Source organism: Pinus tabuliformis, chromosome 9 (assembly GCF_031772625.1).
Source record: "Pinus tabuliformis cultivar Carrire ecotype Pingquan chromosome 9, CPIR1, whole genome shotgun sequence".
In the NCBI taxonomy this organism is placed as follows: domain Eukaryota; kingdom Viridiplantae; phylum Streptophyta; class Pinopsida; order Pinales; family Pinaceae; genus Pinus; species Pinus tabuliformis.
The window spans coordinates 96,359,392-96,503,570 of NC_142307.1; positions in this window are offsets into that span (position 1 = coordinate 96,359,392).

Genomic DNA, 144,179 nt, shown 5'->3' on the forward strand with positions numbered 1-144,179 from the left:
TATTGCCAAACTCATTCTTATTCCAATCTTTGAGCCTGAGTTTGATATGTTTCAATCTTTTTTGTAATAGAAACACTCTTGTTCCCTGGATCTAAAGATCTTCTTTCCACCATTTTACAATGTTGCTAATAAATTCTGGATGGGTAAGCCAGATATTTTCAAACCTGAAATGTCTGTTCTTTGGGGTTCCAATGCCTGTTGCCTCAAATTGAACTGGCCAATGGTCTAAGCCACCAAAGGGAAGAATTCTCGCTGTCATATCAAGGCCTGTGAGCATGAGGTCCTCTGAGATGATGAATCTGTCTAACTTAGAGGCTACTTGATACCCTCCTCCTCTTTTGTTGTTCCAGGTATAGAGGCCATTACTTGTATCAGTATCAAATAGCTTCATTTGTCTATAAAATTCTGAAATGTTGTAGAGTCTCTACTTAGTGTTGTGGTGCTACCTTTTTTTTCTGATAGGGATTTGATCATGTTAAAGTCCCCTCCCATAATCCATGGTATTCCTAAATGTCTATCCCTCAGATCCTCTAGAGAAGTGAGAAGTTTGAGTTTGTCGTCAGGTCTCAGAGGGCCATAAACGTTTGCGATTAAATAAATTTCCCTGTCTCCCACACGCTGAATAACTACTGATAAATAAGTTCTAGATGCCTTAGCATCCACTATGCCAATCTTTTGGGGGTTCCAAAGTGTGAGAATGCCACCTGCTGTTTTGTCGGCCTTGACTTCTAGAAATTCATATTTATTGAGCCATTTACTGTTCATTTCTCTTATTTTTTGAATTGAACATTTAGTTTCCTGGATGAAAATCATATTTGGAGTTTCTTGTTTCATTCTATTGTTAAGATTCCTTTGCTTCCTTTTACTCCCCAGACCTCTAATATTCCAAGATGTGAGCTTCATTAAGAAAGATTTGTAAAGGAGTAACTTGTTAGATCTTTCATCTTACCTGAATCTATCATCATTTTTCCACATTCTATCAGTAACTCATTTTGTTTCTTTCTGCCCCTTTTCCTTCCTAGGTTTCTGGGAGCGAGTCCTGATGTGGTTTTCAAGGTTTTCACCCCTTCATTGTCTTGTCTTTCGAGGTTTCTTTTCCCTCCCATCCCTTTCGCCTGAGTTATCCACAGAAACAGCTGCTGCACTCTGTTAAACTCCTCTTGAGGTAGTGAATCCATGCCTTCTGTGGTCCCCTGTTTCAGAAATCTTTCCAGATCTAGATGTTCTCTTTCGATAATATCCTGCAGCTCATGATCCTCTGTTTCCACCTCACTCGGGGTCATTTCTTAGTCCATTTCAAGTTCCATGTTGCTCAACGTAGTCTCATTTTGCAGATTAATGTTCTGTGTCTTCCCACTATTATCTTTCTCTTCCTCCTCCCCTGGTCTGTCCTCCATAGCCTGAGTTACCTTTGTTACCTCTTCCTCTTCTTCCAGAATCTTATATCTATCCTAACTTGTCTGTTTCTCCTCTGTTTGTTTTTTTTTGTAACCTCTTCCCTCCTTTTCCTCTATTTCCCACTTTATGAAAGCTCTCAGTTTCTTTCCCAAGTGGACCTTTACTTCTTCTCTTTGTAATTTTGAGAGGGTAGTCTCTGAATAGATGCCCATGTTCATGGCATTTGCGACATCTAAAGGGAACATGTTCATAATCCACTGTTTGCACCCATTCTTCATAAAAAACTTCCAGGATCACTTCATCCGGTAGAGCTCCAGAGAGATCCATCTCCGGACATATACGGGCAAAGGAAGTGTATTTTCCTCTTCTAGTTACCTCAGATATTTTAACAAAATGCCCTAATTTATTTCCTATTGCTGATAAAGATTCTGGTTGCAAGTAATCAAGTGGTAAGGAGTAGAGTCTTACTCAAACTAGGACTGAAGTGAAAGTTTCGTGCTTCTGGACAAAATTCATCATCCAATGCCGCATGTAGAGGCTTGCAACTGCATAGAAGTAGGGCCCTCCTTCAAACACTCTGTCTTTATCCTCTATGTTAGTAAAGACTACAGTAAAGAAACCCTTTGGCCCAAAATGTAGGTCTATATCCCCTTTAGGTTTCCAATAATATTTAATCCACACCTGTAGCACCTTCTCTGTGGGCCATAACCCCATGAATTTACAAATGATAGCATAAGTCCTCATGTGATCCCTATGCGCCTGCAGTGCTAGATCACTTAATACCACTCTGGGTATGACAACAGTCTTAGGCTTACATGGACCATTTTGTTTTTTGTTTTCTGCTTTCTGTTTCTTGTCCTCTTCTTCTTTTTCCTTTCTTCTGTCTTCCTCCCTCCTATTATTTTGCTCCTGTGTGTTGTCGTTGTCTCGCTTCCCTCCTCTTGAAAGACCTTTTTCAGCCTCCAGCGGTTTCTTGCCATGGCTGGAGACTGTCTGACTATAGGAGGGAGTGGAGCTCACCCCTTTACGCCCCTCCATAATGTTCAACGCTTGATTAATTTCTGAAAACCCTAGCTCTTACCAGTCGTCCTTGATCTCCCTCCCAATGATTTTGTCTCATGAACAATGAAATTCACTGTGAAATTTAGGTTATAATAATTTTAATTTTTGGGTATATCATAAATAGATATTTTATGTAATTTGTAATACATTTGTTGTTTGTGGCAATATAGCATCCAGAGTCATACAAATTTAGCATTTAGAAGTATAAAATTTGTAGAATACTGAAAATGAAAATTCAAAATAGTTGGGAGGTTGTTATTTTAATTTTTTCACTTTTAATTCTAATAGAAGAGTTTCAATGATGAAAGTCTTATTGGATTAAAATTTTATTAAGAAATTGAACACTTATTCAAAAACCAGGCTAAGCAAAAGAATAGAATCATGAATACTTATTCAGAAATATAATTAAGAATTTTTAAGTTTTTATTATTTTTATTACATTTAAATTTAATTTATTTGAATTCTTTAATTTTATTTGGAATTTTTAATTTTATTTTAATTATAAACTTGACCTGTTACATTTCCATAATCCCAGTCTCTTGTAACGTTCAAAAATAGACCTGTACAACATAATTTTAATAAAAAATCTAAAACTTAAACTTTGAAAGATTACAAATTTAAGCGAAATCTAAAATTTGGCTGCCACGTGGCCATAAGATGACAAAATCTTAAGGTGCGAGGGTTTTAGGATGTCTCTCGCTGCCAGTTAGCCCTATAGTTTGGGAGCATTAACCAACTCTAGATCCTTTAGCAGTACAATCTGCGCAGCCTCACGGCCGCAGTTGCCATACGGCACTTGACTATTCAGATTGAAATGCTGCTATAACGGTATAATCTGCACAGGTTAGGCTGTAATGGCCACATATCTGTGGTTGCCGCGGGCATAGTACTGAAATCCGCGAACCATTACTCAGATTTTTTAGAATATACAAAATGTTTTATTTTTTCTTTTAATATATTATATGTTAATGAGAATGGATTATTTCACACTAAGGACCGCACATTATGTGCAGATTTCCCAAATTTCTAATATATATATATATATTTTTTAATTTTTATTATTTTTTTTAATTTGACTTTGTTTATATTTCTTCGTTTTTCCAAAATTTTTAAGCATGCAATTAAAATATATTTATTTTAAGCATGCAGTTAAAATATATTTATGTTACAAAAAGTTTATATGAATAATAATAATCATAAAACTGAATAATAATAATACCAGATCAAAATCATTTGATCATTACTTTAACCCATTGCGCCACAAAAATTTAAAATATAAAAAATCATAATCATTTTTGAAAGTACAACATGCCACAACTTGATCTGCGAACGGGGAAATTTTTAATAGGACGAGCTTCCTTGGGCAGCATCTGCCTTTACCAGGCTACAAAATCAACAATGTATTGGAAATACATGCAAAGAAATAAGTATAATATATATGTGAATGACTTCAATTAGGATCTCAAATATGTTGGAATTCAAGTACGGTTATCCAATGTAAAAAAAAAGTTATTTCGTAACAAAATTAATTTTTTTTAAGAATTGAACGCGGTTGGAGTATAACACAACAAAAAGATCTCATTATAGCTAAGATAATGACATCCATAATCACTATCATTATCAACAAGAAAGAATTATGTGGCAGAAAAAAAAATTATGGGGCAATAAAAAAAATAAAAATTATGTGGTAATAAAAAAAATATAAGCATTGGTATATATGAATGCAAGTCATTTTTCTTTATAGGCCTTGATACAACTTTAATAGGTTAATTTGGACAATCGTCTTTATTGCTATAAACTTAGAATGGTAGGGACTAATACGGAAAAACTTTGTAGTGAATCATATTAGCATGTAAAATTTGAAGTCAAACCAAATTTGATGATTTGGAACCCATGTTTGGTAGGCTAAGACTGGAACAAATTATTAATTTTAAGTTTCATTTTTATTAAAATAACAAGCCAATTAGGTATACTTATTAAAATGAATTTCTTGTCCATCATTACCATATAGTCTATTTCAAAAAAATAAAATCCTTCATCATCCTTTAAGAAATTCGGCTAAAAAATACTAAAAAAAATTGAGTCATTATTGATTTAGTTATTGTAATTGTAGTGATAATTCATATTAGAGTTTTGTGTGTGTTTGTATATTGAGTTTGTAGAAAGTTGTCAAATGCCTTGTCAAATGTCAAATGGTTTCCTAGAATCACCTTTTGCAAAGATGGAATTGTTGCTAACGAGAATGTCGTTGAAGGATTGCAAGAGGCAATCATTGTGCATGACAGTTCTGCACCTGATTCAGAAATATCTGAAGCTAACAATCATCATGAGCAACACGTTTACAAAATTAAGAATGAGGAGAATTTTGATCTCGAAAATGAAAGCCTCAGTGCATTCACCAACACCTGATTCAGAAATATCTAAAGCTGACAATCTTGAGCAACACATTTACAAAATTAAGAATGAGGAGAATTCTCATCTCGACAATGAAATTGTGAGTGCATTAACCAGCTCTTGTTCAGAATTGGACAACCCTTTACACTAGGCTGCATAAACTAAAAAATATCAACAAGAGATTGAGGGAAATGGAAGACCATTAACCACGTTCTAATTTCTTGTTTTTTTTAAATGCTTTTGCATGCATAAATGGATCGTGGACACACTCATTTTTTTTTCAAATTAAACATGCCCAAAAAAATGATGCAGGAGCATCCAGCTCACCGTGACCAGGTGAAGTCTCTGCCAGGTTGGAAGGTTGTTTGAGTATTTGGATTGTTTTTTATGATTAGTTTATCAGGCCATGAGAGAGGATTTTATTTTATTTTACTTTTAGTTGCTATGTTAATCTAAGTTAAATGGTCGGTTAGGGTTGTTATGGTCCAAATAGTAATAAACAGTAAGTTTAAAAATTGATTTGTCAACTTAAAGAAGAAAAGACAAAAACTGTCTAAATAAAGATCTTGTAATGTCAACCGAACTGTAGTTACACAACCATATCATTTCTGTTCAACTGAAAGTAATGGCAGTTTCAATTAACTGTAAACCAAAGATGTATAAAAGCAGCAATGTAAAACAAGAGAAAGGGTCAGCAATTCCATGAAAAAGAAATAAAAACAAAGATAGATCTTATTTCCAAACTGTCCATCTGTATCATTGCCTATTTACTGTACTACTGTATTTTTTCATTTAACGTATTGTAAGAACAGTGCTAGCAGACAGAGAACGACCACTGTAAGGTCGTGTTTCATTGTGTTCCCAACAGCAAACAACATCGAATTCGTGCACACGTCTGAAAACAGAGCGAAGAACAAATGAATTGAACCATAGCCATAACAGTGCAACACAGCAAGACGACCGAGAGGATAAAGAACCGGAAACAGATTACCGAAGAAAACAACCCATAAGCAGAGGTACTGTCGAACAACCTTTCATATTTTTTCACACGTAAACAGAGATAACTAAATTATGTTCCCATTGCTATTATAAATGTATTACATGCGTTTATAAATAGAAACAAGTTCCGCGTCCACAGAGTGGATAAAACCCTAGCCTAGGGTTTGGTAATAGTCACCACCCATAATTCAAATGAACAATTAACCAGAACATGAACTACAGCTAGACTGAAGCTACATCTTTGAAAGGGATATAGACCACACACGAAGGCAAAACGACAAGCTACAAACCCTACAGAAAACTAAGGACCCTAACAGTGCATTGACGAACTTAAGAACTAGAGCCTACCGACAGAGAGTTGCTGTGTTTGGGAGACTGAACCCATAAGAAATCAACGCACCCCAGGTCAAGCCATCGACCTGCACATGCCGAACAAACCTCAGTCAATACATCTGTATAGCGATACCGGGAAAATTGAAGCAAAATAAAAACAGAAGGGTTATCCAGATTACCTGAGTGTGACCAGACCAAAGAGTTCGTGGAACAGAGCCACTGACAGAATGAAAGAGCCTGAGACAGAAGGAGCCGGCCTAGTCAGTGTCTACGCCAGAAGGAGGTCGAAAGAAATCAAGGAGATGACCATGTACCTATATGGAGCCGCAGAAATCCATCACCTTGTTACCTGAGTTCAAGGGCACCTGAAGTTAACCCACCTTACATTACAAGCAGAGACCAACGACAATAATAGCAATAGAAAGCAACAATCATCGGACGAGGGACTAGACACCAGAACCAAACTACAGAAGGTGACAGAACGAAACCAGGGAACTTACAGTTTGAAAAGAGTTCGAGCAAGTGCACCTCCAGAGCCCAGGCAGATTCGTGCCACAGGAAAAGTCCACAGACAGCCACATAACCAAGCTTGGAAGGTCGGCATTCACTTGCCACCATACCCAAAGGAAAACCAGAGATTGCCATATGTGCCAGAGCCAAAATCACACAGAGTAACCAATGAACCCTCGCAGAGCCGTACAACAGAACTGAGCAATCGCGAATGACCGGGAATCAAGGCGGTTTGGGCAAAGATCAAGCGGAGGGAACTAGGCCCGAGGTTCGTAAATGAACATTGAATGAAGCATTAAATCACTACCAGTTTCCTAACCAAAATATCCACTACCCACATTGCATGCAACCGTCGAAAACAATAACCGGACATTCCACGTCATAAAGCCCTTAACAGGTGTAAAGGCGAGGCTAACCGGGCACGTGGGCTGGGTCACATCAGAGTGGTATCAGAGTAGTTGTTTATGTTAGTAGGAGGAATGGAGAGAGGAAGGCGAGTCATGGCAGAGGTGCTCGAAGATTGGTAGAGGAAGGATTGAGAGAGGAGATTAGAATCCTTGCTACCCGTTTGGAGGCAGTAGAGGCAGGTAGATGAAGCAACTCGGAAATAGGCGATGACAGTGAAGAGGAAACTGAAGTAGCAGAAGATGGACCAGAAGGTGAGTCTGCAGAAGTGAGATTGTTGAGATTTGTTTTAGTAGCAAGCAGTAAATCCAAGCCAGAACTCCCGACTTATGACGGCAGCCTGCCTATCGAAGTTTTATTGGATTGGATCAGTGAGATGGATAAGTATTTTGAGTGCAAGGAAGTCAACGAAGACCGCATAGTTAAGTTCACTGCGATGAAATTGAAGGGACACGCTGCCCTGTGGTGGGATAGTGTCCAGAACCAGAGGAAAAGATTGAACAAGGCGCCGATTAAAACCTAGTCAAGGATGGTGGCCAAGTTAAAGGGCAGATTTCTGCTGAGAGACTATCAGATTGCATTGCACAGGCAGGTGTAGAATCTGAAACAGAAAGGATTGATGGTAAGGGAGTACACGGAGGAGTTCTATCGAGTGAATTTGCGAGCTAGATATACAGAGGATACCACAGAAAGAACAGCCAGGTATGTTAATGGGCTAAGGTTAGATATTTTAGATGAAATCAGTATTTTGTCTCCGAACAACACTGAGGAAGCGTATCAGAGTGCGATGAAGGCTGAAGAGAAAATTACCAGAAGGCAGAATGCCCAGAGAGGACGAGGAGCCAACAGAGGGAAAGGCCAGTCCTATGGCAGAGGCCGAACTGCTAATAGCAACGAGGAAGGCAGCAGTTCTAAAGCTTCCGGATCAGCAGACAGAGGTGATAGCATGAGAGGTGGTAGGTCATCCCAGCGAGGTAGGGGAAATGGTCGAGGTAGAGGGGCTGGTTATCAGTGTTATAGGTGTCATAAATGGGGACACCGATCATTTGAATGTCCAGAAGCAAATCAAGCTAAACAACGGGGTGCATATGTGGCACAACCAGAGGAAGCAGCGGCACCTCCCCAAGAAGCAGAGAATGCTCCAGAGACAGGGGAAGCTCTGGTGTTGCACAAGGTGTTGTTAAAATCAGTTAAGGAGGTCACCGAACAGACGCAGCGGAAGGCTTTATTTAGGACAATTTGTAAGTCGCGAGGTAAGTGTTGTAAGTCAATTATTGACAACGGTAGTACTGATAATTTAGTGTCCACAGAGATGGTGGAAAAATTGGAGTTGAAACGCTTGAAGCATCCCAATCCTTACAGAGTTTCATGGCTGCAAAAAGGCCATCAGTTGCTGGTGGATGAACAGAGCGAGGCAGAGTTTCAAATAGGCATATATAAGGACAAAGTCGTTTGTGACATCACGCCGATGGATGTATGTCACATACTGCTTGGCAGTACGACAGGAAAGTGGTACACGATGGATTGACAAACTGTTATAAATTTGTTAAGGATGGAATCAAGCATACGCTTGTGCCCATCAAGGAAGAAGGGACAATAGAGACTAGTGAACCAAGAACGTTGTTGGTCAACGGAAAACAGTTTTTAAAACAGGTTGAGGACAGTGAGATAGGTTACGCAGTTGTAAAGAAAGCAAGGACAATATTGTTGCATATAGAGGTATTAGATTTACCTACGGAAATCCATCAAATGTTGTAGGAATTTATGGACATAGTTGTAGATGACTTTCCAGACAAGTTACCCCCCAAACAGAGCATAAGTCATCATATTGACTTCATACCCGGAGCCAGTTTTCCAAACAAAGTGGCATACCAAATGAGCACCAAAGACAATGAAGAAATTAGGAAGCAGGTGCAAGAGCTGTTGGACACGGGATTGATAAGGGAAAGCTTAAGCCCTTGTGCTGTTCCAACGGTCCTTGCTCCCAAGAAGGGAGGAGAATGGCGGATGTGCACCGACTCAAGGGCCATCAATAAAATCACCATCTGGTACAGGTTTCCACTGCCACAGATGGATGATATGATGGATTGTTTAAGCGGAGCAGCTTATTTCTCTAAGATAGAATTGAAAAGCGGGTACCATCAAATTCGGATACGAGAGGGGGACGAATGGAAGACAGCCTTCAAGACGAATGAGGGGCTGTACGAATCGCTGGTCATGCCATTTGGGCTCAGCAATGCGCCCAGTACATTCATGAGGTTAATGAATGAGATGCTGAAGGAGTACATTTGGAAGTTTGTGATAGTATATTTGGATGACATACTTATTTTTAGTAGGACAAGGGAAGAACACCCTCAACACGTACGGAAAGTGCTGGAGAAATTACAGCAGAATAAACTGCTAATAAATTTGAAGAAATGTACTTTTTTGCAGAAGGAATTGATTTATTTGGGGTTTGTAATAGCAGAGAATGAACTGAAGATGGATTCGGAGAAGGTGGCAGCGATAGTGAATTGGCCATCTCTGAAAAATTTATTTGAGGTACGTAGCTTTCACGGATTAGTGAGTTTTTATAGAAAATTCATAAAGAATTTCAGCAAAATTTGTGCGCCTATGTTAGACACCATTAAAAAGGCCAGCCAGCCTTTTCGATGGACAAAGGCAGTGGAGAGAAGTTTCCAGTTTTTAAAGAGAAAGATCACTGAGAGGTCGATCCTGAGATTGCCAGATTTCAAGAAATTATTTCAAGTTCGTTGTGATGCTAGCGGGATAGCAGTTGGAGCTGTACTCAGTCAGGAGGATAAGCCTGTAGCATTTTTCAGCGAGAAGCTGACATAAATATTCATCGTATGATAGAGAGTTCTATTATGTTATGCAGGCATTAAAACACTAGAGGCATTATCTATTGGGAAATGAATTTGTGTTGTTTTCAGATAATTCTGCACTACAGTATGTAATGCAACAGCACAAGTTGAACCACAAACATGCCAAATGGGTGGAGTATTTGCAGAGTTTCAATTTTGTATTGAATCATATTAGCGGGCAAGCAAATAAGGTAGCAGATGCGCTGAGTAGGAAAGCTTTACTTCTGCAGGAAAGCACAGTGCAGGTGCTAGGTTTTGAGCACTTACAGGACTTATACCCGACGGATACAAATTTTAAGGAGGCCTATCAGGCATGTCAGAATCCCTTAGTGAGAGATAACAGTCCTTGGTTGGACTACAATCTACAGGAGAAGTTGCTGTTTAAGGGAGGACAACTATGCATACCTGGCTGCTCGATGAGGGAGAATATTATTCGAGAGAAGCATAATGGAGGTTTGGCTGGACATTTCAGCATGGACAAGACACTCGAGCAGCTTAGTCATTTTTACTTCTGGCCAAAGATGCAGAGAGATGTATAGCGATTTGTGGCCAGATGCAAAGTGTGCCAGTTAGCAAAGGGTCACAATCAAAACACAGGAATGTATACACCATTACTTGTTCCAGGCAGGCCATGGGACTCAGTCAGCTTGGACTTCGTCTTAGGTCTACCTAAGACACAACGAGGATACGACTCAGTAATGGTAGTAGTGGACAGATTCTCAAAAATGGCGCATTTTATTCCTTGCAGAAAAACCAGTGATGCCACCCACGTGGCCCACTTGTTTTTCAATGAGATTGTTAGGTTACATGGATTGCCTAAATTTATCCTTTCGGACAAGGATGTGAAGTTCACGGGACACTTTTGGCGTACCTTATGGAAAAAAATGGACACACAGCTAAGCTACAGTTCTGCATATCACCCGCAAACCGACGGACAAACAAAGGTTGTAAACAGGAGTCTGGGAAACCTGTTACGAAGCTTGGTCGGAGAGAATTCGCGGATGTGGGATCGAGCACTTGCATAGGCAGAGTTCGCTTATAATGACTCGCCTAACCGCAGCACAAGTTTCAGCCCATTTCAGATCCTGTACGACATGCATCCTCGTAGAGTGCATGAACTGCAGGACCTTGGATTGCAGGAAAGGCGAAGCGCAGATGGAGAATATTTCGCTAACACGATGAGAGATTTGCATGAACAGGTAAAAATTAAATTGCAGGACAGTAGCTTAAAATATAAATAGCAAGCAGATTTGAAGAGAAGGGAAGTACGAGTTAACGTGGGGGATGAAGTCCTCACGCATTTGTGCAAAGAACATTTCCCTAAAGGTACGTACAATAAATTGAAGTATAAAAAGATAGGACCTTGCAAAGTCCTTCGGAAATTCTCGGTGAATGCCTACGAGATACAGTTTCCACCCGGAATAAGCATTTCACCTATCTTTAACGTAGCAGACCTGTTCCCTTATACGGCTGACCCAGAGGAGAAGGAAGAAGATGGAATCACGTGACCTACACGGAATACCCAGGATGGAGGAGAAGCTTGGAAGAGACAGATGCCTTACGTTCAACCTCCCGAGATCGAAAGCATTCTTGACACTCAGGTGGTTAAACGAACTCGGCGGAAGGAGTATGTGCAGTACCTGGTAAAGTGGAAGAATTGTCCTATTGAGGACAATTCGTGGCTTGATGCCAGGAAGATTGAACAAACGGGTTCTTCAGTCGAGAAGCTCATGGAAAAGAGCCATGATTTCTTTTTGCCCTGGGAGCTTGATGCAGGAGCATCTAGCTCACCGTGACTGGGTAAAGTCTCTGCCAAGTTGGAAGGTTGTTTGAGTATTTGGATTGTTTTTTATGATTAGTTTATTAGGCCATGAGAGAGGATTTTATTTTATTTTACTTTTAGTTGCTATGTTAGTCTAAGTTAAATGGTCGGTTAGGGTTGTTATGGTCCAAACAGTAATAAAGAGTAAGTTTAAAAATTGATCTGTCAACTTAAAGAAGAAAAGACAAAAACTGTCTAAATAAAGATCTTGTAATGTCAACCGAATTGTAGTTACACAACCATATCATTTATGTTCAATTGAAAGCAATGGCAATATCAATTAACTGTAAACCAAAGATGTATAAAAGCAGCAATGTAAAACAAGATAAAGGGTCAGCAATTTCATGAAAAATAAATAAAAACAAAGGTAGATATTATTTCCAAACTGTCCATTTGTATCATTGCCTATTTACTGTACTACTGTATTTTTTCATTTAATGTATTGTATGAACAATGCTAGTAGAGAAAGAACGACCACTGTAAGGTCATGTTTCATTGTGTTCCCAACAACAAACAACATCGAATTCATGCACACGTCCGAAAACAGAGCGAAGAACAAATGAATTGAACCATAGCCAGAACAGTGCAACACAACAAGACAACCGAGAGGATAAAGAACCGGAAACAGAGTACTGAAGAAAACAACCCATAAGCAGAGGTACTGTCGAACAACCTTTCATAGTTTTTCACACGTAAACAAAGATAACTAAATTATGTTCCCATCGTTATTGACTGAGAAATATAAATGTATTACATGCGTTTATAAATAGAAACAAGTGCCGCGTCCACGGAGTGGATAAAACCCTAGCCTAGGGTTTGGTAACAGTGACCACCCATAATTCAAATGAACAATTAAGTAGAACATGAACTACAGCCAGATTGAAGCTACATCTTCGAAAGGGATATAGACCACACACGAAGGCAAAACGACGAGCTACAAACCCTACAGAAAACTAAGGACCCTAACAGTGCATTGACAGACTTAAGAACCAGAGCCTACCCACAGAGAGTTGTTGTGTTTGGGAGACTAAACCCATAAGAAATCAACGCACCTAGGTCAAGCCATCGACCTACACATGTCGAACAAACATCAGTCAATACATCTGTATAACGAGACCGGGAAAATTGAAGCAAAATAAAAACAGAAGGGTTATCCAGATTACCTGAGTGTGACCGGACCAAAGAGTTCGTGGAACAGAGCCACTGACAGAATGAAAGAGCCTGAGACAGAAGGAGTCCGCCTGGTCAGTGTCTACGCCAGAAGGAGGTCGAAATAAATCAAGGAGAGGACCATGTACCTGTTTGGAGCTGCAGAAATCCATCACCTTGTTACCTGAGTTCAAGGGCACCTGAAGTTAACCCACTTTACATTACAAGAAGAGACCAACGACAATAATAACAATAGAAAGCAAAAATCATCGAACGAGGGACTAGACACCAGAACCAAACTACATAAGGCGATAGAACGAAACCAGGGAACTTACAGTTTGAAAAGAGTTCGAGCAAGCGCACCTCCAGAGCCCAGGCAGATTCGTGCCACAAGAAAAGTCCACAGACAGCCACATAACCAAGCTTGGAAGGCCGACATTCACTTGCCACCATACCCAAAGGAAAACCAGAGATTGCCATATGTTCCAGAGCCAAAATCACACAGAGTAACCAATGAACCCTCGCAGAGCCGCACAGCAGAACCGAGCAATCACGAATGACCGGGAATCAAGGCGGTTTGGGCAAAGATCAAGCGGAGGGAACTAGGCCCGAGATTCGTAAATGAACATTGAATGAAGCATTAACTCACTACCAGTTGCCTAACAAAATATCCACTACCCACATTTCATGCAACCGCCGAAAACAATAACCGTACATTCCATGTCATAAAGCCCTTAACAGGTGTAAAGGCGAGGCTAATCGGGCGCGTGGGCTGGGTCACATCAAAAAATATCTTTATCTATTAGTTAGACTACTTTAAAATATGACATAATTAATTTATTCTGGTTGATTTTTAGAAGGCATTGGCACTTTGAGTGTCCAATATTTAATGAGGTTGTAATGGTATGACATTAGAGAATGATTTTGTGCACTCACTCTGGAGTCATCGCCATTCTCCACATTGGACAAGTCTATCAAGGTGGAGGAATTTCCTGGACGACCACTTTTAGCCAGAATCTAAGCAAAAAAATTTCAACAAATCTTGCAGAACGAGTGTTTAAATCATGTTTTTGAAGGTTCACCACTATCAAAAACTTTTTAGGCACCCAAAATCTTGAAATTTAACAATTATAACTTTGATTTACATAAATCCCTACTGGAATTGATCAAAATATTGCTGAAATTTTCATGAATTTCAGGGCAAAAAAAGCAGCCTGTTTAAACTATGGTCTCCACGTCACCCTCGACTACATTTCAGAGTTTCATTAAAATATTAATACGCTGAAGCGCGTTGAAGGGAGATGCAATGCATCAGGACAAATTCAAATGAGGAAGCTAAGTCAATATACTTTACTTTGACTATGGGGTGGCAGAATTAGTAGGGTTGATTTAGTATGTTGGTCGACATACTTATCAACGAAGTTGTGTTAACTCGTCTCAAAAGGAAATTAAGTCACTATACTTTACTTCGACTATGGGGTGGCTAAGCTGGTAGGGTTGATTTAATGTATTCGTCTACAAACTTGTCAACCAAGTTGTGTTAATTCATCTGAATGGAATTTAAGTCAATATACTTTACTTTGACTCTCGGGTGGCTAAATTGGTAAGGTTGATTTAATGTATTCATCAACAAACTTATCAAAAGTTGTGTTAGAAACCAAACCCACTCAGCATAAATGGAGTCTAGCCTACCAAATGACAGCCTAGCCTACCAAATGACATAATGACATAAGACTTCACGCACGCCATGCCTTAAATATTTTATATTAATTTTATTTTTACAAATGTGTTTATGGGATGATAAAACCTTTCTTTTTTAAAAGTCTCGGATATGATTTAAAGTTGCTTTTATTTAATTAAATGTTTGTTTTTATTATATATATTTATGTTAATTTAGATTTTCTAAGTGTTCAGAGGGATTAGATTTTTTTAGGTGTAAATATCTCAGAAAAATTTTGCACCTCAAGAGCTTTAAATCTCTTTCAATACTTATTGATCCAACTTAAGATAAATTTATGCTCTTTATAAATATACGACTTAGAACGACTTGGAATTAAATCTATGCTCTATATATATATATGACTTAGAATGACTTGGAATTAAATCTATGCTCTCTACATATATATGGCTTAGAACGACTTGGAATTAAAGCTTATAATAATGTATTAGCAGATTTGATTTGTTGGTTATTAGAGTAGGTTGAGAGATTTTCTCAACAAAATTCTCTTATCTTAGAATCTATTGGATCTCATATGCACTATATTGGTAGATGTACTTTGGGTTTGATGTGAAATGTATGAATATTATTGTGTGTGAAATTTGTCTCTTATGTCTAGTCATCAAATTTTTGTGTTAGTATCAAGTCTATGTAGAGTTAGCTCCCTCAAGGGTGTTGGAAATAATACTGAGAAGGGGGGCGGGGTGTGAATCAATATTTACAGTTCAATAAATTTTCATTTCCCAAACAAATTTATATATGCTACTTCAGTGAAGAGAACTTGCGTGTACACACTACTGTGATTAGAGAAACCAATGTATACCCAGAGAACTTATGGTTTAGTCAATTTATCATGTGTTGATCTTTAATCAGTGCATCAATAACTTATTATATAGTAACTATGTGCAGTAATAACATAATAAACCATCACACATAAAAAACACACATTAACACCAATATTTAAGGTGGAAACCCAATGCGGGAGAAAAACCACCTGTTGATGTCATCTCTGTCTTCTTTTAATATAGAGAAAATTTGTTTACAATCTTGTATTGGTGCAGACTCATACCAGTACGCATCACCCACCTGCAGAAGGCTACAACCTCCTCTCGTTTTCCAGCTTCTACTGGAAGGAAGCTACAACCCCCTAGCTCTTGTACTAGCTAAAGTGTTTACTAGAACGTAAGTTCCGACCTATAGAAGGCTATGACTTTCTCTCTTCCTCTAGGGACCACATTTCATTAATTGTCAGACTAGATGCTCCTGGTACACAATAATACAAAATGAAGGCATTGTTTCATCAAATTTTCACATTGGACCCATCAAAGCTTTCAAACTGCAACAACCAACAATCAGTTAATCTGAACAATCAGATCACTGTCACCAGAACACTGTGCTAAACCCAGACACCTGCATCATCATTCAGAACAAGCTGCAACCTCAAAAATCATACATTAGAATATATACACTACTTTACTGAACCCAACCTACGTGTATACGCTACTTTCCTTAACAAAACCTGCGTATACCTTCAAAACTACTAAATCATAAAAACTTCTGAATCTGATTTGTACCGATCAATAAAATTCTGAACATCTACAGTCAATTTACAGAGATCTGGACAGTCAATAGCATAGATAACCCTTCACACTTAATCAATCAATCAATCAGACATAAAATCCTTATGCATTCACTTTTACTTTCATATCTAAGAAGACTTCATTGATAGACAACAATAAAACAACAACACTGATAAGATAAATCAGTCACTTCTGAACAATAGCCTTTTCCTTTGCATACGCTTTTGGAAGAGTTGAACCTGCGTGTATACACGCATTTCCTTAGGCAAACCAGCGTATAGATCTACAAATATTAACTCACAACTTCATTGCTATTCCGGACTTCAGACATACCCGGATCATGACATTTAAAGAATAAAACATGTATAAACAATCAGATTTAGCCCAACCAATGTCAGATCATTCAATGATAAGTCATTTTTGGTCTCATGGTCCTGATCCAATATTGAATTCACGGTGCACAAAATATTTCAGATCATATCACTATCATAGCTCGTGCAACATCAAATATAATTCATATAGAAGTATTCTTGAGAAACTCTTTCACTTGCACACCTTAGCCCTTTGATCTTCTCCTCCTTATATAGTTTTTGGCCTTTCTCAATACCTCAGACCAAAACCACACTTAGGACTTGTGGTATTCTTGGACGGGATCATATAGTCGTTACTCCAATCAATATTGTGGGCTAATACCATGGCATTGACCCCTGGTATTGATCCAAATTGGATCCACGAAAATTATCAAAGTGCCATTACTGTATCAAATCAGGACAGACTTCGAATTTATGAACAAAGAGCTAGGAGGAAGACCTCTAGATAGTGGCAGTTTGCAGCCAGCAAGGGACAACGAGGACCTTGGTCAAAGCGCGCTGACCGAGACCCATGGAGACCGCGCAGGAGGCAAAATGACAGTTAGGAAGCCTGGATCGGGAAATAGAGGCCATTTCTAATCGCGCATCGCTGGGCCAAACCCCTCGAGAAGGAAAGGCCCCGAGCGCTCGGTCACATGGGAAGCCGGGAAACCGTAGGGAAAGCGCTAAGGCGAAAGGTGGGTCCCGCGCTCCAAAACCGGTGGAATATTGGAGGCATATTGGGCGGTAAGCGGATTTGGGCAGAGAACGAGCGATTCCATTCATTGCACGACGCGTGTCTAGCGGATGAGAGAGAAAACCGCCTCTCATTGTGGGCTAACAGTCGAGCAAGTAAACTGCGTGAAAAGAGCGAACACCGTAGGATCTGGGGGCTCCAGATTTGACGGTGAAGATTGCGCCTGATGGGAAGCCGGATTTGACGGGGGAATTAAGCCGCGGCATATAAAATTCTGAAGTCTGATTTGACCGCTGAGTTGGTGGATGAGTCATTTCACAACGTAACCGAAATACTGAACCGTTGAGGAAGAGCTGGTACAGTTCGTGAGAGGACAAGTGGCCACTTCCCTGTGAGACGTTGGAACTGATGTAGAGGCAGGGAACTCTAAGCGAACAACAGCAAGCGATCTGAAGGGGCGGAAGAGGAAACGAACCGTTAAGGACAGATTGGCTTTAAGCCGTGAACAGACAGAGAACAGAACAGAGGGAAGAGAAGGAAGAACCAAAGAAGAAAAATAGTGAAAGAAAATGTGAAAGATACAATGAAGCAAGAAGCAGAAAACAGAGAGCCGAGTTGATCGAAGGCAACATCGAGCAGACAAAAGTCTTGAGAGGTTCAAGCAATCCCTGTGAGGATCTGTCGGGAATCAAGTACCACATTGGGCTCCTCCCATTAAATACTAGAGAGGTCAAGATTTGGTAAGGAAAGAGTCTATGCACTTTACTGGCATGGGGAATTCAAGAACCACCCTACTACGCATTATCTATTTTAGGAGACTCAAATAGAGCTCCTCACTGTAAAAACTCTGCTTTAAAGACACAATAAGAAAAGGCCACCACTGAAAGCTGGACCGAAGACGTAGCCCTGGAGAATAGGGTGAACTCCTTATTAATGTGTTGTGTACTTGTATTGCTTACTGTGTTTTCCCTTACTGTTTTCCATTTTCCAGTGTCTGTGTATTTTGAAATCTGATCGATCCGTTGCCTAAGATAACATGGACACACACCAGCACATTAGTCTGTAATACCTTCATTCATTAATTATTTAACTGAGATCACTCACGAGTGATTTTCAGATCAAGTGGTATTAGAGCTTTAGGCAGTTAAGGTTAGACAAGCTTGTGTTGGATTTAGTTGTTGAATGCTAACTAGATCAAAGCTCAAATTAGGAGAAGAAGAGTTGGTCGAAACTAATCCTGAAATTGGGAGAGTCTATCCTCGAAAGACAATGTCAGAGGAAGGTTCTATGGGGCCAAACCCTCAATTCATAGATAGTTTCCTAGACATAAAGTCCATGGTAAAAGAAATGTATAGGGACTTTAGAAAACATAAGGATGAAGATTCATCGGGCTCTAAACAAGACAAAGGAGAAGATGAGTCTCACTTCCATGACCACTCAAAAGGCAAAGGGAAAGAAGAAAGCTTTCTCACACCTCCTAATAGCCCTGAACACAAAAAGAAAGCATCTTTGATCAAACTAGATGTTAAATTTGATTTACCTATATATGATGGAGAGTTGAATGTAGAAAAGCTAGACAATTGGATTAGACAAATTGATGTTTATTGCAGAGTACAGAATATCGATTCAGACAAGAGCAAGATTCAGTTGGCAAGCCTACGCCTTGGAGGAACTGCCTTGGTTTGGTGGGAAGGTAGGACCCAAGCTGACATGAAAAGACATGGTAAGACTATCTCTGTCCGGAGTGAATTTGTTTCTGCAATAAAAAAACAGTTCTAACCATTGGCCTTCATGCAGCAAGCCATGATGAGTTGGAAAGCTCTTCGACATTTGAAAGGGAAAAGTGTGCAAGAATACACTCAAGAATTTAGAAAGATAGCATTGATTCTAGGAATCTCATTAGACTCACCTGAGACTCTGTTGAAGTAAATTGGTGGTCTACACAGCTACATGAGGCACACTATCCTCATGTTTAATCCCACTAGTATAGATGAGGTATCTGTACAAGCTACTCATTTAGAAGCTAGAGGAAAGAATGGAAGTCCAGAATTTGGGGGATCATCCCAACCCACTGCAAGCAAGAATAAGGAGAAAAGAAAGTAGAAATGGAAAGCGAGGAAGGTTAACACTGCACAGAAAAGCAAGGCTTCATGCACTTACTATAAAAAGTATGGGCATGATGATGAGCACTGTTGGATTCTGCATCTGGAGCTGAGACCTAAGAAGTTCGAGGGCAAGAAGAAGAAGACTGTTGCAACTATTCAGAAAGATTTGGGGTCAGACTCAGGAGATGAAACAACCATTGCAGCCACAGGTATAAAAGGTTGTCTGCTTTAGAGAATGTTGAAATCAAGAAGCAGGTGCAGGAGTTACTCAAGAAAGGGTTCATCAGACCTAGCACATCGCCATGTGGGTCACCAATCGTTTTGGTGAGAAAGAAAGATGGCTCATGGAGAATGTGCATTGATTACCAAGCACTAAATAAGATAACAATAAAAAATCGTTATCCCCTTCCTCCCATAGATGATATTTTAGATCAATTGAAAGAAGTTGTTTATTTCTCCAAGTTAGACTTGCATAGTGGATACCATCAGGTCAGAGTTTCAGAACAAGATGCATGGAAGACTGCTTTCAAAACAAAGCAGGGATTTTATGAGTGGATAGTTATGCCTTTTGGCTTAACTAATTCTCCTGCTTCTTTCATGAGATTAATGAATGATGTACTCAGACCTTTTCTTGATGATTTTGTTATTATGTATCTGGATGACATTCTGATATTTATCAAAACGTGGGAAGAACACTTAAAGCATGTTAAGCAGACATTAGATGTTTTTAAAAGAGAAAAACTTTATGTTAAACTCTCAAAATGTGAATTTGGCAAAACATCTTTGAATTATTTAGGTCATATAGTAGGGGGTGGTGAATTGAAGATAGATCCCTCTAAGGTGGCAGTGATTGTAAACTGGCCTAAACCCAAATCTTCTATAGAAGTTAGAAGCTTCTTAGGAGTAGAACAATATTGGAGGAAGTTCATTTCTAACTTTTCCCTAATCGTAGCTCCCTTACATGCTTTAACAGGATTGAACAAGGTGTTTCAGTGGGGAGGCAAACAACAGAAAGCCTTCGACACCTTCAAAGAAAAGATTAGTACAACACCTGTACTAGCACTGCCTGATCTTCAAAGACCATTTGAGATCCAAACGGATGCTAGTGACTATGCCATGGGAGCAGTGTTGACACAACACGGTAAACCCATATGTTATCATTCTGAGACATTTAATTCTGTAGTAGTTAACTATCCTACATATGACAAAGAATTGTATGCATTAGTATAGAGTGTGAAAAAGTGGAAACATTACTTAATGGGAAAAGAGACAGTAATACATACTGATCATCAACCACTTCAATATCTACACTCCCAAACTAAGTTGCAGCAATCAAGGCACTATAGATGGATGGGTTTTCTACAACAATTTCATTTAGTCATCAGATATAAAAAGGGCATACATAATAAAGTTGTAGACATGTTATCTAGACCCATTATAAATGCATCTACTATACTTAAGCATAATTCTGTGTTACATGAGAGCTACATTGAACAATATGCTCAAGATATAGACTTTAAAGATGTATATGAAACTTTAAGTCAAGGAAAACGAGTAGAAGAATTGGATTATCATGTAAAGGACCGACTGTTATACCATTGTGGGAAGTTATGCATTCCACAAACTGAAAGAGTAAAGATAATTCGAGAAGCACACACTTATCTAATATTAGGTAACTTTGGGGTAAGTAAAATAATTGCACAACTGTAGAGATTTTGTTATTGGAAAAAAATTAACGAGACAATTTCTATATATGTAAGAGGGTGTACTATGTGTGCTAAAAGCAAGCCCAACAATAGAAAACTAGGCTTGTACACTCCATTACCAATTCCTTCTCACCCTTGGGAAAGTGTTTCCATGGATTTTGTTGGAGGACTGCCTAAATATAGGAAAGGTCATGATTATCTATATGTTGTTGTGGATAGGTTCAACAAAATGTGTATTTTGATACCTTGTAATAAACAGATTACAGCTGAACAAACTGCAAAACTGTTCTTCGAACATGTATGGGTTCATTTTGGATTACCCACTTCCATTGTATCTGATCGAGACACCCGATTTGTGGGGAAGTTTTGGTCAAGTCCATGGGAACTAATGGACACCAAACCAAAGAAAAGCACAACTTTTCATCCACAAACTGATGGCTAGACAAAAGTAGTTAACAAGATAGTGATCCAGTTACTCAGGGGATACTGCAGCAAACATCCTAAGCTTTGGGATGAACATCTGTGTTATGTGAAACATGCTTACAACAGAGCAAAACATTCTTCTACACAGAGATCTCGTTTTGAGACTTGTTTTGGTTTCACACCAAGGTCTCCTTTGGATTTTGTCTTTGGTAAAGGCACCACAGTTGAGGGACACAGTGATGTGGATAGGGAAACTAGGTTCATTGAACAAATCCAAGAGATCCAGTAGGCAGTACAGGAACAATTGGAAAAGAGCTAAGCCAAATACAAGGCAAGGCATGACAAGCATCGGATGGAGCATAGTTTCCAAGTTGGTAACCAAGTCTATCTGTATATCAGCAAGGAAAGGATGCAAGGTGAAGGTAAAAAGCTAAAGCCTATCAGGTATGGACCTTTCAAGATACTTGAGAAGATTGGTGAGAATGCTTTTTGCCTTGATCTACTAGCTTACATGCACATCTACTCAGTCGTAAATGCAGATTGCTTGAGATTGTTTGAACCTTCACTAATTGAGGATCCCGAAGAGTAGAGTCAATTGCCTTCTATTGATGACCTGCTACCTGAATATCTTAATGAATTGCAGGAAGACATAGCGTTGGATAGGAAGGTGAGGATGACGCGTAGAGGAGATGTTGAGTACCTCAGAATTGGGCTCAAGGGTTCAAATTTGAGCACCGCAAAGTGGATAGAGATTGGACAAGTGGGACAATTGTACCCTCTCTTAGTCAATGCTTGAAAACCAACTTTTGGTGGTCCAAAAGGTTTTTAGTGGGAAGGCCATGATCTGAATTGGATCCATGAAAATTATCAAAGTGCCATTATTGTATCAAATCAGGACAGACTTCGAATTTATGAACAAAGAGCTATTAGGAAGACCTCTGGATAGTGGCAGTTTGCAGCCAGCAAGGAACGACAAGGACCTCGGTCAAAGCACGCTGACCGAGGCCTATGGAGACTATGCAGGAGGCAAACTGGCAGTTAGGAAGCCCAGATCGGGAAACGGAGGCCATTTCTGATGTGCGAATATCGGGATATCACACATTACTGGGAAAAACCCCTTGAGAAGGAAAGGCCTCGAGTGCTCGGTCGCATGGGAAGCCGGGAAACTGTAGGGAAAGCACTAAGGTGAAAGGCGGGTCACGCGCTCCAAAACCAGCGGAATATCGGAGGCATATTGGGCGCTAAGCGGATTTGGGTAGAGAACGAGTGATTCCATTCATCGCACGATGCGTGTCCAGCAGATGAGAAAGAAAATCGCCTCTCATCATGGGCTAACGGTCGAGCAAGTCAACCGTGTGAAAAGAGCGAACACCGTAGGATCTGGGGGCTCCAGATCTGACGACGGAGATTGCGCCCGATGGGAACCGGATTTGATGGGGGAATTAAGCTGCGGCATATAAAAGTCTGAAGTCTGATTTGACCGCTGAGTTGGTAGATGAGTCATTTCACAGCGTAACCGAACTACCAAATCGTTGAGGAAGAGCTGACACAGTTCGTGAGAGGACAAGTGGCCACTTCCCTGTGAGATGTTGGCATTGACGCAGAGGCAGGGAACTCCAAGCGAACAACAGCAGGTGATCCAAAGGGGTGGAAGAGGAAGCAAACCGTCAAGGATAGATTGGCTTTAAGCCATGAACAAACAGAGAATAGAACATAGGGAAGATAAGGAAGAACCAAAGAATAAAAATAGTGAAAGAAAAGGCAAAAGAGACAGTGAAGCAAGAAGCAGAAAACAGATAACCGAGTTGACCTAAGGCAACATCGAGCAGACAGAAGTCTTGAGAGGTTCAAGCAATCCCTATGAGGATTTGTCGGGAATCGAGTACCACATTGGGATCCTCCCATTAAAGACTAGAGAGGTCAAGATTTTGTAAGGAAAGAGTTTGTGCACCCTAGTGGCTTGGGGAATCCAAGAACCACCCTATTAAGCATTATCTGTTTCAGGAGACTCAAATTGAGCTCCTCACTATAAAAACTCTGCTTTAAAGACACAATAATAAAAGGCCACCACTGAAAGCTGGACCGAAGACGTAGCCCTGGAGAATAGGGTGAACTCCTTATTAATGTGTTGTGTTCTTGTATTGCTTACTGTGTTTTCCCTTACTGTTTTCCATTTTCCAGTGTCTGCGTATTTTGCAATCTGATCGATCCATTGCTTAAGATAACATGGACACACACCAGCACATGAGTCTGTAATACCTTCACTCATTAATTATTTAACTGAGAACACTCACGAGTGATTTTTAGATCATGGAATCTTTACTCTTGAATTTGCTTGATTTTCTAACCTATGTGTGCTTTTCCTCTTGTGAAAGAGTGTGTATACGTATAAGCTCCTTTTGTTCTATGAACCTGCATGTATACACTTCTTTTACAAAGTGGATCCGCATATACAATTTAAGTTGATTTACGTTATCCTTTTCCTTCAACCTCTTCATTATGATCAATTAACCTTAGTTCCAACTTCCTGTTCTTTTGTACCAATGCCCTGTTACCTCTAAATTGACCTGTTACATTGTGAGTTGCATTTTATCAAAAATGAACTAACTTGAGATTGAGTTGCCATCAAGGACAATACTTGTATCATAATGGAAACAATATCCCCCTTTGGAATTGATGGCAACCATGTTGGTGTTGATTACTGCAAGCTATAGAAACTGTGAGAAATAACAATAAACACCAAAATACTCTCCCCCTTTGACGTCAAAGGCAAAGGGCAGACCAAGATACTCTCCGCCTTTGATATACATTATGTTGTCCATGCTCCCCCTGAGTACATGCAGAGTCTGCAGAGATATGTTTCAAAAGAATAACATGACTCTATAGCTCAACTAAGTGAGTATGAACTCCCTAAGACCAATGAATCATACATACATCAATCTCCCAACCAAGTGGGGATACATCAAATTTAACTCATCCACCCAACCAAGTGGGGATATACCAATTGTTTATACATGACTAAAATATAGGAATTATTACATCATCCTTCCCATGCATAGTGGGGATACAAAATTACATCATACATCCAATAGGACTTAAAAAAAATGACTATGACAGACAGAGACATATTACACCCTAGATCTTTTACATGACCTATGCATCAATTGATATGAATATCTAAGACCAGAGCTGAAATCAACAACCATAATGCCAACAATTTTGAATGTTTGTGAATGCTAATGCTCCCCCTGAACATGTGCTACGTGTGCATTCTCAAAAAATCAATCATCAAGGCATCTTTGTTAGTTAGATAAAAATCAATGAACAAAGCATATCGTCATACTGTAATCATTAATATCAGACTGAGCACCCATATCAGAGTCAGACCCACTGTTTTTCTATAAGAAAAACATATACGCTTCTATAGCCACAGAAACCCGCATATATACATGATTATACTTCATGAAACCCACGTATATGAAGCTTCCTTTGAAAAATTGGATTTAACAGCAGGATGATGCAACAACTACTCCCAGCTTTTGTCTGAGATGTTCAAATGTTTCTCTAGGAAGTGGTTTGTTGAATATATCAACAACCTGTTATTTGGAGGGAATAGACTCCAATTTAACCTTTTGTTCAAGCACTTATTCTCGTAGAAAATGGTACTTAATGGGTATGTGCTTGGCCTTGGAGTGCATGACTGGATTTTTCGAAATATTGATGGCATTTGTATCATCGCATAGAATGGAGATGGGTGAAGTACATGTGATTAAAATGTCTTGCAATGTTTGCATCATCCAAAGTAGTTGTGTGCAGCAAGATGCAGCAACCACATATTCTGCTTTAGATGTAGATAAGGCAATCAAAATTTGTTTCTTGTTGAACCAAGACACTAACCATCAACCCATATAAAATTCACCTCCACTAGTCCTTTTTTGATCATCAACATTTACTGCCCAATCTGCATCTGTATATGCATGAAGAGTAAGAATTGTATCTTTAGGATACCATAGACCAAAGTCTTGAGTTCCTTGAAGATATCTGAATATTCTTTTTACTCCCTGAAGATGTGATTCCTTTGGATTTGCTTAGAACCTTCCAAAAATTCCTACTCCATGCATGATATCAGGTCTGGTACCTGTTAGATAAAGAAAACTTCCAATCATAGATCTGTAAGCTGGTTGGTTTACTGCTGGTGATTCATCGCTAGAACTGAGACTACATCCTGTTACCATTGGAGTACATACTGGTTTAGAATCTTCCATTCTGTACTTCTTCAAAATTTTCTTGAGATATTTGGTTTGTGGCAGAAAAATACCATATTTTGTTTGTTGTACTTGTAGATCAAGAAAATAAGTTCACCATGTAAGGACATTTAAAATTCTTGTTGCATAATCGAAGCAAAGTTCTGACTCATAGATTCTTCATTGCTACCAAAGATGATGTCATCAACATAAACAACAATAATTAGAAGTTTATCATTTTCAATCTTTGTATATAAGTTGTTGTCTGCAGAACCTTTTGTGAAACCTTGTTGTTGTAGATATTTGTCAAGGCGATAGTACCAAGCCCTTGGAGCTTGTTTCAGTCCATAAAGAGCCTTTTTTAGCTTGCATACAAGTTTTGCATAATTTCCTAGAATGAATCCTTCTCGTTGCTGAATATAAACTTTTTCTTCTAAATCTCCATTAAGAAAAGCTGATTTTACATCCATTTGATATACTTTGAATTTTTGAAAGCTAGAAAGAGCAAGAAACATTCTTATGGCTTCAAGTCTGGCAACAGGTGCAAAAGTTTCTTCAAAGTCTATACCTTCTTATTGAGCATACCCTTTACAAACAATTCTTGCCTTGCTTCTAATAACCTCTCCATTTTCATTCAAGTTATTCTTAAATATCCAATTTGTTCCTATAACATTTTTATCATGAAGTCTAGAAACTAATTCCCAAGTATCATTCTTTTCAATTTGGTCAAGCTCTTAATCCATGGCCTTAACCCAACATTCATCTTTGCTAGCTTCATTTACATTCTGTGGTTCTATGGAGGATAGTAATGCTAGAAACAATGCAAAATTTGAAACGAGAACTCATACTGTTACCCGTTTTGTAGAGATAGCAAAAAAGTGACCCGATTGGGAAAAGGGGTGATGCATAACACACATGTTTTTTTAGAGCATAGTTTTTGGCACTATAAATTTTTTTATGTACATTGCATTTTAGAATGGTGGTGTTTTTGATGTTAATTTAAAAAAGTGGTAATTCTACACCAGGCCCTTTTTTTAAAAGGTTTTTTTTTTTATTATTTATTATTTTTATTTTCTAATGTATACAATGTAAATAATTATTTTGTAAATTTAATAATTTTTGAGGTGGTCTTTTTCTTCATATTTTCTTGTTTTTATTTTAATTTTAATTTTTTGTAGTGAGGTTTTTATTGTTTTGCATATTTAAAGAAAAAGGTTGATATTTTGAATTTTCGATATTCTACATATTTATACAGCGTTAATTAATTTTTCAATCCACATGAAATAATTGTTTCTAAAAAACAATATTTTTTAACAATTGACATAAAAATAACCATTTTTAACATAAATATAACTAAAAAACTACACGTTTTGGTAATTTTTTGCTAGAGATGACATGTCAAAATCACAATTTTTATAAGAAAATTTTAACTAAAAATGGTTAAATAATAGTTTTTTTTTTATGAATTTTATGTCAAAGGAATAAATAATATTCACTGTTTTTTTTAAATAATGATTTACATAAAAATTAATGTGAAAATCACATAATACAAATATTGAACGCATAAAAACCTTAATTGAGTGTTTATTCTTCTCATAAAATGTCAAAGTCGAAACATTACAAGAATAACTAATTAATAGTTACAAAAAATGACCTTGATTTCCAAGCATAACTTAAATTTAATCAACAATGTCACGTAATCCAAACTCTTCGTCCTCTAGAGTTTCATCATTGTCTTCTTCTACAATATTTTCTGCTTCCTTTTACTCATTTTCATCTTCTAATGGATCTTTGATGTTTGCGAATCTCCCAATGTGGTGCTGTAGCGCCCACCCCACGCCACCACGGAGGCCCGCTTGCCCCTCGGGGGTGGCTGGGTGATTCTCAAAATCGCCAAGCCACCCCCGGAGGGCGGGCGGGCCGCCGGGGTGGCGCCCACCCCGCGCCACCTCGGTGGCCTGCCCGTCCCCCAAGGGTGGCTGGGCGATTCTTGGAATTGCCTAGCCAACCCCGGGGGGCGGGTGGGCTGCCAGGGTGGCACGCGGTGGTGCTTTGCGCCCACCCCGCGCCACCACGGTGGCCCGCCCACCCCCAAGGGGTGGCTCGGTGATTCTGACGATTCTTGGAATCGCCCAGCCACCCCTGGGGTCTGGGTGGGCCGCCAGGGTCGCAGGGTGGTGTTGCGGCGCCCACCCCGCGCCACCACGGGGGTCACTGGGCGATTCCCTGGTGGTGCCACGGCGCCCACCTCGTGCCACCCCACTGGCTCGCCCGCCCCCCAGGGATGGCAGGGAAATTGTGACGCCCACCCCGTGCCACCCCGGAGGCCCCCCCGCCCCCCGGTGGTGGCTGGGCGCCCGCGCTACCCCAGCGGCCGGGGTGACACGAGGTGGTGCTGTGGTGCCCACCCCGCGCCACTGCGACAACCTGCCCACCCCCCGAGGGTGGCTGGGAGATTCTTGGAATCATCCAACCACCCCCGGGGGGCGGGCAGGCTACCCCGGTGGCGCGAGGTGGGTGCCGCAGCCCCACCCCGCACCACATCGAAGCCCACCCGCCCCCCGGTGGTGGCTGGGCAGCCCCACCCCGTGCTACCCTGGTGGTTCGCCAGCCCCCCAATGGTGGCTGGGCGATTCTCGGAATCGCCTAGCCACCCCTGGGGGGCGGGCGGGCTGCCGCGGTGGCGTGGGGTGGGGCTACCTTGGCGGCCCGCCCGCCCCCTAGTAGTGGCTGAGCGATTCTCGGAATCAGCCAACCACCCCCCGGGGGGCGAGCGGGCCGTTGCAGTGGCGCAGGGTGGGCGCCACAGCACCACCCCGCGTCACCGTGGCGGCCCGCCCACCCCTCGGTGGTGGCTAGGCATTTCTCGGAATCGCCCAGCCACCCCCGGGGGGCGAGCGGGCCGCTGCGGTGGCGCGGGGTGGGCGCCGCAGCACCACCCCACGCCAACCCGGCAGCCTGCCCGCCCCATGCTGGTGGTTGGGCGATTCCAAGAATCGCCCAGCCACCCCCAGGGGGCACGGGCGGGCCGCCGCGGTGGCATGGGGTGGGTGCCGCAGCACCACCTCGTGCCACCCCGGTGGCCCGCCCACCCCACAGTGGTGGCTGGGCGATTCTCGGAATCGCCCAGCCACCACTGGGGGGCGGGCGGGCCGCCTGGGTGGCTCAGGGTGGGGCTGCGGCGCCCACCCCGCGCCACCGCATCGCCCATCCACCCTCGGCGGGTGGGCGAGCCGCCGCAGTGGCGCGGGGTGAGCGCCGCAGCACCACCGCGGCAGCCCGCCCGCCCCCCGTTGGTGGCTGGGCGATTCTCGGAATTGCCTAGCTACCCTAAGGTGCGGGCAGGCCACCGCAACACCACCCCGCGCCAGCCTAGAGGCCCGCCTTCCCCCCGGTGGTGGCTGGACGATTCCAAGAATCGTCCAGCCACCCCTGGGGGGGTGGGCGAGCCGCTGCGGTGGCGCAGGGTGGGCGGCCCGCCCCCCCAGTGGTGGTTGGGCAAGCAGGCTGCCATGGTGGCGTGGGGTGGGCATCGCAGCACCACCCTGCGCCACCTCGGCGGCTCGCCCGCCCCTCGAGGGTGGCTGGGAGATTTCGAGAATGTTTCATTCAATATACAAATAATGACTTTTGAATTCATTTAGTGATGTAGTTTGTTCATAATGTCATGGTTTTTTAATTTTATAGTTGAAAAAATTTCAATTTCTTTTGTATCTAGCATTTTATGGTTGAGAACATGTTGAATTTATACTTAGGAAAGAAAAATGTTATTCTACCAAAAACATTAGTGTGTTTTTTTCCTCATAAACAACTTTGTTTGGCACATAAAAATTCGGTTTTACTAGCATTTTTTAAAAATGTTGAAGATTGACCCAAAAAAAAAATCATCATTCCAGTATCATCACTTTTTCGTTTTCAAGCTGTTTTTTGCACGAAAATTTCGTTTTCACTGCCATTTTTAAAACATGTTCAAAATTGACCCTTTAAAAAAATCATCGTTCCAGTATACACACTTTTCGGTTTTAGCATTGTTTTTGATGTTTTTTCGGGGTTTTTTTGCCAAAGTTCCCGTTTTGAGTTTATAGTTCCCGTTTCAAAGTTTACATTGTTTAGATAACTTGAGGTCCCTGTAAGAGTTCTTCTTGTCTGTACTCTAGATCCTTTTTCTCCTAGATTTTGATATTCTTGATGATTCTTTTGAACATACCTGGATGGAGTATTTTCTGTATTTGTTGTATCTTCTTCTAGTGCTTCATTGGTTTCTTCCTCTATATCATTTTGATTTGATATGGGAAAGCATTCACTATCTTCCTCATTGTCATAATCCTCTGTTGATTTCATTTGTTCCAGATTTCTGCATGCTTCATCAATTACAACATCAATGCATTCAACAATTTTCAAAAGTCTTTTATTATAACATTTGTATCCTTTACTTCTAGATGAATGGCCAAGAAGAATTCCTTCGTCTTCTCTGGGTTCAAACTTACCAAGTTTTTCATCAGTCCTTTTGATGAAACATTTGATTCCAAAAACTCTAAAGTGTTTTACAGTAGGAGGCTTACCATACCAAAGTTCATATGGAGTTTGATCACTATTTACTCAAACATTAGCTTTGTTGAGAATAGTCATGGCAGCAAATGCAGCTTCACCCCAGAAGGTGGTAGGAGTTCCAGATTCATCAAGCATAGCTCAAGCCATTTGTTGAACAGTTCTATTCATTCTTTCTACTACACCATTTTGTTGAGGAGTTCTGGCAACAGAGGACTGCCTTTTTATTCCATGTTGTTCATAAAAATCAAAGAATTCATTTGATATGAATTATCCCCCTCAATCAAATCTGAGACATTTGATTTTTCGATCTGATTCATTTTCAACTAAAGATTTGAAGGCTTTAAAATTTTAAAATGCTTCATCTTTATGATTCAGTAGACCTATCCAACACATTCTATAAAAACCATCAATGAATAAAATAAAGTATTCTTCTCCATGAGGTGACTTTTTCCTTGTTGGTCCACATAAATCAGTATGGATGAGTTCAAGAGGCTTACTTGCTGATCCTTCTTTTTCATTGAAATGAGCTCTTGTTTTCTTACCGTCTTGACATGTTTTGCATATGGTATTTTCTAGGATGCTGATATCTGGAAGATCACGGACCGCCTTGAGCCTGCATGCTTTTCTTATTTGATAAAAGCTTAGATGCCCAAATATCATTAAGTAGAGATTGTTTGGAGTTCTTGTACATTTGATTATGGTCTCTCCTGTATCAAGTTCATGAACCACACATCCGTCTGATCGAAACACAACTTCATTTCCTTGATCACACATTTGAATGACACTCAACAAGTTATGTTTTAAACCATCAACATACATGACATTTCTAGATTTAACCTTTTCTTTCAAATAAAAAGAACTTTTACCTTTATTGATAGCTGGTGTATCATTTCCAAAGGAGACATTCTTTTCCTTTCCTGAAGCATTATATGAATGAAGTTTCTCTTTATCACCTGTCATGTGTTTGGAGCATCCACTGTCGATGTACTATTGATTCTCTTGTTCTTCTACATACAAAGCTATGCCACACCTTTCTGATTGAAATTCCTTATTTTGCCATTTCCTGGAATTTGATGATGTTGGCTCCTTTTGAAGTGTTGGCCGAAATTTTCTCCCACATTCAGATTCTTCATGACCAAAGTTATTACAAAACAAAATTTCAATTTCATCTTCAAGAGGAGAAAACTTATTATAGGAACTTTTCTTGATTCCTGTTACACTCCTTGGATTTTGTGCTTCTCTAGTCATGATGGTTTTGTAAGCAACACATTGAGCAACCTTATGCCCAAATTTATGGCATGAAAAACATTGTCCATTAAAGAAGCTTCTGCAACCATAGAATATTTTGGCATTGTTTACCTATTGGTTGAAGCTTCTATTGATGTTCATCCTTGGAGCAAATTGAGCATGATTTACTTGATGAATACTTTTAGGCTTTTGCTGATGATTGACATACTGTTCACTAGATTTTACTACATCAAGATAGCTTCTGGTGGAGGTTGATGGCTTTTGTGATTGGGATGATTCTTCAGTATATCCAAGGCCTATTTTTATAAGAGGAGAGCGCTGAAATTTGATGATTTCATTTAAAGTTTCTGACCCTTTAGCAAATCTAAGCTTAAGAGAATTTTTCTTCTCAAGTTCTTTTGTTAGACCCACAATTTCACATTCTAGATTTTCGTTGTGCTTTTCTCTTTCAGTGAGTTGATGTGTAAATGTATCTATGATCATATTCTTTTCTTCTAAACAGATTTTGAGTTTTGTGATTTCTTCAAGAAAGTCTTCCTCTTCTAAGGCATCCAAAAAATCATCATTGTCATAAGCCATGAATAGTTTATAATCTTGTTCAGTTTCATCTTCATCACTATTAGATAAACCATCACTATCTTCATGGGTATAGTAACTTCTTTTATTAACCAACTTATTTATCTTTATGAGGACATTTGACAACATAATGGCTAACTCTACCACAAGCAAAGAATTTGAATGGTAGCTTACCTCTGAATCTTCTGGAACCCCATTGAAGTTTCTTGAAAAAGTTTGCCTCATCTTCTTCTTCTTAAATATAACCTGATTCATTGTGCTCTTCCTTTTCTTTTCCCTTTGTTGATGCTTTGAAATCGACTTCTTTCATATCTAAAGGACATCCTTTCCTTATTTCAAAGGTGGTTAGAATTCCATGAAGTTGAACCACTGTAATAGAATGAAGATCTTGCTTTTCTTCTATAGCGGATACTTTTGACTCAAATTTAGAAGACAAAGATCTGAAAATTTTCTCAACTAAAGTAGCCTCCTTTATCTCTTCACCCAAATTCTTCATACAATTAATAATCTCATCTACATGTAAGAAGTAACTAGCAATACTCCCATCACTATGCATCTTAAGAATTTCATACTGAATTCTGAGAGTTTGGAGCTTAACACGTTTTACCTGGGAGTCTCCTTCATAGCTCTGAATGATTTTGTCCCAATCTCCTTGGCTATCTTGAGCTGCATGACTTCGACAAATTTTGATTCCGACAAACTTCCCAACGAAGTATTTACTTCTTTGGCATTGGTTTCATATAACTTATTACCTACTGAATATGTAGGTATTACTGTTAGAAGTTGATATTCTCCTTCCACAATTTCCCAAACATCGGCTCCGAGCGATTGAAGATAGGCTCTGGTTCTTATTTTCCAATATACCAAGTTGTTCCCATTGAATATTGGTGGTCTGATGGATTCCATGCCTTCGTGATTATTCATCATGAAAGATCTTCCTTCAAGTGATCAAGCTTCTCCTGAAGGACCGACTCTGATACCAATTGTTGGAAATAATACTAAGGGGGGGGGGGGGGGTGAATCAATATTTACAGTTCAATAATTTTTCATTTTTCAAATAGATTTATTTACGCTACTTCAATGAATATAAATTGTATGTACATGCTACTGTGATTAGAGAAACCAACGTATACCCAGAGAACTTATGATTTAGTCAATTTATCATGTGGTGATCTTTAATTGGTGCATCATAACTTATTATATAGAAACTATGTGCACTAATAACATAATAAAATATCACACATAAGAAACACACGTGAACACCAATATTTAAGGTGGAAACCCAATTTGGGAGAAAAAACCCCCTATTGCTATCATCTTTGTCTTCTTTTAATATAAAGAAAATTTGTTTACAATCTTGTAATGGTGCATACTCATACCCAGTATGCAGGCACCCACCTGCAGAAGGCTACAACCTCCTCTCATTTTCCAACTTCTACTGGAAGGGAGCTACAACCCCCTAGCTCTTGTACTAGCCAAAGTGTTTACTAGTACGTAGGCGTCAACCTACAGAAGGCTACGACCTTCTATCTTCCTCTTGGGACCACGTTTCATTAATTTTTAGACTGGATGCTCCCGGTACACAACATTACAAAATGAAGGCCTCATTTCATCAAATTTTCACACTAGACCCATTAGAATTTTCAAACTGCAACAACCAACAATCAGTAAATCTGAAGAGTCAGATCACTGTCACCAGAACACTGGCTAAACCCAGACACCTGCATCATCATTCAGAACTAGCTGCAACCTCAAAAATTATACATCAGAATGTATACGCTACTTTACTGAACCCAACCTGTGTGTATATGCTACTTTCCTTAACAAACGTTGCGTATACCTTCAAAAATACTGAATCATAAAAAATTCTAAATCATATTTTTACCAATAAGTAAAATTCTGAACATCTACTGTCAATTTACAAAGATCTGGACAGTCAATAGCATAGATAACCCTTCACACTCAATCAATCAGTCAATGAGACACAAACTCCTTATGCATTCCATTTTAATTTCAGATCTAAGAAGACTTCATTGACAGACAGCAGTAAAACAACAACACTGATGAGATAGATCAGTCACTTTTGAACAAAAGGCTTTTCCTTTGCATACACTACTTGGAAGAGTAGAACCTGTGTGTATACACGCCTTTCCTTAGGCGAACCAATGTATAGATATGCGAATATTAACTCACAACTTTGCTGCTATTTCGGACTTCAGACATACCCAGATCATAACATTTAAAGAATAAAACATGTATAAAAAATCAGATCTAGCCCAACCAATGTCAGATCATTCAATGATAAGTCATTTTAGGTCTCATGATCCTGATCCAACATTGAATTCATGGTGCACAAAATATTTCAGATCATATCACTATCATAGCCCCTGCAACATAAAATATACTTTAGATAGAAGTATTCTTGAGAAACTCTTTCACTTGCACACCTTGGCCCTTTGATCTTCTCCTCCTTATATAGTTTTTGGCCTTTCTCAATACCTTGGACCAAAACCACACTTAGGACTTGTGGTATTCTTGGACGGGATCAAATATTTGTTACTCCGCTCAATATTGTGGGCTAATACCATGGTATTGACCCCTCATATTCTTTACTCTTGAATTTCCTTTATTTTCCAACCTATAAGTGTTTTTCCTCTTGTGAAAGTGCGTGTTTACGTATACTCTCCTTTTGTTATGTGAACCTGCGTGTATACGCTCCTTTTACAAAGTGGACCCGTGTATACAACTTAAGCTGCTTTACATCATCCTTTTCCTTCAACCTCTTCATTCTGATCAGCTAACCTTAGTTCCAACTTCCCGTTCTTCTGTACCAATGCCTTGTTACCTCTGAATTGACCTGTTATACTGTGAGTTGCCTTTTATCAAAACTGAACTGACCTGAGAGTGAGTTTCCATCAAGGACAATACTTGTATCATAATTCCAACAAATGGAGGGCTAGAGAATGAGAGATTCACAAATATTTAATATATTATAGATTACGATGTGTAGGAAAGTTATGTGAAGACTTATGTATGGCTTATCTAATTCCCGCGTGTAGATCTTTTGTTGTGTAGGTCTGAATTGTTAGAAAGAGTGTGCATTGATTATTCTAATGTGAGAAGAGCTAGAGTATAGAAGTGGTATGCATCCTGCTTTGCTAGATTTCCTTCTATTGGTCATTCATGGTAGAGGATCTCTAGGCTTGTGCCTTGGAGTAGTTGTTGATGTTAACTATTGTGGATCAAAATTGGATAGATCAGGGCTTGCGAGCTCTTGTGCATGGAATGGAGCACACTAGAAAAGGAAGAATATCCACATTGCGTTAATTCTTCCATTGACATGATTTATTCCAATGCCCTCGTGTTCATGGAAGTGGAAAGTGACTATTTATTTAATTTCTCTATGGAGGGACTAATTTGTGCCCCTATCATTTAATTTTTTCAATGGATTTGGAAATATGCCCCTGCCCTACTAACAATATTAATTAATCATTGGATACTTTCTTATCAATCATTTGTTCTTGAGATGACATCTTCTCTTAAAGGGTACTTGCTACACTCCAAGGTCTAAGGGTTGTAGGTGTTTGAAATTAAATTAACTGATGGTGAGGTATCTTCCCTCAAGTCAGAGGCAAGAAACTAGAGCAATGGACATGCACGTCCTTGTGCAATTCCTTCAATGAGACAAGAGGGGGGAATCAATATTTTTGGATGAAATTACTTACATTCATGTCAAGACAAATACAAGCGTTGTGCATAGCTATAATACTCAGTTTGAGTTGTGATTCTGATTTATGATTCAATTTATTACACTTGCAAGGAACATGATGTAAATAGTGTATCATACTAGTTCTGCAATACATCATTGCCTATAAAGGAGCATATTGAAGATATGATAAGGAATTTGACTTAAGAAAAGGTTGGACAACTGCCTTGATAGGAAGAAATCTGATCTGTTGCATCTCAAAATTGTACCTCTAGACTTTCCTTATCCATTTGGATCATTGAACCTCAACTGCTGTAAGAGCCAACTTGGAATATGTATGGACGTTGCTCACTAGTCCATGGTGTCGAATATTTTAGAGTTGTGCAAATTCCATTGTTGTGATCTTATTTTTGGCAGTAGGTGAAAAGATGGTGACGATTGTTTTGGGGATTTAATAAATTGTTGTTATGATATTTGTGTAATTTTCCACTTTGTTTGTAAAAAAATGCATAACCAAGCATTGCATAGTATAACATAATCTAAATCGATGGCTATTGGCACTTGGAACCCTTGAACATATCATTTGTTTAATTGTGTTTACATATTTGTTACGATATGTTGTTCTTGGCACTTGGAAACCCCTAAATAAGAACTATATGTTATATATGAAATCCTTGTGTGTTAGTAAGGTCACGTTGTTTGATCAACTTATGCACACATTCAATATCCATACCACCTTCTTAGCAACTAATATAAATCCAAAAGAAAAAAATTTACAGATGGTGGGAGGTCCACAAAGTAGTTCATTACTTGATAGCTCTTTCTGCAGAAGCACTGACGAGCCGAGTATGTCAATATTGTTGATCTTACAAGTTTTTCATTGATGGTCAAAGATAGTTGTACCTTAAATGAGTCAAATGGGAAGCTCAAATATTGTGACGGTGAAAGAGCATGGTCTATGAGATTTCCGAGTAGGTAGAAAGTCCAGCGAAGACCATATCAGACATGTGTGACTTATATTGGTGATTTTTGTATTAATATTTGTAATGTAAGTGTTAAGGGAGGGAATTGGAATTAACACATACAATAGTATATTGTCATATTTGGTTTTTTGGTTGTTGGACTCTATTGAGAGATTTTCTCAACAATATTGTCTTATCTTAGAATCTATTGGATCTCATATGCACTATATTAGTGGATGTACTTAGGATTTGATGTTAAATATACAAATATTATTATGTGTGAAATATGTCTCCTATGCCATATCCTCAAATTTATTTTATTTTATTTTTAATTTAATTTAATTTAATTTATTTATTTTTTATTTATTTTTTAATTTATTTATTTTATTTTATTTTTATTACTATTTTATTATTTTTATTATTATTTATTTTATTTTATTTATTTATTTATTTTTTCCGTTCATAAAAATCTTTATAGGATAAAACGACTTAATATTTTATATAATATGTTTAATGGATGATAAACCTTTCTTTTAATAAAGTTTGGGGTACGATTTATTTTTTATTTATTTAATTAAATGTTTGCTTTCATTATATATTGACATATATTTATGTCACTTTAGATTTCCCAAGTGTTCAGAGGGATTAAATATTTTGAGGTGTAAACCTCTTTTAGATTGTAAAACTTGAAAAAAGGTTTGCACTTCAAGAGCTTTAAACCCCTCTGAACACTTAAGATTAAATCTATGCTTTCTATATATGTGTGTGTGTGTGTGTCAACTCCATATTGAGCATAAAATGAATTCCATATCTCTTCAATTTTAAGCAACACATTAATAAAATATTTTAACCATAAGAAAACAAAACAAAAAAGTTGCTTTATATAATGTATAAATAACTTACTTTAAAATATTTGTAAATAGAGTCTCTTTCATATGTGGAAGTAGATAACATGCATTAGGAACTCTTTGTTTCTCTCTACATGTGTATAAACACATTTTTTTTTGTTATTAACATTATTATTAAATACTGCATATCAGCTCCATTTTATACATTGAAGGTTAAAATGCATTAGAATTTGTCTTTTTACTCCCTGTTTGTATATATGTATGTATGAAGTTTATATTGACATATTAGTTAATAGGGATATTTAAATATTTTATTCAAAGTACACATTAAAATATGGAAGAACTACACAGTTACTTAGTTCATACTGTAAAATTAAAATTATATATAAAAAAAATTACATTTAATTTCTTTATCTTTCTATAGAAAGTTGATATAAAATTCATGTTTTTTAATATGAAAATTAAAATATTATTGTCAAATTAAACATGTAAGGAATTTTTTATATTCAATTTCTTTATCTCTCTCTATGTGAAGTTGATATAAATTATGTTACTTAATATGGAAATTGAAATATTTTATTTATAATTGAGAGTAGAATTTATTTTTAATTATTAACATTTTTTTAAATACCAATAACAACTCTATGTTAAGTGTGAAATGAATTTCATATCTCCTTCATATTGATTGTAATATGAAATATTCTTTCTAGATGTTGCGTAATTTCCATGTTAAGTAGTGAATGAATTAACATTAAAATGTAGAAAAAACTTGTGAATGAAATTAGAATTTTTTAGCTATTAAGTACTTTATCTCTATATAAAGTTGATGATGTAATTATGTTATTTACTATGGACATTGAAGTGTTTTGTTTATGATCCACGATGATATTTATGTTTAATATTGAAATATTTTTTGCTATTAATATTAAAAATAAATAAATTATGTAGTGATTATTTTATTTCCTTAAATGTACCGATTAGCATTAACTTCTCTCACCACAATAAAAAAATATGTTAGTATTCAAAATTGAAGAGATATATTTTATAAAAGTAAAAGTCTTGATAATGAACCACAGTTGAGGGTTCGAAACGTTAATCCTAGAAACATTGTTGTGATTAATCCAGAAGAGACATTAATCATCATTATGAATCACAAAGCCAGAATTCTGAACTCTTATAAATCATTATATATATATAAGTAATCATTCATAAGATTAAATTTTATAGTAATCACTTGTAATAATTATTTCCATAACTAATTTGACAGAAACAACTATTCTCATTATTTAAAAAATAAAAATAATATTTTTTTTTTTTACATATTTATTTAATTTGTGAAAATATTTGTTATTATTATTTAAATATATTAGATTAAAAATACAAATTATATTAAATTTACTTAGTTTTAAATTATACTATATTTGTAATTAAAAACCACTTACAAATATATTCTAATTTAAAAATTATTAATTATTTAAAAATTATAATCAAACTTATTAATATTAATTTACATATTTTTCAATTTAATTTAATATTATATTGATGATAATGATGATGATGGTTAATGTCCACTAAGATCAATATGGTCTAACAGACCTTAAGAACATAAGTGATTAACTGGGGCTTTTTAATATTTTATTTCTATGATAAAAGCAATGATAGAGAAACGTTTTGAGGTCATTGTAGTTTTGTTGACCTAACAAGTCAAGAAGGTTGGTAGTGTGAGAAATGCTTTGAAAGGAATAACAAATGTGAGTAAGGGTCGGTCGATCCAAAATAAATTGTTTTTTATCTTCAACTCTCTTAGTATCACAAAGGGGGTACATTCTTTCGTCCCAATGTATTTTGGGAATAGACCAATGCCCAGTTTCAGTCTAAAGCTCATGAGAATTAGTTCTTATATTTGGAATGTTCAGTTTGTTCTTAGCACTAGTCAAGGCAAAAAGATAATTTTGGTTAGCAAGAGTGTGGTTGATTACCTCCTTATAATACCTTAACTTTATTTTACCGTCTAACTCATTATCATCCCACAACTTATCCCTAAATTTGGAAGTGATAGTATTTTGAATATTATCCTTATTCTCCAAGATGATCTCCTCCTTTATCCCCCAATGGTCGAGCCAAGACTCGGCATCCTTATGCCAGCCTCGCTTGGGCTGGAGGTGGGGGTTTTGACTAGAGTTAGAAGCAATTTTTGTGAGCCTTTTGGCTTCCATGTTATACAATTTATTCTTGTACATCAGATACCTAAATATAGCCATGATATCAATGGGAGAAAGGCTAGCTCCAATCAAGAGAATAGGGTAGGGGGTATTTCCTTTAATATTAATATTCTAAGTTATAAATTATTTTTGGATCATCTCAATATTTCTCCACAATTATCTAGATACATTGTAGCCCCAAACCTCACATCCATATAAAATAATAGGGGTGATGAGAGTCTTGAACATGAACTTCTTTTTACTCCAAACCCAATGATCTATGGACTTACAATTGTTTTCAAACTAATAATAAGTTTTCCAACCCCCTATAATTCTTCTCTCTGTGCTATAGTTCCAATTGAGTTTCTGGTGAATGTTAATACCTAAATATTTGTGTGAGGAAACCTTCTCCAAGTAATTGTTATCATACATAAAACTATCATAGTTTATCCTTTTGGATTTAATTATCATGACTTTAGTCTTGGCAGTATTAATAGTCATACCCATAGCGAAGAAGCAATCATGAAGGATTCTAAGTTTCTTTTCGAGATCATTAGGGATTCTCACAAGAAGAATTGTATTTCCATCATAAAGGAGAAGAGTAATGACTATGTCAACGAGATTGGATCCATCGTATCCTGCAACTTCTAAACACTCTTTTAGTTTCTCAATGTAAATTCCAAAAAGGGTAGGGGATAGCGACATCCTTTCTTAAATATGATATTGCATTTAATCTCCCCAGACCAACTCTTGGTGGTATTAATCTTGGAAATAGCATTCTCATATAACCTAGTTACAACAACCCTCAACTCGAGAGGTACCATTATCTCATCAAGCCTTTGTCATAACTTCTCTTGAGGAACAATGTTGAAAGCTTTTCTAAAATCAACAAAACAATAGAAAAGACCAGTCTTACTATGGCTACACTCCCCAGTAATGGTCCTAAGGGTGACAAGGTGGCCAATAGTTGAATGATGCCTCCTAAAACCAGCTCGCCCTTCATTTCTTTTACCATGGATTTCAAGCCAAAGGCTAATATTGTTTTCCAAAATAAGCCCATACAATTTGGCTAGAATGTGGTTATTCATGACAGTCCAATATTTATAGGGAACATTTGTATGCCCACTTTTAAAAATAGGCATGATAAGGCTTTGCATCCAGGGATTAGAGAAGCCATACTTCACTGCCAAATTGAGGAGTCTTTTTTATGTGAGGCATGATGATATACCTTCCCATTTTGAGAATTTCAGTTTTGTAACTTTAAATATCCCTAGCCTTTCCATTAGCAAGATTCTTAATCCTGAACTCCATGTCTTACAAAGAAAATATATCTTCCTCTATAGGAGTGTTTATGATGTTTCCCATGGTCACCAAAGGAGTCATAAAGATTCTTAAGATAGATATGCCGTTCCTTCAACGGGATCGAGTTATCTTCTTTTGTTTCAGAGACAAGAATCTATTGGAAAATGTAACTATGTTCGGTCTTTAATAATTTACTTGAGTAATTATGTAATGTACTTGTCAAAAGAATAAATAAAATAATAATAATTGTTATTATTGTGACTTATTAAAGCATGGGTTTCATGCTTGGGTCACCATGTTTTAGGTCGAAGTCCCCATTAAGGACTTATAGGATTTATTCTGAGTCTATAGAGTTATTTTGCATTTAAAGAGACCCTTCTTGGGATTTTGAATCATGTAAAAAGGTTAAGTATTGAGTCAATTATGAATTATGTAACCTCCACACCATATCGGCTTAAGGGAAGATCAAGTCAGCCTAAGGACCCTATTTGACCCTACAAGAAGCCTATAAAAGGAAGGTCATCGAATTCATTTGGATCATCATTCACATACAAGTTCTAATTCTCTTGTAGCTGGGAAGAAGTGAAAAAATCTCTTGTTGATGGGCAGAAGTGTGAAGTTCTCTTGTAGCTAGGAAAAGGTGTGAAGTCTGCTGCCAGGAAACCAAAGTGAATGTGAGTTTGGGGAAGTCTAAGGAGAAAAGGAAAATCAAAATTTTGGTGTGTCTCTCTCTTTCTCTATTTCATGTCTTGGATTGGGAGATCAAAGTCTTTCAAGTTTCACTATTTGCCAGAAGCTAGCAGTTTCCACAAGTTGTTGCATAGTCAAAGTTGCTGGGAAGAGATCAAAATTCTGGGAGGTTGACTTGGTGTAGAGGGAAGGTCTGATCTTGGTCTAGGGTGTAGAGTCTCAAATAATACTATTGAAAGGAAGAATTATCTTAACTGGGTTTTCCCCTCGAGGGGGTTTTTCCCTAGCATGTGCCTACATCTGGTGTCTATTGTTTTATATGTTGTTACTTTTGGTAATTTCTTTAAAAACTAAAGAAAGAAGATATAAAGAATCGTAATAATAATAAACATCACAAGTAATTATCAAGATCAAGAAATCCTTTACCACATTTTTGATATTCTAGTATGGTTTCAGAGCTTTGGTGAAGAAGGAAGAAAAAGGAAGTCTCAAGCACTTGATCCATTCATAGTTACTATCTTAGGGAAGGAGTCTATTATATTCAAGGAATATGTCTAACTAAATCAAGGGTGAGAATAAAATTGAAGGAGCCTCTAACTTCAGGTCCTGGAAGAAGAGGATTGAGCTAATCCTTGAAAAGAACAAGGTGTTGGACTTGGTAAAAGGAAATGTAAAGAAGCCCACAAAAGAAGGCAGTGATGCTAAAAAAGAGAAATTCAAGGATTTAGAATTGGTGGATGTGAATCTAATGGTAGAAAGGGATCAAAGACAATCTTGTCCCATTCATAGCTAACATCAATCATGCTTAGGAGATGTATGAAGCCTTGTCGAAGTTTTTTACTACTAAGAACATTGGTCAAGTAGTAAGTTTGAAAAATGAGCTAAGGACTACGAAGATAACTAAAGAAGATATTGTGGAAACCTTCTTTGTGAAGATAAGTATTTCATGTATTTTTAGTTTTGGGTTCATGAACTCATTCAGTTTTGATTATATTAAATACTAATTGTTGGAAAATATTGGGGGGGGGGGGGGGGGGGGGGGGGTGGGTGAATCAGTATTCCTTAGCAATTATCACTTTTAAATATTTACAGGGCATTAGTTAATCTTCAATTATCATTAATGTTTATGTAGTAACAACAGTGACTAAAAGAACATAGGAGGCACAAAAATTTTAGGTCGAAAACCCCCTCCGGGTCAAAAACCACCGAACGCTTTTCTAATAATTCTTTAATCTTCAACTCCAATTGAAAAGAAATCTCCAACTTCCTAGAATCTAGAAAAGAATTCTTCTCCAGCTCCCACTGGATGGATGCTCCAACGCTCGAGATTCTTCGATAGTCAACTGAACGGATACCCCAACATCCAATGAGCTACAACTCACCCTAGCACCACCCTACCATCTTGAATTTTTCACAGGCTTGAACATTTTGGTGACTTCATGCACTAGCCTAGCACCACCCTACCACCTAATAGAAGAATAAAAGAAGAATAGACTCTCGTATGAGGGAAAATGGTCTACTTTTCAATGATATAGAATGATGTCGAAGAAGAATACACACTAGACCATAACCCCAACTATGACTCCACCACCTAATGATGATCCTAGACCTCCCGACACTGCCTCTTCAACTCTTGGTAGATAGACACTTGTACAACTTTTACAAAGATACTTTTACAATGACTCTGTACAATGATACTTTTACAATGTCTGTATTCAGTGTTGCCCACTTGAAGACTTCATGTGGTGAACTTCTTCCTGTTGTTCTGCACCTTGATTGCTGCTCTTTCATGCTACCCTTTCTCGTTCTTCGAAACATTATATTGTGCATTAAATCTTCTCTTGATGAATATATAATACCTGCAAAATCTCTTCAAGGAAATATCCATGACATGATAATAGCAAAACTTACCTCATCCTGCACAGCATATGTCAGTGCTAAACAAAAACAACAAATTAGAATACAAAGAACCTAGTGCAATTAAGAGATGAACATGCATATACATAATATACTTACCTGTAGCTTACCTCTGCTGCATCATTTTGCTGCACCTTGCTCTTTGTTGCCCTAGAAAATCTGGTCCTTTGCACCCCTTAACAACACTTGATCTAGTTTATTCTTTCCTTCTAGAAGCATGATATTTAATCTGATGTATCTCTATGATTTCAGATCCCAATATGTGATCTTCGGTCCTGTAGAATCCCTCTGAGTCTTCTTTCCAATGCCACGGGTCTGACCAGATTTGGACTCTTCAAGACAAAGTTATGCCCAATCTCTCACAATGACCTAATTATGGACTAGTTTAGTAGAGCAAAGTTGTACGACATGCCACGTGTCACTATTGGATATTCTCCCAAGTTCTCATTAGATTTTCCTTTACCAACATATTAAAGTTTGATATTCTTTTCAGCGACTTGTTCTCTAACAAAATGATATTTTATCGGAATGTGTTTTGTTTTTGAATGCATGACAAGATTCGAAGAGATGTTGATGGCACTGGTGTTATCACAGAATATGGGAATAGGCTCACTGAATTGTACTTGAAGATCTTGCAAAGTTTGTTTCATCCAAAGAGTGAGTACACAGGCTGCCACTGTAATGTATTTTGCTTCCACTGTAGATAACGAGATTGAGGTTTGCTTTTTTCTCAACCATGATATGAGACAACCACCTAGATAGCATGTTGCTCCACTAGTACTCTTATGATCATCAATGCTTCCTGCCCAATCTGCATCTGTAAAGGCTTGAATAATGAGATTGTTGCCCTTGGGATACCACAAGCCATATTTTTTCATGCCCTTTAGATATCGAAGAATTGTTTTGACGACAATAATATGTGATTCTTTTGGTGCTACTTGGAATCTTGCTACTTGTCCAACTGCTTGCATAACATCTAGTCGGGAGACTATTACATATAGAAGACTACCAATCATAGATTTGTACAACCTTTGATTCACATCCTTAGATGAGTCGTCTATGCTCAATTTTCAACGTGTTACCATCGGAGTAAGGATGAGTTTGCAATCTTCCATTTTGAATTTCTTGAGAATTGACTTGATGTACTTGGCTTGACATATAAACATTCCTTTCTCTTGCTGAGATATTTGAATCCCTAAGAAGTATGTCAACTCACCAAGTAAAGACATCACGAACTCACTTTGCATCTTTGTAGCAAAGTTCTTACTTAGTCGATCATCATTGATACTAAAGATTATATCATCCACATATACCTCTACAATCGTTAAATTATCCTTATCTATTTGTACGTAGAGATTGCTATCAATAATACCTTTCTTGAACCCTTGTTGATGTAGATATCCATCAAGATGAGCATACCATGCTCTGGGAGCATGCTCGAGGCCATACAGAGCCTTCTTTAACCTGCAAACGTAGTCTTCTTTTTCTGATAGTAGAAAACCTTCAGGTTGTTCGATGTAAACTTCTTCTTCTAATTCTCCATTCAGAAATGTTGACTTAACATCCATTTGGTAGAATTTTATTTTTCTTGAACATGCATAGGTGAGAAACATCCGGATGGCTTCCATTTTGGCAACTGGTGCAAATTTTTCGTCGAAATCAATTCCTTCCACTTGTGCATAGCCTTTGCAAACCAATCTTGCTTTGTTTCTAGTAACTTTTCCATATTCATTCAATGTGTTCCTGAACACCCATTTAGTCCTAATGAAATTTTTATCTTTTGGTCGTTGAACTAATTCCCAAGTGTTATTCTTCTCGATTTGATCCAATTCTTCATTCAAAGCTGCTACCCAATGTTCATTTTGGCTGGCTTCCTAAAAAATACTAGGCTCAAAGGTTGCTAGAAAAGCAATGTGAGCTTGTTGTGATGAACGAAGTTGTCAACCTTTTCTTGTTCCAATTCCTTCATTTATGTCTCCAATGATTTGATTTGATGGATGGTTCTTTTGAATCCATTATTTTGTTATCTTTGGAGGAGCTTCTTGTTGTTTTTCCTATATATCTTGTTGATCATTATTTACTTCTTCTTGGTTGACAGTTGCTTCTTGTTCTAGAATTTTCTCTGTACCTTTTTCAACCTCTGTCTCAAGTTGCAAATATTCTAGACCCTCATCATTATTCATTAGAACATTATCTTCATCAAATGTAAAATTTATGCTCTCCACTATCTATTTTCATCTTAGATTATAGCATTTATAGGCCTTTCTTTTGCGTGAGTAACCAACAAAAGATACCTTCATCAACATGCGATTCAAACTTACCAAAATTTTGATCTTCTCTTTTGATATAACATTTGCTTCCGAAGATTCTGAAATATTTTACATTAGCTGGCTTTCCTTTCCATAATACATATTGGGTCTTATTGCAATTATTTCTGAGAAGACTTCTGTTGATAATGAAGACTGTCATATCAATTGCTTGAACCTAGAATTTTTCATCCAATTTTGAGTCCTTTAGCATTGTTCTACCCATTTCCTGTATGGTTTTGTTCTTTCTTTCAGCTACTCCATTTTGCTGATGTGTTCGTGCTGTTGAAAATTTTCTTTTTATTCCATTTTCGTCATAGTATTGTTGAAATAATTTGGAAGTGAATTCTCCGCCATTATCTGATCTTAGACACTTTATTTTTAAATCAGTTTCATTTTATACAAACTCCTTGTAGATCTTAAAGCACTCAAATGCTTCAGATTTTTTCTTTAGGAAACTGACAACTGTCATCCTGGTATAGTCATCTATCATTAACATGAAATATAATTCTCCATCTAAGCCTTTTGTTCCCGTAGGACCACATAGATCAATATGTATCAATTCCAATAGATGTGATGCAAAGTGTTTTTTTGGTTTAAATCCACATTTTGTCTGCTTACCATGATGACAGGCCTCACATAGTGTGTTGGAAGGTTTTGAGATTTTCAGCATTTCTCGTACTGCTTCCTTTTTGCTTATCCTGACAAGATTGTCAAAGTTTATGTGACCCATTTGTTTGTGCCATAACCAACTTTCATCTTCCTTAGCTAGTAAACATGCTTTAGTTGCTTCATCTAGAACACATATGTCATTTGGATCTCGACTTGTTGTAGCCAAAATTTTACCATACCTGCCTTTCCTGATTTCACATTTTGTGGAGTTGAATAACATTGTGTGTCCTTGATCACATATTTGTCCAACACTGAGCAGATTTTGATTCATGTTTTCAACCAATAGAACATTCTTGGGTAGAGCATCTTTTCTTCTGAGACTGATGGTACTTGATCCTATAACATTTGAAAATCCATCATTTCCAAAGGACATAGTTCCATCCTTCTTCTCTTTCAGATATACAAATTTCTTTCTATCTCCAGTCATATGCATTAAGCAGCCACTATCAACATATCACACATCTTTGTTATTTTGAGCCTTGAGATCAAGAGCACAATTATCAATGTTCTTCTTCTCCCATGTTCATTCATTCTGTGGCTTCGAAGATTCTTCTAGAGGATTTTCAAGTTTGTAGTCTCTAGCTATGTGTCCAAAGTTTTGACATTTGTAACATTCAATATTACTTCTCAAATGTTCAAATCTATTGATGTTTCGTTGAGCCCTTGGAGGTTCATATTTGACAGATCTCCTGGAATTGTATTGGTTCCTAGGGTACATGCGACATTCTACAGCTTTATGACCAAATTTTCCACATGAATAACAATAGCCATGAAAAATATTTTGGTACCTAGATGGAAATCTTCGTCGGGGAATTGTCTTCCAAGACTGTTCTTTCGAGTCTTGTTCAATGAAGTCTATATTCTTGTTAGATCTCATAGGTTCATTATATTTTGTTGTAGAAGGTCCTAATTCTTCTTCTTTGTAACCGAGGCCAGTTTTGTTGTTGTAATATCGTTGATTGTTGATGAGTTCTTCCAAATCCCTTGAGCTGTTGGCATAGTTTTGGACAATTTTTCCCTTTTTCACTTCCTTATGCAGCGAGACTACTTCAGCTTCTAATGCTTCCCTTCCTCGAAATGTTTTCTTCCAACTTCTTTTGAAGTGACTCTTCGATACATTTTTGTTCTTCAACTTCAATTTTGAGATCTTGAACTTGTTCTTCAAGAGTATTGGAACGGATCTTCTCAACATTGAGCTCTTTTATAAGCTTGATTGCCCCCTTAGAAAATTCTTCTATGGTCAACCCTTCTTCTTCATCGTTTGATACCTCTTGTTTATTGTGCTTGGCCATAAATAGTACGCTCTCATTGGCTTCTTCTTCACTGTCACTGTCTTCATCAGATGATGAGTTATCTTCTTTAGAGAGAAAGTTCCTTTTGAATCCTTTCTTCTTGCCTTGTTGAATTTCTTGAAGCCTTTCTTTCCTTTTGAGTTTCCATCACTTATGTTCAGACATTTTGCTGCGAAGTTCCCAACCTCACCACAATTCGAAACATATGAATGGAAGTTTACCTTTGAATTTTCCCTTACCATTTTTTAGTTTTCTTGTAAAGTAAGAATATTCTCCATCTAAAAAACCTTCTTCATCATCTTCCTTTTCTTCACACTAGTAGGTGCAGGTGCAGGTCTTTGCCTTTGAAGGTTGTTTGTCCTTATTGGTTTTCTTAGATTCAGCAAACGTAGTTTCAAGATGCGAAGTACCCTCTTCTTCATAAAGTCTCACTTCATATGCTATGAGAACTCTATGTAATTCCTCTTTGCTGAGTTTGTCCAGATTTTCACTGTATTCTAAGACCGATGCCTTTGGGTTGAATCTTCCTGGTAACGTTCTAAGAATCTTTCGTATAATAGTCTTCTCGTTAATAGGCTCTCCAAATCCTTCCAGAGTGTTGGTTATTTCATCAACGTGTTGGAAGTATGCATCAATGTTGTCATCTTCTTTCATCCCGAGTTGCTCAAACTTTGCTCTGTAGATTTGAAGCTTTGCATCTTTGACATTTGAGTCACCTGCATATATATTCTCAAGGTTGTCCCATACATTTTTGGCAGTTTTACAACCCAACACCTTATGATAAGAAGTTTCAATAAGTCCGCTGATAATAATATTCTTTGCTTTTGCATAATTTACCAAATTCTTCTTACCTTGTTCATTTGCGGTTGGTGTAAAGCCATTTTGAACAGTGTCCCATATTTTGTAACCTTGTGCCAAGAGATAGACTTCCATTCTTCCTTTCTAGAGTGCATAATTATTTTCATTGAATATAGGCACACCATTGTTGGTATGCTCCATGATCTCCTTCCAATTTTTAAACTGTTATTGAAGGAACCAAGTTCTGATACCAATTGTTGGAAAATACTGAGAGGGGGAGGGGGGGGGAGGTGAATCAATATTCCTTAGAAATTAGCACTTTTAAATATTTTCAGAGCATTAGTTAATCTTCAATTATCATTAATGATTATGCGGTAACAACAGTGAATAAAAGAACACAAGAGGCACAAAGATTTTAGGTGGAATACCCCCTCCAGGTCAAAAACCACTGAACGCTTTTCTAATAATTATTTAATATTAAACTCCAATTGAAAAGAAAGCTCCAACTTCCTAGAATCTAGAAAAGCATTCTTCTCTATCTCCCATAGGATGGACGCTCCAATGCTCGAGATTCTTCAGTAGTCAACTGAATGGATGCCCCAACACCCAATGAGCTACAACTCACCCTAGCACCACCCTAGCACCCTAAAATTTTCACAGGCTTGAACTTGTTGGTGACTTCATGCAATAGCCTAGCACCATCCTACCACCCTATAAAATAATAAAATAAGAATGGACTCCCGGACGAGGGAAAATGGTCTACTTTACAATGATACAGAATGATGTAGAAGAAGAAGACACACTAGACCATAACCCCAACTATGACACAACCACCTAATGATGATCCTAGACCTCTCGACACTACCTCTTCAACTCTTGGCAGATATACACTTGTACAACTTTTACAAAGATGCTTTTACAATGACTTTGTACAATGATACTTTTACAATGTCTGTATGCAGTGCTGCCCACTTGAAGACTTCATGTGGTGAACTTCTTACTACTGTTATGCACCTTGATTGTTGCTTTTTTCATGCTACCCTTTCTCATTCTTCAGAACATTAGATTATGCATTGACACTTCTCTTGATGAATATATAATACCTGCAAAATGTTTTCAAGGAAATACCCATGACATGATAATAACAAAACTTACCTCATCCTGCACAGCATATGTCAGTGCTAAACAAAAAAAATAAATTAGAATACAAAGAACCTAATGCAATTAAGAGATGAACATGCATATACAGAATATACTCACCTGTAGCTTACCTCCGCTGCAACTTGCTCTTTGCTGCCCTAGAAAGTCTGGTCCTTTTCACCCCTTGACAAAAATTTGATCTAGTTTATTCTTGTCTTCTAGGAGCACGATATTTAATCTGATGTATCTTTGTGATTTCAGATCCCCAAATGAGATCTTCAGTCCTATAGAAGACCTCTGAGTCTTCTTTCCAATGCCACAGGTCTGACCTGATTTGGACTCTTCAAGACAAAGTTATGCCCAATCTCTCACAATGACCTAATTATGGACTAGTTCAGTAGAGCGAACTTGTACAACGTCCCATGTGTCACTATTTCCTCCTTCAGCTTTGAAATTGATAAATAGAAAAATATCTATGCACTATCTGTCACTTTTTATAGAATTCCAATCCTCTTCTCAGAGAGAGAGTTACGACGATTTTCCTAAGGTCACTTCTTTGAGATGAAATTCGGCAGCTTGCACAAACCCTAACTTCCACAGATCATATCTCTGAAAATATAGAGAACCAGGATATGAAATTCGGTCACAACGTTCATCAATATTTTTCATCAAATGGGTTTTAATTTCAGAATCTAATACTTCGCAGAAATGAAGTTATAGTGAAAATTCCACGATCACATCATTTGGAGGATATATGAGATTTCATTTTATAGAGTTGAGAGGGGCTTCTATAGAGAATGTTGGAGAGATTTTAGGAGCTTAAAAAATTATTAATTAATGACTATTCAATGACCAAACCAATTATGAGTGCCATGCCACAACCCCAAAGGGTTTTAGCCCACTAACTGGGGTTACTAACTTCAAACATGAATATCTCACAAACCGTGAAGAATTACTTGGCGTGCCATATATCAACGGAAACATCTCGATGAGTAGAATCTATCTAGAAGATCCTTGACTCAAAATAGAGTAAGTTGTCAAGTCAAAATTCCCTTGCAAGATCAGGGTATCCCCTGGTACTTCTTGGGTTGACACCAATGACAACCTCAGATAATATTTAGATCAACACTAATAACCTTTCTCCCTCTATTGTCTTGATTAGGGAAAACATCTAAAAGAAGGAGGATACCTCAAGACAAGGTTAACCAAGAAACAAAGGTATGTTTTGAATACATTGATTGAAAGGATTATTCGTTTAATAATCTATTACTAACTTTGTTATGACTAGCTGTATTGAATCTTAGTGATTCTTGTTTGGGTGATTCATCTCTTGATAAATCTGCCCACCCCACTCATACTCTTGATTTACTATGTAGAACCCTAAACAGGTTATGGAAAACCATAACCGAAGGGTATGCTATTGTGAATGTATGAAACCCTAATTTTCTTAGGGATATTGTGAAATGATAGTTGAAGTTTTATTGATGAGGTCATGTTTGGGATTTTGGTATGATTGGGAAATCCTAACTTATTAGGGTTGAGTGATAAGGTCTAAAATCCTGGAACCTTTTAAGTTTTGGTAATGTAAGGTTTGCTATGTTTCTACATTGGAACCCTATCTCATTGGGGTTTTGTGGAATGTGTAAGAAAGACACTTATATTTTCTTAGAATTGATTTAAATGGTATGTGTGTGTTTGTATTATCAAACCCTAGTATATTCAATATGGTTGTGTGTCTAACTCTTATTGATCATTGTGAAGTTGGGTTTTAGTAACGCATGAAATGAAATGTATTTGCATGATGATGAAATATAGGCATATATAGATATGTCCTTACAAATGAAATCCTAGGTTGGTCTAGGTCAAGATGTATTAATTGTTGGACATGTGATATTCTTATGAATGATTATGAATTCCTAGTCTTTTGTGTTTACCTAGTCATTGATGGTCTTAAGTTTTAGGATTTAATGAAAAGCCTTGTTTGAGATTCTAGGATAATGATATCTGGAAATATAGGTTGTTGTAACTAAACCCTAGTGAAGTTAAAATTGTCTAGTATATCTAATATTTGAAATCTATTAGATGACTGTTGAAAATGAAAATCTATGGTTTTGCAGTTAAATCCTAGTAGTAACATAGTCTAATGTGAGTAATGTAACAATCTGAGATCCATGTATTTAATGATTGTTGAGATTGTGGAATTCTAGGGTTTTGGAGTTAAACCTTAGTCAAAGTAAAATATCTGAAATATGATTATTTGAGATTTGTGTAAGATTCTTGAGATTGTGAAATTAGAATTATAGGGGTTTGGAGTTAATCTTTAGTCAAAGTAGAAATCTCTAATATATGATGACTATATGATAATTTGATATTTATGAAAGATTGTTAAAATTTCAATTTTTAGTTGAGATTGATGATTGATCAGAAATCTAGGTTTGCAACTAATCCTAGTAGTAGCTGGTCATGTTAGTGACTAATTGATGGTTGATTGAAAAACTAGGGGTTGGAACTAACCCTAGTGGAAGATGGTTAGGTTAATGACTAAGTTGTGATTGACTTTGGTTGATTATTTTGTGTGAAATCTAGGATTCATATCACTCCCTAGTGAGAAGTCTAACATATGTATTTTGAAGTGTTGTTAGATACTTTATTTGTGTGAATTGTTTCTAGGGTTTTTTATATGTCGTAGTAAGGTATGTCATACCTTTAGAAGACACATCAAAATCATAGACGGAATGAATGTTTTCATGAAGTAGTCTAGGATGTATAAAAAGGTACCTAGAAAGATGTTGAAGAGTATATGTCTCTTGTTTGTAATCGATTTTGGGTATCTGATATGTATAAATATGAAATGCTTCTGTGATTCTGATATGGCTAACATCATGCTTCTATGGTTTGTTTTTACTTGCTATTTAAGTTGTGTAGCTACACAATCTTCAACCTGGTGAAGATGCTCATTGATGTGATAAGCATGATAGGGTTAATGATAACTTTGATGAATTGGTTGGAAGCCACGAAAGATTATCTGATGAAGAAAAGAAGAAGTAGAACACCCTAAGTTAACTGGGAGCTTGAATGGAAGGAATCTCCCTAGGATAAGAGGATGGTTGAGAATATTCCTTCTATAGGAATGAGTAGATCCTCTCTATTTAAGTGAGAGTGACAGATATGATTCTCTGCTTCATGTGTCATGCACTAAACCAGAACTAACAACTGTAAGTTTTAGTGAAGGCCATGAGTAAGAGAAGGAAATTAGAGAAAACATTTTGAGGTGCTGCTGAAAGAAGGAAATCAGGATATGATCCAAGAATACGTTGTTGCATATGAAGTAGGAATTAAAATATATGATTGAGGAAAATTCTGTCAAATATTCGGTTATTAGACCTACTATGGAAGGTTGAGAAGAAACATATGTTTTCTAAAAGACCCCAAAGTTTTGTATTTGATTTTGTACATATGAAAGTATATTATTGATTGGGGTTGTGTCTGTACAGGTGAATCTCTTGAAGGATAGCATGTTGGTTACCAATTAGTTTGATTAGGAGAGATTGGTCATTCTTGATCTGCTGGATCAAGGGTTATTGAGGCTTTGTGAGTGAAGCATTGCCTGAGAAGACATCTGGCTAACACTTTGTGTTGATGTCTGAGTCCCGAAGATGGAAATATGGTGTTGGTCATTAAGCTCAATTTTGGATACACACCTGTCTTTTTGGGTATATGGTTATAGAGTAAGCCTGGGGGTACCTAAAGGGGATGAAAGCTTGAGTCCATTTTAGTTTCACTTACATAGATTTCCTTAGTCAGGAATCTAGTCCATGGCACTGCGGTGCCTAAACTATTGAGTGACTATTTGGATGGATTTCCTTGGTCAAGAATCTAGTCCATGGAATTGCAGTATCTAAATTTATTCATGGTTCATATAGTTTGATATCTTCCATTGTATCTATACAATATGAATACCTCCCTAATTAAGAGGGAGTTTTGGAAAATGTAACTATGTCTGGTCTTCAATAATGTACTTGATTCATTATGTAATTTACTTGCCAAAAGAATAAAGAAAATAATTATTATTGTGACTTATTAAAGCATGGGTTTCATGCTTGGGTCACCATGCTTTAGGTCAAAGTCCCCATTGAGGACTTCTAGGATTTATTCTAAGTCTATAAGGTTATTTCTCATTTAAATAGACCCTTATTGGGCTTTTGAATCATGTAAAAAGGTTAAGTATTGAGTCAAATATGAATTTTGTAACCTCCACACCATGTCAGCCTTAGGAACCTATTCGACCCCACAAGAAGCATATTAAAGGAAGGTCATCGAATTCATTTGAATCATCATTCGCACACAAGTTCTAATTCTCTTGTGGCTAGGAATAAGTGTGAAAATCTCTTGTTTCTGGGCATAAGTGTGAAGTTTTCTTGTAGCTGGGAAAAGGTGTGAAGTCTACTGTGAGGAAGCCAAAGTGAATATGAGTTTGGGGAAGTACAAGGAGACAAGGAAAATTGAAATTTTGGTCTCTCTCTCTCTCTCTCTATTTCGTGTCTTGATTGGGAGATCGAAGTGTTCCAAGTTTCACTGTTTCCAGAAGCTACCAGTTGTCACAAGTTGTTGCATAGTCGAAGTTGCTGGGAAGAGGTCAAAATTCTAGGAAGCTAACTTGGTGTGGAGGGAAGGTCTGGTCTTGGTCTAGGGTGAAGAGTGTCAAATAATATCATTGAAAGGAAGAATTATCTTCAATGGGTTTCCCCCTCGAGGGGGTTTTTCCCTGGCATGTTCCTACATTTGGTGTCTATTGTTTAATGTGCTTTTGCTTTTGGTAATTGCTTGATGAACTAAAGAAAGAAGATATAAAGAATCATAATAATAAGAAAAATCACAAGTAATTATCAAGATCAAGAAAATTATTACTGCCTCTCTGATTTTCTAACATAATACTCCTCCAAAACCTTCTAGGCTTTAATTTAGAGAGGTGAAGAAGATGCTCTTGCCTCTTGTTTATATAGTACCTTCTCTTCCTTTTGATAAGTCTTTGTATGCACTTATTTTTTCAATCCTTATAATTTCGTTAGGAGCATCTCTGATTGATTTCCTAACATACTTACAATCCTTATAACACCAAGGGTTGGAAGTTCTATTATTCTTCTTATATGATATCTCGGTAGAGACTTTGTTAATGGTAGTGGAGATCATGGTAATAAAATTGCGGTACATGTGATCAATGTTATCATTGTATGTTAAGAGTCCTAAATCCCTAGTTAAACCTTTTAAGAAGATATCCATTTTACTTTTGTCAAAGTGAATGTGCCTTGAATCAATATTGTGTTGGGATATCTAATCCACAAAATGTTATAAAGTGTTTGGATACTCTTATTAGATTGAGAAAATATGGATGAAATTCATACTTGAGTTAATGAAAAATTGCTTTATATGACTTTGATAAAGTACTTAAATATAATTTAAAAGATATAAGTTTTATTTTTCCCAAGGAGATAACTAGGTAGATCTACCCAAAGGGGTCACTTCTTGTCAGCTTATTAGTAGTGGTTAACCCCAAGGGTGTCAAGGAGAATTGACCACATGACCTCCGATTAGCGAAGTACTTTATCAACAAGAACTTGACCAATTGAACTAACCCTTAAGGCTAAAAGATATAATATCTATAAATAAATAAAAAATTGTTTGTCAAGTGATCTATGTTTATCTTGGCTTGACCCGTGGCTTGGGAAACCGTGACCTAGGGGCATTTAAGCCATCAAAATCACTCAAGGATCGCACTCAACTTGGGCCACACCAGCCCTAAGCTGACTGGATTTTAGCATGGCTCCCCCCCTAGCACGAGACCAACAGCCTCCATGACGTTTGATATTGGGTCACCTTGCTAACGAGGCCCATCCTCAACCAGTTGTGCTAGTGAGACTTGACATAATATTTATAAAAAAAAATTATGATATTTTTATATTTTTATATTTCTAAAGTGTTACTCAATTTTTTAAATTATTTTAAGTTCTTTATTTTTTATTTTCCTTATTTAAAAAATATTTTTAAATATATAGATAAATTTAAAATGAAAAAAAATATATTTCATTTATAAAAATTTTATATTTAAAAAAATGAAAACATAAATTATTTATATTACCCTTTATAATAAAATTTAAAAACAAATAAATAATGTTATTTTAAATATAAATTTTATTTTAAATTTAAAATATAAAAAGAGGTTTCACCATTAAATTGGCCTTATCCAAACCATAATCAGTGAAATGACATTATTTTGGCCTTATCCAGGCTATAATTAATGAAACAACCTTTATGTAGAATGATTTATTAAAAGAGAGATATTTTGATGTAGAATGGTTTTGATAAGGAAATCATATGGACGAGTAAAATATAACGAATAATCAAATTTTCTGGTAGTAAAATATGGTGAATGATTAAAAATTTTAAAACATAATTTTATTATTATTTAATTTCATGTAGTGTAGTAATTCATTCATCATAAATTATAAAACAATTATATTTTAATAAATTTGATTATAAATTTAGGTTTAAGATTATAAGTTAAATACTATTCTTTTTATTTCGATAATTTAGGGTTTTGAAATTTTGTACTTAGGGTTTTCCTCAAGCTATCTTTGGTCATAGCTTCTTTCATGCGTTAAGTTGAAGGAAGAAGCCTCCCATTCTCCTTTGGAAACATAGCCTCTCTTGATGTCAAGTCAAAAGGTAGTGCAAATGACGATGGGGACAAACAATCATTCTACAAACATTCATGCCCCCCCCTCCACAATTCCACAAAAATAATGGCAAGTGCAACATGGCAAGGTAGAATATCAAGTCGTTGATCTTCAAAACAAGATAAAGTTCCTAAATTCAAGATAAAATATTACCAAATAGGGAACTACATCCAATTCATGCAAGACCACGCTCTGATTAGGATGGTTTTGAGGTTTTGGCCCATGGAACATGCTCTCATAAGTTAGATTAAAATAAATGGAAGCATAAAGGACAAAAAGATCAAGACTTAGGGGCCAAAGGATTCTTCACTATGTTTTGCTAATATGGAGGACCAGATGCAGGTATTTGTAGGTGGTCCATTTTTCATAAATTTTTTAGGTACCTTTGTATCTGAATATAACACTTTTTCCTAGAGAAAGAAAGCTTTACAATAGCCCCAATTTGGATCAGACTATACTCTCTACAAAGGGAATAATTTCTAGAAGGAAGAAGCCCTAGAGGGTATATGCAACACCCTTGGTCACTTTGTCAATATTTTAAAAGTCACAAAATGAGTTACATAGACATATTATGCATGGATTTGTGCCTACATGGATATATCTCAAGGTCTCCAAGCCTCTATCATTCAATATTTTAGGGACGAGCTCTTGTAACACACAATTCACTGTGAACACATCCCCTTGCATTGTCAATGTTTCCATGAATATGGTCCTATATTTAAAGAATTCCCTCTTCGCATCACGACAAACTAAGGACCCACCCATGAATCTAGAATCCTTCACTCTAGTCAATTCCAATCACAGGCATACAAAGGCTTCAAGTACTTCTAAATCCTATCCATGACTCTAGTCTTATAATAGCTTTGAAGCCCTCACTAGAACATATTCTCATGCATTTCTGATGACGTAAGAGCTCTCTCAACTAGATCTGGTCGTGGTCAGTATTAGATCACACCAAGAAGACTTAGAAATGCCTACAAGCTCCTCCATCCATTTTGGTCCCCACCAATCACTGCTGCCTACCAACCCTAATATCTCAATCACAGAGGTGCTCTCTCAAAATATTCTAGATGGATGTGAGGATATGGAATTATATTCCTTATATCTGCAAGCAATGGACGCTGGCTGGAAGAATAAGGATCATAAGGCCATTCCTGAACATTGGGTACATATCTAAAAGAGATTGCTCCTCAAAGTTAATATCAAGCTACACTCATAAAGGGAACACTCCAACTATTCTCCCAACAATATTCAGGTCAATATTCAAAAGCCCAAATACCATCATAAACCCCTCAAAGAAGATAGGCACAGAGGAAGGTGTAGCAACAAGGCGTTTTTGCAAGAATTAGGTGAATTCTTGGTAAATTCATGCAAAATTATTTTGATGATTGAGGCCATTTCCTCAAATCTCCCTTCTACTCAATGAAAATCATATCATTGAACATAAAAGGCCTAAATTGCTAGGTAAGAAAAGGCTTCTTAAGGCACATATTCCCTAAGATAAACTTGATATAATGATGATTCAAGAAACAAAAGTCTCTCGAGAAAGAGTCTCCTCTATTATCTCCACATGTTGTAAAGGAGCCTAAAGCTTGGCCATTGATGGAAATGGTCAAGCAATAGGTCTAGATATATGTTAGCATCCTTGAGAGGTCCTTCTCATGGATTGTTAGGAAAATAATAGAGTTTCAACAACCAAATTTAAAATTTTAGGCTTAGATCAACCAAATTTAATAATCTATTACTAACTTTATTATGACTAGTTGTATTGAATCTTAGTGATTCTTGTTTGGCTGATTCGTCTCTTGATAAATCTAACCACCCCACTCATACTCTTGATTGACTATGTAGAACCCTAAATAGGTTATGGAAAACCATAACCGAAGGGTATGCTATTGTGAATGTATGAACCCTAAACTGCTTAGGGATATTATGAAATGCGAGTTGAAGTTTTATTGATGAGGTCATGTTTGGTATTTTGGTATGATCGGGAAATCCTAACTTATTAGGGTTGAGTGATAAGGTCTAAAATCCTGGAACCATTGAAGTTTTGGTAATGTAGGGTTTGCTATGTTTCTACATTGGAACCCTATCTCATCGGGGTTTTGTGGAATGTGTAAGCAAGACACTTATATTATCTTAGAATTGATTTCCTTGTTATGTGTGTGTTTGTCTAATCAAACCCTAGTATATTCAATATGGTTGTGTGTTTAACTCTTATTGATCATTGTGAAATTGGGTTTGTGATCCAGGTGGATATTGGTGGCCACCCGCTAATTCCACTTGGATCCCCTCTAGTGCTTCTTACAGCTTTTATCAGTTTCCTTAATTATAGCACAGTTTACTATTTTTAGCAGTTTTTCGGGTCCTAAACTTCCGGAGCCGTTTTGAGGCCCTAAACGACGTTTTTTGGGAAATCCACCGCCAACGATTTTTCTAATAAAAATTGTCTTTTCCGTCGTAGTCCTCGGAGAGATCTTTCCAACGGGCTATCATGCACGTCAAACGGAGATAGTATGACCAATTCGCGACCCCGGGAAGTTGATGTACCAACTTACCCGAAAACGGGGCCCACAATTTGGCGTTTCATCTTCTAGGGTTAGGTTTTGGAATGTGAAGGGTTTTCCATTGTTTCTCAACAATAAATAGGCCCTCGAGCCTCATTGTAACACAGTTCAAAACAGTTCAGAGTCATGTAGCCGACACATCTCTTCTCAGAGATAAGCTACCACCGCCCTAGCTGGGTTATTTCTATTTGTAAGCATATTTCAATATTCTCCATTAATGAAATGAAGTATTATTTCCGCGACATCTCTGTTTTTTATGGTTATCGCATCTTTGTATTTATGGTTATCTATGTAATCTATTGCGTTCCTGCTTAAATCCGGATCAGTGGTATCAGAGCGGTCTGCTTTTTCTCTGTTTTTCTTTGCATGTCCCCAACGAGGTCGGGATATAAGGAGTTAGGGCTTGAACTAGTCGAACCTTTGCAAGACCAGCCTCGCAAATCTCGACGTCCTCCCATGGCGGATGAGAAGAAAGACGAGGGGGCAGGAGATCCTATCAAAATCTTGCTCGAAGAAGCGCTCGAGCGGCAAAGGAACGCGATGATGGATAGCTTTGCGCAGATCCTTCAGCGGCTACCCAGAGGCGTCGCATCGGCTTCCAACAGCTACTCTGGAAACGCCACACCGTTTAAGGTACAAGTTAATTTTGAAATCCCCATCTTCGAGGGTCAAATAGACACAGATGCCGTAGATAAATGGTTAAATCTGCTAGATGGGTATTTTTCTGTTCACGAATTTTCAAGTCGGGAGAAGATTGTTTTCGCTCTTCTCAAAGCAACCCCCCACGTCAAGGACTGGTGGGAAACCTATTGCGAGCAGAAGGATGAAAGTACAGGCTCACTATTTTCAACCGCACCCACTTGGAATGACTCCCGGGATGCCATCAAGGAGCAGTACTACCCCGTCGGAAGCTATGAGGACAAATACATCAAATGGACCACACTGCGGCAGGGACGAGACCAAGATGTGCCGGAGTTCACAAACATTTTTCATACCCTTCGCACACAGTTGGGTATCAAAGATTCTGAGCTGCATCTGGTACTCAAATACCGCGGCTGCCTACACAGATACATCCAGGAAGAGATGGAGTTCTTGAACATCTCCTCACTCGGCACAGCATACCGATACGCTGTCAAAATCGAGCAAAAGTTCAAACAAAAGAAGCAAGACTTTGGATCTGCAAATCCAAAGCCCAAAGGACAAAGCCAAGGCGGGGTGACCCAAGACAACCCGTCGAAGCTGCAAGAAAAGAACAACACCACGAAGCCGAAGAAGGACACAGGAAAGTGGTGTGAGTTCCACAAGAGTCCCACTCATAACACAAGTGAGTGTCAGACCAAGCAGTCGCTGGTGGCCGAGTTGAAGGCTTCCGAATCAGATGCATGTTCCGACTCTGAGTCAGAACCCGACAAGGGAAATGACAAAGGGAAGCAGATTATTGATGCGGATCCCAGCGCCACTATTGCTACTGCCAAGATCCAGAGGAGGGGGAACGTCTTTTCCACTCACAGATGTGGGTGAAGGGTTCGTTGCTGCAATTCATTGTCGATAGTGGCAGCCAAAAGAACCTCATTTCAGCAGAGGTCGTGAAGCGGTTGGGCCTACCAACTACACCACACCCACAGCCGTACAGTATCGGTTGGCTTCACGAAGGACGAGATCTCAAAGTTCGGCAACAGTGCCGCCTTCCCTACAGCATCAAGCCCTTCATAGATGAGGTATTGTGTGATGTTACTCCTCTGGATGTTTGTGATGTACTATTAGGCCAGCCATACTTGTGGAGGCGACATGTTGTGTATGAGTCAAGGCCTCGCGCTGTCATCATTTCTTTGGATAATTCATTATACAGGATACCAGAGGTAGCCCCACCTACCGCCACCTCTTTGATCATTGCTAAGAAAGGCAGCAAGCTCATCTCACAGACTAGGAAATTTATTTTCTGTATGGTTCGTTCCCAAAGTAAGGGGAAGATCGTTGCTACATCCATGACCCCCACGAAGGGTTCCTCCACACAGCAGAAGCAACAGAGGGATACAGTCATGACAGAACACAGGAACAACTTCTCGTTACCTGGAGGGGTACCACACAAGTTTCAGGTGGGCGACAAAGTTTGGTTACATCTGCAGAGGGAGCGCCTTACCAGAACCCATCAGAAACTCAGACCACTTCGACATGGTCCTTACACCATTACCAAAGCTATGGGAGACAATGCATTTGAGCTCAGCATTCCCCCATTCCTTGGCCTGCACCCGGTGTTCAATGTCAACCGCCTTCGGCCATACTTTCCACCATTACTAGACACGTCCGACATTGCAGAACAACTCACACCCACAGACTTAAATCCAGCTTGCATGGAACAAGTTGCAACTGATCAGATCATGGACACACAGATAAAGCACACTCGCCAGCAGAATATCCAACTGTATCAAGTTGTCAAAGCAGGACAACTCCTTCACCAGGGCAAGTGGCTCACCAGGGACCAAGTGCAGCAGAAGTTCCCTCATCTCATGGAGGAACTCAACGCAATGGGGACCATTGCTTCCTAAGGGGGGAGGAATGATCCAGGTGGATATTGGTGGCCACCCGCTAATTCCACTTGGATCCCCTCTAGTGCTTCTTACAGCTTTTATCAGTTTCCTATTTTTAGCAGTTTTTTCGGGTCCTAAACTTCCGGAGCCGTTTTGAGGCCCTAAACGACGTTTTTTGGGAAATCCACCGCCAGAGATTTTTCTAATAAAAATCGTCTTTTCCGTCGTAATCCTCGGAGAGATCTTTCCAACGGGCTATCATGCACGTCAAACGGAGATAGTATGACCAATTCGCGACCCCGGGAAGTTGATGTACCAACTTACCCGAAAACGGGGCCCACAATTTGGCGTTTCATCTTCTAGGGTTAGGTTTTGGAATGTGAAGGGTTTTCCATTGTTTCTCAACAATAAATAGGCCCTCGAGCCTCATTGTAACACAGTTCAAAACAGTTCAGAGGCATGTAGCCGACACATCTCTTCTCAGAGATAAGCTACCATCGCCCTAGCTGGGTTATTTCTATTTGTAAGCATATTTCAGTATTCTCCATTAATGAAATGAAGTATTATTTCCGCGGAATCTCTGTTTTTTATGGTTATCGCATCTCTGTATTTATGGTTATCTATGTAATCTATTGCGTTCCTGCTTAAATCCGGATCAGTTTGAGTAACGCATGAGATGAAATGTATTTGCATGATGATGAAATATAGGCATATATAGATATGTCCTTACAGATGCAATCCTAGGTTGTTCTAGGTCAAGAAGTATTAATTGTTGGACATATGATATTCTTATGAATGGTTATGAATTCCTAGTTTTGTGTGTTGACCTAGTCATTGATGATCTTAAGTTTTAGGATTAAATGAAAATCCTTGTTTGAGATTCTAGGATAATGATATCTGGAAATATAGGGTGTTGTAACTAAACCCTAGTGAAGTTAAAATTGTCTAGTATGTGTGATATCTGAAATCTATTAGATGATTATTGAAAATTAAAATATAGTGGTTTATAGTTAAATCCTAGTAGTAACATTGTCTAATGTGTGTACTGTAATAACCTGAGATCCATGTATTTAATGATTGTTGAGACTGTGGAATTATAGTGTTTTGGAGTTAAACCTTAGTCAAAGTAAAATATCTGAAATATGATTATTTGAGATTTGCGTAAGATGGTTGAGATCGTGAAATTAGAATTATAGGTTTCGCCATTAATCCTTAGTCGAGGTAGAAATGTCTGATATATGATGACTATATGATAATTTGATATTTATGAAAGATGGCTAAAATCTGAATTTTTGGTTGAGATTGATGATTGATTGTAAATCTAGGGTTTGCAACTAATCCTAGTAGTAGTTGGTCATGTTAGCGATTGATTGATGGTTGATTGAAAAACTAGGGGTTGGAAGTGACCCTAGTGGAAGATGGTCAGGTTAATGACTAAGCTGTGATTGACTTTGGTTGATTATATTGTATGAAATCTAGGATTTGTATGACTCCCTAGTGAGGAGTCTAACATATGTATTTTGAAGGGTTGTTAGATACTTTATTTGTGTGAATTGTTTCTAGGGTTAGATAAATGTTTTAGTAAGGTATGTCATACCTTTGGAAGACACATCGAAAGCATAGATGGAATGAATGCTGTTATGAAGTAGTCAAGGATGTATAAAAAAGTCCCTAGCAAGATGTTGAAGAGTATATGTCTCTTGTATGTAATCGATTTTGGGTATCTGATATGTATAAAATGAAATGCTTCTGTGTTTCTGATATGGCTAACATCATGCTTCTATAGGTTTGGTTTTACTTGTTATTTAAGTTGTGCAATTACACAATCTTCAACCTGGTGAAGATGCTCATTTATATGATAAGCATTATGGGGATAATGATAACTTTGATGAATTCGTTGGAAGGCATGAAAGATTCTCTGATGAAGAAAAGAAGAAGTAGAACACCCTAAGTTAAGAGGGAGCTTGAATGGAAGGAGTCGCCTAGGATAAGAGGATGGTTGAGAATATTCCTTGTATAGGAATGAGTAGATCCTCTCTGTTTAAGAGAGAGTGACAAATATGATTCTCTGCTTCATGTGTCATCGCTAAACCAAAACTAACAACTGTAAGTTTTAGTGAAGGCCATGATTAAGAGAAGGAATTCGAAGAACACATTTATAGGTGTCGCTGAAAGAAGGAAATTAGGATCTAATTGATGAATACATTGTTGCATATGAAGTAGGAAGTAAAATGTATGATTGAGGAATATTCTATCAAATATTCGATTAATAGACCTACTATGGAAAGTTGAGAAGCAACATATGTTGTCTAAAAGACCCTAGAGGTTTGTATTTGATTTTGTACATATGAAAGTATATTATTGATTGGGGTTGTGTTTGTACAGGTGAATCTATCGAATGATAGCATGATGGTTACCAATTAGTTTGATTGGGAGAGATTGGTCATTCTTGATTTGCTGGATGAAGGGTTATTGAGGCTTTGTGAGTGAAGCATTTCCTGAGAAGAAGTCTAGCTAACACTTTGTAATGATGTCTGAGTCTTGAAGATGGAAATATGGTGTTGGTCATTAAGATCGGTTTTGGATACACACTTGTATTTTTTGGGTATATGGTTAGAAAGTAAGCCTGAGGATACCTAAAGGGGATGAAATCTTGAGTCACTTAGATATATTTCCTTAGTAAGCTATCTAGTCCATGGCATTGTGGTGCCTAAACTATTGAGTGACTATTTGGATGGATTTCCTTGGTCAGGAATCTAGACCATGTCATTGTAGTGTCTAAATTTCTTCATGGTTCATATAGTTTGAGATCTTCCATTGTATCTGTACATTATGAATACCTTCCTAGTTAAGAGGGAGTTTTGGAAAATGTAACTATGTCTGTTCTTCAATAGTGTACTTGATTCATTATGTAATTTAATTGTCAAAATAATAAATAAAATAATTATTACTGGTATTTTTGTGACTTATTAAAGCATGGTTTTCGTGCTTGGGTCACCATGCTTTAGGTCAAAGTCCCCATTGAGGACTTCTAGGATTTATTCTGAGTCTATAGAGTTATTTTACATTTGAAGAGACCCTTCTTGGGCTTTTCAATCATGTAAAAAGTTTAAGTATTGAGTCAAATATGAATTATGTAACCTCCACACCATGTTGGCCTAAGGAACCTAGTTGACCCCACAAGAATCCTATAAAAGGAAGGTCATCGAATTCATTTGGATCATCATTCACATATAATTTCGAATTCTCATGTAGCTAGGAAGAAGTGTGAAAATCTCTTGTTGTTGGGCAAAAATGTGAAGTTCTCTTGTAGTTGGGAAAAGCTGCGAAGTTTGTTGTTAGGAAGCCAAAGTGAATATGAGTTTGTAGAGGTATAAGGAGACAAGGAAAATCAAAATTTTGGTGTCTCTCTCTCTCTCTCTCTCTATTTCGTGTCCTGATTGGGAGATCAAAATGTTCCAAGTTTCACTCTTTCGGAAAGCTACCAGTTGTCACAAGTTGTTGCATAGTCGAAGTTGCTAAGAAGAGGTCAAAATTCTGGGAAGCTGACTTGGTGTGGAGAGAAGGTCTGCTCTTGGTCTAGGGTGAAGAGTGTCAAAGAATATTATTGAAAGGAAGAATTATCTTGACTGGGTTTCCCCCTCGAGGGTGTTTTTCCCTGGCATGTTCCTACATCTGGTGTCTATTGTTTTGGATGGATTTCCTTGGTCAGGAATCTAGTCTATGGCATTGCAGTGTCTAAATTTCTTCATGGATCATATAGTTTGAGATCTTCCATTGTATCTGTACATTATGAATACCTCCCTAGTTAAGAGGGAGTTTTGGAAAATGTAACTATGTCTGGTATTCAATAATGTACTTGATTCATTATGTAATTTACTTGTCAAAAGAATAAAGAAAATAATTGTTATTGTTATTATTGTGACTTATTAAAGCATGGGCTTCATGCTTGGGTCACCATGCTTTAGGTCAAAGTCCTCATTGAGGACTTCTAGGATTTATTCTGAGTCTATAGAGTTATTGCACATTTAAAGAGACCCTTCTTGGGCTTTTGAATCATATGTAAAAAGGTTAAGTACTGAGTCAAATATGAATTATGTAACCTCCACACCATGTCGGCCTAAGGAACCTATTCAACCCCTTAAGAATTCCCTTTACTTTACATGATTCACATATGATCATGGGAATGCCTTTCTTGAAGAGAGATTATATATGTCACACCCTCAAAACCCACATAGTGTCTAGAAACAACTATATAAATAAATATGCATAAACCAGGCAAGTATATGTGTACATATTTATAGAAATAGTGAGATAACGAATGGACTCTAGTTGGGAATGATAATTTGTTATATCATATCCCCTTGAGAGGCTCCCTCGATCAATGATAAGAAGAGCCTATTGAGCATCATTTTGTCATAGGCTGGCTAGTTCAAGGACTTGGGACACTACCCAGTTTATAGTCAATTAGAATATGATACAATAAACCTAAAAAAAAAGAATCATCCTGCTTAAGCCCTTTAGAGGTTGGACCACTTTAATGATGCTAGAAATAACATTAAAATTTCCCCCCCTTTTATAAACACAATATATATATAGATAGAAAGGGTTCTTTTGTCAATTTAATATAAATTATTTCTTTCATATTTAATTGTTAAAAATAAATGATAACCTCAGTACTCATTAAGATCTCATTAATTAAGTATAAGGTGGCATTGAATTATTAATTAACAACTAAATACAAGGCAATGCAATCCAATTGTTATAAGTGAATTAGGGCATCATATTGTTCCTTGTACGAATGCATAACATAGTGTTTCTCTATAAATGGATTTTGACTTGTTATGAAAGTGAGCATCTAATTGTCATGCTTGTATATTTAATTTGTCATTCACTTAATATTTTAAAATTGTAACAATGATCCAGGCGGATATTGGTGGCCACCTGCCTATTCCACCTAGACCCCCCAGTCAGTTTCATTTGTTTCCTTGTTCATTTAAGCATTTACTATTTTTAGTAGGTTTTCAGGTCCTAAACTTCCGGAGCAGTTTTGACCCCCTAAATGGCATTTTTTGGGGTCTGTATAGGCTCGTATCCATATAAGTGGCCTACGATGAAACTTGTAGTACTTGGCAAGACCTTTCCAACAAGGTATCGTACATGCCAAACGGAGATAATATGACCAAGTTACGACCCCAGGAAGTTGGCTGCCCAACTAACCCCAATGGAGCCCACAAATTCTTGGTGTTACATCTCCTGGGGTTAGGGTTTTGGTTGTTTATGTTTTTCTCATGTTTTCCAATAATAAATAGGCCATTGAGCCTCATTGTAACATAGTTTAGAGGCATGTAGCTACCACATCTCTTCTCAGAGATAAGCTACCATCGCCTAAGCTATCTTATTTCCATTATGCTTGTAAGCATAGTTCAGTATTTTTCTATTATTGAAACGAAGTGTTTTTTCTGCTGCATCTTTGTGTTTATGATTATATATGTAAGTTGTTGTGTTCCTGTTTAAGTTCGGATCATTGTTATCAGAGCGGACTACTCTTTCTCTGTTTTTCTTTGCATTTCCCCAACGAGGTCAGGGTATAAGGAGTTAGGGCTTGATCTGGTTGAACCATTGCAAGATCAGCCTCGCAAAACCTGACGACCTCCCATGGTGAAAGAAAAGAAATATGAGGGGGCAGGATATCCTTTCAAAATGTTTCTCAAGGAAGCCCTTGAGCGACAGAGTGACGCGATGATGGATAACTTTGCCCAGATCCTTCGACGGCTACCCACAGGCAATGCATCTTCATCTAGCAGCCACTCTGGAGGCGCCACTCCTTTTAAGGTACAAGTTAACTTCGATATTCCCATATTTGAAGGCCTAATAGATGCAGACATCGTAGATAAATGGTTAAATTTGTTGGAAGGATATTTTTCAATTCATCACTTTTCCAATCGGGAAAATATTACTTTTTCACTTCTCAAAGCTACCCCACATGTCAAGGACTAGTGGGAAACCTACTGTGAAGAAAAGGACGAGAGTGAACCCTTGTTGTTTTCAGCTGCACCCACTTACAAGATGCCATCAAGGAACAATATTACCTTGTCAGTAGCTATGAAGACAAACACATAAAGTGGACCACGCTATGGCAGGGAAGGGACCAAGATGTGCTAGAGTTCACAAATATTTTACATACCCTTCACACAAAGCTGGGTATCAAGGATATTGAGTAGCATTTGGTGCTCAAGTACCACGCTTTCTACACAAGTAAATCCTGGACGAGATGGAGTTCCTAGGCATTTCCTCACGTGGCATGGCATTGGTGAGCACCAGTATTGCAGCAATAATGTTGCAACTCCTAGGGCTTCCTACTTTACTTTTATCAACCTGATAGTTCGTAACAAACTTGGAAGTGACGGTGCTATATGCACAAGTAATAGCTCTACTACAGGATGTCACTTGATCAGCTGGCACAAGTTCGCTAGGAGCTTAAGCCAACTTCTATGATTTCTCAGAAGAACCTGTTACTATGATGGAAGAAAGCAACTCTACAGGGGCTATTCTACTTGCAGAAAGAGAAGAAAAACTGAAATGAAACACAAACCCTAGCAAACCCTAGCAAACCCTAATTTTGAAATGGGAGCCATTTACTAGTGAAAAGGTAAATTTCATTTATTCAAGCTACTTCTGAGGAGAAATGAGAGGGAATCATCTTTTTGTACTTTTGAGTATTTTTATGTGGAATTATTATGCTTGTGATTTGACTGGTTGTGACTATGCAGAGGTTCGATGGCCAAGGAAGATGGAGTTGGCTTTTGATGAAGGTGAGGAAGCTGTGGAGAGGTCCTAATAATTCCCTAGTACCCTTTTGGAGACTTCCATTGTGATTAGACTTCGAAAAATCACTCACATGAACTTCTACAGGAGGCTGCATGGGATCTACAGGAGGAGACCGAAAGTGGTTTTTGGAGGTTTGAATGTGGAAAAATGATGGGAAAAGGGAAATGAAGGTTGGATGAATGTGTTGAGGGGTCTAGGACTCTGTCAGTGAAGATCAGGAACGAAGGAGATGGTTGGATTTGTTCAAAGGGCAAGAAAGCAACCTTGTGAAAAACACAGAAATTAGGGAAGATCGGTGAAATGTGGCAAATGAGTGGGGAAATATTGGGAGATGAAATGGTATAGGCTATGCTATGGAGGAATGATAAGCTGGAATGTTCTACGAGTGAACTGCACACTTACTTCTCAAAACTTACCCAAGCAAGAACTGAAAAATAGAGTTTTGTCTATTTTAACCTAAAATCTGACCTAAAACCAGTGAAATGTTGAACAGAACTTTATGAATAGATAATTATGTGAGAAAGCCATGGTAAATGAAAATGAAAGGATCTAAAGCACGTGAATCCAAACTAATATCAACTTCTCCAACTTGAAATATCACACTTAGCAATTGCATTGAAAGAGCAAAGAACGTGTTTTTGGGGCAGCAGTAGTGCCTTGACCTCAAATCATGGTCCCAAGGAGGGAGAAAGGAGATCAAGACCTATTGGTAGCCTTTTTGGACCTTCTTCTGTTACTGCATCAAACTACTTAAGCAACTTGAAGCAAGAACAACTATTCTAACCATCAAAATCAACCTAATTTAGCTAAGAAACATTTAACCTAAACAACAGAAATTATCTTATGAATGCAAGCAAAAGCATATAAATACACAAAGGAGGTGTTGGGAAACTTGGGTTGGGCCCTAACCCAAGAGCTTCAACCCTCTAGAAAAGATCAGTGCTGGTTCAAAATTGGATTCATCTTCATTGATCAAAAAATAGCAGTTACATCACAAAACTGTCTTCAAAAAGAGCTCGAAAATGAGCTGAGTACAAGGCTGCACAAAAGTGAAAAAATATACTATGAAATGGCTAACCTACTGAGGCTTGAAGCCTTCTTATTTATACAAGTGGGGACTCCCAACATTCCTCCTAAACTTAAGGAACTCGGCTGCCTAGAACTGAAGATAACAGCAGCCCTACTTGACTTGCTCGGCTACCCCTTGGAATCATCAATGTGGGCCTTTATACTCCGAGCTGCTGATGGAGAACTCCAAGAAGGGGTCATTAATGAAGGAGACACCCCTCCTATAAGTCCTCAACCCTATTTCCTCAAGTTTGGTTGCCATTGTGCTCATAAATTCCTGGTCCTTTCCCAAAATTGTCTAAAAAATCTGCAATAAACACTCATTAGACTATGTGGCAAAGTGACTATCCCCATTCACTCTATTGACATAAATATATTCAAAAAAATGCACAAAACTATTGAGAATGGTGGATTAAATTAAAATAATAGGTAGAATGAGCTCATATAGTTACCCATTTATGGGGCTCATCATCACCCCCCTGCTGAATGGGTTGCTCATCCTCTGAGCAACTAATCCAGTTCTTCATCTTTAATGGCTTTAACAGCTTCCCTAACATCCCAAGCCTCTGATGTGATGTCTTCCTCTCTGTCATGGAAACCTAATTTCCTGTCCACTTCCTCCCATTGTTTTTGTTCTTCCTCCTCCTTAACCCCTTCCAACAATCCTAACAGTAGTGGAGGACTGAACTTATGACCAATCCAGTTGGCTTTCAAGTTTTAGATTGACTGTTTATATAGAGGCACTCTCATCATAGCTTCCCTCATTCTGGTTGGGAAGTGATACTCCCTGATCCTTAGGTTGTGTGATAATGTATTCCACCTTCTCATGCATGCATGAAGGCAGTCATCGCCAAATAATCTCTCCATATCTTCAAAATGAGCAATAGCTTATGCTTACTTGTCAACATAATCAGGGAGAACTTCAAGATTATCTGCAAGGTGTTGATGGGCTTAGATGAGAGCTAAGGGGTCTTCTGGTTCGGCCCTTATTATCAGGGGCTCACTTAGCTTTCTTTCCATTATCTTTTGAATTTCCATTGCTCTCTTTTCCTCATGGCTCATCCAAGAAGCCATAGCCATGAGTTGTAGGTCTCCCAATGCAGTGTTTGGATCCCATAAGTTCATGTCTGGAAGTGCTATATTGTATTCTGCTAATTTGGCTTTATCCTCGGCTGAACTATTATCACATAAATGCATAAACTGACCATAATCTTGAAATGGGATTGTGCCCCTCTGGGCCAATGTTTTAATCTGGAATTGGAGCCACTGGTCTTTGAGATACAATGCATAGGATTTAGCTGGTTGTCTGCACTGCAAGGCCTCCATTGCCCAACTGGACATGCAAGCCATCTGGGCTTCGTTTTCCTACAACTACTTTTTCAAAATTAGCACTTCAGTTGCTGCCTGAGATTCCTTTTCTTATTGTTATTTCATCAGCGTTTCAACATTGGTCTGTGGTTCTTCTTCTTGCTGATGTTTCTCTGCTGCTTCATTATCTGCTAGGGGTCCTTCTTGTTGTTGTTGCCCTTCCAAGATTGGCAACTTGTCTCCCCATTGAGGTTCCTGTTCCTGTAACTGCTTTTTTAACAATTCATTTTCTTCCTGTAGTTAGGCTCTTCTAATGCTCTTTATGTGCCTTACGATGCCCAACTCCCTTCTCAACTCTCTCAACTTGTTTTCCATGTGCCCTATATCTTCAACTCCTTTAGATTTAGCAATCTGCATCCAGGTGTGGGTCCTAACCCTTTTCTTTTCTAATTCAAAGAAAAGAGGCACAGCGAATTTTTGTGGGATGATATTCCCACTTTCTAGAATATTGTATAGGAGCCTAAATTAGTCTAAGGGCTTGGCTCAGGTATTTCTTTTGCCTTACCTACCTCTTGTGACTGTTCTGCTGCCTTCTCTTCCAATTTTTCAATTTCTTTCAGCTTGGCCAGTGTCTCCTGTAGAGAGGTTTGTGCCTCCTATAAGACTACTTTGGATTCAATCAATTTTATTATTTCCTTCCAGGTGGAGGTTTTGGGACTTCCTCTCTCGTAGGTGATAGATATTTTGGAGGGAGATTCCTCCTTTTTATCAGTAGGTGCATCCTCAATGATAATGGGTTCTTTTGATGGTGGTTGGGGCTTGCCCACCTTAATCTTGGTGCTCCTCCGGGCTTTGAAATACATAGATGTCTGTCCTTTTCTCTTTCCCTTCTGCTTAGATAGAGTGATTAATGCAGCAAGCATAGCTGTTGCTTCCCTTGCTAGTGCTTCAAGGGATATTTCTTCCTGTTGTTCTTCTCCTTCATCTACAACAGTTTTTCCTGTGTCTGTTATTTTTGCTTTTGTCTCTACTATCTCTGGTGGTGTTTTCTCCTTTTCTTGCTGAGTCTCTGCCTTTCTTGTGGCAGTCTTTTTCTAAGCTTTCTTGGGCTTCTTCTTCTCCACTTTTGTCCTCTTCCTCTTCTCTACTTTTGATGTTGTTTTCTTTTCTACCTTAGGTTCCACTGTGGTTTTGTCAGGCTTCTCCTCTTCTTTCTGTTTCTCCTCTATTTCTCCTTATGTTTGAATATTTTGTGCCTCCTCATGAATTTCCTTCTCAAGTTCCTCTTTCTCCTCCTCCTCTTCACTGCCGAATGGGCTAAGGTCATTAGTCAGAGTTTTGATGTCATCTTCTCTAGACATGTTCCTGAAATTTCCCAAGCTATGGGGATGGTGTATGTGTGTAGGGCATCTTCCACTAAAAATTTAATGAGGCCATGGTGGGCCAGCTAATTTGGGACCCCTGCATTAAACTTGGTGCCACATTCTATTAAATATTGGAGGAGGAAATATGGGAGACTGAGTTTCCTAGCTGCAGGCAGGTCCATCCCATATCTTAATTCATGCAATAATCTAAAGTTATAACCCTAAACTATACAGAATATTCCTTCACAAGTGATATATTTCATGACCTGGTAGCTAACTTCACTCCATGGAAGAGGTAAGCTTGTCCTTCTGACCCCATTCTTATCCTCTACAGGATGCTCATCAGGCTGAAAAAAAATGTCTTTTTAGCAACCTGTCCTAATGGTTTTCCTTCTTTTCTCCAAGGGAGCCCAAGTGGAAGACCTGTGAATCTGCTGATAAAATCTGGTGTAAGCTCTAGGGTTAGACCCCTGAAACTGACTGTAGCATGTGTTTTTGAATGGGGTCTTAAGGACATTAAAAATTCCTTAGTCACCTCCTCATCATATCCATGAATTCCTAAAATAAAGATATCTAGTTTTCCCTGGTGAAGAAAGCCACCACCTTGGGGTGCTCGTGCAATTTGTTGGAGCTTAAAGGCTCCTTTCTCATAAACCTCCTGCAATGGTGTTTAGTGCTTTCTGAAAATGCTCAGGTGAGGAAGAAGGCAACAACTTCCAAAACCAAAAACACATGGATAGCTGAGTTTTGTTTTTTCTCAAACTAGAAAGGGAATTTCCCGTATGCTTCTTCTTCACAACATCAATTTGCAATTTTCCCTCTCTTCAAACTGTTTTCAACCTGAATTTGCTTCTCGGTTTTTGGAAAAAATCAATATTTTGACGGAATAAAGAATATATAAAACAATGTTTTTTCTTCTCATAGAGTAAACAGTCTTGCAAATTCATTTCCTTCCCAGGATTGGTTTGCTATGGTTGCAGCTCTTTTTTAGGAGAATATGGGAAAGGAAAGAAAAAAAAATAGATTTTTGAGTGTAGAGAAGAAAATGGAGAGACTGTATGGAATTCAGGAAAACACAGGTAGAATTTTAAGCTTATATTTCCTTTCTTTTTCAACCCAATACTTTACTTTTAATCCACCACCTTATATAGATATATTGAATGCAGAGCGAGTTCCCGATCCTACCTCTTTTCAAGCTCGAATTTGAAAAAAATTCCGAATTTTCCTTCTGTAGAGCTGCTCTCTGGCCTTCCTGTAGAGCCCGATAGGCGGGAGGGTTTTGAAAAACTGGCAGAAAATGACTGGTTCGTTGTTCTGAAGGTGGTAGGTGAGTACTGCAGTCGAGAACTCGTCAACTCAAATGAAACAAAAGGTGGTGGAGGCTTAGACCACACTGTACTTAAGCTGATGGCGTACTCCGCGGTGAGGAGGTGAGGTGGCTGGATGGGTACGTTATCCCCATCCTGACCATTGCTCCTACGCCAGTGTCATTATGGCTTCTCATGTCACCTGACCGCCATCACCTCCCTTATTCCTGTTATACGCGGCCACCACTACCTGTTCTGAGTTCTTTCTTCCTGAGTTGACGGGCCACACGTGCTGACTGCGTATCTGATCTACAGTTTTAATTGGACGAGGCTCATTTGAACTCCACGAGGGTGTGTGAACTGAACGAGGGTGGCTAGTTAGCTGGCCACCGATTCCGTTTAATCATGACCATTCCAATAGTTTATGTTGTTCCTAAATAATATTCATGCAATCGAGGAATATGTTTAGCCACTTACCTGTTAGTCGTTGTTGTGCTCTGCATGTTGGACGTTGGCACTTCATTTCCTTATTGTTGTTGCTATTGGTGCTCTGCATGTTTGGCCTTTGGCTTATGCTGGAAATTTTTTGATCAGGTTCTGCTCCTTGCATGTTGCACACATCCTGGCTATGCTGACCCTGTCTCTGGAGTTTGTTTTTCAAAGGGATCAACTGTTACACGAATCTTGCAGGATTTTCTATAGTTGCTTCTCCTTCTGAAATTTCACCTGAAGAAGGTTCTGAATGAAAGGAATAATAGCTGGAGGGCATCAGGTAAGAATAAGTAAAGAACGTTGTTTTATTTATCATCATTTTTTTGTGTTTACAGAATGAAAAAAACAGAATTTTTGTATTTGTCTATGCAGGGAAAGAAAAAATGAGTGGAAATGTGGGTGTGTAGGGATGGAATGGAGAGTTAGGTGGATGGATGGTGGCAGGGAGGTTCACAGGTCTTCTAGATAGATTTCCAGCCCTCGGGTTCTTCTCTAAACTTGATTTTGGGCTCTCTATAGTTTCTACAGGAGCCTCCTGTAGAATACACAGAGTTTCCTGTAGGATGCGAAATTTTCAGAACAAATGAGACCAAGGCCTGGGAAAGGATAATGGTGATGAAGGAACGAGTTATCAAGGTTGTATGTAGCCTGGCCATGTGTTTTCTCTTGTGTAACCCTCCTGCAACCTGCAATGAATTAAAGACAAGTTAGGTTTTCTCTATTTTTATTTTACTCTCTCTTCTTTTTTTTTTGAGACAGCTAGGGCGCCTCCAGGAGGTTTTCACCCTCACTGCTTGCCTTGGGTGCCTCCTAGAGGTTTTCACCCAGGGATCTTTTATTCCTTTTTCTGTTTTCTCTGTTTTCTCTTTTTTCTTTGTTTTTTTCCTTTTTTTCCTTTTTTCTGTTTTTTTTGTTTGCTCAGGGTGTGGGTGGAGTGGACACAGGGACCTGCTCCACTACCAACACTGGTTTACCCCGATTCTCAATTAACTCTTGCTTGGAAAGGGGCTTCCTGTAGATTTTCATCTTGTGCCCATTGACGAGCATGGGGATGGCTTCTTCATCAATGGTCTGGATAAGGACTAAACCATTGTCATTGCATTTTTCTACTGTGTATGGTCCCAGCCATCTTGTCCTCAGTTTTCCCTTGAAATCTTTATATCTTGAATCATACAGCAATGCCCAATCTCCTTGCTGGAATTATTTTTCTTTGAGGTGTCTATCATGCCATATTTTTCTTTGAAGTTGGACCACCTCTGAGTGGAGAAGGGCCTGCAATCTCTGTTCATCCAATCCATTTAGCTGAAGCAATCTTTCCTTTTATGCATGGCTGAGATCTAGGTCCAGCTACGCAACCATCCTTAATGTGCTATATTCAAATTCTATTAACAGTAGAGCTTTCTTCCCGTAGACCAGCTCATAGGGTGTAAACCCTATGCTGGTTTTCCAGGTGGTGTTATAGGCCCAAGTAGCCTCAAACAATTGATCTACCCAATATTTTCTACTACTACTCACTACCTTAGTCAAAATCCCTTCCAAAGCTCTGTTAGTGACTTCCACCTATCCATTTGCTTGGGGATGATAAGGGGTGGAAGTTATGTGCTTAATCTTGTGGTGTGTGAGGAGGTCTTTAACCAAATTGAAGGTAAACTGACTCCCTTGATCTGTGACTAACTCTCTCAGATAGTCAAACTTGTAAAAGATATTTTCCATCAAAAACTCAGCTACTTTTTCTTCTATTGTTGCCTTGATCACCTTTTTTTCTGCCCATTTTGTCAGATAATCAGTACACACAATGATGTAAGATTTTTGTTGTGAAGGAGGGTTGATAGGACCTACAAATTCCATGCCCCACTTCTCAAATGGCTCGAAAGTCACTTGAGGTTGTAGGGGCATCTCATCCCTTGGAGTATGTTTCCCCATCCTTTGACATCGGTCACATTGGCTGATATATCTCCTAACATCTTGATGAAGAGTGGGCCAATAGTAACCTACTTGCAGAATTTTGAAGGCAGTCCTCTTTGCTGCAAAGTGGCCCCCATATGGCCCATCATGACAGGTTAGGAGGATGTCAAAAACTTCCTCCTCCCTGACACATCGCCTCAAAATCTGATCTGGGCCAAGTTTAAAAAGATTGCCCCCAATCTAGGTGAATGGGGTACTTTTCCTCACGATCTTGCTCTTCTCTTTTAAGGACAGGTGTGGCAGAAACTGTGCTGAAACCAAATAATTTGCTATATGAACAAACCATGGAGAGAGTACTGAAATAGCGAATAGGTGTTCATCTGGCATTTGATCATCCACCATTCCTTCTTCACTTGCATGTAGATCTAGTCTAGACAGAAAATCAGCAACAACATTTTCCTTACCTGGCTTATCAACAATGGTCAAATCAAATTGCTACAATAAAAGTAACCATCTAATGATATGAGCATTTACATCTGGTTTATTCATCAAATACCTAATTGCAGCATGATCAGTGTGTACAAATATTTAATGGCTGGTGATGTAGTGTTTGAACTTGTTTAGGGAATGGACTACAGTTAGGAGCTCCTTTTCGGTTACAGTGTAGTTTAATTATGTCTTGGACAAGTTTTTACTGACAAAGTATATGGCATAAGGCAACTTCTCATCAACTTGCCCTAAGGCTGCTCCTATTTCTTTGTTCGAGGTATCTGTGCGAATGTGGAAAGGTAGGGCCCAGTTTGGACCTCTGAAGATTGGGGTAGTTACTAGCTTATCTTTCAAGGCATCCAGAGCCTCTTGAAAGTTGTCAGTCCATATGAACTCAGCATCTTTTCCCAAAAGACCAAACAGTGGAGAGGCTAGCTTACTAAAATCCTTAATGAATCTTCTATAATATCTTGCTAAGTCTAGAAAACTCCGAACATATCTTACCTTTTGAGGAGGTGGGACCCTTTGGATGATAGCAATCTTGTTGGGATCCACCTGTAATCCTTGCTCATAAATTGTATGACCTAGCACGGTCCCTTCAGTCATCAAGAATTCGCATTTTTCAGGACTGATGGATAGGTTCATTTCAATACACTTGGATAAAACTCTTCCCAGGTTAGTCAAAGCTTCCTGGAAGTTAGAACCATAAGGGGTAAAGTCATCCATATAGATTTCCACTGAATCATGAACCAGTTCAACAAATATGCTCAGTACTGCTCTCTGGAAAGTGGCGAGAGCAATGCATAACCCAAAAGGAAGGACCCGGTAAGCAAAAGTACCACAAGAACAAGTGAAAGTGGTCTTATCTTGGTCTTTTGGGCTGATTTGGATTTGGTTGTACCTGCTAAACCCATCTAGGAAGGAGAAGAACGTCTTCCCTGCCAGGCCATCTAACACTTGATCTATGAAAGGCAAAGGGAAATGGTCCTTCTTGGTGGCCTTGTTTAGTTCTCGATAATCTACATAGATTCTCCACTTCCCGTTTTTCTTTGGCACTAGCACCAAAGGAGAAACCCATTCACTGTCAGAGATGGGGTAGATGAATTCTGCATCCAGCAACTTTTGTAGTTCTTCTTTGACAATTTCCTTGAGGGTTGGATTCATCCTCCTTTGAGGCTGCCTGACTGGCTTACAATATTCTTTAATTTAAATGTAATGAGTACAGACTAAAGGGTGGACTCCCTTCATCTCCTTATAGCTCCAAGCAAAGGCATCCAAGTGATTTTTTAATAAGTTACACAGTTCTTTCTCCTGAGAGGTGGATAGGGATGAGTTGATCTTCAAGGTTTTTTCTGGGTTGAATTCCACATTCTTAACTCAGAGAGAGGTCAGATCAGCCACACAAAGATCAACTAAAGGATTGGCTTGGGTTTCTTCCACCAGCTCTTCTAATGGCAACAAACTAGGGGGCGGATTCTGGATCAAGTTCTCAATAAGATCATCCTCGGTTTGTGGACCCCCCATGGTAGCCTCTACTGTACACAATGGTGCGGAATAGACTTCATCCTCATCTTCCTCCTCCAACCAGAGAGGTAAATCATGTTCTAGCAGAGGTTGGGCAGGAGGGTAGAGGACTAGCTATTTGGACATATGCCCTTTCTTGATTGCCATGTTCCCAGCTCGACAAATGATGTAGGCATCTGTAGTAGCCAACCAAGGTCTTCCTAGGATGAGAGGATACCCGGTGAGCTTTTCCTTCAGCTGGAGAACCAAGAAATCAATAGGGTATTCCCAGGAATCAATAGATACCATTACATCTTCCACAATCCCCTCAGGGGTCACGATGGAGCGGTCTGCTAACTGCAGTACTGTTGAGGACATTCTCAGGGAACCATGAAGGTTGACTTTGAGCATAGTGTCCCTAGTCATCACATTAATGGCAGCCCCTAGATCAATCAAGGTATGGGGGATTATGGTGCCATTGATGTGGACATCGACTACAGGACTCCCAAGGTCTAGATATTTTGGACAGTTCACCTGCCCCAACATCAGGTCGGACAGTTGTCCTACGACATTGATAGTTGTGGCATCTTGCTTGCGCCTGCCTAGGTGCCTGAAGCACTTCTCCTTGATCATCTTGTTGTATATAGGCACATCCTTTATGGCTTGGAGAAGTGGTATCTTTACACATAACTATTTCAATTCTCCCAGAAGTTCATTTTCTTCTGGGGTCGGTTGTGTGGTTCTAGTTAGTCTCTCAAGAAATGGTGTAATGACTTTTGGTTCACTTTCCTGTTTTTCTTCCTCATTATCCTTAGGAGGAGGTTGGCTATCTGGGAGAACCTTCCAAGATCGTAGGTTAATCTCCTGAATCTCCACAGCATAGGTCGGGCATGATGTTTCTCCACTATATACCTGTTGGGCCTGTGCGTTGTTGGGGTTCGGGTTTGGTTGAGCAGGTATTTGGGGTTGTCTTGGTGGAGCAGGAGGTAATGGTTGTGGTTGGGCAAGTGGTGGAGGCAAAAGAGCGGGAGGAGAGCTACACTGGCACCTCCACCCCTGATGAGGTGCATTCCACTGAGACTGTGGCTGAGCATAAGAGTGAAACGAGTGAGCAACTGGCAGAGCCTGGTATTGAGGAGGATATGACCAAGGAGGGGGTGTGGACCAGGAAGGATGAGCAGGGGGACCCTAAGAAGGCATGGAAGTGGCTTGATTGGGGTTGCAATAGCTCTGGGACGTGCCTTGTATTCCCTGTTGGTAAGGTCTGGGTCCATGTGGCCTCCTTTGGTTCATGAAATAGAGAGGTTTAGTGGTTCCTTCAACCCCCTGATATGCAGCTTTGATTCCAGACAAGGAAGGGCACTGATTCGTAGGATGGTCTTCTCCACATACTAAACACACTTCTATAGAGTGTAATGGACATTCATTCCTAGGATGCTTTCTAGTGCACCTAGGAAAAAAGATGGCCAAAGGCCTCTCGGATTCCTCTTGTTTCCTTTTGATATGCAAGGTATCCATTTGCATGGCAAGAGTCTGCCTCACCTCGCTCTTGAAATATTCCAGCCGATTCTCAAGCTCGTTTCTAAGGGATGAACTAGATGAGGATGTATTGACTAAAGGTTGACTTCCCCTACCTCTCTTTCTAGCTGACATGGAATGGTTTCTAAACACAATCTTTATGTCATCATAAGGTATTTGGTAGATGTCTCCCCCAACCAGCAAATGGAGGGTATCTAGAATTTCTTCACGGACTCCTCTGAGCAGAACCAACTTCAGAGATTCAGGGTCAAGTGTGCACCTGGCCCTTTTATAACTGAGTTGAAACCTCTCTTCATAGTCTTCTAAAGATTCATCACTACCCATGGTCATTCGGAAGATTTCTTCCTTGGTATCCTTTGACCTGCAGTAGTCCTCGTATTTGTTGTTAAAGGCTTGCTGCGTCTGAGCCCAAGTTGTGATACTGTTTCTAGGTAACCCAACGCAATGTTGCATCCTTGAGGGTAGAAGGAAATAGTTTCAACTTCTGCTCGTCTTCTGCATAGTCATAGGTCCAGTAGAGAACAACAAATTCAAACAAGAAGCTATCAAGATCTTCGGTAGTTAGTCCATGGAAGTGAGGTAAGGCTGAAGGACTTATGATTTTCATTCTTGTGTCCCCATCGGTCTCTCAGATAGGAAAGGCACCTTATATTCTTTCCCCATTTCCTCTAAGGTTTCTGTTTTCAGCCATGGTCTCAAGAGGAATGGTTTCTTGCTCTTCTTCTATTATAGGATCTTCGTATATCTCTAGAGGTTCACCTATAGGTTCTTCTGGATCACTTCCACCAAAGAAGAGAGAAGGGTGACTTAGTGATGTGGTGGGGGTGTTGGGTAGGAATTTTCCTGAATTGTCTCTGTTCCTACGAGGCATGAAAGGAAATCTCTCTTTTTTGTGTGTGATTTTTTTGTTTCTTTTTCTACTTGTACCTGCAAAAACTTAAATGGATTGAACAACAAATTGCAACTAACTGAAATACCTTGCTGAAATGAAAATTGCAGAATTGAGATGAAAGCAAGAGATGACTAATCTACTTTGCTGAAAGGAAATTGCAAAATTGAAATGAAAGCAAGAAATGTCTAATCTACGCTTGCAGAATTGAAATGAAAGCAGGAAATGTCTAATCTACGCTTGTTGAAATGAAATTGCAGAATGGAAATGAAAGCAAGAGATGTCTAATCTACGCTTGCTGAAATGAAATTGCAAAATGGAAATGAAAGCAGGAAATGTCTAAACTACGCTTGCTGAAATGAAATTGCAGAATGGAAATGAAACAACTACTCTACTTTTGCTGAAATAAACTACTTAGCAGAATGTTGTATTAGAAAATAGAAGAAAAGCAGTAATCACAAAATACTCTGACGCTTCCCCAGCAACGACACCAAAAAAAGTGGTGAGCACCAATATTGCAACAATAATGCTGCAACTCCTGGGGCTTCCTAGTTTACTTTTATCAACCCGGTAGTTCGTAACAAACTTGGAAGTGACGGTGATATATGCACAAGTACTAGCTCTTACTGCAAGTTGTCACTTGATCAGCTAGTGCAAGTTCGTTAGGAGCTTAAGCCAAATTCTATGAGTTCTCAGAAGAACCTGTTACTGTGATGGAAGAAAGCTAACTCTATAGGGGCTATTCTACTTGTAGAAATAGAAGAAAAACTGAAATGAAACACAAACCATAGAAAACCCTAATTTTGCAAGAAAAGAGATGGAAACTACTGAAATGGGTGCCATTGACTAGTGAAAAGGTAAATTTCATTTATTCAAGCTACTTCTGAGGAGAAATGAGAGGGAATCATCTTTTTGTACTTTTGAGTATTTTTATGTGGAATTATTATGCTTGTGATTTGACTGGTTGTGACTGTGCAGAGGTTCGGTGGCCAAGGAAGATGGAGTTGGCTTTTGCTGAAGGTGAGGAAGGTGTGGAGAGGTCCTAAGAATTCCCTAGTACCCTTATAGAGACTTCCATTGCGATCATACTTTGAAAAATCACTCGCATGAACTTCTACAGGAGGCTACAGGGGATCTACAGGAGGTTCTACAGGAGGAGGCCGAAAGTGGTTTTTGGAGGTTTGAATGTGGAAAAATTATGGGAAAAGGGAAATGAAGGCTAGATGAATGTGTTGACGGGTCTAGGACTCTATCAGTGAAGATCAGGAACGAAGGAGATGGTTGGATTTGTTCAAAGGGCAAGAAATAAACCTTGTGAAAAACGTAGAATTTAGGGCAGATTGGTGAAATGTGGCGAATGAGTGGGGAAATATTGGGAGATGAACTAGAATAGGCTGTGCTATGGAGGAACGATAAGCGAGAATGTTCTACGAGTGAGTTGCACACTTACTTCTCAAAACTAACCCAAGCAAGAACCGAAAAACAAAGTTTTGTCTATTTTAACCTAAAATCTGACCTAAAACCAAAGAAATGTTGAACAAAACTTTATGAACAGAAAATTATGCGAGAAATCCATGGTAAATTAACATGAAAGGATCTAAAGCATGTGAATCCAAACTAATATCAACTTCTCCAACTCGAAACATCACACTTAGCAATTGCATTGGAAGAGCAAAGAATGTGTTTTTGGGGTAGCAGTAGTGCCTTGACTTCAAATCATGGTCCCAAGGAGGGAGAAAGGAGAAAAAGACCTGTTAGCAGCCTTTTTGTATCTTCTTCTATTACTACAGCAAACTACTTAAGAAACTTGAAGCAAGAACAACTATTCTAACCATCAAAAGCAACCTAATTTAACTAAGCAAGATTTAACTTAAACAACAGAAATTATCTTATGAATGCAAGTAAAAGCATATAAATACACAAAGGAGGTGGTGGGAAACTTGGGCTGGGCCCTAACCAAAGAGCTTCAGCCCTCTATAAAAGATCGGTGCTGGTTCAAAACTAGATTCATCTTCATTGATCAAAAAATAACAGTTACATCACAAAACTATCTTCAAAAAGAGCTCGAAAATGAGCTAAGTACAATGCTGCACAAAAGTGCGAAATATACTATGAAATGGCTAACCTACTGAGGCTTGAAGCCTTCTTATTTATACAAGTGGGAACTCCCAACAGTCCTCCTAAACTTAAGGAACTCGACTGCCTAGAACTGAAGATAACAACAACCCTGCTTGACTTGCTCGGCTGCCCCTTGGAATCATCAATGTGGGCCTTTGTACTCCGAGTTGTTGATGGAGAACTCGAGGAAGGGGTAATTAATGAAGGAGACACCCCTCCTATAAGTCCTCAGCCCTGTTTCCTCAAGTTTGGCTGCCATTGTGCTCATAAATTCCTGGTCCTTGCCCAAAATTGTCCAAAAAATCTGCAATAAACACTCATTAGACTATGTGGCAAAATTACTATCCCCATTCACTCTATTGACATAAATATATTCAAAAACATGCACAAAACTATTGAGAATGGTGGATTAAATGAAAATAATAAGTAGAATGAGTCCATATAGTTACCCATTTCTAGGGCTCATCAAGCATATCGGTACGCTGTCAAGATTGAGCAGAAGTTTAAATAGAAGAAGCGGGACTTTGGATCTGCAAATCCAAATCAAGGAAAAGGCACCCCCAAACCACGAAGATGAAGAAGGACATGGGAAAATGGTGTGAGTTCCATAATATCTCCACTCAAAATACAAGTGAGTGTCGGGCCAAGTAGTCACTAGTGGCCGAGCTGGAGGCTTTTGAATCATACGCAGGTTCCAACTCTGAATTTGAACCCAATATGGGAACTTAAAAAGGGAAGAAGATCATTGATGCAAAGCCCAATGCCACCATGGCCACCACCAATATCCAGAAGATTGACCCTAAAGATCCAAAGGAGGGGAACGCCTCTTCCACTCACAGATATGGATGAACAATTCTCTACTACAGTTCATTTTCAATAGCGGGAACCAAACGAACCTAATTTCAGGAGAGGTCATGAAGCGGTTGGGCCTAAAGACTACAACACATCCACATTCGTACACCATCAGGTGGCTTCACAAAGGATGAGATCTTCACGTTAGCCAGTAGTGTTGCCTTCCCTATAGCATCAAGCCCTTCATGGATGAGGTATTGTGTGATGTTTCTCCTCTTTAAGTTTGTGATGTATCGTTAGGACAATTATACTTGTGGAAAAGACATGTTGTATATGACTCTAGACCTTGCTCTATGATTATTACTTTGGCTAATAAGTTGTACATGATACCAGAGGTAGCCCCGCCTACCGCCATCTCTTTAATCACTGCAAATAAATGCAGTAAGATCATCTCCTAGAGCAGGAAATTTTTTTTCCTTATGATTCGCCCCTAGGGAAAGAAGAAGGTTATGCCATAGCTTCTAGGCAAGGCTCCTTTGCACATCAACAACAGATGGACAAGGTCGTGCAGGAGTACAAGGATATTTTTGCCTCGCCCACAGGAGTACCTCTGCATTGTCATTTCAAGCATTCCATTGATATGACCTCGGGCGCACCGCTGCCCAATGGACCAATCTATTGATTCTCTTTTCTGGAGAAGGATGAGATCAAGAGGCAGATTCAGGAACTATTTCAGAATTGGAACATCAGGCCAATCTCATCACCTTGTGGGAGCCATATTATATTGGTACAGAAGAAGGATGGGACCTGGAGGCTCTGTATTGACTATTGGATGTTGAAAAAAATCACTCTCCAGAATAGGTACCCAATCCCGTGTATTGATGACCTTATGGACCAACTCAAACGAGCCAAATAATTCAGAAATATTGACTTGAAGTCAGGTTATCACCATGTACCTATCGAACCCTCCGATGTATGGAAGGCTTCGTTCAAATCCAAAAAGGGCCTTTTCGAATGGTTGGTCATGTCGTTCAAATTAATGAATGCCCCTACAACCTTCATGAGACTGATGGATGACATCTTGCAACCCTTCACCAATGCATTCGTGGTGGTGTATTTAGATGACATCTTGATCTTCAGCCAGAGTTAGGAAGAGCACCTCCACCATATTCAACAGGTCCTTCAAACCCTACGACAACACAAGTTGTGTGCTAACTTGGAGAAATGCACCTTTGGCCTGACCCATGTTCAATATCTGGGATACATCATTGATGAGCAAGGTGTACATGTGGACCCATCCAAGATACAAGTCATTTAGGATTGGCCAGCCCCAACCACTCTAACAGAGCTTCATATATTTTTGGGTCTTGCCAATTTCTACCGTAGGTTCATGTTGGGGTTCTCTCATATCACTTGGCCTTTAAGTCAAGTCACCAAGGGTGGAGCGAAAGCAAAAAAAATTTGGTCGGAAACCCAACAAAAATTGTTCTCTGAATTGAAGAATTGCCTATGTTATGCACTAGTTCTCACATTACTAGACCTACAACAACCATTTGAGATTGAGACAGATGCCTCTGACTATGATATTGGTGATGCTCTTACTCAGCATGGGAATCTAGTGGCTTACCATAGTGAGACACATTCAGACACAGTCTGAAAGTACCCCACTTACGACAAAGAAATTTATTCCATTGTGCAGGCCTGCCATCAATGGAAGCATTACATTCTGGGGAAGGAAACGGTCTTCCACATAGACCACCGACCTCTACAGTTCATACAGACACAAGGGAAGTTGCAGAATAATTTCCATCAGAAATGGTCCACCTATCTGCGACAGTTCCATTTGAACAGTAAGTCTAAGAAGGGCAGCACCAATAACATTGTTGATTGCCTCAGCCGACCATCAATCATGGCATTGATCACTGTGCTCAACTCCTATGGGCATAAGACATCGAGGTGGCCGCATCTTTACAAGAGCGATCCAAAATTTGATAGCATATACTAGACACTCCTAGAAGGGAAGAAAGTTCCAAATTTTCACCTTCAAGATGCATTGTTAAGTTATGCTTTTGAGCTGCGAGAAATTCCAAAATACCAGATATACAAAGAAATACAACCCAGGACACAGAATAAAATGAGAAAAAGTAGCAAGTATTTTTTTATTCATAGATAGATGCAATGTTCACTTGCCTCTTCGAGGGGGCAACCTCCAGCAAAGCAAAGCTTGATTAAAAATATGACTCGATGATCTTTCCTTTCTAACTACGACTATTTATAGCTAAATGACCTCCAACAACCTAATGACTAGTGGTCGTTTGCAAAACATGGGTTAACAACTTTATTTATTAGTTATGGCATGTTTGCATCTAACTGTGGTCCCTTTCTTAAATTTGGGTCAACCACTTACAATTATTAATACGAGCTTTATTGAATCTATAACTAACTATGACTATGACTCAGCCCCATTGGATTTATTACATAAATAAAGGGGTTAGGGTTAGACTCTAACATGCCCTCCCCCATCAAAAGCAGCCTTGTCCTCAAGGCTGAAGTTGCGGAAACTGCTGAAGAATAGTGGTTGGTTCCCAAGTCACATCTTCTGGAGAGGTGTCTTTCCACTTGACGAGGACTTCCTTGATCGTTTGGTTGCACGGATGTCTTTCACAAGTATAGAGGACCTGTTCGGGTTGTAGCCAGAGTGAACCTTCCTCATCAAATTTGGGTAGACTGGTTTGAATTCTGCAATTGTTCCCTGCCACTTTCTTGAGGCATGATACATGGAAGACTGGATGTATTTTTGAACTTGGTGGCAAGGCCAGCTTGTAGGCTACTGCCCTAATGGATTGAATTATTTGATAAGGTCCATAGAATTTTGGAGCTAATTTATGTTAGCCCTTTTCTTTGAGCGATGTTTGCTTATATGGTTGCAGCCACAGGAATACTTGATCCCCTTCTTTAAATGTGCGCTCTGAATGATGTTGGTCTGCCTGTTGCTTCATTTGATTTTAAGCTTGATGGAGATTATCTTTGAGACGAACTAGGTGGCATGTTTCTGTAGGAGTTGATCAACTGCTTGCACCTTAGAACATCTAGGGATATAAGAAATAGGTGAAGGTGGGAGTTGTCCATACACTGCTTCATATGGAGTCATCTTGGTGATTGCATGATAGTTAGTATTATACCACCATTCAGCTAAAGGTATCCATTATACCCATTGATGTTGCTTTTCTAAATTGAAGCACCTTAGATATGTCTCCAAACATTTGTTGACTGCTTTTGTTTGACCATTGGTTTGGGGATGATAGGCAGTACTTAGTTGGAGTTGGGTGCCTTGTAGCTCGAAATTTTCTTGCCAAAATTAGTTGGTGAAAGTTGGGTCGCGATCAGAGACAATGGAAGTTGGCATACCATGTAGTTTGAAGATCTGGTCCATGAAATCTTGAGCCACAAGAGTTGGGGTAAATGGGTGGGGTAGAGCACAAAAATAAGCATATTTAGAAAGTTTGTCGATAACCACCATGATGATGGATTTGTTTCCCGACTTTGGGAAACTAGTGATGAAATCCATGGAAACATCCATCCAGACAGATGTAGGGAGTAGAAATGGTTGTAAGGTTCCTGGTAACCTGACTGTTTCTCCTTTGTGGCATTGACACACATCACATTCAGCTACAAAATTAAGAATGTCATTTTTCATGCCAGTCCAAAAGAAAGAACAACGAGTGTGATCATAAGTCTTCTGAAAGTCTGAATTCCTACAGTGGGAGATGAGTGAAACTCTTCCAAAACACGGGTTTTGAGGGTGGATGTCGGTGATATAACTACTTGATCCTTGTAGCGAAGAATATCATCCTTCCAAGAGTAGCCAACCAAGGAATTAGGATCTTCTCTCAAGTTATTAATAAGTTGGGAGAGAGAGGTGTGAAAACCATTCCTTGTGGGCTTCTTCAATCCAATCTGGTATGGGAAGATATATTGATAGCAGGGTGCTTTCATCCTCAAATTGGCATGATAAAGCATTAGCTACTACATTGTCATGCCATTTCTTGTAAATTATCTCATAATCATATCCCAACATTTTGGCTAGCCATTTATTTTGTTGTGGCAAGTATAGATGTTGCTCCAAAAAATATTTGAGGCTTTGATGGTCTATGCAAATTTGGAAACATCGCCCCCAATAAGTATTTTCGCCAGGTATCTACTACATGTAAGATGGCCATCATCTCTTTCTCATAGGTAGATCGACCCAGATGTTTCCCACTCAATTGTTGGCTAGTGAAATCCAAGGGTCGACCTTCCTGCATTAATACAACACCAATACCAGTACCGGAAGCAACAAATTCAATCACAAAAGATTTGGTGAAGTCTGGTAGTGCCAATACAAGAGTGGAACACATGGCTTATTTGAGAGCCACAAATGCCTGTTGTGTTGCATCAGTCCATAGAAATGTGTTAGAAAATTATATATTACAGAGCAATGGAACACATAGAATATTGCATAAATATAAACACAAAAAATGCATAAAACCAGAGAGACACAGATATACGTGGTTCACCCAGTTTGGGCTACTTCCAACCCGAACAGCGAGTCCTTCCTTTCTATTATCCAGCAAAATGAAGAGACACAACCTACAGCAGATCCACTGTAATATCCTCTGTTTTCTCTCACAGTCTCACCTCTCTGTTTCTCGCTCGGAGAATACACATCTATTACACAGCCTCAATACAATGCCCTCATAAAAAGAGAAGGGTTGCCTTCTAGGGCAAAAAACCCTAAACTAAACATAAGTTCTATCATCATATCATCCGCCTAAACCCCCGAAACCCCCGTCGGGGATCCGCTAGCCTCCGAATCCCTCAGCCGGGGGGGATCGCCCCCCCCGAACCCCCGCAGGGGGGATAAGTCCCCCCCACATGGAGGGGCATACAAACTTCCTGGAGCATACATCTAGCTGAAACAAAGACCTCTAAATAATCATGCTCCACACCCAACAAAATGAATTTTTCTTAAGAATGTTAGTGAGGGGTCTAGAAATGCAACTATAATTGCGGAAAAATTTGCGATAGTAGTCAGTGAGACCCAGGAATCCCCTCAAAATCTTCAAGGTTTTTGGTTGGGGCCAATATTGCATTTCCTATATCTTTTTGGGATCAACCTTGACACCTTCACAACCCACAATGTGTCCCAAATACTCAAACTTCTTCCATGCCAAAAGAGCACTTGGATAATTTGACAAATAATTTGTGATTCCAGAGTAGTTGCAAGATCAAGTCTACATGTTGAAGATGTTTTTCCTAGGTTAGGTTGTAGATGAGAATGTCATAAAAAAAGACAAGGACAAATTTTCAGAGGTATGGTTTCAGCAGGTGATTCGTGAGGCTTTGAAAAGTAGATGGAGCATTACAGAGACCAAATGGCATGACCAAGAATTCATAATGGCCTTCATGAGTTTGGAAATCAGTCTTGGGAATGTCTACTTCTTTCATGCGTATTTGGTGATAGCCAGAGAAAAGATCTAGCTTGGTAAAGAATTGAGCACCATGTAGTTCATCAAGCAGATCATCAACAACCGAAAGAGGGAATTTGTCTTTGACAATGAGCTTGTTGAGGGCCCGAAAGTCCGGACACATGCTCTATTCTCCATCTTTATATGACCGCTGGTGATGAATAAGGATTGATGCTAGGACGAATAAAACCAACTTCAAGGATTTCCTTGATGATTTTTTCAATTTCATTATTTTGGGCGAAAGGATATCGATATGGGTGCACATTAGGCATTGGACCCCCGAGACTAAAGGGATGTTATGATCATGTTCACCTATAGAGAGTGGAATCTCTTTAGGTTTGTCAAATACATGTTGATGGCAGTCTAAGACCTATTGCATCTCAAGATGAATACAAAGAGTAGTGGATTCAATGGCCCGAATGGCATTAAACTAGGCGATGACTCCATGATGGCCCTTTCTCAATAATTTTTCCATGCGATGCGAGCTGATGATAGTAGGAGCACCTGCCTGGAGTCCATGTAGTGTATGAATGTGGTCATTCTGCTTAAAGCTCATATATAACTCCTAGAAATCCACTGTGATTGGGCCCAGTGTGTGAAGCCATTCAACACCTAAGACAATGTCACAATCACCCATATTAATCACAAACATGTGGGTCTTTAGGTGGTAGTCTCCCATCTAAAGTTTAATATTTTCGTAGCGGCCTTCACATTTCATTATCCCCCCATCAGTAATAAGGAATTGGAAATTAGAGACTGCCCGTACAAAACAATGAACAACTTTGGTGACTTGCCTATGTATAAAGTTATGAGTGCTGCCACTATCAATCAATACCACTATGGGGTGATGTTTAAGAAAGCCTCTGATTTTGAGAGTTTGGGGCGTAAAAATTCTCATTAACGCATGTAGCGAGATAACTGGTTCATCTGGCATAGCTGTGAAATCATTGTCACGCTGGAACATTGGGTGGGATCAAGTTTTCTAGAATTTTACCACTGCAGTATTGATCAATGGGGAGTAAAAATCCTTTCAGATCAGGACAGCAAATTCCTGAGTGCATTTTGGTTAACTCTTAAGTCGATGCTGGATACAAAACTTACTAAGTCCACAGCTTTCCATCCCCAAACTGATGGGCAAACAGAGGTTGTCAACAGGATGATCGTACACATTATGTGCATGTACAACTCGAAGCATCCACGCACGTGGGATGAAAGTATCCCCTATGTCCAACACAGCTACAATAGAGCTCTCCATAGCTCAACAGGCCATGGCCCCTTTTAGGTACGGTTGGGATTTTAGCCATTATGCCCCATTTATGTGGCCATACCATTTGCAGGCACTCAAGTAGATGATGAACCTCATCATTTGGTAACTATATGGACCTTAATACACCTCCAAGCTTACTAAAATCAACTCTTCTCATAATTCCTTACATGTTTTAATTATATTTTGCTTAATGAGATTAGTAAAAGTAAGATTTTATGTCTAGTGGTCTAATGTGAATTGATTATAGGTTTTTGGGAGAAAATCATGGAAATTTTGGCTAATTAAGGTGCAGGAACTCAAATGAGACAAGAAGGAGATATTATAGGAGATGGATCTTCCTCATTAAATCCTCACTCATTCGAATATCCCTCAATCAAATCACACTAGCTTGAAGTTGCAAGCAGTCGAGTCATGGAGATCATGGCAGTCGAGCCAGTGGCAGTTAAAAACCAATTCATCTTGAGTTTGGGATCCAAGCCTCCCTAGATTTAAGGAAATTTTCGGAGACTTCAGTTGTATAAATAAGGAGGCCTAGAGCCTCATTAGGATTCAGATTTTTTATGTAATAGCACTAAGAATTTTCGAGTTAAAGGATTGTGGCAAAACACTGTTATGTAATTTTTGATATGATAATGAGAATGAGAATTTCCTTGATCCAACACTGAGTTGACTCAGAGGGCTGAATCTCTTGGGTTAGGTCCCAACCCTAGTAGCAGAGGATCCTCTTATTGTACTTGTATGCTCAGGTTATTTTATAGATTAATTGTTGAATTGACTTTTGCATTGTTTCATTGCAAGTAGTGGTGAATTTGATTAGTTTGCTTCCATTTGTGCATAGCTTTCGCAGTAGCCTAAGAGAGATAAAGGAATACCAAAAATGCTAATAGCAGGTCAATTTGGCCTTACTCCTCTCTTCAGGGACCATGTTTTGAGGAAAAACTCCTATTCAACCCCAAAAAGAAAGAATTATGATTTCTTATGGAATTTAGGGTTTTCTGCTAATTAGACCAACATCTTTTTAGTTTTTAGGAATAGGTTTCAGTTGTTCTTTCTAATATCTCCAGACTTGTATTAGATCTCATGGTGTTTCACAATATTCTACAAGTATTTCCATGCATGAACTAGGCAACTAAATAATGGAATTTTGTTTTCTTATGTTGATTGGAAATATTTCTTGTTTGACATGATCCATGGGTAAATTCCAGTGATGTATGTATTGCAGGAGTTTCAATAGTGCAGGAAGATCTCATTTCAGCAGCACCTACCTAACCTCATACATCCATGATCACCAACAGCCACTAAGTCCATCAACCATTTCATCATTCCATAAGAACTACTTTCCAGGTTCATTGATCAAATCCAACCATCTCACAAACTTTGGTTTGAGCTCTGAGGAAGTCCTAGCCACTCCCTTGCCTTATTTATTCCATCATTCACCTTCCTTAAGCCTTATACCACCTTCCAAACCCCTCTTTATGCTTTCGGATGGATCCTGTGGGAGCATTAGGACATCCTGTAGGACAACCTGTAATGGCTTGTTTTGAGGCCGATTTGAGGAAAATGCATCTAGAAAGTTAGGAGAATACCCTTGTTTACCTCCCAAGCCATCTGACCCTTCACAACCATATCTAACCCACCTCCCATATCACCAAGAAGATTTAGCATTCACATTCTCACAAAAGGGACAAAAAGGAAAAATAGTTATTATGTTCATTCATATGCACAGCAATAAAGTGTTTGATTATCTCATATTGCATGCCTAGGATAGTTAGGATTACACACATGTTAGATTCGAATTCTTCCAAAGCAAGATCTCTTAACAACTAGTTATATGAGTGGTGTGTTTAAATTATTTATTTCAGACTTTCATTACTGTAGTAGACAATGTTTCAATTCCCTCAATTAGGGTAAAATTCCCCTTTCTTCATTGGTAATCAAACTTCTTCTAAATCAATAGAAGGTAGGTTTGAGAAACCATAGTGGTTTATCGCCATCTCTGCAGTGACAAAGAGTGGACCCATTGCATCTGCTTGTGTATATAGCATTGTCACCTCCAAGTTTGTACGAACCCCAAGTTGATAAAGTAAAGTTGGTAGCCCCAAGAGTTATAGCATTCTTGCTGCAATATTGGTGCTCATCACTTTTTGGTGTCGTTTTCAGGGAGATGTCTGAGTATATGAGATGTCTACTTTCTTTCTTCCATTTATTATCTCTTTCATTCTACTATTAGCTTCATGTTTTTTGCAAAATTAATTGTAAGTTGGTTTTCTTTCCTTTCCATTCTTCAAGTAAGATTTCATTCAACAGTTAGTTCCATTCAGTTTGTTATTTCAATTCTGTAATTAGTCTTAAATCTTGAAAAGCAAAACAAAACAAAAACACTTCTTTCATGCCTCATAGGAATAGGGATAACTTAGGAAAATTTCTGCCAAATACTCCCATCACTTCAAACATCCAAAATTCCCTCTTCTTTCATGGTTGTGAATTGGAGGACCCCTTAGGCGAGAAACCAGAGATTTTTGAAGAGCCTACAGCGGGAGAAGAAGAAGGAGAACCCATTCCAACTTACCTAATGGCTGAAAATATAAATGACAGAAGAGATAGAGAAATAATTAAGGGTGATTTTACCATCAAAGAAATCAATGGGGATGCCAAGAAGAAAAACATAAGCCCCTTTGCTCTTCCTCACTTCCATGGCCTAACCTCGGAAGATCCAAATACTTTCTTATTTGAGTTCATTGTCATATGCAAAACTTATGATTACACCACTGATGATCAAAAGTTGAAATTATTCACATCCACTGTCAAGGATGCAGCTCTGCACTGGTTCATAGGTTTACTTGGGGATAGCATCACCACCTGGGCTCAGATGCAGCAAGCCTTCAACAACAAGTATCGGGACTACTGTAGGTCCAAAGACACTAATGGGGAAAATTTTATAATGACCTTAGGGCATTATGAGTCCTTAGAATATTTGAGGAAATATTCTAGCTTACCTACAAAATGGCCAGGTGCACAGTTGATCTTGAGTCACTAAAGCTAGTCCTACTCAGGGGAGTTAGGGAAGATCTTCTGGATACCCTAAACCTACTAGCAGGAGGGGACATCTACCAGCTACCCTATGAAGATATCAAGACTGTCTTTAAGAACCATTCTAGGGAAGCTAGGAAAAAGGGTATAGATAGTCAACCAATGGCCAACTCCTCCTCTTCCAACACATCCATAAAAGGTGAAATTGGAAACCTATTGGAAGATTTCAAGAGTGAAATGTTGCAAACCCTTGCCCTACAAATGGACATTATTCACATGAAGAGAAATCAGGAGGAAGCAGAGAGAGAATTGGCCATCTTCTACCCCAGATGCACAAGGAGGAACCCTAGGAATGAATCTCCATTAAACCTTATATAAATATAAATGCTCAGTCTGTGAGGAAAACCACTCCATAGACAAGTGCCCTTCTCTACCTAGACTAAAAATTGTGTATCAGGGAACTGAAGGAGTGACTGAATAACTCTGCTACATAAACCAAAGGAGGCCTCATGGGCCTCGACCATACCAACAGGGCATGCAAGGGTCATCCTATGCATATTACAACCCTAACCAAATCACATCCATTCCCTCTTGGGGGCCCCCTACTCATCCCTCCTAGTCTACACCTTCTCCTTTGTATTTTTCACCTCAGTACCATTCCCAGTCGACCAACCAGCCATTTCAGCCATATACTCCTCCATAGCCTCAATGGAATGCACCACCCCAAGGGTGGAAGGCCCCCTACAAAAATTCTCTAGCTTTATTGCCTTCACCTCCTACTCAACCATATATTTTACACCCTACTCCACCTAAACAACCTCAGATGCATGCCCATCCAAATCCAAACCTGAAAAACAGACAGGCACAACAAGTATACAGTGGAGAGACATCCTATCCTGCTTATGCTATGGAAATTCAGGAAATCAACCTAAGGTCTGGGAGAGTACTCACGGACATCAAACCTCCATCTCCACCAAGGGAGAGTGAGGAGGAAATATATGAAAGTATACCTAGAGTGAATCCACCACCCTTTCCTGAAAGATTAACTCATCCAGTCAAGCCAACCCCAAGAGAGAATGAACTTTTGGGTGAACTTAAAAATCTATGTCAAAATTCCACTTCTCCAAGCCATTAAGGATGTACCTATTTACAACAAATTGATTTAAGAGAAGTGTTTCAAACATCTAGGGAGGCTAAAAAGAGACACCCCTACCATTAATTTCATTGGACAACTATCCGACTTAATGCTGGGGCAAGTAAGTTGCCTAAAGTATTTAGACCCTGGAAGCTCTGTAGTAGATGTGCACATCAATGGCACCATTGTCCCACAGACCTTGATTGATCTTAGGGATGCCATTAATGTAATGACTAAGGAAACCATGCTCAAGCTAAATATCCAGGGTTCATTAAGAAAGACCACAATAGTCTTGCAGCTTGCAGACCATTCCACAGTGGCCCCTGAGGGGATTGTTGAGGATGTGATGGTCTACATTGACTCCTGGGAGTACCCTTCTGACTTCCTAGTTCTTCAGCCTAAGACCAAGCTTAATGGTTATCCTCTCATACTTGGGAGGCCTTCGTTAGCCACTATCGATGCCTACATCAACTGCAGGGCTGGAAACATGAGTATTAAAAATGGGCATCTATCCAAGCAATTGATCTTGTACCCTCCTACTCAACCATCTTTAAAACATGATTTACCTTTATGGCTAGAAGAGGAGGAAGAATATGAAGTTTACTCAGCCCAACTCTATATCGTAGAATCTTCCATGGCAGGAGGACAGCCCGATGAAAATGATTTGATTGAACACATCCTCCAAAATCCAACTCCCAACACCTTGTCCTTAAAGGAAGTTGTAAAGGAAACCAAGAGCAACCATCAGATTGATCTATGCTTAGCTGATTCAAACCCTACTCGTGTGAAGACCATAGAATTTGGCCTTGAAATAACTTTGAAAAGCAACCCCTCTCTTTCTGTACACCAAGAAGAAGAGGTGTACAACATGTTAAGGGAACATTTGGATGCGTTTGCTTAGAGTTACGAAGAAATGAAGGGAGTGCACCCCTCAGTGTGTACTCACCACATTTATATCAAAGAAGGTTGTAAACCAGTCTGACAATCCCAAAGGAGAATGAATCCAGCTCTCAAGGATATAGTGAAAGAAGAATTGCAAAAGTTGATGGATGCAGGATTCATTTACCCTATCTCGGACAATGAGTGGGCTTCTCCTTTGGTGTTGGTTCCAAATAAAAATGGGAAGTAGGGGATTTGTGTAGATTACAGAGAGTTAAACAAAGCAACAAAGAAGGACCATTTCCCTCTACCTTTAATTGACCAAGTGTTAGATGGCCTGGAAGGGAAAATGTTCTTCTCCTTCTTAGATGTGTTCAACAGATACAATCAAATCTAGATTAGCCCATAGGACCAGGATAAAACCACCTTCACCTGTCCTTGGGATACTTTCTCTTATAGGGTCCTTCCTTTTGGCCTATGCAATGTCCCTGCCACTTTCTAGAGGGAAATCCTAAGTATCTTTGTCGAGCTAGTCCATGCTGCAGTGGAAATTTATATGGATGACTTTACACCCAATGGGTGTGATTTATAGGAGGCTCTCTCCAACTTGGGTAAGGTACTGAACAAATGCATTGAAATGAACCTATCCCTTAGTCCTGAAAAAATGTGAGTTCTTGATGACTGCAGGGACTGTTCTAGGTCACTCAATATCCCAGAAAGGACTGTAGATAGACCCAAATAAGATAGCCATCATCCAAAGGGTCCCAACTCCATAAAAATAGAGAGATGTTAGAAGTTTTATAGGTTTAGCCAGATACCATAGGAGATTTATAAAAGACTTCATCAAGTTAGTTTCTCCCTTATTTGGGTTATTGGCCAAGGATTTCTAATTTGTCTGGTCAGAAAGTTGTTAAGAAGCCTTGGACACCCTAAAGGACAAGTTGACTACTGCACCTATTCTTCGAGGCCCAAATTTGGCTCTTCCTTTCCATATACATGTCGATGCCTCTCACAAAGCCATAGGAGCATCTTTAGGCTAGCTAGATGACAAGTTTCCTTATGTCATTTACTTCATCAGTAATATCTATTAAAAGCCAAGTTGAACTACACAGTGACTGAAAAATAGCCCCTAGTTGTTGTGCATTCATTGGATAAATTTAGGCATTACATTACTGGTTAGCAGACATTTGTACATACTGACCATGTTGCAATTAAACAATTGATGAATAAACCGGATGTAAATGCCCGGATTATTAGATGGTTACTTTTATTGCAACATTTTGATTTAACTATTATTGATAAGCCTGGCAAGGAGAATGTTGTTGCAGATCTTTTATCTAGATTGACTTTGCCTGTAGGTGAGGAAGGAATGGTTGATGATTAGTTACTAGATGAACATTTAATCGCCATTTTAGTTCTCTCTCCATGGTTTGCTGACATAGCAAATTACTTGGTGTCTTCACAGTTTCCATCAAATTTTTCCTCCAAGGAAAAGAGAAATATTGTAAGGAAAAGAGCCCCATTCACTTGGATTGGGGGCAACCTCTTCAAACTAGGCCCAGATCAAATTCTGAGAAGATGTGTCAGGGAGGAGGAAGTCTTTGACATCCTTCTAACATGTCATGATGGGCCTTGTGGAGGTCACATTTCAGCCAAAAGAACAACATTCAATGTGCTACAAGTTGGTTATTATTGACACACTCTTCACCAAGATGTGAGGAGGTATACTAGTCAGTGTGATTGGTGCCAAAGGATGGGAAACCTACCCCAAGGGATGAAATGCCTCTACAAGCTCAAGTGACTTTCAAGCCATTCAACAAGTGGGGCATGGATTTCATTGGACCCATTGACCCTCCATCCAGGCAAAAACAGTGCACCATTGTGTGCACTGACTATTTAACCAAGTGGGTTAAAGCCAAGGCCATCAAAGCAGCAAAAAAAGAAAAATTGGTTGAATTCTTAAGGGAATATGTATTTTATAAGTTTTGGTACCCTAGAGAATCGGTCACTAATCAAGGAAGTCAATTTACATCTCACATGATTGAAAATTTGTTAAGCCAACACAAGATCAAGCACTGAACATCCACTCCTTACCACCCACAAGCTAATGGGCAAGTGGAGGTAACCAACAGAGCGTTGGAAGGCATTTTGACCAAGGAAATTAGTAACAGAAAAAAACATTGGGTAGATAGATTAGTTGAGGCCACTTGGGCCTACAATACCACCTAGAAGACCACCACTGGATTCACTCCTTATGAGTTGGTCTATGGGAAGAAAGCCCTCTTGTCTATTGAATTTGAATACAACACCTTAAGAATGGCAGCACAACTTGATATAGATCTCACCAGGGCACAAGAAGAAAGATTGCTCCAGCTGAATGGGTTAGATGAATTTATGATGCAGGCCCTCCTGCACACAGAGGTGACTCAAGTTCAAAGGAAAATTTTGCGTGACAAGAATATAAAGGACAAGTAGTTTCAAGAAGGTGATTGGGCTTTGTTGTATGATTCCAGGTACAAGGATTTTAAAGGAAAGTTAAGGAATAGATGGTTAGGGCCTTATGTCATAGAAAAATGTCATGATAATGGTTCAGTATAGATAAGAACCATTTATGCAGAGGCTATCCCTTTACTTGTCAATGGGTACAGAGTGAAGTTCTACAAGAAGCCCTTGTCAAAGAAATAATTCATCAATGGCATCATCAAGACAGTGATGGTTGTGGAGTAAGTCTTATCTTCCACCCCATCAATTCCATAACAAAAAAAAGGAAAAAAATAAGAAAAAATAAAGAGACTCAAGTGAAAACCTCCATGAGGCACCTAAGTCCCACTATTGGGTTGAAAACCTCTTGAGGCGATCCAATGGTGTTGAAAATATATATATATATATATATATATATATATAGACCTATGGGTGAAAACCTCTTTTGAGGCACCCAGGGCAGGAAACTAGGATGAAAACCTCCTTGGAGGCAGACTAGTTGTTTTCAAAAAAAAAAAATGAAAAAAGAGAGAAAGGTAAAAAAATTGGAAATGTTGTTTGCAGGTTAGAAAAGGGAGAATAAGCTCATCTTGAGAGGAACATGAGGACCTACAAAATCCATATTTCAATACCTCCATCTCATATTCTTCATTATTTCATAAATTCTTCCATCTATGAACTCCTCCATCTCAGTTTACACAGGCTTTGTGTTTTCTACAAGATTCCCTGTAATCCTACAAGATTCCCTGTAAACCTACAGGAGTTTCCTATAGGAATTACAGTGGCCTTGAAATCCCAAGAAAAGTGATCTTAGAGCAAGGGGATGACAAGCCTGTGTTTAAAAAAAAACATTCACTCCACCACATCATCGCCATGCCTTCCATCACCATATTACCCCTGCATCCATCCAATAAGTCAATTCAAAATATATATATATATATATATATATATATATACAGTTTTCAAAAAGGAAAAAAAAAAACAAATAGAAGAGGAAGAGAAGGAGGATAGAGGGACAATACCTGAAGACCACAACTCTCACCTACCATTCACTACAACCCTTCTCTACTCATGTCAACAACCCTCATGCTCCAGAAGTGAGAAAAAGTATGAAAGTTTAGGGGAGAGGCAGCTACAGGACATCATGTAGGTTTCCTGTAGGAAATCCTATAGCAGCCTATCCCACAAAGGAAACTTCACAGAGTTGCATCCATCTTCAGCACAAATATTCCAAGGTTAAGGAAGCTCCTCCATAGCTCAATAGTAGTAGCATGATCACCACTTCACTCTCCATCACCTTCACATCAAAAGGAACAAGCATAAAAAGAGGCCAATACAAAGAAGGATATGCAACAAATACACAGCACAGGAAATGATTCTCCAGCATGCATCTTCATCAAATCATATTACCCACAGGTATGTCATCTTACTCATGCTCTCCCATTAGTATGATATGAGCAAAACTATAGGATTATGTAAGAGTTGGTTTTATAAGAAAAGTTGGCCAATTAACTTGGCCACCTTTGGCCAGTCGATGAGGAGAAAAAAGTTAGACCACTCCACACGTGGTAGCAATCAAATCAAGAGAAAAAGGAGATAAGGCCAAAAATGGTTAAGTTACAAAGGAACAAAGTGGGAGATGATTACGAGGTAAGGTGGAATGATGGATTGATAGTGGGACCAACAATCCAAAAGGAGGTGCTCGTACTTAGACATCTAGCACAACATCCCACACGATCATCCATATAAGGAAATAAAATATTGATTCCCATGCAAAAAGAGCATTAGCAATCTCAAGAATTCATCGAAAAGAGGTTTCTCTCATCCTTCTTGAAGCAACACCTACATGAGACAGTTAACATTTTGCAGCACACAAGACCTATAGAATCCTACAAGAAAACCTACATGATCCTATAGAAAAACCTACATGATATAGAGTAGTCAATCTACAGGATTATTAGTGGGCACTAAAGGGAGGAGAAATCAAAGGTTGTCCTCAACAGAATGTAACAAGTAAGGTAGGAGCTATACCTTCCATGTTTTCCAGTTAAAAAGAAGAAAAATCATCATTTGATTAAGGAAATTGCAGTCTAGGAGAATTGTATTGCAAAGTTAACACTCCATCCTCTCTCACCCACCAGAATTATTGAATTATATTCATCCAAGCCTCCACAATTACCAGGGAAAGATGACAGGAGGTTTTAACAAGAGAGAACCCACAAACATAGTAAGGATCCACCAACATCCTCTTGTAGTAGAAATTTTCACAAGGCACCAATGGATGGGGTTCTTTGAGAGGATGAGAAGTTATGATGATGAGGTGGCCAGAGACTTTGCTCTCTCACTCATATCCCTCACTAGGACCCATGCCACTACTGTGGTGAAAGGCCTATCAGTAGAAATCACCCCTAAAGTTATAATTAGAATCACTACACTCCCTTTAGGGTTACATTGGAGAAAAGAAGATAAGGGTAACAACATCCTTGCAAATAAGAAATTCTTTTTCGAAGGGGAGGAGCCAATGGAAGACAAAAATTGGGGTCAGAAGAGGAATCATCCCATACCCTTGGAATGAATTTAGTTACCACCTCATTAAATACATATCATGTGAAGGGAGATACAGTGTGGTGTATGTATACCACTTCAGACTCCTCCAAGGACTAAGATTTGGAGCAAACACACCTCAACAAAACAGATTAAGTATACCCTACTTTCTTCTTCAATCAATGATAGACATGAGCATCAAAGTGAAGGAGGGAAAACATCAACAACTAGCCCGTCATGGGTTGATAAAACTCGTCTTAGAAGATGCTCTACAAAACCTAAGACTCCCTATTACATGGAAGACCTTCAGAAAAATGTAGGTAGGAGGGGCAATTCAAGCTCTTGAATATGAAAAAATCCCCACTACTAGTGAGAGGGAAGAAGAAATAGAAGAATAAAATGAAGAGGAAACAGAAGAGGGAAAAGAGGAAGAAAAGGAGGAGGAGAATGAAGAAGAGACAGACAAAGAAACAAAAGAAGAGACAGATGATCAGAGTGAGGAACGAGAGGAAGAAGAGAAAGAGAAAGAGAAAGATAAGAAGGAGAAGGAGAATGGAAAAGAGGAAACAAAACAGAAGGAAGAAAAAAGGCCTACAGCTCAAGGCAAAGAAGAGGAAGAATCACCAAGGGTGTCTCCAGAACCCACTGCGAAAGAGGCAGCAACTGCTCTTACTGCCCTAAGTACACCTATCAAGTCAAAAGGGAAGAGGCAAAGGCAAACCCCACTGTACTTTAGAACAAGGAAGAGCACAAGGATTAGGTAGGGAAGACCTCAAATCCCCACCAAAACTCCTATTTTCATTGAATACTGACCAAATAATCAAGAAAAGGCAACTCCTCTAGAGAAAAATCAAGGAGAAGGATCATTGGGACAAGCCTCTCCCAAATCTCCCATCACTTATGTTAGGAGGCATGTCACAAGGTCAGCCTCATCAAAGGGACAATGTCTCCTACATGAGACATAGGCAGACCTATAGGAAGCAGAGGCCATCCTACAGGAAATCCTATCAAACCTACATGATGTAGAGAAAAGGGACCAAGAAGGTATCACTCCAAAAGAAACAAAGGAAGAAGACCAAGAATTGAGGGAACCTAGTCCTCAACCCAACCTCAACTCCTACTACATATTCATTGAAGGAGGTAAGGTAATCCCACAAAAATTTTCCATTACCTTATTCTTTGAGCTTGAAAGAGAGAGGCAAGGACTCACAGGTGGATGCAAATTTCCAAGTCAAAAGGAGTGGAGGATGTAGGCAACATGGAGGAAAAATTGAAAGAGATGGGCAGAGAGATGAGCAGCATAAGGGACAGAGTGGAAATGATGAAATCTCAAATAGAAGCAGAGAATGCATGGATAAGAGGATAACTACAAGAAATGGAAATCCAGTTGGCAACTATGGCCAGTTTATCCTTGGAGGCAATCCAATGTAGGATGCCATCAAAGTCTTATGCCTTGTATTTCAAGTAACAATGTCTATAATTCCAAATCAAGACTTTAGCACAAAGAGGCACTATGCCCTTCTAAGACTATAGACAATTCATTGATCTCTACGATAAAATCACCTTGGAAGATAGAGCAAAAATGTCTGAGTTTTACCTACACAACTTGGCCTTGACAGATTTAAATGTGTGGGACCCAAATTCAAAACTAGGAGACTTGCAATCGATGGCCTTAGCATAATGGATGAATCATGAGGAGGCAAGAGCTATAGGGATGAAAAATGTAATGACAAGAGAAGAGATAAAACCCCTCATGATCAGAGCTGAACAATCTAATCCGATGGTTGTCATCAGCACCCACAACCTCATTGCAAATGATCCTAAGCTTGCACCTAGGTACCTTGTTGCACAAGAACAAGTAGTCGTACACTTTGAAGACATGTTCAGATTGCTAGGAGATGATAGCATGCAAGCTTGCCAAAGGAGGTGGAACACCTTGCCTCATAGCATAAAAATCAAAGAATACCATTCTCCTCATAGAATGAGAGAGGCACTAAATATAACACCCATGTATAAGTAGGCTCTACAAAGAGTCAAAGTCAATTGGATTGGCTTGAGACTCAATCCACCACTGCTTTTAGGAATTTTGGAAGGGAGGAGAAAAGAAGAAGAAAGAAAGCAGTGGGAAGAAATAGAGAGCAAGGAAGGATTTGATTCACAGGAAAAGGAAACAAGAGAAGAAGCATGGGATGTCAACGAGGCCACCAGAGTAATGAAGGACATGGATATAGATTAAGTTTCTCAAAGAATGAGCAACACTTTCAGTAGGGGGGTGATCATGATCCTCATCATTGGGTAACTATATGGACCTTAATACACCTCCAAGCTTACTAAAATCAACTCTTCTCATAATTCCTTACATTTTTTATTATATTTTGCTTAATGAGATGAGTAAAAGTAAGATGTTATGTCTATTGATCTAATGTGCATTGATTACAGGTTCTTAGGAGAAAATCATGGCAATTTTGGCTAATTAAGGTGTTGTTGAAGGCTCGAGAATCGTTGCCTCAACAAGGGGGATAACCACCCAGTCCAGACCTTGGGACAACTCCTTTTCCGTTTCAAATAGTGGCTCTGACTAAGGATGATGGGACCAGTTTCCCAATCTAATTTTATGCTTGTGCTAACAAGATGATGTTTTTGAGATTTTTGGAGTAATACTTAACCTCAAATTAATCTAATTTAACTAATAATCATGTGCAATTTATCTTAATCAAAAATATATTTATCTAACTATAACTATCTTGGGAGTAACATGATATATGCAATCTAAAATGATATCTGAAAGTAATTGATAATAAAGATCATTCAATTACGATAAGAAGTGAATCCTTTTAACAATGATCGTTTCGTATAAAAAGTTAGCCGAAATGATATGAGGGATATATCGCATAAAAATCATTCATGTATTTAGCATAAACTATAAATCATCATCATGCAATAGTGCAATAATGACAATCTAAAATCCAAACTTTCATACATAAATAACTTGAAGATAATGTATTGCTTGACGCATAAATAAAAAGAATTAAGAGATAAAAGTACCATTTATAATATGTTCTACTCATGTGCTCCAGCAATATTGATCTACTTTCAAATCATCCAACATCGTCTAAGAGTACAAAAGTGCAATTTCAATAGAAGATGTCAAATTCAAGTAGGAAATAAATCATGTTCCATTAATTTCACTAGAACTTCCTCAAAGGGAGCAGAAGTGCATGTTCTGAAGAATGTTTCTGATAAAAATGTTGGACCCCTCTCTAAATTCATGAGAGGGGTTTAAATACTAACTTATGAAACTAAAAACAGATTATTACAAAAAAAGTTGAGGAGGTTTAAATGACCTGCCTCAGTTTAAGCAAAATAAAACAAAAATAGAAATATGCATAATGACTAATCCTGCATTCGATCTTTCAGATCGAAAATATCTAGCATGGTCTTGAGGAGTGTAGGTTGGTCAACTTTGGCTTTCAATTGTCCTGTAAACACCGCATTAATGAGTGTTGGCACCATTTTCTCGATAGAAACAATTAGGCATTTCAGGGTCATACACTAACTGTGCGGTTTTACCAGATATTGCCAATATGTCTCCCAGTTAACCTGGTCACTTGCCTAATTGCTTCTGTTATTTCTTCTTCTACTTATTTCCACTGTAATTCAAGTTGTTTTGCATTTGGAAGGAAACCAGGAGTGGTTTCTTCCACAAGATTAACACTATGAAAATTTTCATTTACACTTTCAATGATGTCATTTGCTGCTGCTGCCACATCCTTTGTTGCATGTTCTACCTCTTTGAGCCGAGAACCCCAACTTGAAAATAAGATATCCTTATGTGATTCATCCAGTTTGGGCATGTTGGCTCTTCTCCCATTCTCAGAATTTTGCTAAGTTATGAAATCTGAAACCTTTTTAAGAATTTCACCATATTCGAGTCGCAATTCTACAACTTAGCTTGTTAACTTGTCGCTTATTTCATTGTGAGAGTTCCACTGCGAGATTTTTTGGGTATATGCATTTTTTGAAAGGGTCCCCATTTATTAAAGTAATATTTTACTACTAGCTTTAATAAATAGGGGGTTGTTGACAAGCACAACAATTAGCGATTCACTTGGAAGAACTTGTTATCTCTGAGAGTTTTTTGAATTTTCTAAAACTTCTAAAATAAAGATAGTCTTGAAAATAAAACTAAATCGCATGGAATACAAGGTAAGTAATACTGCTCATTTATCAATAAACAACATCTTCTCTAATTATCTTTCTTCTAATTGCCCTTTTCTCACAGATAGTCAGTTTACCTACATCAGTGATTACTTGGTTATAAAGATAAAAGCAAAAGAATCTCGTTAGACCAGTTTTGGTATAATCATTTGTCGTAGATAGAGCCTCTGCTGCTAACAAGCGTTCATAGCCTCGACAGGGTTACCTGTTACCCAACAATGATTCAGTATCCCACTTAAGTAAGAATGCAACTTTAAAGATAAATTTTGTTGTATACTTGATGCTTTCTTTATTTTATTGAAGTAATTCATTGCTCTTTTATCTCTTAAAGGACAATGTCTTGGTTTGGTGGCCAAAATTAACAATGCCATTCACTTGATTTGTAACTAAACTAAACAAGATGGCTCTTAATGAGACCCCTTGTCTTTTGATTGATAAACCTCAAGCCGTTGAATTGAGACTTCTGTGATCCATAACAGTTATAAGAAGAGCTTCGGCGTAAATCACATATAGAAAGACCTTTGTCGATGCGTTTCGAACCAGCAAGTGTGGCTCATCGTCAGGACAAGTTGAAGAAATAGATCCAGCTTTGCATGTTAAATAGTCTCAGCAGGGCCTCCAACAGCTATCTAGATCAATGGCTAGATTTGACTTAGGGACAGTCAAAAAGTCAAATTGATCATTTAAAGGAAGATAGTTAATGACCATATCTATATAAAAATATATAATTATATAAATGAAATAATTTTAGAAGGTGTTTACGTTATTAATTAGTTAAAAATGTATAATTTAATAATTAAAATTTTTTAATTTAAATGGGAATTAGTTAAATTGAAGACCTAACTTTTTTATAAATAAGGTAAATGTAAGATAATAGATAAATAAAATAAATAATAATAATAAAAATAAAAATAAGCAAATAAATAATAATAATATATATTCGTTAATAGATAAATAAATAAATAGATTAAAATATATATAAAAATAAAAATAATAATAATATGTATAAATTAGTTACGAAAGAAATAATAACATAAATAAATAAATAATAAGAAGAAGAAGAAGAAAATAAAAAATGATAATAATAATAATATATATTCGTTAATAAATAAATAAATTATAAAATCAAAATAATAACAATATATAAAAATTAGTTACAAAAAATAATAAAATAGATAAATAAATAAATAATAATAATATATTCGTTAATAGATAAATAAATTAATTAATTAAAATATAAATAATAATATATATAAATTAGTTACGAAAAAAATAATAAAATAAATAAATAAATAATAAAAATAAAAATAAGTAAATAAATATTTGTTATGACTATAAATACCAATCTCAAGCCATTACCCTATTTTGATATTCAGTATTGGTAATGTCAGTTAGTTATAATCTTATGATCATGGTAAGCCAGCTCTTGATGAGACCTCTTATCCTTTAAGTTTAAAGTATATTTTAGAATTACACTCAAAAACGGAAAGCTACTTAAGTGGGGGGAATTATTGGCTCCTTAAGAATTTCTAGACGACAATTGTAGAGATTAAAGATGTTTTTCCGCAGAGAAACTTTGATTTGTTATTGATACTTTTCTTGACTAATGTAAAGAAAATTTCTTTCTAAAGTTAAGTTTTATCAAAGATTGGATAATTTAACAGAATAAAAATAAAAATAAAAAAATAGGCAGTTTCGGAGTTGTAGCACTCAACTATTTATTTCATGAATGAAGATTAATTTTCATAACCGTTTCCACTTATACAAGTGAAAAAAAAAATTAAAAAGAGAAACTATCCTTGAATAAAACCAAAGGTAAATGTTTTCAACTTGTATTATTATTTCAAAAGAAAATAAACTAAAGAATATACTATACAGTGATCATAGGAGATCATCTTTTATGGAAAATATTTCTTTATGACCTCCCCATTTACATGTAGAGGTTCTCTCTTCCCTGCTAAATCTTGTAATAGAAAAGTTGATCAGCCTATTAGCTCGAAAATCTAGAATGGGCCAAGCCACATTCGTTGGAACTTAGTATGCTTGCCTTTCTCTTCATGGGCTTTATCCCATTTTAACACCAAGTCTCCGAGTTGGAAATTTTATGAAGATACAAAATTTGAATCAAAGGATGCTTTGACTAACTGTTGATGATGTGCATGGGTAATTCTAGCCTTTTCTTGTTCCTCTTCAAGTTTAAGGATTTTTAATTGTCTAAGTTGCGTAGACGAGGAAGGAGTTTCTTTGAAGAATTGAACTAAGGCAAACAAGGGAATAGTTATGTTTGTTGGTAAGATAACTTCTTTCCCATAAACCACATTAGAAGGAGAAGTGTCGATGGAGGTTTTCTGAGTTATTCGATCTGCCCACAGAGAAAACACTAAATATTTATGCCAATTATTTTGACTTTGATCAACAGTTCGTTTAATAATCCTGATAAGGTTCTTATTTGTGGATTCGGCTAACCCATTTCCTTGTGGATAATAATTAGCAAAATATTTAAGTTTAAAGCCTCTTTTAAGAGAAAACTCTGTCATATCATTGCCTGAAAAGTAAGATGCATTATCGAACATTAAGGTAGAAGGTCAACCAAACCTGGTGATGATAAATTGATGTATAAATTCAATAATGTTCTCAGAGTTGGCTACCTTGAGTGGAATTGCTTCAACCCATTTCGTGAAATAATGAGTGGCTGTAAGGATATATTTATGCTGCTTAGAGAATGAGGAACGATCTCACCTATTATGTCCAATCCCCATTGTTCGAATGGCTAATCAATGTTGACTGTTTGTAATGGTAATGCTGGTTTTTTCTGTCTTCCGACAGCTGTCTGACATATCTTACATTCCCTTACATAACTATGTGCATCTTTGAATAGGGTTGGCCAGTAATAGCCTGCACATAGAATTTTATGTGTTGTGGCATCTCCTGCAAAGTGTCCGCCAAAGGGTCCATCGTGAATTTCTTGCAATACTTTCTCTGATTCAGATTTCTCGAGACATCTAAGCAAAACATAATCATAATTCATACTAAACAGCACATTGTTGGCAATTTGATATTGTTTAGCTTTCAACCTCAAGGCTCTTTTCTTTGTGTAATTTAAATGTGGAGGTGCATATCCATTTTTTAAATAGAATATTATATCAGTATATGTTGATTCAGTGTTGGTAAGGCTTACCTCACAGATTTTTACCTCGTCACCTGAATGTTGTGATTCTGACATATTCGATGCTCCTGCCAACATCCTGCAAAAACCTTAATCTTTCACAATGTTTGCTGATTTGATTTCAATGTCATATTCTTGCAGAGCTGTAACCCAATTTGCTATTTTTTCACCCATATCCCTTTGTACTAGAATATTTCTTACTGCTGGGAATGGTACTATCACCTTGATGTGGGTTTTGAGAAGAAAAGGTCTGAAGTGTTTTATTGATTTGAAAACAGCGTAAGATTCTTTTTCAACATCTGAGTAATTCAATTAAGCTCCTTGTAAATTAGAGCTAAAGAAAGAAATTTGGGCTTCGGCTTTGCCTTGATTTTCTTGAGTCAATATGGTTGCATATGATTTCTCGGAAGTGAAAGTGTACAAAGTGAAATGATTGGAAAAATTAGGCGTTGCTAAATACGAGGCGTTTATGATTGCTTGTTTTGTCAAGTTAAAAGCTTCATGTTCCAACTGACCCCATGTAAATAGAGAATTTTTATTTATCATGGCTTGAAGGGGTAATACAATTCTTGAAAAGTCAAGGGCAAATCATTTGAAAAAATTTATTTGACCAAGGAAAGTTTGCATCGATTTTTTGTTATGGGGTAAAGGTATTTCAGAAATTTCTTTAATCTTGTCTAGGTCAATATGAATCCCTGTTTTGGACACAATAAATCCAAGGAGTTTTCCTTCACTTAGCACGAAAAAATACTTCTTGGGGTTAAGGGACATCCCATACTTTTGACAACGTTCAAAGATTTGTTGTAGATATCTCAGATGATTACTACGTTTTTTGGAATATATAGTTATATCATCTAAGTAGATTACCACCGACCTATTTACCAAACCCTTGAAGGCAATGTCCATGGCTCTTTGGAAAGTGGCACCAGCATTAATTAGTCTAAACGGCATATTTTGATAGGTCTAAGTGCCCCATTTTGTTCTGAATGTGGTTTTCAGTTGATCGTCTGGATGGACTAAGATTTGATTGTAACCTACGAAACCATCTAGAACGAACATTAGTTCTAAGCTTGCAGCTGATTGCAATATTTGTTCCATAGGAGGCAACAAAAAATTGTCCTTTTGGCAAGATTTATTGAGATTGTGAAGGTCTATACAAATCTGAATACCACCGTTTCTGACTGGGACGAGATTGGAGACCCACCTGGAATGCCTAACAGGAAAAATAATTTTGGCTTTTAGTAGTTTATTTAACTCAAATTTAATCTGGCTTTCTAAATTGGGATGAATTTTCCTCAATTTCTATTGAACAGGTTTTTCATCAAAGGTCATAGCAATAGTATGTTGAATAATAGAAGTGTCATAGGTTTTAAGATCGTCGTAATTCCAAGCAAAGACATTCTTATCTTGTTTCAACAGACGTATAAAAGTTGATTTTTCTTCTGATGTGAGTTTGAGACCTAGATTAATGTTTTGTGGTTTCGTGTCAGTTCCAAGATTGATTAATTCATACCTCAAAGTTGAACTCTGAAGTTTTGAATTAGTAGATCTTTTGAATATATCTTTGAGGTCATATAAATCTTCAAATTTAACTACAGATTTTGGTATAGCATTGTTGTTGGTTTCTAGCTTCAGTTGGTTGTCATGCTGGTCTTCATCAACTATCTGGTCATCATAAGAACCTTCTGAAGTGAGGAAGCTTATGATATCAGGATTGTTGTTAAAGACTCTCCAGTTGGTGATATTATCAAGAATAGACGGCCTAAAAAATAATTCAATGGAGAATTGATCTGGGCTGTAATCTTCTGGTGGAATAAGCTTGGAAGCTACATTAGCTAGGAGATCGGCGCTAGAATTTTGGAGTCTTGGGATTGAAAAAATATTAAACGCTATAAAATGTGAGGTCAAGTCTTGGACTAACGATTGATAGTGTTTTAAATGTGCTGACAGACAGTGTATAGTATTTCTTACTTGTCTAACGACAATTTCGGAATCTCCAAATACTTGGAGGTATTTGATATTAAGACCAATTGCTTAGTACAAACCTTGAACCAACGCTTCATATTCAACAACATTGTTTGTGCAACCAAATTCAAATCTACATGCTAGCATAGTCTTTTCCCCTTCTGGGCTAACTAATATGCATCCTGCCCTTGCTCCATCATTAGATCTAGATCCATCAAAAAATAATTTCCAAAATAAATATTTATGTACAGGTTTATCTACAAAATTCACACATTTAGAGGTGTTTATTTGGGAATAATTTTCGATTTGAGATACAACATAGTTTTCTAAGAAAGGTGAAGTATGCACATTGGAATTCCCTAGGAATTACTCAACATGATCATTTCCGATTATATTATTGCTATATGCTACTGACTCATTTTCTCCTTCTAATTCTATCACTATATATTTTTGATGTTTCTCTCGATCAAACCTTATCTGATTTGGCTTGTTGTTATAGGGAAGCCACATGTGAGACCAGTCAGTTGCGAAGTAACCATGGAGCTTTTCTGACCAGTCCCTACTAAGGATTAAGCCATAGAATTCAGGAATGTCAGCTACAAGTATATCAATGACTTGACAAACTTTTGGGTTTGATGAAAGTCTAATGGTTACTTGATTAAGTTCTCTAACAACTTTGACTTGAGACCGATCTAATTGTACTATTCGTACTGCAGATTTCTAAGGCTGGACGTTTAACTTAGCGCAGACTGTTCTAGGAAAAATGTTAGATGAAGCACCATAATCAACTAAATAGTTGTGCAAGTTTTTATTAAAGACTTCAAAAGTAAGGAGAAATGGCAGAGTATGAGATTTAGATCTTCTGCCAATTAGAGCAATGTTGGTTGGATCAATTTTGTTTGTAGAAATACTAGGGGGTCTTCCCATTTCCTGAGCAGACTGTGACATTACTACGACAGGAAGCGGGGTAGTCTGAACTACTTTGAGTTCTTTCGAAAGTATCTTTTGTTGTTGTTTTAATTTACTAAGCTCATGAAAGATGATGTTTGCCCTAGTTTTCTTCATATCCTCAATAATATTGTATTCCATTTCGTCGGGAATTATCAGAGTTTTGGATGAAGGTGAAGAATCTGATTAGGTAGGGTTTATTTGAGTAGATTTCGGTGAAGATTTCTTACCTACGACTTTATCTCTGGGAGGTGGCATTGAAGTTTTATGTTTTGAACTCGATTGAGATGGATCAAGTTGATTTCTGCTTCTAGTGGAAACAGGTAGTGCTTCCTGATCCTCTTCATTTGGAAGGATAAAATCCTACATTCCTTGTAACTCCATTATTTCTTCATCGTTAGTTTGTTCTTCACTTAAGGCGTCTTCCTCATCTCCATCTGATTCAGCGTTCGATATAGCATTTGTAAGTTTAGGATTAGTTGGGGCATTCCTTTTATATGGTCTAAAAGGTTTCTTGGAAGAAGATTCCGCTACTTGTTTTTTATGTCAACCATTTCGTTAGACATGGTCTTGAGGACTTTTTGTAACTCTTCCAAATCAAAAGGATCCTTTGGTGGTTTTTTCCTAGAATCATCTCTAAAGGTTACTTTCTTGGATTTTCTTTCCTCTAATGCATTTTTCTTTTCTACGGCCAAGATACGTTTTTCCATAGCTATTGTTTCTTTCATATTTTCTACTAGCGTTGGTTTGGCAGCTCTATCAACGAAGATGGTTGTTTTTGAAGGTAGAGAAGAAATGTACCATTCATTTCGGACCTCCTCGCTAGGCTTGGATGTCGTAGGTATTTTATTCAATAAGTTGTTGAAACGTGAGTTGAAGTCCTTAATGGGTTCTTTTGGTTTGGATTTCAAATTGGAGAGGTCATTTATCAAAGTTTTTGTAGACTTATCGTCTCCAAATTTAGTTAAAAATTTCTCTTGAAAAGCATCCCAGCTATTAATAGAGCCTGATGGTAACGAAAAGTACCATGATCCTGCTACTCCTTGTAGAGTATATGGGAATAATCTTACAATTGCATCTTCTTCTGCTACTCCATTCAAATTAATGGACAACATGAAATTATTTATATGTTCTTCAGTTAATAGGCCATTATCAGGGTTAAATTTAGGTAACCATTTTTCTAAATGTGGTGGCAATTGGGTCAAAGGTCCAGCCATTCTAACAGCTCCTATTTTGGTCCATGGCCTTGGTTGAGGTTGATTATGTGCCATTATTGGAATATTAGTAGAAGTGGGTGAAGCAGTGATTGAAAGTGATTGGGTAGAGGATGGTGCAGCTCTTGTACCTGTGTGAATCACGATCTAGAGTTGGGAAGCGAGTGTGTGACCTTGCAATGATATGGATGGAAAGGACGATGATGATGAAAGAACCTCGCTTTGGGATTCTGATTGTGTCTTCTTAGCCTTTTTATGACTTGGTAGAGGGAATTCAAATGGTGGGATTCCAAGTTTTTCACTCTGTGCTCTAGTTAACGGTTGCGATGGGATATATTGAGAAGTGACATTGTCTTGGGATAACTCAGATTCTTCTTGAGATATTGAAATCCCTTGTAATTTGTGGATCAAAGATTGTACTTCAAGGGGTCCAGAAGAAGAACTGTTTGGCTTTTTTAGGATTTCAACAGTGGGCTCTATATTTTTCTTTTCAACTTTCACTTGGGAATAGGAGATTTGGAATGTGAACAAGTTGGAGGCGATGGTGAGGGAGTATTACTCTTAGAATGACCTGTAGATTTAGATTTACTTGCCATTCATAGTCAGGCCCTCCTTCTAGCGCCAAATATGTTGAAGGCTCAAAAATCGTTGCCTCAACAAGGGGGATAACCACCCGATCCGGACCTTGGGACAACTCCTTTTCCATTTGGAATAGTGGCTCCAACTGGGGATGATGGGACCTATTTCCCAATCTAATTTTACGCTTGTGCTAACAGGATGATTTTTTTGAGATTTTTGGAGTAATACTTAACCTCAAACTAATCTAATTTAACTAATAATCATGTGCAGTTTATCTTAATCAAAAATATATTTATCTAACTATAACTATCGCAGGAGTAACATGATATATGCGATCTAAAATGATATTTGAAAGTAATTGATAATAAAGATAATTCAATTACGATAAGAAGTGAATCCGTTTAACAATGATTGTTTCATATAAAAATTTAGCCGAAACGATATGAGAGATATATCGCATAAAAATCATTCATGTATTTAGCATAAACTATAAATCATCATCATACAATAGTGCAATAATGACAATCTAAAATCCAAAATTTCATACATAAATAACTTGAAGATAATGTATTGCTTGACGCATAAATAAAAAGAATTAAGAGATAAAAGTACAATTTATAATACGTTCTACTCATGTGCTCTAGCAATATTGATCTACTTTCAAATCATCCAACATCGTCTAAGAGTAAAGAAGTGTAATTTCAGTAGAAGATGTCGAATTCAAATAGAAAATAAATCCTGTTCCATTAATTTCACCAAAACTTCCTCAAAGGGAGTAGAAGTGCATGTTCTAAAGAATGTTTTTGATAAAATTTCTGGACCCCTCTCTGAATGCATGAGAGGGTTTTAAATACTAGCTTATGAAACTAAAAATAGATTATTACAAAAAAAGTTGAGGAGTTTTAAATGACCTGCGTAAATTTAAGCAAAATAAAACAAAAATAGAAATGTGCATAATGACTAATCCTACATTCGATCTTTCAAATCGCAAATATCTAGCATGGTCTTCAGGAGTGTAGGTTGGATGACTCGGGCTTTCAGTTGTCCTGTAAACACGGAATTGATGAGCGCTGGCACCATTTTCTCGGTAGAAACAATTAGGCATTTCAGGGTCATACACTGGCTGTTCAGTTTCACCAGATATTGTCAATATGTCTCCTAGTTTAACCTGGTCACTTACCTAATTTCTTCTGTTCTTTCTTATGCTGCTTGTTTCCACTGTAATTCAAGTTGTTTTGCATTTGGAAGGAAACTAGGAGTGGTTTCTGCCACAAGATTAGCACTATGCAAATTTTCATTTTCACTTTTAATGACGTTGTTTGCTACTGCTGTCGCATCCTATGTTGCATGTTCTGCCTCTTTGAGCTGAGAACCCAACTTGCAAATAAGATCTCCTTATGTGATTCATCCAGTTTGGGCATGTCGACTCTTCTCCCATTCTCAGAATTTTACCAAGTTATGAAATCTGAAACCTTTTTAAGAATTTCATCATATTCTAGTCGCAATTCTACAACTTGGCTCGTTAACTTGTCGCTTATCTCACAGTGAGAGTTCCACTGCGAGATTTTTTGGGTAAATGCATTTTTTGAAAGGGTCACCATTTATTAAAGTAATATTTTACTACTAGCTTTAATAAATGGGGGGTTGTTGACAAGCACAACAGGTGCAGGAACTTGAATGAGACAAGAAGAAGAGATTATAGGAGATGGATCTTCCTCATTAAATCCTCACTCATTCAAATATCCCTCAATCAAATCACACTAGCTTGGAGTTGCAAGCAGCTGAGTCATGGAGATCATGGGTAGCCGAGCCAGTGGCAGTTAAGAACCAATTCATCTTGAGTTTGGGACCCAAGCCTCCCTATATTTAAGGAAGTTGTTGGAGACTTCGGTTGTATAAATAAGGAGGCCTAGAGCATTTTCGAGTAAAAGGATTGTGGCAAAAAATTGTTATATAATTTTTGATATGATAATGAGAATGAGCATTTCCGTGACCCAGCACTAAGTTGACTCAAAGAGTTGAAGTTCTTTGGTTAGGGCCCAACCCTAGCAGTAGAGGTTCCTCTTATTGTACTTGTATGCTTAGGTTATTTCATAGATTAATTGTTGAATTGACTTTGGCATTGTTTCATTGCAAGTAGTGGTGAATTTGATTAGTTTGCTTCCATTTGTGCATAGCTTTAGCAGTAGCTTTAGAGAGATAAAGGAATACCAAAAAGGTTTATATCAGGTGGATTTCGCTTCACTCCTCCCTTCATGGACCATGGTTTGAAGAAAAACTCTTATTCAACCCCAAAAAGACATAATTCTGATTTCTTATGGAATTTAGGGTTTTTTGCTAATTAGACAAGCATCTTTTCAGCTTTCAGGAATAGGTTTTAGTTGTTCTTTCTGATATCTCTAGCTTTTTATTAGATCTCATGGTGTTCATAATATTCTGCAAGTATTTCCATGCATGAACTAGGCAATTAAATAATGGAATCTTGTTTTCTTATGTTGATTGGAAATCTTTCTTGTTTGACATGATCCATGGTTAAATGCATGTGATGTATGTATTGCAGGATTTTCAATAGTGCAGGAAGATCTCATGTTAGCAGCCCTAGCCTAACCTCATTCATCCATGATCGCCAACAGCCACAAAGTCCATCAACCAATTCATCATTCCCTAAGAACAACTTTCTAGGTCTGTTGAGCAAATCCAGGCATCTCACAAACTTTGGTTTGAGCTTTAAGGAAGTCCTAGCCACTCCCTTGCCTTATTTCTTCCATCATTCACCTTCCCTAAGCCTTATACCACCTTCCAAACCCCTCTTTATTCTTTCGGTCAGATCCTGTAGGAATATAGGGGATCACATAAGAGCATTAGGACATCCTATAGGTGCATTAAGACATCCTATAAGATGACCTGTAGTGGCCTGTTTTGAGGTTGATTTGAGGAAAATGCATCTAGAAAGTTAGGAGAAGACCATTGTTTGCCTCCTAAGCCACATGACCCTTCAAAACCATCTCTAACCCACCTGCCATACCACAAAGAAGATTTAGCATTCACATTCTCACAAAAAAAGGACAAAAAGGAAAAAAGAGTTATTGTGTTCATTCATATGCACAACAATAAAGTGTTTGATTATCTCAGATTGCATGCCTAGGATAGTTAGGATTACACACATTTTAGCTTAGAATTCTTCTAAATCAAGATCTCTTAACAACTAGTTAGATGAGTGGTGTGTTTAAAGCATTTATTTAAGTCTTTCATTACTGCAGTAGACAATGTTTCAATTCTCTCAATTAGGGTAAAGTTCCCCTTTCTTCATTGGTAATCAAACTTTTTCTAAATCAATAGAAGGTTGGTTTTAGAAACCATATTGGTCTACCGCCAGCTCAGCATTGATAAAGAGTGGACCCATTGCATTTGCTTGTGTATACAACACTGTCACCTCCAATTTTTTACGAAGCCCGGGTTGATAAAGTAAAGTTGGTAGCCCCAGGAGCTGCAGCATTCTTGCTGCAATATTGGTTCTCATCAGTAGATTCATCTCACGTTCAGTCTGAAGCTGAAAGGGTTAATAGATTCATTGATCGCATTCAACACATCCACCAACAGATCCATGATATATTGGACAGAGGCAATGCTACGTACAAGTAGTGCCATGATCAGCATCGAGTGTTGCACAAGTTCCAGGTGGGCAACAAAGTTTGGCTACATTTACAGAAGGAGCGCCTTGCTGGACCTCGCGGCAGGCTTCACCCTCCCTAATATGGGCCATACACCATCACTAAGGTCATCGATGACAATGCCTTCGATCTCAGCATCCCACCATTCCTTGGTCTACACCCAGTCTTTAATTTAGATCGCCTTTGGCAATACTTTCCATCATTGTTTGACACATCTGACATTGCATAACAACTCACACCAATAGAGCTCAACTCGGACTACATGGAAGATGCCACAACTGATTAGATCATGGACACACAGATCAATAAAACTCGCCAATAGCAAATACATCTTTATCGAGTTGTCAAAGCAAGCCAACTCCTTCACCAGGGAAAGTAGTTCACCAGGGACCAAGTTCAACAAAAATTTCCTCACCTCATGGAGGCTCTGCACACAATCGGGACCATTGCTTCCTACGCTGGGAGGAATGATCCAGGTGGATATGGGTGGCAACCCACCTATTCCACCTAGATCCCCCAGTCAATTTCATTTGTTTCCTCATTCATTTCAGAATTTGCTATTTTTAGCAGTGTTTCAGGTCCTGAATTTCCGGAGTAGTTTTGACCCCTTAAATGGAATTTTTTTTGGGGTCTATGGCAGGTCCATAGCTATATGAAAGGGCTTATGGTGAAACATGTAGTACATAGCAAGGCATTTCCAACAAGGTATCGTACACGCCAAATGGAAATAATATGACCAAGTTACGACCCTGGGAAGTTGGCTTCCCAACAGGGCAAACAAACTCTTGGTGTTACATCTCCTAGGGTTAGGGTTTTGGTTGTTTAGGGTTTTCTCATGTTTTCCAATAATAAAAAGGCCCTTGAACCTCATTGTAACATAGTTCATAGGCATGTAGCCGCCACATCTCTTATCAGAGATTATCTACCATCGCCCAAGCTTTCTTATTTCCATTTTGCTTGTAAGCATAGTTCAGTATTTTCTATTAATGAAATGAAGTGTTTTTTTGCTACATCTTTGTGTTTATGATTATATATGTAAGTTGTTGCATTCATGTTTAAGCTCGGATCAAACAATGAAATTATATTGTAAAAGTGATGACATGTCTAATGTTTTTAGGAATCATTGTAAGAAGTAGGTTAAACACTTAAAAGAAAATGTGAAGGAAACTAAGTAAGTTAGAAGAAGTAGATTAGTGTAAAGAATTAGTAGTTAGTTTTTTTTTGTTTTTTATATGTTGAATATTTACAAAGACAAGAAAAGGGTAAATCAAAAAGTAAAAAGTTATTTTTTTTTTTTTTTTTGTATTATGTCGTTTTATATTTCCTTTATGTGATATATTTTAACAAAACCTAAAAATAAATGAGACATAGAAACAAATGAAATAAAGTATGTATAGTTGCAACCATTAAAAGAAATTAAAGGTGGGTGGTAAAAATAGGTAAAAACTGAAAAATTTAGAGAGAGCTTCGGAGCTTAAATAAAACCTGAAAGAAAGAGGAATTAAAACGAGTGAGTAAATCTTTATTGCTCTCAAGACTTTACTGCAAATCACTACAAGCAGATTAAATGCTAAGCATTGGTTCAAGGAGCATCGCTTCACTTCTTCTTCACTTCTAGCAATTGTTTAGCACTGCTATATCGTAATCTAAGTTTATGTTATTAGGAGGTAACGATGTTTAGTAGAACATGTGTTATTGTTTCATTTGTGTTGTTATTTATCTTATAAAATTTCTCATTTATTTTTATGTGCTTGAGTCTAGAATTCAAATAAAGAGCTTATAGTTGTTATTTCACATAGAATTTTGTTAAATAGAGTCATGTTAGAGCTTGAGTTAATTAATATAATTATTTTATGTTAAATGCAAGAGTAAAATTATATTCAAAATATGCAATTTCCCTTTATTCTACAGAGTGTGAGTGACTTTTGCAATTCAAGTTCAAAAGTATGAATGTGACTTCAATTATTTTTTTTCCTATGTGGTTCACAATCTCCGGATATCATTGACCGCTATGTCCATGGAATATTGTACCAAGCATATCAACCCAAAGGATCACTTCCTTCTGACTCAACTATGGAACCTAACCCCAAGAGTGTCGAGTGAATTAAACCCATGACCTCTCAATAGCAAAGGTGCTTTAACAATGGGGACTTGACCAATTGAGCTAACCCGCAAGGCTATGAATGTGACTTCAATTATCAAACCAAGAATGCAATTTTCTTATGTGATGTCATTTAAATAGAAACCAACAACAAAGAGAGACAAGGCCTGCATGTATAATGCACAGTGTCTTGCAAGTCTTTTGATCCTTGGGTTGTTGATTTGAAGGACCAATTATTTTTACCACTCTTGCTATAATTAATAGGGTGATTAAAATAATTGTCACGTGGAGGGAAGTCTTATATCACTAAACCATGTTTAGCCATTTGCTTTGAATTTAATCTTACATCAAACACCAACCACTTCCCCCTCTCCTATTGGTTGAAAGAAATACTTGTAGGCTCTCTTATAATGGGTTTTCCCCTATTAACTCCAACGGAATCTTTCTTTAGTGGTTTATCTAAAGACTTATTGCCTTAGCTTTCACATTCATCTTTGGTGATTTCCTCACATTCAATGACCAATTTCCATCACAAGTCCATGATTAAATGGTTCGTCTCATGGAAAACCTTAGCTCTTGTATACATACTATGGAGGATCATACACATACTACCTTGTTACCTTATATAAATACTAATGGGCTATTGTTATGTGGAATTTTGCATCTACGGATAAACAAAACTTCCCTAAGTGGGTAGCTACACTTAGAACAACAGAATTAAAGAGTTTAACCTTTTCCTATAAAAGATGAATAAGACAAGGGACCTACTTGTTATCTTTCGCTTCCCTTTGTGTCCTTTGAATAGCTCTCGTCGCTCCTTCTCGAAATGAATCTGCTCGATTAGTTCCTGCAATCATAAACAGAGGACAAAAACGAATCAAATCAAGAGATCTATCTACTATAAGCAAATGGAATCGAAAGCATTTATACATATAATCGTCATACATAAAGACAAGAATATGGTAAAAGGTGTAAACAACTTTATTAAGTAGAAGGAAGAGTTACAACCAAAGAAGTCTGATCCCATGTCATTCATCCAGCTTGAGTTCCATCCTTCATCACACCAAAATCACAACACTCTGGCAGCATAACAATACTTGCTTATGATCTCAAACCTCAAACCAACAATATCTCCTTAAAATTATTCAAAGTCCAACCCCTGATCACTATGATGAGTGCTCAAGTTATAGGGAAATGGACGTGGTTTTGTCATAAATTGGGCATTGAATGGCTTTCCAATTTGGGAGTTATTTTCCATGGAGGAAGGGATGAGAGGATAGGAGGTTATTTGATTCATTCCCTATCCAATTTCGATCTCATAAGAGAGGATAAGAAGTGGGAATCTTCTATAATGGTCTAGAATGTAGGAATATTCCTAGAACCCTATGAAGATTTCACTCAATCTCACCCAGTGCAGGTCAAAGTGGGCCTAGGTGCTCTACAGAGCAGGCTTGAATGGGCCTAAGTGCTCTGAAACACATTTACCCTTGACCAAGGCTACGTTGGTCCCTCAAGGAGTCATTTCAGGATTTCTTCAGGCCAGGAAACTCTTAGGAATGATGGCATTCAATGTGATGACTTGTCTAGGGCTAGTAGAAACTGAATTAGGGTTTGATGAGCCCTAATAGTACTGATCTGAATGTTGGGAGTGATGTGCCCAAATAGACTTGTAATAGCTGCCCCCTAAAGCATGAAGTCAAAAATGATAATGTTGAGGGATATGATTTACGATGTGATGAGGAGGTTCTGAAGCGGATGTTGACCTACATCTATTACAATACACAACATCATGATATTTTAGATTTTCCTGAAACGCTGAGGGAAGGAATACCCATGCTCAGCATATAAAATTTTCATTACATGTACATAAATCACATAGTCATCTACAGATATAGACCCATGATAGGAGGACCATCTGTGTAAAGCCATCGTACAAATGATTTAGTACTCTCCTTCAATCGCGACTCGGATGGATGAAACTAGATCCGAGGTCTTCTATCTCATTCAATCGTTTGCTCAAGTACAATCCTAATCATGTGAATATGTGATTTGAAGTCGAACATGGGAAGACATCGTCTGATTACCAGCCAATTGTGTAAGCCATTAATAGACGCGAGAGAGATCACCAATAATGATAATGATTCTCAAGGTACTGTAGTACATTCTACATGGTGTGAATAGATGTTTTGATGTTGAACACCATACAAATTTTTTCGGTTGAAGGCCAGTGATGTTAACCTATCACCAAAAGCGAGAAACTTTCCATTGATGTATGTTCAAGTGTAAGAGACCTAACCTAGGGTCTACTAGTAGATCTACTTTCTTTTGAAATGAAATGTGATCAGAGGCGATAACTTACTTACTTACACAGCTTTTAAACAAATACAATTTTATCATTTCATTCTAATCAAAATAAATTAAGGTGAATATTTCATTCTGATAAAATTTACAAGAGTAGTCTATGGAGGAATAGTTATACCAATGGCTGATGGAGATACCTTTGTCTTGTTGCTCCTGCTGAACACTCCTCTTGACGAACCCAACTAGATTTACCTCCCATCCAACTATGAAATAATCCCTAGCCCAGGAAACCTCCACAGGTTCCCTAGCCCTTTGAGCCCAAGTCCAACCAGATGTAGTGTGTGTGTGTCCAGGATGAATGATTCGGACGAAGATAACAAAACTTCCCTCCTCTCAACAACCCAAGAAACCTCCACAGGTTCCTAAGGTCTCCAAAAACACAACAAGTCCAAACAATCACAACCAACCCCCACAATCATAAGTAAGACCCAACATCCCCCTTTCTCCCTTCCCCCTTCCCTTTTATACCCTCCTTCCCTTCTCCATCTCAACCACCTCTCATTAATGTCATTAACTTCTCATCCATCCTTACAGTTGACTTCTCTTCTCCCAATTAAAGCTGGGAGTACATTTGGAAATGTGACATGAATATAAAATCGGGAATTTAATGGGAAAGGACCATGTCTTCTCTCAAGTAAATCTGAAAATTACATTTTGGAATGTGAGATGGATATATATATTGATAATTAAATGGAGAGGACTATGTCTTCTCCCGAGTAAATGTGAGGGTACATTAGGGAATGTGAGATGTAATTACAAGGATAGGACCATGTCTTCACCCTAGTAAATGTGAGGGTACATTGAGGAATGTGAAATGAATATATATATATATATATATATATATATATATATATATATATATATATATATATATATATATTGATAATGAGTTGGAGAGGACCATGTCTTCTCCCAAGTAAATGTGAGGGTACATTGGGGAATGTGAGATGTAATTACATGGAGAGGACCATGTCTTCTCCCTAGTAAATGTGAGGGTACATTGGGGAATGTGAAATGAATATATATATTGATAATGAGTTGGAGAGGACCATGTCTTCTCTCAAGTAAATGTGAGGGTACATTGGGGCATGTGAAATGAATACATATATTATTTGAAATAATGGAAGGAGACCATATCCTACCTAATATTCAATTTGAGAAGGTAAGTGAGGAATTTGAATAATGGAAATCATGAATTTTATATTATACCCATATTTCTCAATATTTTCAGATAATGTAAGCATTAACAAACTTTGCTGGATAAGATTTAAGCAGGGCATTACATACACCCCTCCTTCAGAAAACTTCATCCCGAAGTTAGAATGAAAAGATGCAAGGAGTTTGAAAGCATAGCAAACTAGAGAGAGTTATAACAATAAAATCTGATAAGTCAGACAATGACATTACTTCCCATCAAGAGTCTCCAACTTATCTATATCCTCCTATCCATCTTGGCCTACTTCCATTCCCACCCTATCCGTCCTTTGTTGCTTTATCAGTGGCAATGGCCATACTAACCACTGATAAAACTGACATGGTGGAAGCATCGAATACATCGACCTAACTTCCCTAGCAAGCAACTGGCAATCGTCATCACATTTCTAGGGGAACGTGTCCACCACTACCCTCCCACGATTCCAGGTTTCGAAGGATACACGGTGGGAAATGCCTCCACCTCTCCTACAGAACTAGGGTCAATACAATAATACGGACCACACTATAGAGCTGGTTGGACTTGTCATCAAATAATCTAGTCAAGTCATCTTGCCACCTGTCATTTGCATTTTACTTGTGTCATAAGAGTGCATATTAAGTAGATACCAAATGTATTAAAATAATGTACATTATACCTTCCTCATGAGATGTCTCGTCCTTCCCTCTTGGCTATCATATAGTTCTTTTCCCCCTGCGAGTTAGCTCTCATTCATGCATTTATATAACAACAAGACATATAATCATCACATTATTAAGTCTAGTATCCATGTGTCAATCTAGGAATTCTCACTAAGTCATTCATTTAAATAAATCATATCCACTTGAGCTATATATGAACCAAAATAATTCTGATAAGTTACGCACTAGACAATCCATCACTAAGTGAGTCATACATGTAGTCCATACATCAAACATTTCTATCATCAATATCAAATCTATCAACTGATTCATATAAGTAGTTTTATGTGTCAAACCAAATGCATCAATATTACATAATGTTCATAAATAAATAACATGGAACTGCAAAATAGAACCTTAACATAGGTAGCTATCTAAGTCAAAATAGGCATCACAAATGCTCAAAAAGTGAGGGGTAGTCACGATGCATAGTCTCTGCATCCTCCCAGGTAGCAGATCTTGGGCTATACTTGTCCCACCGGACCTTAACTTGGTCCACCGTATGATGTCTAAGCTTTCGAACCCTACGGTCCAATATGTGTAATGGTTCTACCATTACGGTTCCCATGTCGGAGACCTGCAAGTCCTGCCAATCCATTTTGTGAGATTCATCAGAAACATAATGTTGTAAAACACATACATGAAAAACATCATGAGTTTTATGCAAATGGGGCGGCAGTACAAGATGATAGGAAATTGGTCCAATCTTCTCTTTGATCCTAAAAGGTCCTACGAATCGAGGTGACAATTTCATCCCCTTCCCAAACCGGATGGTGCTTTTGTTGGGCCGGATACGAATAAAAACTTGGTCCTTGACTTCATAACTACGATCAATCCTATGTGAATCAACATAACTCTTTTGTCTATCATGTGCTTCCTTTAACCTTTGTCGAACCTGCTTTACATGTTCCTCCATTTCTTAAACTAATTCCGGGCCATCACTCAGTCCTCCAACTTTTCCCAACTTAACGACGTCCTGCAAGGCCTTCCATATAGAGCTTGATAAGGAGGCATCCCGATCGAACTGTGATAACTGTTATTATAGGCAAACTCTACCAATGGTAAGTACCTTTCCCACCGAGTCTGATTATCCATGACATACATCCTAAGCATGTCCTCCAGAACCTGATTTACTCTTTCAGTCTGCCCATCTGTTTCTGGATTATATGTAGTGCTCATGTTTAACTAAGTTCCTAAAGCTGACTGCAAACTTGTCCAAAACCTAGATGTAAATTGGGAGTCTCTATTAGAAATGATCTTTGTGGGCAATCCGTGCAGTCAGATAACTTCATTGGCAAACACTCGCGCCACATCCGTAACATCGTAAGTGTCCCTTACTAGGATGAAATGGGCACTTTTGGTTAATTTATCAACTATAACCAATATAGCATTGTGCCTCTGGGAAGTGAGTGGAAAACCCACCACAAAATCCATGGAAATTACTTCCCATTTAGATGTAGGGATGTCATGAGGTTGTAGGAGTCCTGCTGGATGGCGATGATCGGCCTTCACTCGTTGACATTCAAGACATTTGGCGAAAAACTAGACTATGTCATGCTTCATGCTTGCCCAAAAGAATAGTTTCCTTGTGTCTGCGTACATCTTCTTTACCCTAGGATGTGCACAATAGAGTGCTCTATGAGACTCTCTAAGGATGGTTTCTCTTATACCCCCTTCCTGAGGTACGTACATTCTCCCTTGGAATCTCAATAGCCCATCTGGTTCAAGGACATATCCTTCAAACTTTAGTTCTATCTGTTTCCCATTCTGGATAGCTGAGATGACTTTTAGATACCAACTATCTTCAAAGAGTTTCTCCAATATCCACTCCCTTAAATTTACCTTTAAGGCTACTACGGAGAAGGTTCGTGGCCTCCTGCTTAGTGCATCCACCACTACATTCTCCTTTCCCTTGATGTATGAGATTTCAAAATCATACTCACTCATGTTTGCTCCATCGCCTTTGTCTGGCGTTCAAATCCCTTTGAGTGAAGAGATGCTTCAGGCTTTAATGATCCATTCTTAACTCAAATCTTCTCCCAATGAGGTAGTGTCTCCATAGCTTCAAGGCTAACATTATTGCTGCCAATTGTAAGTTGTGGGTAGCATATAGCTCTTCATGCTTCTTCAATTTTCTAGAAGCATAAGCTATTACCCCGCCTTCTTGCATCAATACCGCACCCAATCCTTGCACCGAAGCATCGGTGCAAACAGTGAAGTCTTTTCTCATGTCTAGTACGTGAAGGATCGATGCACTATTTAGTAACCTCTTCAGCTCTGTGAATGCAATGTCACATTCATTTTTCCATTCATACCTAACCCCCTTTCGTTGTAATGTGGTGATGGGTTTTGCAATCCTTTAAAACCCTTCCACAAACCTACAATAATACCCAGCTAGCCCCATAAAACTACGTACCTCATGGGCATTTTTTGGTACTGGCCAATCCATTATGGCCTTCACCTTTTCCGGATCAACTAAAATCCCTTCTCCTGAAATGATGTGCCCAAGGTAATGGAATTTCTTCTAAAATAAGGAACGTTTTGACAATTTCCCATACAATTGATTTTCCCTTAAACAAGTCAATACCACCCTTAGGTGATTTTCATGCTCCTTTTCATTCTTGGAATATATAAGAATGTCATCGAGGAAGACTTGCACGAATTGGTCCAAATACTTCCTGAACACACCATTCATGAGGCTCATGAATACTTCTAGTGCATTGGTTAAACCAAATGGAACAACTATGAACTCATAGTGCCCAAACCGAGTTTGAAATGAAGTTTTTGAGATGTCATCCTCCTTTATCCTCAATTGGTGGTACCCAGATCGTATATCAATTTTTGAGAAGATTGTTTCCCCCTTAATTTGATCAAATAAGTCATCTATTCGAGCTATTGGGTACCTATTCTTTATCGTGGCTCTATGTAAGTCTCTATAATCTATGCATAGCCGCAAGGAACCATCCTTCTTCTTGACAAAAATTACTAGTGCACCCCAAGGGGAAATACTAGGTCTGATCAATCCCAAGTCTAGGAGCTCCTTTAACTGCATCTACAACTCACAAAGCTCTGGACTTGTCATCCTATAAGGTGTCTTAGATATTGGTTCTGCACCTGGTTTCATATCAATGGTGAAATCAATATCTCTTACAGGAGGTAATCCAGGCAATTCCTCTAGAAAAACAACCTTGAATTTTGCCAAAACTAGATGTTAATCCAGGGAAGGTCCTTTCTAGTCACTTACAGTCTTGACCAAATATAGTTTGCAACCTTGTCTGAGACAACATTTTACCTTCATCTTGGATATGAATCGTAGGGACACTCCCATCTTGATTCCACAAATCTCAATTTTCCTACCTTCATCATCTAAATAGATCACCTTCTTCTTGAAACAGTCTACCAAAGCTCGATGGGCTTCTAGCCAGTCCATTCCAATAATTACATCATACGCCCCCAATGCTATGATGTATGCCTTCAACTTATTCATACACACCCCGAGGTTTACCTGACATTGGTCAACACTAGGCCCTACTACTTGTTTTATTCCAGAAGCCATATCAACTTGTTTAAATTCATCGTGCTCATAGGCTGCCAACCCACATTTTTCTAATGCAACTAGTGAAATGAAACTATCTGTAGCACCAGAGTCAAACAAAATTTTAACTTTTACTTCGTTTATCATACCTGAGGTTTCTACCACAATAGACTAGTGTTCAACTTGTTGATTGTCAACTACTATATAGATTCAGTGGTGGCTACCTGCTCTCCCCATTGGTTCTTTTCCCTCTCTTTTGTTGTTACCAGTTCGAAACCAGCAGGGTAGTCCTGCTGGTAATGAGGTCCTCCGCATCCCCAACAAGTGATGCGTGGTGTACCTTGAGCTGAATGTTGTGGAGTTCTTTGGAAAGAGTTTCTTCCCCTAGAACCCCTACCCCCACTTGCTGCTCCTCACATATGACTTTGATTTGTACGTGCCCTTGAAGCTGTGGGTGAAGTTGCACTAGAAACCATTGAAATCCCTATTGTCGATGTTCTAGGTATAACCCTGTTTCCATATGGTGGTGGACTCTGACTTCCTCCCCTTGGGAATGTACGAGAGGCCTTTCCCATAAACCCTATTTGACATGGAAAGATGGCTCTGCCTTCACCCTTTAAGTCTAGGTGTTCTTCGACATAATGAGCCTGTTCTATAGCTTTTGCAATTGAGGATGGTTTCCACATCCGTACCATTGCCCTAATCTTAGGTCTCAATCCATACATAAAACGATCCGCTTGGCGCTGGTCAGTATCCATATAGGAGACACACTTGACCAATTCCATAAATCGAATTTCATATTCTTCTATAGTATGACCTCCCTATATCAAGGCATGGAAGGCTCCTACCTTCTGTTCTTCATAATACATTGGCAGGTACTTCTTCCTGAACCTATCCTCAAATAATTCCCAAGTAACTGTGTCTGGAGTGAGGTGTAGTTGATGCTCCAAGTTACCCCACCAATTCAGAGCACTATCTCTGAGTTGGAATATTCCTATTTTGGCTTTGGAATTGGAATTGTAATCTCTTAGTGCAAAACACCTTCCCATCCCCTCTAACCAGGCTTCTGCACACTCGCTAGCACGACCTCCTGCAAACTCTGGGAGCTTAATCTTCTGGAGCTCCCTAGTAATGTCCTCAACTGGAGGTCTTTTATCATAGTCTCTAGATCCCTCGGGGTTCCCTAACCCTAATGAAGGGTATTCCCCTTCCATTTCATTTGTTTGGCGCCCTCTTAAGGTTTCATTAATTGCTTCCAGGGAATGCAAAATAGAGTCAATTCTGGCAAAGGTAATGGGTTATTTGTAGGAGGTCCTTGTGATGACTCTCCTGGACCTTGATTTCTTTGCGTCCTCACCATTTTGGATTGTTCCAATATCTGTATGATACGCAAGACTCATTAATCCATCCTAGGTCTTGTCCCTCTTAGCTAACTCACATACATGATAGTCATAAGTTTTTCTTTTACTATGCTTGTAAACAAGCATTATTAGTACTGAGAAGATTCCCAAGGATCTATTAAATCCTCTCATGTGTGATTTCTTATATAGCCTACATATTTTTAATGAATTGTTTTAATATACTCAAATATTAGTTCGCTCTTAGTGGCCTTCAAAATACTCACCATTCTTGTGTACTCATCAATAAACCATTAATCTTATTTTAAGTAGTAGTTTACATATAAGGAAAAACTCTCAAACACATATTTCTTTCTTAGACACAGAAGTATCAAAACCATTCAAGGCATAATGAACACAATGTTTACCTTTGAAACTAAGTTGGGAAACCAACTCCAATAGTTGTTGAGCTTTTAATTGGAAAATCCTTTAATTATAGTTCTTTGGCTCTTTGAGCATACACTCCCCCATATATATATATATATATATATATATATATATATATATATATATATATATATATATATATATATATATATATATATATATATATATATATATCCAACTTGTATAAATTATTCATACCCTTTTAATTAAAATTTACTTAATACATAGTACATTTCTTTAATAAATAACTTACATTTTACATCAAAACAATCAATACTATATAAATTGATGTATTTATTATTTTATTTCAATTTTTATACAATACTAATTTCAATTTATATAATATATTAATGCTAAATCTAAAATATCATTTATGATGGAATTTTATAAAATGCATAAATAAATTCAGTTTCTGATGAAAATAAATAAATAAATAAATTAGACTAGATTGTATAAGGATTACATTACAGCTGGAATTTGTGATTCCAATAAATTTCCATCAAATTTTAAAATAAATTTTACTAACAAATATACAAAAAAAAATCTCTAAAACTTAGAACAATGTATAAAGATTACAGTGCAAATTTGTATTTCCAATAAAATTTGAAACAAATTTTACTAAAAAAAATATCAAAAAAAATTCTCAAAAACTTGGAACAAGTACACTACAATAACCATTACATGTTGTTTGCAGTGTCATTGACTCATACGTAAAATTGCATAAAGTTGATCACATTGACCTTGCTAATACAATACAATTATACAACTGTACAATTCAGATAGCACAACAGCTGGTGTTCTTGATTGACAAACATTATTCACGATGCAGATTTGTAATAAATGCTGCCTAGAAATGGGCAGAACTATGCACTGGAAAGTCGGAAATGTAACCTCTGCATAGTTTTAACCATTTCTGGGCAGCAACCATTCAGAGTTTGTATGCTGCTTAATTCATGGTATTCTATTGTTGTTATTTGTTTGCCATCCTATAAGTGTCCTTCACAACCTTCCAAATAATAACCCAGAGTTCTAGCAATGACTCTTGATTGTGCCCCATGCTTACTCTTGATCAGAACTAGAGTTATAATAAGATCTGTATAACTACTTGGTTTTTTTTTTTATCTTTTTACCAAAAAATGGCAGTCAAACCAGAAAGAATAGAGGAAATGAAATAAAGCAAATTAGCATAGAGCCACTCAACCCTGGATTTATAAAGCACCATGAGAATAGAAAATACAGAGAACCTCACGTGCAAGTCTTCACAACTTAGAGATCTTGGGTTAAATAGGGATCCATGCTATGAGATGCTCTTACAACTCAGGGTGGGAAAAACCTTTGCACCCAGAGGACCAAGGTACTCTTATTGCATGCAGATAGGGTGGGGGAGATATTTGTGGTCATCCTGTGCCTGGCCTCTCAGAGAAAAGATGTCCCCCACTCCCTAGCTATTAAAGCACCCCACTTTTGTTAGTGCCATAAATGATAAGATTGACCTGCGTACTTTCTAAATCAGTTAAAATCTGTGGAATCTCTAATGAGAACAATCAAAATAATCAGGGATTTAGAAGTATGTTTTGTATTTGAGGTTGCCTGTGTGATAAGAAATGGAGCCTCAAATTTGTAACATTCTTGATTATAAACTCATTGAATGGGGAGAAAATCAACATTGAAGTCCAAAGGAACAAAGGTTTGGCACATGCTACAGAATTAAAATTGTAAGTAAACTTATAGTGAAGCATATGAAATAAGATTTACAAAAGTCTTATCCCTTCATTATTACACCTGGAAATGGATTCTATTAAAGGCAAAACCCTAAATATTCTAATGTTTCAGACAGTTGTAAGGGAGGCTCCTCCATTGTTAACCACGAATCAGAGGTTTTAAATCAGTCAATTTTAGGTTCACCCTTCACTCAGGTTCCAAAAATTAAATGGGGGAATCTGGATGAATATGAGCTGGAACAATCTCAAACCATGGGAACAGACAGTCAACCACTTAAGCCTCAAAATTCAGATGATAGGCCTATAACTGAGGATAATATGCCTTTAGCTAGGAGTGTTGTCTGTGTTATTAACAAGGATAATAGTTCAGTTATGCAGGGTAATTCAAGAGTTACTGAAGATAAGCAAGAATTTGAGATTAGTGATGCACCTTCTAACAATTCAGAAATATCTAAAAAAGATTCAATGGAAGATGATTTTACGGTATGTTCAGCCAACATAATTGGAGGATCTGAAAGTTGTGTACAACAGCTCGATCATAAATCTAGTAATATTGAAGATTTTTGTAAGGCACAAGAGGAGGGTTCTATTGATAATGCATCGGTAAAACGTGAGGGGTGTGGAAACCAATTATTGATCCTGGATGAAGCTGAAGGAACACCTATTCAAGAGACCTCTCTTAGTTGTATACAAAATCATCATAATTCTTTGGAAACAACTATGCCAAACAAGGTGTTTGTTGCAGGTGAGACGAATGACAAGTTCACCCCACAGGGCAGAAATACTTTCTTCATCTCTTGAGGTTTTCAAAAATAAATTCAAGAAGAAAGTGTTGGTAAAAATGTGGCTCATCAGGGGAAGAGAAGAGACATTGTTTATCCTTCATTGACACAAAGCCATAGGGAGAATCTTCCAACCTAATCACCTAGTGGGCATGATTTTGGGTCTGCTTCTAAAGAACTTGGTGCTAAGATTGAGGACACAACAGATCAAGGGAAAGTAGTGGGACAAGAATCCTCACGAAGAAAGGTAAGTTGAATTTATACTATGCTTCCGATATCTACTTTTTTCAGAGTTCCACCTGACTAGTATGGTTAGCAGGCAACACTTTGTTCTCATCTGCAAGTTTATCCTTCAACTCTTTTTCCTTTGGTAATTGACAGCTAAGAAGAACTCTTAAAATATCTAATAGTAATTTTTTTTCTTTCTTGCTCCCCTCCTCTTATGTTTTTAGGAAGTTTGGAGCAGTGAACCTTGTGAAGCCGATTTAGAAGGTCTAGTGAAAGCAACAACCAATTCAGTTTTTCCAGTCCTCAATCTTCCATTCTACCAACCTGAAGAGTTTTCTAAATGTCTGGGAATTCCATCTGTAGAAACTGTGGATACCTTGATAGCACAATGCCCATTTCAGATGGCTGTTGGGTTGCAAAGTTCATCTTTACGACATTCTAAAACATACACAGTACAAAGTGGCATTATTCCTCCTTTTCATTGGTCTCTTTGACCTCGATACTAGTAGATTATCCATGAATAGAAATACAATGCAGAGTCGATGGATTCGGGTAGGTGCCACTGAATTTAAGAACAAATATTGCTCAAATGAGTCTCGATCTGTACCTTTGGAGATAGATAAAAATATAAAATTGGAATCAAGACAAATTTCTCTACTGCATGGATCTGGGAAAAGGCTGGAGGGATGCCTAGATGCACCTATGGGCATTGATTTTGTTGGTTGGGATAATTCCCGTCCGGCTGGTGGTCGAGTGGCAACTCAACCTGTGGATGAAAATGAAACTAAATTATTTAAAGAGACGAGCTTGATTAATTTTTGTGAACTGTCTAAAGTGAAAGACTTTGAAAGCAATAAGCTTTATGTCGATTCTTTTGACGAAGTCATTGATGAACGTTTTCATTATCCTGGTGAACAATGTAAAGACGATGCAAATTGTGTTGAAGCAACTTTGAATTCAAAGAAAAATGTGATATGTGCTAGTCGCTATGGAAGGGACTGTACAGTTGGAGTTACAGACCCACTTATTCAGGTACCAAAGAAATTGAGAATACTTAATCATTTCTCATTCAAGATAATACACCAGGTCTCCATCTGCTGCTCTTCAGAGTAAATTTTTTTTTTCTATGTTGTGACTATCATAAAAAACATACAAGCTTTATTATTTATGTATATTTACATCTAACTAACTACATGCACTTGCAATTCTGTTGTGGTCTTAAGAACATAGTTGGAATTGCATTTCCTATACTTTAGTTTTCTAGGAAATGTAATATCTTTATTCTGAGATGAAAAGGTGATATTTTATTCAACAAGTGTTCGAGGACACAAACTAGAACTAAGCTAACTGCATTGTTCAATCCATCCAGTCACTATGATATCAGCTTAAGATCAAGATAATTATGAACCGTTATTTGAGAGGGCATGCATGCTCGGCAACAAATAGGGCTATCTACACAGAAATTAGGGCAATAATTAGGGAAAATTTAGTCTTGTAGGCGAGCTCTTGTTTTTGGGTTTCTCGTCTCATTTCATTTCTTGAAATGGTGTCTCCTGTGCAGATGTTCAAGAATAGATTGCAAGAATATGCACAAAAAAAATCTTTGCCATTGCCTCTCTATGAAGTTGTAAATGAGCGCCAAGACCATCTTCCGTAATTCAAGTGCACTGTGATAATCAATGGGGAAAAGTACGAATCCCTTCCTGGTTTCACCAACAAGAAGGCATCACAGAATGTTGCAGCTAAGGCAGCTGTCGAAGATTTGGAAATGCAAGGGTTGATTGTTGAGTTCAAAGAGAAAATATGGCCTAAAGGTATCCTTGTGCTTTGAAACACTGAACCCCCTCAACAAATTACTGATAACAGTAATATCTTGAAAGTTGTCAACCCAAATACCAAAACTACCGTCTAGATATGGAGAACCTCCTATGAGAAACCCGAGGGCTCTTTTGGAGTACGGTTTTAGTGCTAGTGCATCATAGTATGGTGAGTCCGCTAGGCTTGGGAGAAGCTACCAAATAGGCTATAGTGTAGTGCTACAATATTCATATGGTTTGTATGACAGAGACCAATCTAGTGTGGGTTTGAAGGTCCAGATTTTGAACCTGGCTTTGATACCATGTGTAAGAGACCTACCCTAGGGTCTGCTAGCAGATCTACTTTCTTCTAAAATGAAATGCGATCAGAGGTGATAACTTACTTACTTACACGGATTTTAAACAAATACAATTTTATCATTTCATTCTAATCAGCATAAATTAAGGTGAATATTTCATTCTGATAAAATTTACAAGAGTAGTCTATGGAGGAATACCTGTACTGGTGGCTGATGGAGATACCTTTATGCTGTTGCTTCTGCTGAATGCTCCTCTTGATGGGCCCAACTAGATTTACCTCCCAGCCAACTAGGAAATAATCCCTAGCCCAGGAAACCTCCACAGGTTCCCTAGCCCTCTGAGCCCAAGTCCAACCAGATGTAGTGTGTGTGTGTCCAGGATGAATGATCCAGACCAAGATAACAATACTTCCCTCCTCTCAACAACCCAAGAAACCTCCACAGGTTCCTAAGGTCTCCAAAAACACAACAAGTCCAAACAATCACAACCAACCCCTACAATCATAAGTAAGACCCAACATCCCCCTTTCTCCCTTCCCCCTTCCCTTTTATACCCTCCTTCCCTTATCCATCTCAACCACCTCTCATTAATGCCATTAACTTCTCATCCATCCTTACAGTTGACTTCTCTTCTCCCAAGTAAAGCTGGGAGTACATTTGTAAATGTTACATGAATATAAAATTGAGAATTTAATGGGAAAGGACCATGTCTTCTCCCAAATAAATCTGAAAAGTACATTTGGGAATATGAGATGGATATATATTGATAATTAAATGGAGAGGACTATGTTTTCTCCCAAGTAAATGTGAGGTTACATTGGGGAATGTGAGATGTAATTACATGGAGAGGACATGTCTTCACTCTAGTAAATGTGAGGGTACATTGGGGAATGTGAAATGAATATATATATTGATAATGAGTTGGAGAGGACCATGTCTTCTCCCATGTAAATGTGAGGGTACATTGAGGAATGTGAGATGTAATTACATGGAGAGGACCATGTCTTATCCCTAATAAATGTGAGGGTACATTGGGGAATGTGAAATGAATATATATATTGATAATGAGTTGGAGAGGACCATGTCTTCTCCCAAGTAAATGTGAGGGTACATTGGGGAATGTGAGATGAATGCATATATTATTTGAAATAATGGAAGGATACCATATCCTACCTAATATTCAATTTGATAAAGTAAGTGGGGAATTTGAATAATGGAAATCATGAATTTTATATTAGACTAATATTTCTCAATATTTTCAGATAATGTAAGCATTAACAAAATTTGCAGGATAAGATTTAAGTGGGGCATTACATCAAGGTACTGGAAGGGTGTTTCTAATTCAACTTCTTGGATAATGTACTGACGTTGACAAGAAGTGACTCATCGCAGGAGGGCCTTGATGTATCCCACATCAACGACACGAAATGAGTGTAATGATTTTTGGAGACAGAATGTGACTGATGACACAAGGTTCAGGAATGGAAATCATGAAAATGAAGGTTTATGAGTATTGCAAAGGATGAATTTAATTGAGTGACTTCTCTTGAACATGTCAGCGACACTGAATGAATTGGCAGCATTGACCCAAAACCAAAGTAATGGATGGTATGATAGACCATAGGTATGATAACCATCAAGCAGATAACCCAACCCAAGTAGTCACAGAGATGAAGTGAAAGTGTCATGTTCAAGAGCGACCTGCTACCATAAAGTGGTTTACCCCTTTTCCCATTTTCCCCAGTCATTGTTGACTAGTACCTCTTTATTTTTTATCAATCTTGAGGAGGATAACATATGATTTTTGTATAATTCCACCCTTCGGGTGAATCCATCACTATGTGATGTTTTAATGAGTCTAGCAAAAGTGAAACTTGCTCTTGTCATGATGGACAAGTTTGTCTCTATTTGATGTTTTAACAAGTTTAATGACAATTATAACTTGGTCCTTTTCATGTTTAGAGAGTTTGAAAAGGGACAAAAAGAAAACTCCACAAGTTCTTTTTTGTAGATTTGTCTCTCAAGTCCGAAAAAGCGTAAAATAATACAAGAGATAACCTATTGAAAAGGGTTAAACTTATATTGAGTAGATGTCATTTCCAATCCGTTAACGAGCTGAAAAGGACAAGAACTTGGAAATATTTTCATATTTCAAGAGTTTGGAAAGAGCTTAAAGAGGACTCCAAGGGGGTTCCTTTATCGATGTTTAACAAAGCTCGAAAAAGAGATAAAAGTATGCTTCGTGGTCAAAGATACAATTCATGATCGTGCACGTCAAATTCAGTAAGTCAACTATAACCACCAAACAGATTAAACATACTTGTTTCATTGGTAAAAATAGGTAAAGACTAAAGTTTATTCATTTAATGATCATGAAATAAACATAAAACAAGAATTTACCATGTTATTTTCACCATTTGATATTTCCCATTTAGTTGTGTGCTATGAACCAGTTTTTTACCTTGAACTTCAGTAGATGATTGCGAGAGATTATGTAGATCATTTCTCATGTCATCCGGACCAGGTAGAAGATATACCCCTTCTCTTTCTTTTCATTTCATTCTTTTGCAGTTTCAAACAAATTTTTTAGGTTTTTTGGGCCCCTGAGGTTAGTATATTTCGCCCTGGGATCAGTGCAGCCTTCCACATTGAAAACTACACTACAGAGCACTCAAACAGAAGGTTACCTGCTCTGCAACACACTGTCTCCTAACCTGGGTTGCGTTGGGTGAGTTCACAAATTTGTTTCACCTGTTTGACCCAAAATTTCTCTAGTTTTTTGCATGAATGGATCCTAACTAAACTTATGGTTTGATTTCAAGATTTGATCGGATCAAAATGTCTATTACTTAGCAAGAAAGTGAGCATGAAGAACAAGACATGGTTTCCCTAAATGATCTGGGTATTATTGAGGCCCTCAGAAACTGTGGGTTGCTCAAATACTTCAGGTTGTCCGGGATGAGGCAACAATTAGAACTATTGCAGTTCTTAGTTCATGCATGGGATCCAATGGATCAGGATTTTCACATAGGGGACAAAGTGGTCCCTATTATGATCGATGATGTTTACTTTCTTACCAGGTTGTCAAGACGTGGTGCCCCCATTTCTCTTTCAGGATTTTCCCGTGGGGGTGAATCGGTGAGGGACTACATTCGACAGTTTTGTCAGCCAAGTACACAGCCTAGCAAGGATGGGAAAATAAACATCAAGGATGTACATGATTTTCCTTTGAGAACAATCCTTTTCACTATAGAAAAGTTGGCAGGTAGTGTGACACTTCATCTAGCGAATAGATCATACATGCAATATGCACTTAAGAGTATTGAGCCAACTATATTCAACTAGTGTGAGGCCGTAATTTCTTCAATGAAAGAGTAGTTTACAAAGTTAAAGAGTGGTAAGATGAATAATTTTAGCTATGGATCAATCTTAATCACTTTTACCTTAGAGAGAATTCCATTGATGCAACCTCAGCATGTAACACTGGGTGTAGCTGGTCCTAGAGATCCACGAATGCAGAGGTGGGTCGAATTGATGGCTAGACATGCTGGTCAGTCATCAATCACATTTTCTATTGCATACTTCATTTGGCTTGATCAACAACACATTATCATCAAGGAGCATCCATACACAGGGATGGATTTTCGTGGAGATCCAGATTTGAGTTTACCAGTGGGCGCTCAATGGGGTGCTATAGGTAAAAAAAAATTGACCAAATGTTTTTGATTTTTAAGTTTCTACATGTTTTTGTGTTTTTTATTTTCCCAAGACTAAACTAAAATAATTCTCATGCATATATATGTTGGTACTATTCGACCTATGGGACATCAAAAGGAGGTAGGTGGACCAACGCGGAGAAATGTCGGGAGAGCGGTTCTCCAGGATTTGGATTTGACCGAGACACTGGCAGAGTTGCAGGATCATGCAGATGGGTTAACCCTCGGTATTCCGGATGTCCGGATCGAGGAGTTACCTATGAGGCTATAACGCCATACTATTGGTGTTCCTAGTCATTGGATGAGTCTATTGCGCATGATAACTCAAGCTATGACCTGTTATCATGAGCATCACTAGGTCTACTTAGGATTATTTTTGTATGCATTTTGAGTTTTGAGGTCAGATGACCAAACATGTCTTGGACACAAATTTTGTAATAACTTTAAAACATCTATCTATTTTTACTTTCATCGTTTTTGTATATGGTTATGTGCAATCCTATTCAACTAATGATGTGAATTTAAAATTTACTTTTACATATGTCACAAATGTCTGTTTAACACATAGTTTGCTAAAGAATCAGTTAATCTGTTAAAGTTTCTGGAAATATGTTGATATTGAATGTACTCAAAATGTATTTCCAAGATGAACTCTAAGGAACATACGAAGAATAGTTTGGTTTCGGACAGTATAAACACTTGTAAGTTGTAGTACGACGAGTTGTGAGTCCAGCCTAATGATTGTTCGGTGAATGCCAAGTGAAATGGAACTAGAGAGAATTTTGATCAATGTGCTATACTCAGCGATATTGTTCATAGAATGACCGCTACAAATCCCTTGAAAACTCACTAACTCACCATTTAGAGCGAAAATGGCCCATGTTGCAGAAGATAGGTTCTGCATACTATGACTAGCACCATCGGCGTAACCAACAAATGGATCCAAAGTGTTATGAAACCAACTCACAAAAAGATAGAAAAGATAGATCATCGCCTTAGAATTTAGCCTCTTCGAGGGGGCAACCTCCTTTACATTATACAAATGAACAATTCTTGGATGATACAAATGACAAGACCTCCTTTCTATATATAGGAGTCTAAGGGGTCATAATATGATCAGAGCCGACATAACAATAATAATGTAAGGGCACAAGAATAACAATAGTGGGCTTCTATGGGGCACAATAATAACAATATGGGGACTACATGGGCACAACAATATAATAAGGGGGTTGTACTTATAACAATAAGGGATTACACTATTAGTATAGGGACCTAATATTCCCCTCTCCTTCAAAAAGTTTTGTCCTCAACGCTTGAGTAGTTCTTGATGCTTCTGTATAAATTCTTGTCCTCCCATGTGGAATGTTCAGCGGGTAAGTTCTTCCACTTAATGAGATACTCTGAAATTGATCTATTACGTAGCTTTCGATTTCTCGGTTCTGTGATTGCTTCAGGTTCCAATATGATTTTTCCTTCCTTGTCAAGTTCTCGCAATACTTTTTGAATTGGGATCTTCTGTAACTTTTGAATGAGTTCCCACTCCTTTGGGCATATGGATATCTACAAGGCCTGATGATTGGAGGAACACTTCCTGGAATTAAATGAATAGCATGATCATGATCATGAATAGGTGGGAGGCCTTTGGGAGTCTCAATACCTTGGAATGATTGTCCAAAACGTTTTGGAGATTTGGAGAAATACATGATTTCGATGTGGGATCCTCTAGTAAACATAATTGTGCAATTATGCCTCGTTGTTCTTTATTTAGAAGCTTTGTCATACTGTTAGAGTTTATTATCTTTCTTGGTTTCCCTTCGATACCCCTCAATTCAACCTCCTTTCCTTCCCAAAAAAAAATTCAAGAAAAGCTCTTGAAAATTAAAAGCTATCGTACCCAAAGATTATAGCCATTGGACTCCTAGTAAAACATCAATACCACCCATTAGAATGGAAAGCATTGGGTTATTCAATACATATTCTCCCATGGATAGCTTGATATTATGGCACTTTCCAGAGCAATTTATGGTTCCTCCACTTGCAACCATCACTTGACACTATGGTGTTGGATATAGGAAGCAATTCAATCCCTTGGCTATCTTACAATGAATAAAATTATGGGTACTGCCAGAATCAATCAACACTATTACCTTTTTCTTCTTGATATGTCCTTCTATCTTGATAGTTCGATGAGTGATAATCTCTTCCAATGCATTACAATATATGGGCGGATTCATTTCTTGATGCTCGATGTGATCTTTCACTTCTTGAACATTTTTCTTCTTGATATGTCCTTCTATATTGATAGTTTGAGGAGTGGTAATTCCGGCCAATGCATTACAAGATATGGTGGGATTCATTTTTTCTTTCTCGATGTGATCTTTCACTTCTTGAACCTTTTTCTTCTTGATATGTCCTTCTATCTTAAGAGTTTGAGGAGTGATAATTCTTGTAGAAATTTTCTACAAATCTAGCTCTAAGCTACCATGTAGAAAATCTAATGTAGGTTAACCCAATAATGCAATATAAATCAAACCAGAATATTATAACCTACTTCTACTATCAATTTGTGGAAACTTAAAGATCAAGTTGAACAATATAACTAGAAGAAGAATAAGAATCAATGCACAATACACATGAAAATACTTTGGGAAAATCCTCAGCTAAAAACTCCACACTATTGTGTTACCATACAGGTGGAAATACATAGGAATTATACAAAGCCTTAGCTCTCACAGCTAGCCAGCTCTCAGTACAATCGTCACAGATACTCACAGGAAATTTTGGCTTCTCTCAAGCCTTCCTCTCTTCCCTCCAAGCTCCTATTTCCTTGTGTTGTTCCTCTGGGATGATTTCCTGTTTACCAAGTGGAAAACCTCCTGTCACCAAGTGGAAAACTCTCTCACACACTGTCAGAACTGCGCAATCCTCAAGGAATGATGCCTTGATTGCATGCATGAGTTTTCTTTATAAGAAAACATTTGCAACTATAGTACATTGTCCTTGTCTTTAATCTCAACTGGCTCTTTCTCAGAATAGACATGCATGAGTTTCTGATGAGGGAATCTTCAGTTAACTGTAGTACACTAGTTGAGTGGATGCATGCATCAACTAACTATTAACTCTCTATTAGTTCCTCAAACAGTTTGGAACTAATTTAACTAGACTTAACTCAGTAAACTGAGTTAAATAATTACAATTCAAATATAACTCAATCTTATCTCCTTAATTTAAGGGACAACTCTTGAATGACTTCAGAGAGACTTCTAACTTGAATTTCTCCAACTAATTAATTTGAAACAAAATAATTAATTATTTCCAAGTAGTTGTTAAGACTAAATCTAATTTTAATTCACAATTTAATTCAAGGACAAATTAAATTAGAATATTCTTGTTGCCACATTTCAACAATTATTTCCAATGCTTTACAAGAAATGGTCGGATTCATTTCTTCTTTCTCTGGGGTGGGTTCCTGGTGTATATCCTCTTCTTTAATGTTTCTTGATCCTTTTCTTCCTCCTCTTCATAATCTATGTAAAATAATTTCTTCTCAGCACACTTATGACCTTTAGTGTATTTTCTATCACAATTGTAACAAAGCCCTTTTTCTCTTTTTTCTTCCAATTGTCGTAGTGTAAACCTTGTAGATTGTGGAAGGCTAGGACAAAAAACACTTCCATAATTATAGTCGTGAGTGGTGGGATCCTTGTTTCCATAATTTCGCTTTCAATTTTTCTTGCCAACCTGAATGCCTTCTTCCATGAATCAGGTTCCCAAAGAAAAACCTCATATTGAATGTTATCCTTTAAAGTTCCTATGAAGACATCAACCATTTTCTTCTCTGGAATATCATTTACCCTTATATTCAATTTTTGGATGTCCTCAATGTGCTCTGCCATTGAACCCTTTTTTTTTAGATTTATCAATTGGCTAAAGAAGGTGTTGCTTATTGTATCCTCATAATGTGCTATCATTTCCTCTGTGAAAACTTACCACGTGACAAGCGGTTTACGAGAACAAAGCACTTTAAACCATAAAAATTGATTCGGTTATAAATAATTAGATGCAATACGTACCTTTTGTAACAGTGTTACACCATGTAGATCAAAATATTTCTCCATCTGTAGTATCCAATTTACCGGATCCTTGCCATCAAACTTCCTCATATCTCCTTTTCTTGATTTTAGGAGCTTGATCTTGAAATGACTATAACTATGTGAAATTGTGACCTACAGTAGCCCTCAGCATCCTCTTTCCAATGCCACCAGTCTAATCGAAATTGGATTCTCCAAGCAAGAGTTATGCCTAATCTCCCAAGATGACCTTCTCATATATTTTTTCAGTAGATTGAAATTGTACGAAGTTCCACGTGTTACTATTTCAACCTTAGGATCTGAAACTGATATACAGAAAACTACAAGCTGTCCTGTTTCTGAAACTTCATACGAAATTTCAATCTGATGCTCAAAAAAAAAGTTATCACGATTTTCCCCAAGTCACTTGTTTGGAATGTAATTCGGGAGTCTGCACAAATCTTAACTTCCTAAGATCATATCTCTGAAAATATAGCGAGACAGGCTTTAATTCAGACCCGAAGTGCAGAACGCTTTTAGCTAAAATGTTTTTTTTTTTAGCTTCTGAAACATCGTAGAAAAAAAGTTATAGCGAAAATTCCACGATAGCCTGTTTGGAGCAGCGAAACCCTAGAATACAAATCTCTGATACCAAATGTTATGAAACCAACTCACAAAAAGATGGAAAAGATAGATCAACGCCTTAGAATTCAGCCTTTTCAATGGGGCAACCTCCTTTACATTACACAAATGAACAACTCTTGGATGATACAAATGACAAGACCTCCTTTCTATATATAGGATTCTAAGGGGTCATAATATAATCAGAGCCGACATAGCAATAATAATGTAAGGGCACAATAATAATAATAGTGGGCTTCTATGAGGCACAATAATAACAATATGGGGACTACATGGGCACAACAATATAATAAGGGGGTTGTACTAATAACAATAAGGGATTACACTAGTAGTATAGGGACCTAACACAAAGATTCCAACATCTGCAACAAATGCAAAGCAGATTACTAACCACATAAAAACTCTAAAAGACACACTGACACACACACATGCAATTAAAGCATATATACAGTGATTTTACTACACTCAATTAAGCATAGTAATGTTTGAGATACAGCCTGTTTCGGGGCTGCGACAATGGAATTCCATCATAATCCACCAACTCGTAGACACCTTTTTCGAGAACACGCTTGACAATGTAAGGGTTTGTCCATAGTGGTTCAAATCTTCATGCTCCTAGTTTATCAGCTTCCTAATCATAAAGCAAGACCAAGTCTCCTTTTGAGAAAATGTGAGGCTTGACATTTCGGTCATATTGCGCCTTGATTAATTTCTTATGTGCTTCATTAGTTGATGCAGCTTCACGAGGGGTTTCATCCAAATGGATGAGTTCTAAGAAACATGCTTCTTCATCAGAAGTGTTGGGTAACAGGTCAATTGCAAGTTTAAGAGATGAAATTTCACATTGTATTGGCAAGATTTACTCCAGACCATACACCAATTGAAAGGGTGTGAATCGAGTTGCATTTCCTACCGAGGTTCGATATTCCCACAAAGTAGAGTACATGATTAAATGCCAGTTTTTTTTATGAACCCCTATCATTCTTTGGAGCATTCGCTTAAGGACTTTGTTGATGGCCTCAACTTGTCCATTAGCTTGTGGATAATAAGGAGTAGAACTATCATGTGAAAGTCCTAACTTGGCAGTTAACTCAGTCATCATGTGATTGCGAAAATGTGACCCATGATCTGTAACTATAGCCTGTGGTACACCAAACCAGCCAACCACGTGGTTGAAAAATAAAAGTACATCCGTCTCACAATTGTTGTTTAATGTCAGCATTGCCTCGACCCATTTTGTGAAATAGTCAATGGCGACTATAATGTACCCATGCCCCCGGGCCGAGTGAGGGTTAATTGTCATGAAGTCAATGCCCCATTTGGAAAATGGTCCAACAATGATGACATGATGCAACAGTGCATGTGGTAATCTAGCTTTATGGTCATAGATCTGGCATGCATGATAGCTTCTGATAGCAATAATGCAATCTTTGAATATGGTAAGCTATAAGTAACTAGCACGGAGAATCCTCTGTGTGGTAGCATAACCAGATAAGTGTCCACCACAAGCACCTGAATGGAAATCATTCAAAAATTTCTCGGCTTCCTCATGTCTGAGGTGCCTCCATAAAATAGTATCGATACCATGACGGTAAAGAGTGTCGCCAAAGATCAGATAATATTTGGCTTGGTATCGGATACGTCGTTGTTGCGAGCAAGAGGTATCGGGCCAGAAAGTTTGGGTTTGGAGAAAAATCAATATATATCCATACCACGGGTCAGATGACGAAATCAGGAATATAGACTCATCCAGAATTGGTGGTTCTGATGTTGAATCAATGGCATTCGAGGGAAGGTTGCAAAGAATCTCGGCGAAAACTAGAGATTTCTTTCATTTGGATTTGATGAATTCCAAATAAAATTCCTGCAAAATGATGATCCATTTTGAGTCTTTGCCCCCCAGTAATTGACGTGACAAAATATATGTCATAGGGTTGCAATCCGAAATGACAGTGGTATTTCGGAGCAGGATATATTGGCGAAATCTCTGAATAGCAACCAAATCTAGCTTTTCGACGTAAGAGTACTTAACTTCCATGTCATTGAGATTGAAACTCAAATAATATATCGGATGTTCAATACCATCTTCTTCTTGGACTTAAACCATTGCAATGGTTGTATCTGCAGCGGCGTGATACAGGAAGTAGCCGTTTTGATAATTCAGGGAATACATTAATGACACTCTAATCAAGGTATCTTTAAGAGCATCAAAGGAATCTTACGCAACCTGATCCTAATGGAAGGGTATCCCCTTTTTTAAAAGACGAGTAAATCCTTTAGCCATTTTAGCATAATTGGGAATGAACCTCCTCGAAAATTTAGCCTTCCCTTGGAGTCTTTGTAACTGTAGTAGATTGGAAGGCGGAGGCAAGTCAAGAATTGCCTGAACCTTAAGAGGGTCATGTCGAATTCCTTCCTTAGACACTACGAAACCAAGCAAATGACTAGAACCAACACAAAGCACACATTTGTGTGGATTGAGTCGTATTTTGTAGTGTCAGCACCGTAAAAATATAGCTCTCAAATACTGCGAGTGATCAGTCTGCTTTCGTGAATGAGCAGGTAAATCATAAAGGTATGGTTGAACAATGTGTTTGATGTCATGGAAGGCATAGTTCATTTCCCTCTAAAAAGTGGTCCCATCGTTCTTCAAACCAAAAGGGAGTTTCTTGTAAGCAAATGTGCCCCATGCACAAATAAAAGTTGTTTTAAATTGGCCCTCTGGGCAGCTATTGATCTAATTATAGCCGGAAAATCCATCCATAAATGAAATTATTTCACATCCGGCACATTCATCAATAATCTGGTCGATAAAGGGACTGGGATAATTGTCTTTTGGACAAGCCTGATTAACATCCCTATAATCGGCGCTCACTTGTATTGTCCCTTGTTTCATCATGACAGGAACAATATTGGAAACCCAATTAGTAAGAGGAACAGGGTATATGAAACCAGCATGCAAAAGTTTTTCAACTTCTGCTTTAATGGCAGCATCCTTCTTTGGATGAACAGGATGGAGGCGTTGTCGCACTGGTTTGACATCAGGATACATTTTAATTTCATGTTCAACTATACTATAGTCAGTACCTGGCATCTCCTCATATGACCATGCAAATATATCTTGGAATTCACAAAAGATAGCATGATAAATATCAAGTTTTGATGGAGAACAAGATTTGCCAACATGAATGTTTTCTACAACTCTAGGTTTGGTCGAAATAT